Here is a 137105-nt window from a genome sequence, read left to right on the forward strand (position 1 = left end):
TTTGTTCTAACCCTGTCTCCCAATAATGCTCTTCATAATGAAAACATTATGAATAGCAGTCTTACAATGAGCAGGATTATGAAACTGCAGACCTAGGTTCAACTCCAGAGTCCTATGTGGCTACATTAAGATAAGAAAAGTACTCTGGTTAAGGTTAGAGAAAGATTGACATGTTTAATTATTGTTATTTTTCTCTCTATTAAGCCAGACCATAATCTTTCTCTAACCTTGACCAGGTGCTGATATCGTTTAATAACGCTATAGTCAACTGGATTTTGCTTGTAATTTATGTTCAGTTAGAACATATCCTCTTTGTGCTAAGAGAAAACATAGCTGTGATTGCAGTTTAGTTGTAAAGAAACACAAATTTGAGGAGACACTGTTGTTTTAGTGATATCTGCAAATAGAGGTGCTCAAAGTGATCCACTGCGGGTAATGTAGGTACCAGATTGTGATAATACCCACTGTACTGTTGCATAGGTTCATACCAACTGTGACTCTGGCAAAGGGGAGTGTATTTCCTAATTTGTGGGATTTCTCCTTTAAGGCAGATACTGCTGGTTTGCTTGGGTGTTAGGCTAAGGAGCTGAGCTAATGCCAGTTACAACATACTAGTTTGTGGTTGCACAGGATTTGGATAATTTCCAGTGGATACTTGCTATGCTATGCTTATTATTTTTATCATGAAACAATCAATAAAAACACTGATACCACTGGTGCAGACTAGCTTAGACTGTAAATAAATAAATAAACTGCTAAAACGTCAAGTTATATGACATAATTCTGGCTCCACTACCTCCACTGCAAACATTTTTAATTCAAATAATGAATTTAAACAGAGATTAACTCTATAATGTCTGTACCTTCTGATCTGTAACATTCTTCGAGGTCAAAGCAAACCAAGAAAATACTTCAAAGCTGAAGTAAAAGCTGGGAATATATAGTGGGGAAACTAGGACATGGACCTATGCTTGGGTTCATTTCACAACTAAAGATAAGAAATGTATCTTTCCATGTTTATCAAATGCATGCATCCTTGAGGATTGCAATGTACCTGAAAATAGGCAAACGAAAATGTGTTGTAGTTGTACTGTTGCCTGTGTGTAAAAGTCCAGCCACAGATGTGTGGACATTTGACAGCCTCAAAATGCTCTCATCATCCAGTCTGGGTTTAAACTATATAAATAAACATTTTTATCTGTAGAGCTAAATACAAAGGCATCAGAAGCTACAAAAAGAACATTGAAAATATATAAAAGACGAAACAGATAATCTTCATTGGAACTGGACACACACATCCCTTTGAGTTAAGACCTAGAAAAAGAAAGAAAGGAAAAAGTTATTCATAGCAATGAAATACGGGCCTGTGGGTGTTCATTATAGCTTTAGCCAAGAATTAGATGTTGTAACTACGCTTGTTTCATTATAGATTAGTTATGCTTGATATTTTTTTTAATGCTGTGCTATATCAACAAGTTCTTCAACTAATGCCCATATACAGTAGGTTGTTTGGTTGTATGAGTGATTTGGGGAAAGGTCACCACATGTCATAAGAGCGCCCCCACATATGAAGGCAGGCATTTATTCAAATTTCAGCTACTGTCTTATACGATGACACCAAATTATTTTTTCCCTAAATGGTTAACAATTGAGCAAACAAATTGATTTGGTTGGGATTAGGCCTTGAAATGTCTGGGTTAAGTTTAGAAACTAAATATATGTGGTTAGGATTAAGCTTAGTAATAAATAATATTTGCCTTCCTGCTCTGTTCACGTTTGTCATGTTACTGGTAACAATGACATCTATAGAAAGTTGTCTTATACTGGACTCAAACTCCACTCTCCTTTGGGAAAAATGTGCTTTGAGATCATTAATAGTTTGTGACTGTGTAATTTTCATTGCAGCCCCTAGATGATGTGTTTCTCTAGGACAAACACCTAGGGTCTTACAGTAGCTCTAAGATTTATTATAACATACGTCATCTAAATTGTGCTATATTTGTAATGTAATGTATTGACAATTCATATAATACTTTTATAACACATAACACATTTATAACAAATCATTATATAGTTATTGGGGCACTGACATACTAGATATGGAAACATAGGGGTGGAGCTGGACCCTCTACATGTTGTAGCTGAGAGGAGGATGCTGTCCAAACTCCCTTCCACCCACTACACAGTGTGCTGGCTGGACAGAGGCGCACGTTCAGCCAAAGACTGGTCAACATCATATGGTCCACAGAACATCACAGGAGATCGTTTCTATGGGGTGGCTGTGGCTCAATAGGTAGAGCAGTTGACTGCCAATCACAGGTTGGTGGTTCATTGGTGGTTCGATTCCCGGCTGCCACAACACATGCCAAAGTATCCTTGGGCAAGATACTGACCCCTAGTTGCCCCCGGTGCCCCCAGTCAGGTCTGCCATCGGTGTGTGAATGGGTGAATGAGACGCAGTGTAAAGCACTTTGAGTACCAACTAGGTAGAAAAGCACTATATAAGTGCAGACCATTTACCATTCTGCCTTTGGCCATCAAGCTGTACAACTCCTCCCCCCAATGTAAGGAAGTGGGGAACTGAACTATCATCAGAATCATTTATGTCATCTCTTTGTTATCATTCCATCCTGGACTATTATTATTGACCTATTTTCATCTAGTTTACATATTCTGTATGTATACAGAGTTTTCTTTCTGTCTGAGTTGAGAGCAACTGTAACCAGGCAAAACACTTTTCCTTTATGATTAATATAACTTTTTTTAATCTTGAAGCTTAAATAAAACTGGACAAATATATTGTGTTTAACAAAGTACATTGGTGGCCCTGTGATAGACAAATATGTCCAGGGTGTGCCCTGCCTCTTGCTCAATAACAGCTGGAATAGGCTCCAGCACTCCTGCGTCCCTTAAGTGGACAAGAGGTTTAGAAAATGAATAAAGTGGCTTTAATGTAATGGTGGACAGGGCTCAGCATTGGAAATGTTTATTGCCAGCCATGATCAACTGGTGTCAGAACACACAGTGCATCACAATTTGCTGTGTGGGGCTGCATTACCGCAGACCAGTCAGAGCATAATAATGTTGATGTAATGTTGTCGACCACAACATTAAAACGCACTAAAGATGTGTCGTAAATAATAATAGTTGATCATAGCAAGAACATGACAATCCAGTTGTCTCCTCAATTGTATTTTAAACTCCTTCATGTCAGGTAGAAGCCTTCCTTCGAAATGATGAATTAAGTATCTGCTCATGCTTAACTAATGCTTAAGTGTAGTGTAAGTTGTTATAAAGTGGTATCTACTGCATTCATGTAGCTGAGCACCATTTGAGTCTGTCGAGATCCATGGAAGGCACACAGCAAGGTCTTACTGACATATACTTATTGTAGTAACCAAGCATGCTTCCTAAAATGTTGAACTGCTTCTTTAGGTTTTCGAGCCATCCTAGCTCACTAACAGACAAACAGGACTAAATGAGAACCTTTTGTCTCTTCTTCCTTCTCCTATGATGCAGCCTTATTACAATTTAGATGTGTATTCTGAAGGCCTTGTTCAAGCTTTGGTAAAGCTTATGAACAGTATCAGTCACACTAGGGATTAGTTACACAGTGCACCCATCCCGCTGCTCCTCTGCCTAATTCCAACTCTAATCATTTACATGCTGCTGAGTGTTTGAAACTTACTGGACATCTTTGGTATGCGTATGGGGCCGCTGCTGGTGCCATCACCCCCTTCAGTCAAAGCTTTGATCTCAATAAGGTAGTCCTCTCCAGAAGAGATTTGCAGCTCCACACTAGTCTTATTGGTTTCCAGTACAGTAGTCCTGCCATGCCAGTTCTGACGATAAACAACCTAGAGAAGAGAGCGGATGTCTGGATGAACAACCAACATCCTTCATCTATTTGAATGTACATGACAAAACTAACAGCTAACAGTCAGAAATCAGTTGTTAGTTTTGTTGTGTATGCGTTTGATTTATCTTTACCAAATCTAATTATTTTGTAGCTCAACAGCACTGAAGGCCAAAAATGAATTAGAAAAATATATAAGAATCTTTCACAGAACAGAATTGTTTCTGACAAATAATTATCAAACCATTCCTGTCTACATGCACTGAGTACTCTCTTACAACACAGTTCCACAAAAGACTTACCATTAATGAGCAGGGCTGCATATCTCTGGAGATTAAATGTACAGTATACTGTATATTTGAGGAAAACATTATCAAATACTGTTGTTTTTTTTCTGTGCTCTTATGCAAAGTGGATCAAGTATGATTCATTGCTGTGCTCGTTGCTAGAAGCTCAACTCCCTCTGCAGTCTAACGCCTTTCATTTTATCACCTGGAACAGATCTTTTAATTTTGAAAGGCCAGACAGGGCCAATCCATAATGTAACACTGGAGTGCTGAGGTCTATCTTTCCACTGCAATGAGAAAGTCATTTATTGGGATGACAGCTGCTGAGGCTCTATTTGTTTCCCCAGTTGTGGAGTTTCTGCTATTATTCTGACAAACTCACCTTGTATCCTGTCACCTCAGACTCATTTTCCATTGCCTTGACATGTTCCCAATTTAGAAATATCTTAGAGTTGGTCAGGTTCCACTCAATATTCCCCGGAGACTGACTTGGTGCTGCAAGATATGTAATTATATAGAAACTCGCTTCAGAAATGAATGCATGAAACAATGTCATCTCTAGTATTCTCTAAGTCTGCAGTCCGCCTTGATTAAATCGTCTGGTCTTGCAGCACAATGCATTTCATACTACGCAATATGCCCTTCAATCTTCCGGAACACACTGGAGAATAGCAGAGGTCAAGAAAAATAGAAAATGCATGCTCTTTGATTATTCTTTCATTTACTTGTGTGAAAGCACAGCTAATAAGGATGAAATGAAAGGTTCAGCCCCAAAGCACCACAAAAGTTTTTACTGCATCATTTTCTAGTGAACACCCTCAGTAGCTGGGAGTACTTCTGACTTTGTAGCTGTTTTGGCTTCAGTTATTAATTTTAATATGGTTATTTCTAACAAAAGCAAAAAAACAGATATAAGAAAATGATAAATAAGTGAATTAGTAAAATAAACAGATGAATAATGATGAAAAGTAGTATTGTTTTGAGGGATTGGCCTCAGTTTTGTAATTGCATTGAATATTTTGAGTTTTTATTTTGAACAAAAATGTAGCATTTGTTTCCCTGCTGAGCTTCATTGCAGAGATGCTAACGCAAGAAGACATTTTCTAATTATTAAAAATGACTTGACTTGTTTAATGCCCATGGCTAGAGCCACAGATAAAAAAAAATGAAAAATAATTTTTGCACAGAAGGATCACTATGGATTTTGTCCCCTATCACTTCTATTAAATGCACATTAAAGAGAGATATCACCTCCTGTATGAACTGGAGGAAGGATACGAAGCAAAAACCTTTCAGTGTTCAAATGGGCGCCTGACTGTGGTTTGGAAAATTAAAAACCTATTCTTTAATGAGTTCTATTTCATTTCACACAGCTGTCGCTGTTTTTTTCAAACAACTATCACACACTGGAGAAAACATGGTTTGGTTTGTGGAGTCTCCACAATGTTCTCCATCTTGCTCCTAATGAAGAGAAATGTATTTCTGTTGCGTTGATTCAGTCACAGTGTGAAAACATGCAGAGGTACAAAACTTTTTACTCTATAATGACTATGAAGATCTAATGCAGCCTTTGCGAAAAAAAAGGGTGCAATGAGAGAAGAAAAAACAGCTGTGATTTAGGTGTCTATGTGTATGAATGTAAGGTGGGAAAAAAAGTGTAGGAGCTAATTTCTGCAGTTCCACAGAGTCACAATTTACACTAGATGGTAGCACCTAAATGACTCAATCGATGTGGGGGCACTGAAATTAGTTCAAGGGCTGTGTTTTCATCCTAGCACATGGAACATAATGCAGTGGCACACACTGGTGAACTGGTATTTTCTACTGAATATTTTCTCAATTGTGTCTGTTTAGTGTCTTGAAGACTTGGTGTGCACCCTAGTGGGATGTGGGTGAGTGTGGTGACATTAATCCAGTGGTGCAGAGAAATCTGGTGCCAACAATCAGTGTGTTTTATGCGGTCCACTGCACCCCCTGCTCAGGGCAGGTCAACTGCTCAGCACACTTTTGTTCCGCAGTACTTAGGTCACTTTGTTGGGTGAATGTAAACCTGTCCAACATTACACAGACACACTTATTTTCAACCAGCTGACAATTGAACTATTGGAGAGCAGAGTTGTATTCTGATTATGGCAATAATGCCATGGCATGGGTGACAGTCCTGTGTTTAAAGGGGATGAAAGCAGTTGTTGTACTTGACCATGCTCATCAAATCTCTAACACTATACAATATATTCTTTCTATTCAAGTGCAAGTAAATCAGGTCCAACTGACCACAAAGATGCCAAATGTGCACATGGAGTCCCCTGGCAGACAGGGCAGGAAGCAAATGAGTTTTTTTGAGTTCAAAAAATAAAGTCCAAAGTGCAAATGTGTCAGTTCAAGCGTAACACTGAAAGGAGATGAGGTGTTAGAGAGATGTTAGCGAGACTGGAAAGAGTGGAACAACTTAACAATTAAAGAATTACAGGTCAAAGCAGGTGAAATCACAGTTGCCAGTCAATGTCTAAGCAATAAAATCAGATTAAATGTCATTTAAAGAGTGAAAATAAGAGAAGCAGTTCAGGGCAGTGGGGTTTCTATGGCACTGTGCTTCTTCGCCAAGGTTGTTTTTCAGTGTATCACAAACAATGACAAATGAAAGTTGCTAAAACTGAGCAGATCATGTTGGAGTTGAATTTAGTTATCAAATACCCTTGTAGATATGTGATTTAAAACTTATTTAAACATGGAAAGGTGCTGTTGACACCCTCCGTCACTCCAGCACTGAACTGCTGATAGGCTGTTCCGTGAGTCTGGATGACAGGAGGCTTTCACACCTGTACACATAAATATAATTAATGTGTAGGTAACACAAAATCTGAAACAGTTGCACACTGTAGCTTTAGGTAAATGGTTAAGAAAAACGTGAAATAAATCATAATCTCGTGTGTGGACTTACGTGGTTTCTTGGTGGTGATGTTAAGAGCATGACTGCAGGGGCCAAGTCCAGCACTGTTTTGGGCACTGACTGAGATCTGGTAGACTGTGTTGCCCTTCAAGCCAGACAGCCGAGCTGTGGTGCTGACGACCCTCACTCTGTCTGCCTCGCTCTGCCCAGACCCTTCCTCCCAAAAGACAACCTGGACCAAAGACACATGGGTTTACCACAGAAATCCAGCCATATTGGGTACCTTTGCCTTCAACTTTTAATCTGTTTTCAAATCTGAAAATTGGTAGCAACTAAGTCAAGTCAGACTTTCAAGTACATACAGTACTGTAGGTTGAAGTGGAGCCAGCTAACATAAAGTATATAGTAGTAGAAACTCAGAAGTAGCAGAGTGTAAGAAGACATATACAGTAAGAAGACACAGGGATCAAGTTTACTTTTTTTTACCGCCTCATCTGTATCAAAAGTGTGGTTGTGTAGGTCTTTAACATATGAAAGCACTGATTCTATAGGGCCTGACTTCAAAGTCCCATGCTGTTTGCTCAGCTACTGTACATCCTGATGCAGTCCAAGTAACATTTTCAATCAGCAATACCGCTCTGGGAGTGGGGAGAACGAGGATAACGAGCTTGCCACAATCTGTATTCATAGAGAGATCGTTTATGACCCTAACACGAAACAGAAAAGGCAGACAGGAAAATGTCAAACAGATGGTTTGAGAGTAGGTACTTATTCAATTGGCTGCACACATGTTTGCAGGGATCTTGCTTGGGAAAAGGCAGATTAGCGACAGAGCCTGGAGTTGCTGATAACAGATGCATCTAGGGTGTTTTTTTTTCCCACTTGCAGATTAATTATAGCAGTTTTACCAGCATTTGGGAAAATACCTAAAATACCTGAGTGGAAGAAGTTTACAGTTTCTTACACCACCTCTGCTAAGAACTTAAACACACATTCCAAGAGGGATGAAAGCGAGGGATCTAAGGAGACTTAAGCTGTCTTGCTGCATCTTAAAGTCTTATGAAGAAAGTGGCAGGAAAGTGCATCAGTATAGTGTTTTAATAATGCAGTGTTTGTGTGTGGGATGCACAACCTTTGAAATGTTGCCAATTTACCTAACACAAAAACTTTCTTAAAGTTTGGGGTGATTTAGACTGTAGCATCGAACAATGCATTATCTGCAATCTAAATTAATTTGACTAATTAGGAGTGCTTTAAATTTGCAGTCGTCTTGGTTCTACCTTGATTTTTGTTTAGGTTTTTTGTTTTTTAGGGCTGAAGGCTTTCAAAACACAGTTAACCTACACTATGTACTGTCTCTGAATGTTATAAATGAACACAAAGCACCAGGTCAGCTCACATTTTGCCTTCCATATAGACTAAATGTTGCTTTTCTAATGTAAAGCCTGTGCACAAAAGCAAGTGATAAGTGTTATGACAAACTATCAGCCTTCTAGTATATTGTATTGAATTTGGAGGCTTAAGGTTGCTGCATAAGGGAGACAATGGATAGTGTGTTGGGCGAAAGTGGGTACTCAGGGTTTTGTCTTCCAAAAGCACAACACGAGACTGTGGATATTTGTGTCACGGTTTTCATACCCCCCCGTTTACTAATTACCAGGTTTGGAAAATTGACTGGATTGTTATGTCTATAAACTTGATTTCACAGGTTTAACATACTGCTTTGCATAGTAGCAATTCAGAAAAATCTTCTAAAGTGTTGTGCTTGAGATCAAAAACATCTATGGATTTGCCTCTCCTACTAATTCATATAATATGGATGAATTAAAGCCCCCCTGTTGAGTTTTTGACCACTAGCAGCACTGTGGAGCAGTGTTTTTATGAGTGGATCAACGTTTTGTTTATATTATGTATATTCATGTTTTTTGCTATTACACTTATTTACAGTTGAACACAACATAAAAGGCAGCTATGATCATGCTTTGCAAATGTTTCATAAGGAAGAAAACACATTGAACATGTTTTCTCAAGAAAGCACCAAATATGTTTTGGTGAGTAACACTGAATGTAAACACAACTTTCATCTTGATGGCTTACACGGAAACTTCAGAGGGCACCTGCAAATTTAAGGAAAATCAGGAAGACTAGAAAATCACAGCACTCAAAAAGTAAGCATATGGGTAAAACCATGCAAAGGGATTGGGCCTTGAACCAGTCTAAACAAGTTTCTGTTGCATCATCAATAAGGTAAAGTAGGCAACTACCTGCATATTGCATATTCTTAAATCTGGTTTTATTAAATCTAATCAAAACCAATTGAGGCACAGGATTCTGAAGGGCAAGTAGTGATTTTTTGTCATATAAGTTGCTAAGGTCTGAGTTTTCACAGCATTTTGACATTTAGATTTTTTATAACAGGTAAAGCCCATGTGTCACTAATCGCACTAGCAATATCTCTGTTCTTTTCTTGTAAGTCATGACAGTGAGCCAACATGCATAATACCAGAATCCTAAAACTGAAGCAGCAAAATGTAATTCAGCCATCATTGATTTTATTATCTACACCTGTGTCTTTCCTTCTGTGACATGTTAGATGTCTTCAATAGGGGCCAAACTGCAAATAATCGCCCTAGGCCCATAAAAAGTTAATCCTGCATGGTCCATAATTTGATGATTTTGATTTGGAGATGTGGACAGTCTTAAAAGTTCAAAATGCTTTTGTTCCCATTCTGGTAACACAAAGTTATTATTTAGGTCTTGCACACTCCTCCATAATGAGAAGGCCTATCTACAGTAGGAGCTGCTGCTATTTATGTTCATACAGGTGAACTGTAACTGTCGAAGGTTAAATTGAAAGATACTCTCAAACCTTTCATGCAGCTGTTCCAGTTAAAGTCGAGAAGAGAGTAAAGAAAGACAAGACTGTGGATATTTGTGTCACGGTTTCCATACCCCCCGTTTAGTAATGACTGGTTCAAGGCCCAATCCCTTTGCATGTGACTACATGGCATCTCAAAACATCGTGGTTTAATGTGGTTTTTGATGTAATGAGTCAAGGCTCACTTGAATGGGTAGTTATCATCTTCTAATTGATCAGCTTCACTGAAATCAATGACACGGCTACAAATGCCAAAATAGTATTTGTTGTCCTCCATGCATGGAGAGCTGTTTGGGATGATACCCTGCTGGGACAGATTGGCTGAGTCATACGAGAGCTTTCCAGGCTCTCTGCTCCACAGCTGGCTACTCAGCCAATGTCTCCCTTTACCAGTGTACATCTTATTATCCTACTTTTCAGCCTTATTCTTTATTTGTTCCTTTGTTGATCAATTTTAATTGACAAATAGTATATTCGGGTTCTATAGTAATGGCTTAAATTATCTTTAACTGAAAATACTATGTGCAAACAATCACAGAAACACAGCTCTAGCACCCACAAATCATACAGTAACAGTTATTGCTTTAACACACACACAGAGAGAGCTTGCTACAAGTATGCTTCCTGGCATTAACTCACTGTGTTCAATACACATCAGACAAATAAGCACATTACAAGAAAGCAGAAGTGTCTCTTCTCATTTCCCATCACTACCAGCCTCTAATAAAATATATTTTGGCAAAACACTGTGTTCTGGCAGAGTGTAGGGGTAGGACATTAAAAATGAACTTAACTTTCCAGTATCACTCCCTTTTTGGCTGAAGTGAGGGACACAATACACAAGGATTTAGTGTACCTCTTCAGGGAGATTCAGGAGCAACCACAGAGGAAATGTATTTCTGAATTCCAGAGGGGAGGCACAAAAGTCTGTATTCTGGCTATTTTATAAGGCTTGGGGAAAGCCACTGTGTTACTTATAATAGGTTGTACAGAGATAGTTGCTCTTGTTTACCATGAGCCTACATGAACAAGAGGCTATTGGCTACGTATCTCCTTTAAAAGTGTGTACAGTAGCTTCCTACACCTATCAATAGCCCACCCCAGGGACTGGCTCACGTTCACAATCTTTTAGTGGAAAAAGAGCCCTGAGGCCCTATTTAGTTGTGCCTTTATTCTGAATGCAGAGAAAAAGCCAAATTGTCACTCTAGCCTGTATTAGGTTTTGGAGCAATCTCAAATATAGAAATGTAAATAGAAAAAGACCTATTGAACAACAAGAGATTCACACAATGATGTCTTCAACAAACTGTTGAACAGCTGAAGACAAAACCGCAACTTCAGCTCCCAAACAATTAAAAGAGGTATAATCTATTTAAATTGTGAACTGTATATTTCTTATGTCAGTAGATTGAGAATCCCTATGTTCCACTGACACTGATTGGTCTTGGGTCCCAAACACATCAAGGAGCTTCAAACTGCAGTCTTATAGTATAGAGTGACTTCAAAGCTTCTCTGCAGAAGTCAGACCACCTGGGTATAGCTGGCTGTGACATAAAATAGCTGGGGTTAGGAAAGAATGTTTTTTTTATCTAGGTTTTCCACAGCCAAATCCCAGGAGAGTGTTTGTTGTAGAGGATAGTGATGTATGATGTTCACACTTTTTTTTTTTTTTTTATTTATTATTTTTTTAATAGCAGTTCTCAGACAGCCTTGGGTATTGAACTTTTTTGGAGACTGGAACAACTGTCAGCATACCTCTTCATCCCCTAGATTGCCGGTGAAAAATCTCCCAGCCCAACACATGCAGTATTTTAATGTCAGAGTATTTCCACATTGTCGCCTTCGGCAGTTATATTCAAATGAACTCCAGTTTATTGTGCTGTCAGTCATTCTGGGATTAATGTCTACCCCTTGTTTGAATATTTCTTGTAGCACTATTATTTCAAGTTTTACTTTTCATACCTCATATCCTATGATTTCGTCTGTGCTGGACCCTGGAGGAACTGCTTCCCAGAACACCTCAATCTCAGAGGCTGACACAGAACGGCCCCACACTCTCGATGGTGCCTCAGAGGGCTCTAGATTAGACAGATAGTTTAAAATTGATTTATTTATTTGCAGAATGAACACAATCATCCTGCAGCATTTACAGGTGAACATGCTCACCTTCTCCTGCTGAGACCACTTTCACAACATGGCTGAACCGACCCTCTCCCAGGCTGTTGTATACTCCCACCTTCACTTCAAAGTGGGACAACGGAGCCATGCTATCATTTCTGTAAATATATCTGGATGCATCAGGTGATGCCAGCACTGTCTGGATCCAGGTGTTGCTGCCAAGTGGGCGGAAAGCCACAACATAGCCAAAATCCTCTCCGCTCTGCTGTTCCTCTGGAATTGGCTGAGATAGGAACAGAAAAGTTACGCCTATGACCCAGTCAACTGTGAGCAGGAATTAAATCAGGGCGCTATAAAAAAATAAAGCAGAAACAGTGTTTTATGTGTAAGAAACTGCAGAGAAAATGTATAGATAAAGCATCTTTCTTCTTGATTTACCTACGCTATATGGAATTTGCACTAGCTCCCTATAATGGTTTTGATTTACACAACACAGTGAGTCAGCAGGCAACAAATCAGAAAAGCTCTGCCTTTAATTAAAAGCCATTCCGCTGAATACAGACCAATGCAGACACAATAACTCAGCCAGTCCAAGTTCATTCTCGTCAAAAGATTCTAAGAAGGCTCCGTCACAACACATGCTCATGATCCTCTTACCTCCCACATGATGACAAGTTCTCCTCGAGCTCCTCCACCGCCGCTCACATTAACTGGTGCAACCTTGGGAACTAAACAGGCACAAAGGAAACTTAATCATCCCTCGGTTTGGGCTGTCATGTCTAAGGCAGGCGCGGAGGATTCCGTTAAAGCCACATGGCTTTGAATGAGGTGATCACAGCCACTCTGAGGAGCTTCTTATTTACACGAAACAGGTTAATCACACAGCAAAGGAATCAGGTTGTTGTTGACAGTGGCATTACCACCCGTGTACAGCGCCGGCGTTGTTAGGCGAGCGCCGTATGTCAACCCCATGTGTGAGGCACAACAGGAAACTTGTCTCTTGTGATGCAACCAGCGGGATGGAATTACTCAGCTAACCAGCTCAAAATAGACACTTTCATGTCACTGCCACATAGCATGTCGGGAGAGGTCACATTTTCTGTTGATGCAGCCATTAATTAAGGATGTCACAAGTTCCAGAGTGCTAACACACACACACACACACACACACACACAGCTTGGTGTTGATACATACATGTTTGAAAGTGTGATTCAACTTCCACTTAGTTTGCATTTGACTGAGTAATGAAAGTCTTGGCACAAAAAAGGAACAACAGGCTTGAAATGAATAACATCACAGGGAGCACTGATGGAAAGTGAAACTAATCAAACAGTTAAATTACATTTTCCAAGTGGGACTGATTAATCTGTTTTGAATAGAAAAAAACAAATTGAGAGGATACCTGCTGCTTTGGTTCGAATCTGTTTTGATGGCATGCTGGGTTCTCCTACACCAACACTGTTGATTGCCACCACCCTGAATTCATAATCCACCCAGGGGTTCAAATCTTTCACTGTTGCATGCATCATCTGTCCAGGCACAGAATCAGGAACTAGGATTAAAGAGTTTAAAAATTAGATGTGTTTCTGTTTTCATTATTTTTTTCTATGTTTTACTATGGCAACATTTCACACATGCTGTTCATTACTGACTTCTTGCTAAAAGTACTAGTAGTAATAACTTCATGTGGTCTGAGAGGGCACTATTTTTCAGTTATCAGTGTATTCTTTTTCAAGATTTAGTTGCTGATCATGTCACAGGGTGCACACATTGTGTCCCATATACAGAAATATCTATTCTGTGTTACAAATACAACTCACAGAGAGAACAGCCTCCTAGTTGGTCATCACTGTTAATGTCTCACACTAACAGTGATAGAAGAAGTGCTCAGAACATTTATATACATAATAGCAGAAATACCATCATCATACCATCAGGTATCAGTGAGGTCTTGTATGATTGTACTTTATTTATTTTTATTAATCAGATTCCAAAAACTACATTTATCTAATTAAAGTAGTGGAGTAAAAGTATAATAGTAAATGCCCTTTGTTAGGTAGAGACTTTCCACCACTGCACAACACTAATTGAATATAAAAGGGACTGTGGTGCAGCTGTTACCTGTTCTCACAGTCTGCCAGCCTATAGAGAAAGGGGTCCGTGCCTGCACCATGTACATGGTAACAGGACTGTGGTTGTCAGGTCCAGAGCTCCAGGACAGCTGCACCGTGGCTTCAGTAATGTCAGTCACCACCAGGTCCTCAGGGGCACCAGGCGGTCCTGCAACACATAGAAACAATGGGATAGACACCTAAATTAGCCCCACAACACAACCACAGCCATGACAAATAAAACCACTTCAGGTTAGCTTCTTAGCTTCTTCCGTGGCAGTCAGAGACCCAGCCATAGTGATTCAAAACACAGCTAACAACCCCAAAGTCAGGGCTGGTGGAGGTATAATGGGCAATGTTGGGAGAGTCACTCTAATCAATACACAGAATTGTTCAGGTTAGACTGTGCACTGTATTAGTTTACGTCTAAAAAGCGGTAACTAGGGAATTTCAGTTTAATTTGAACTTAAATTATAGCAACTCCTGAATTTAAGTTCATCGAGATTGTTTCTAAATTCCCTGTTCATTAAAACTGTTCAACAATTTCGACTGAGAAGAACATTTAGAAATTGGCTTTATTTGGCTCTTGCACACATTGCTTCACGCAGAAAGGAAACAGAAAAAATTGTCCTTGTGGAGCATTGTTTCACAAACAAGGAGGAAAAATCTATACTTAACAATAACATGAGAGAACATTGTAATGACCAGAGATTTCAGGAAAAAAAAAATAAGGCTGAATTTTCATCTGGGATCCCAGTGAAATTAGGGAAATCAGCTACATGAGCTCAAACAAACAGGTCGGGACTTGGATAACTGACACGAGATTTTCTACTAAGCTCCACAAATCTACAAAAGTATCACTGAGCCCTCAGCGGGAATACCAGCTGCTGGAAGAAGATCAGTGAGTATCAACATTGCTTGGTTTCAGATTATGCACACAGAAACACACAATCCATATGTATAAGCTTGCACAATGTTCATGCCATGCTTTGTCAGTTCGACTGTTTTATTGTTCTACTGGTGCGTAGTTTTAAAAGTATTTGTCTGACTGGCTGAGGATATTGATTTGCCACCACACATCTCGTATTTATAATCCAAAATGTTTCTAATAAAACTGGCAACTAAGAAAATGTCACAATTATTAGATTATTATTAGATTGGGGGAGGGGGGCTCCATCACCATGGTTACAATAATACATATTTAATTAGGTTATGTAAAGATCATACTCATTATTAAATTAACAAAGCTTTTTGTGGCTTAAAAATAGGAAACAATCTGTGATCTGTCATGTCCCGTAATTTGTCCATCACGTGTCGTGTTTATGACTTTGCTAAAAGCCCTAATGCAGTCTGAAATCACCACTAGTGGTCACATAGAGCTGCACTATGTAACTTTTGACAATCAAGCTACCACTTGCATGAAACTTTGAATTAATCAACTTTACTTTACCCAGTGCCACAAAACCTACAAACAAAAAGGACTGGCCTGCTGTCATTGGTGGGTTTAGCATCACTCAAAAAACTTTAAAAGGAGTCTAACAGCATCTTTACACATTAATAAAAGTTTTGGTTTTTATTTCTATTACAGAAAAAAAAATTGAAAAAGTTCCATAGACTACTGGGGGTATGGTGTATCATGACACCAGTAAGCATTTTAGAATCAATACCACAAATGACAAAGCTGTGGAGCCAAATGTGAACGTGTTTGTATGTTTGCTTCCATTTACTAGAATGAATATTGAGGAGGACATACTGTATGTGGTATCAGTAAACAAGTCAAACCTCAAATTGTAGAAAACTATGTATATATAATGTGATAGGAATATGCATTACAGTTTGTTTATTTCATGCAATAACTTCATAAAGTGTTACAGTCTCCTCTTTACTTTACAAAGATCTGATGTTTTCATCAGCCACATTTTGTAGCCTCTCCGATCGTCAGAGCACAGTTCGGTGTTAAATATCACATGCTTCTTATAATATCTAATTGTTTTTCCATGACACTTTGGAAAACATTTTTTTTTTATTATTCCATATTGTTTTTTTGTAAATTTCCATCATTTAAACCCAGTTTTTATGCTTAAATTAATACATCACCCTGATGTACCCCAAATAAATGTCTGAAGTTACTTATGATACTAAAATTTCAACATTAAACATTGCAATCCACAGAAAATAAGGTGGTGAATTTGTTAAAGTATTACTCAAGAAGGGGGTTTTATTCTTGCATGAGGCTCTGATCTCTGGTCTCTGATGTTTTATATAGCCCTAAAGCTTCTGAGGTTACTTACTTGTATAAAGGAAAGCATAATGATCAAAGATCCCACGGGTTAAGAAGAAGAAGAATCATTCTTTAATTTCAAAAAGTTCATGGTTGTCAATGTGAAAGTCTATTTTCCTCACTGCATGAGAGCTAACATCTTGGTGATGTAGCTCTTTGTCTGACAACAGTGAGATCTGTGTGTCATAATGTGAAGAAACACAGATAGGTGCACACACAAACACACACACACCACCCCATATAGCAAGAGATGGAGAACCTCCATAGACAATGCTACAAAATGACAGGCAGGCATACCTCTGACAATTAAATCTGCTGCTGCTGAAACTGTGTCGACTTCAGTCTGCACCATACACACATACTTCCCAGAATGCTTCAGCTGAATGTTCCTCACCATCAGGTCACCTGCAAATCCCTGAGGACGAAGTCACAAACATACAGTAGGTAAGAACAACACAGAAAAGTAGTGGTAAACACATGCTGTAAATCCTCCACAAGACATGACAGTCTAGCAAAATAAATGAATTCTGTTTTATATTGTAAGGAGGGTTACACAAATGTGACTTGTGTTTTTACAAAAGCTTTTTCAGTCCCTTTGTATAAAAAAAGTGAAGGCGAGTTAAACAGCTGTTCACTGTGGAAATGTCAGCATTGTACACTGACTTCAGTGGGCCTGGTGCACTCAACCGGGGGGAGCATAAATCTTGTAATCACAATAATTTAGCCTTCTTTGTTCAGGGAGAAATTGATTGATTTGCTCGTACAGTGAGGCTGCCTCCAGGCTGGAGAAATGTCATCCCTGTTTACAGGTTCTCCCCTCAGACAGAAAACACAGTAACATCTGCTGGCATCTCGGAATTAAGTGTACACGGTTTCTGACACGAGGGCTTCAAGGCAAAACCCACCCTCAAACAGGAATTCCTTTAGTGCAGAGTAGTAGTTTCTCACACGATCAGTGTGAGCTATACTGTACTTAAAGCAATAGTTAGAGAATTTGGAAAATAAACGTATTAAGGTTGTAAGATTAATACTACTTTTGCATGTTTGGTGCCAGGAGGCAGGCAAGAGGCAATTAAAAGACATGCTTACCAGGACCTCAAAAGCTCAATAATTTAAGACATTGTAAAAAAAAAAAAACTTTGTAAAATGTGCTTTTATTTTAGCTGGAGCGTTAGATGAGAAGATATTACTCTCATATCTGCCTCTGAAGGTAACAAAATCTGCCTTTCAGTGTCTTTAAAGCTTGCTAATTAACACGCTATATCTTGTTTGTTTGAGAAACTTTCTGGAGTCTCGTTGGTTGCTGTACAACTTCTCCGACTCAAGAAATAGTGTGGTGCATAACATCTCCTCCAGCAAACTGCTGTTCTTACACCTTGGTTGCAGAGAGATTAAAGAAGATATAATGTGTTAATTAGTGCACTTTAGAAATACTAGTTGTTTGCCTCTGTATGCAACCTTTATGTGTTCTATGGCATCATAGTGGGATCCATTTTCTCACCTAACTCTGCAGATAGTTACATATACAGCAAACACACATATTCCCCAAAATGTCAAACTGTTCATCTAAAATGTTTTCTTGTTTATGGCTGTACACAAACATCAACATAGGCGACCAACAGCTGGGTCTAGTGACTTGTCAGAGTCTTGTTGTCCTGTAATCACCTAAGACAACCAAATGCTGTGTGGATGGACAACTGTTGTTTGTCAAAAAGCTGTGCACATGGCGGTGCAGTCAAATGGTGCTGTGCCATTTGACACACAGCTGTTGACAGCTGTAGTGCACACCAGAGGATTACAGTTTACAGGTTACAGCTGCCAGGGAGTTAATGTGATAGAATAAAATTACTACCGATATACTGTCAAGCATAAAAAAATACACTTTTAAAACTTTTGTTTTCTGCTGACTGAGTTTTAGATGTTTATTTTGAGCCCCCTGCTTAAGGCCAACTGCAGACTGGAACCCAGCACCATATTTCAAGCAAAGATATGAGATTGATAACTTATCAAACAGGAACAAGCAATATTAATAATAATTTTTCCCAAACACATTTCTCTAAGATTATGCACGTCTCTATTACATTATATCACACTATTATTAATATTTCTCTACAGTTGTATGCAAAGTTTTGGAACAATTTACATATTTGGCTGTTTTTTTTTTTTTTTTTGTTCTTTTTTTAGAATTAGCCGCTTCTCTGGTGTTTGGAATCTGCAGCCATAGTTAATCGATATTTACAGTTTGATAGATATTAGCCACACTTTTTGTAGCATCTAAAAATCGCTTTTGTCTAGGATTCTCTCACTCTTCTCTGTGTCCTTACAATGTTTTCTTTGCCAATAGCTGCAACATAAACAAAATAACACTCTTTTCCCTCCAAACATGCCGCACCTTTGCTGATTGTAGCCAATGAGTTCTATTTAAACTTTATCACTTTAAAGCACTTCATTGGAAAATGCATCAGACTGTATATGCTCGACTGCGTAGAGCTGATGTTGGATTTTATGGTGAGGATACATATAAACTTTTTTTTTTTGATCTGCCTTTCTCACCATCTTCAGTTCCAAAACTGCCATATCTGAATTACATTTGGGCCTATGGAGGTTCAATCTGAAATTCTTGTGGCCGTCCACAGCATTGTGGACATCAATAACTTTCACTTTCAGAGCCTTATACAGCTGCTTGGAGGAATCCACGCCTGCTGAGTGTTTGTCTGAGGTTTGTAGTGTCAGAGTATATATGAAGCTTTGAAACTGGCCCCAGCTGACATTTTCTAAGTACAATTGTTGAAACATCACAGTTAAGGGGAGTCAAAGGGTGCCTTTGCCTTTTGCACACAACTGAGGATGGAATAGCATTACAAAGTCTATTATCATATATTTCTCACTATCTGTCATAGAGATAAACTGGCAGAAAAGTGCCGCTCTCAGGAATTTCAATATCAGCTCTGGCTTTTTAAAAAATGATGTAGGTCAAATCCTCTGCACTGATTTTCTTTGCCTAAAATCACAGAGCACAAGTGTTTGCCCACATTATACATACCCCTCCAATCATTTCAAAGTGCTCCTGCCTGCTGAAATCAATGGCTTTGCCGTTGAAAAACCACTTGAAGATGGGGCTCAGAGATGAGTCACTGGACACCTCGCATGGCAACACAAGGCTTTGTCCCACAGTGGCGTCCAAACTCAAGGGTGTAACAATGATCTTGGTGGGTTCTACAGCATTACAATTAGAAACAGAAAGAAGACTCATTTGTTACTGTACAGAGCATTGTATCTCTATAAAATCCAGCCAAATGAAGAAGGCAGTAAAGCTTAATTTGCCCAGAACAGTGAGGCAGATACTGCTCTATCAGTGTAATTAAGTGACCTTAAATAACTTCACTTGGTAAGCGAATGCATTCCATAACTCAATAATGAATAATTAAGCACACTGCAATCACAATGTCAACTAGAAAGAAAAAAAGGAATCTCTCTTTATAATCACTTTTATTTAAAACCCAAATCTGAAAATACTACAGCGGCTCTTTTTTAAATTAAATGTCGGTGACAAAATATTCTTCACTCACAGCCACAGACTGTGGTGGTTTGCCCCACTGGGCTACATGAACAATAACTCACAGCTGACAAAACCATGGATGACTTATACGTCTGTCAAACAGCCAGGAACATAAAATGGCTATATATTTCATTATCAATTTCATGCTTGAGCTAGTATTTTTTTCCCCTTAACAAAAGTTTAAACCCTTGGCCTAGGACATACTGTACAGATGTGGAAACAGGTGGGAAAAAAAACATCAAAAATACCTTTTACCACCAGCATTCCTGTGCTGCTGGATGCTCCGAAGCGGTTTCTGGCCACACATGTGAACCTGCCTCCATCAGATTTGGAAATGTTGGTGATGCGCAGAGTCCCATCCTCCATGATAGTCTGTCTAAGGTGAGTGACAAAGTTGAAGCAGCCCAACTCTCATTTGCTTAGCAATGCTTCACCTGCTTCTTGAATGAAGAGTGATGATAACAATCAAATGAACTACCTCCAAGATGACATATGGTCTCACTTCTCAAGCCATTTTAACTTTTTTTTTACTCTCCATTTATTCCATTTTGAATGACAGCTTCAGAATCTATACCAAAAGTCTTCCTGCACGCCTCAGAAGATAACAATTATCTTAGGTGAAGCAGAACAGATTTGCTGTAGGGTCAGTGTGGTATTGACAACACAATAGCTTAAATGCACATATTAATTGGATACACAACAGGGCCACCAGAGCTGGGCAGTTTGGCCACAGCAAAAGGAGAGCAGCAAGGGAGCGAGGCAATTTACCTGCAGCCTTATCACTGTACGACACGCTCAGATAGCATCAACGTGCTCTAAGCCCGTTTCTGAAAAGTAATAACATGGAGAGGAACTCACAGTCTGATGAGAGCGCTTGAAAGAAACGTGACTGAAACAACAATTGCACACAGTGACCTTGTTGTACAGGTGTTACAGCTTGTGACTTATTTTTATTAACTGCTCACTAACTATGTCCCTTTGTTGTAAGATACAGTGTAAATCTAATTCTGTTTTCCTGCCTAAATGTGTGGAAATTATATTTGGAATCTAGGCTGTAAGTCTGAGTTAAAATATAGATATAGTGAATATTATTTTGAAGCAAAAAACAAAGCAATACCTAAATCACCAATGTAAAAAATAATAATTCCCTGAACACACCAACTAGTCAAATTTTATTCCTTTTGAGCCATTCAGAGGTCAGTTTACTCTGCTTGGGAAGGGGTATTAACTCCAAATAAATGTTTAGACTAATAATGTTAAAAAAGTCAGCCCAGACTAGTGTCTGCAGGTGTTCCTTTTAAGTTTCTTTTTTGAGTAATAATTGAATGTAAATTAGTTTATTGACAAATGTTCTGGACCATAATGAATGGACTTTGGTAAGAACGTAAATCAACAGTTACAATGAGGGAGGCAAAACAAGCGGAAAAAAAAAACTGTACCAAGTAGAAATTACACCTTTGTTCATAGAATTTTGCAGTCTACCATGGAAAAGTTGTTTTGCTGCTTCATATCCGAACAGACAGCTTGGAAAACATGTAAACATATGCATAAATGAGGCAGATGATGCTCTCCTGTTCTGACCTTTGGATTCAGTAAATCAAACAGAAATGCTCAGAGCAGCCAGCTCAAAAATCAAACAATTTCCCATTTGGCTCCCAAGAATAAATATGTATTCACCCGGGCCAAGCTGAGACCCAGAGAGCATGTCTGACACAGGGTGCTTTGCGCTGATTTATTGACAAAAATATCAAACGCTGAGTGATGGAGGCGCACTGAGAACATGACCTGAGGGGCAATGAGCTGCAAAACAAACAGAAACGTAAAGAACTATCTGCTTTGTAGACAAACTCCGCTCCTTACAGTGAATTGCTATTCTTGTCTAAATGCGCTGCCTGAGTAAGGCCTAGGTAATTTTCTTCTCTTTTCTCATGAATTGCGCATGGAAAGTATGAGAACTAATCAATCCCACTGCTCACATGTCGTAGCAGGTTCAGTGAGTAACACAAATGCCAGGAATTGATCTGAGTATGAGCACAAAAACAGAAAAGAAAAGAAAATAATAGAAAAGAAAAGAAAAGAAAAGAAAAGAAAAGAAAAGAAAAGAAAAGAAAAGAAAAAAATGAGAAAAGGAAAAAGCAACAGCAAGAAAGCAGCTATACACGTTTCATAGTTTCACATAAGCAGCAAGCAATTTAAAACTACCAAATTAGAGTCAGCATATGCCACAGTAATAAATAGGTACATTAACTTTGCCAATGAAATTCTATTTAATATTTAAACTAATGTAATTATTTTTTTCTTTAGTTAAACCCTTTTTTCCGTTTGAAGTTATAAAGCAAGCAAATGCTGGTGAGCTATGTACTCTGTTCCTGTATTAGATAAATGATAATAAATTAATTAATAGTAAAGAAAAAATGTTGGTGCAAATTCCTGTGCCCTGGATACAGCTTTTTAAAGCACAGATTTTTTTTCTAGTGAAGGAAATTTCTCCAATGCAGTAGGAACTTTTCTCAGCAGATTCCAATGCTCAACTCAATTTTCCAGAGAGAAGATTGAGAAAAATTACATCTAGTTCAATTACGGCAAAACTACTGTAACTATGTTCACCAAAATATACCTTCCAGGGGTGACAACTTTGAAACTCTCCAATATAAACTTTGCAGGAGCTCAGTGTTCTTTTTGAGGTTTTATAAGAATGTGTTTTTAGGTTGAAGGGTTAAGCCTCAAAGGTCTGAGAAAACAACTTATGTGTAGAGTAGATGAAGAGGTCACCATACATGAGAAAGTCCCATCTGATTCCTTGAGTTATTAAATGAGAAGATGAATCCAGTTTCTTCCACTGGAATGCACAGTTAAAAGTAATTCAGTGCTACATGATTCTGTAAGGTAATAGTTTCTAAGAACAATACAGAAAACAAAATACAGATTTAAATATGAACTATTTTAAAATTACACAACTGAGTACTATGCATAATAATATTTTGAATTCTGACATTTATGAAAGTTGGTTTTCTATTTAAGAAAATAGAATTTTTCTATATAACAAATATTACTTTCAAAAATATAATATTGGGTATAATAATAATTTGTTCCCTAAAAACAATTTACAGTGATAATGCTATCAAAAATTTTGAAAACAATGGGTCAGCTTATCTTTTCAAGCTTGTGGCCCTCAATTTTGTCAGCTAAATTATAACTCTCTCTCGCTCTCTCTGCTGTAGTTAGCAAATTACACTGATTTTGGCTCCATGGATTGGTGTACAACCTTTGGATACCTATGAATGACCTTCTGTTGGTGGCTGGTGGTGTCATTGTTTTCACCCTAGACGACAGGTTGGGGATGATGGTGGCTGAATGTCCAGGTCATTTACTGCCGTCAGTGAGGTACATTGTTTAACTCTGTATAACTATAACATAGCATGTGTTTTCATTTATTGGTAGCATGTATTTATTTATTTATTTATATATGCATATCTGCATATTGATTTGAAAACAAGATACCTGTAAAATATGCACTTGATGGGTAGCATGCTAAAAGACAGCAGGTAAGGCTAACAGCTCCCACAGAAACAGCTTGTATATGAGTATTATAGTCAGTATAGAGGAAGAATGCTGTTATTCTATTTTAATATAACCCAGATTGGCTTCTTACCTCAAGAAGTGCAAATTGGCCAACAGGTACAAGTTTCAGAAGGAGCAGACTACACTGTACTTCCTGCCCCTTTTTTTTTTTTTTCTCTCTGTGGAAAGTTGCTCTAAATCACTAAAGTTTCCGTCTAAATTGAACAAGAAGGCAAAGCTCTCAGAGAAAATTGATGCTATTAAATAAATTGTATGAGATGAGATTGACAAGGCCTTTTTTATAGAGCTTTCCCCCAAAAAATACCTACAGGCTCTGATAATATGTCACTGGGCTAAAATAGTGACATCAGCATCAGAAGATGTAAAAAATCTGTGAAAAAAGCTGGGGCATCTCTAACAGGTCTGACTCACAATGCTAAAAGTGGACTAAAGTGATTTTTCTGATTGTTGACAATTGGTACTAAGTTATCTTTGAACTATTTGAGTTTCTTTATTTTCTAGACTTTTCTAACCATCCTCACTCCTATTTTTCTGAACCTACATGAACATTTACCTCCATCCATGTCAGCTGGGCATTTGATGAAAGAAGCTCTCATACTGTGCTTGAACTCTGCTGGTTCTTATTGTGTGTATTAGTCTGCGAAAGCCGAGTGCAACAACAAATTGTTTCTTTTAGCTCATAGATGTTGCCTCAGACCTTAAATCATGACATGGTGTGGCCTGTCATAGAGCCCGAGGATGTAAGCAGATTGTTTTTCTCTGTGGTTTTCACACAGAGAGCGCCCCTACAGGATATCTGTTCTTTGTTCAGCACCGAGGAGCTGTGAAACTGTGGGATGGCAAATGCTTCGAAGTTTAAGACATTTTATACTGTTCTTTATCTCTTGCCTTATAAAACTGATTTCTCTGGGTCAGGGCCTTTTTCTTACATCCTTTAAAAGACATCAGACAGCACTACTGTGTGTCAGGAGAAAACTGACATGTCTACATGAAAAATAAGATGTCTATATAAAAAACAACTATCTTGGACCAATTAAGGCTGTTTTACGCAACAATGACCTCCAAAGTCCCCTTGAGCACAGGCATAAATAACAATGAGTCCTCGAAATGAGCATGACCACATGAACAAACCCTTTAACAGATGCCATCAGTGGCATGAGCAGTGGTGCATAAAGCACAATAGCCTACCTCTTGGTGTCCTTCAGGAGTTCACCCCCTCTAAACCAAGAGATTGTAGCCCTGGGGGAAGCGTGTGGGCGACACTCTAAGACCACCTCACCCCCCCTCTGGATCACTGTGGACTTCTTCACGGGCCGTCGGGTGAAGTCAGGTGGGGAGGCTGAGGAACAGACCCATGTTAAGGCCATTTGTCTTGCTTTGTAGAGGGGCAACAGCTGCACATCAGCCAAAATGTCAAGTGCATCACCAGCAATTACGGAAATTATATTTTCACCATGCAGACTGGTTTATTGTATGAAATAATTATGGAAATGAAAGAGCAAGGCCATGGCTCAGTGAAGAGCCAGTTCAGCCTGTTTTATTTATTTATTTATGCTCAGATACAAAGCACTTTAATTCCTCTGGCAACACAATGTCCATAAAGTAGAGTTTATCTCTGCCTCTAGTTCAATTCATGGTAAATAATACAACACAAATAAAGTACTTACCTACAACCTTGAGCTCAGCGCTGGCATAGATAGCTCCGTGTTCGTTCTCTGACACACACTGATACATCCCAGCATCCAACAGACTAATCCTTGATATGGTCAATGTACCACCTTCCACATGGTTCCTCCCCTGTAAATCAAGCCAGTTGTTGTGTGTTGTTGGATAACATTTTTACTGATTTGTTTTTTTTCTCATCAATCACTAGTTCTCTAGGTGATTTATGCTGTATTTTTTCAATAAAAGTGCATTTTTATGCATAAAAACATTGGAACATCTTACCTCTGCTGATAGCAGCTCGCCATTCTTTAACCACCTGTATGTAGGCCTAGGCTTACCAACAGCTTTACACTCCCACTGAAGGTTTGCTCCTATTGCCATTTCAGCATCTTTCAGTGTCTGGGCCCAGTGCAGATGTTCAACATCTGTTAAAAAGATCATATTCATAGACACAAAAACTGGAAAGATTTTATATACAGTACAGCATTTACAGTATCTTTAATATATATTATCAATCTGTCACAGCTATATTTAAATCTATGCAAATGAGTTTAATTATATTTAAAACTGCAATGTGAAGCTAAATACAGACATATCAGTCTTTTTGGAGTTTATTCCCCAAAGGGTGGTGTGTAAAGAGTAGAGAAGTTAATTTTTTCAGTATTGGTTTTCACATTTCACAGTAGATTTCTCTTTCATTTTCACCATGAGGCTGGTTTTGCAGGTCTTCAGGTAAGACATACTGTACATACATAGAAGCCCACATCAAATTTTCAATACGTGTTCTTTTCTACTTAAGATCACAGTCCGCATGTAATTAGCTCCTAATTTACTATGGCAGCGGCTTATTATACAATCTGTGTCTGGGCCTGACCTGCAGGTGCATAGAGCAGCAGACACAGTAGAGTTCAGTGGGACTAGAGGTTACCAGGTTCAAAAAATATATGAAAATATTGGTAACAAGACTCTAAAATTCCCCTTTATTCTATTAATTTAGCTGCAGTTCTACTCCACTGGAGTAAAGATTTATATTATTCTGTTGGCCTTTTTGTTTTATTAAAGCATTAGGGGGGAAAAAACAAAAAGGCAGAGGAAATATAACTCGCATAGAACTCTTGCCCTACAATCAGAGTTGAGAAAGTTCAGAGAGAGAAAGAGAGATGAGAAGAGACATCAGCAGAAACAGCAGGAAGGGACGTGGGTGGGACTGATGTTGATACTGATGCAGTGCAAGACTTAAATGTAGTCAAATTCAAACTCTAAATGTCTGACAATTTAGAGTTCAAGTTTAATTAGTACAATAGCATATATCTTTCCCATTTTCCCATTGTTTAGTCATTATAATAACTCAGTGTTTTTTTTTTCAAATAATCCATTTTAGTTATGTAGCTTCTTTTTCTTTTTTCCTTTTATTTTAGTTTAGTTAGTTACTGACGTATTTTCTGAGACAATATTTTTATTTGCGAATAACACAAATATAAAAAGAACTTGTGCCTTGACTGTAGATTATGTTTAACTCAGTCTATGCTTAATACATCTAATTTATTGTCATCATAAATAATGGTATTTATATGCGCTGGAAAATAGAAGCAGCAGCTCACTACTTGTATAAACAGATGCATGAGATAAAAAATAGTGTATCATATCATATCATATAATGTATCATTACATGCATGAAATCATCATAATTCATGTACCTTTACAATAGAGTGTTACCAGTTAAAAGATTAAATAAGTACTTCCTGGAACAGTCTTGTTACAATGCACTGACAGTTTGTCTAAATTGTGAACTGTAAATTGTTTATTTCAGTAGAGATATGAACATTAGCATAAGTGATAACACTGGAACTTCAATGTAACATTACCTATTGAATGAAGAATGTCACACTGCAGACCTTTAAGTTCTGCTGTCAGTGGTCAGCAGAAAATAACAGACTCAATTCAACAGATTCTCGCAGATTTTGCAAATCTGCCATTTAACAAATCTGTTCATAAGCCTATGACTCATAAGGCTTAATATCTATTGTCTAGATTTTATTATTACTGTTTTACTGTATCTGTTATCACCAACCACAGTCAAATTGGTTGTACATAGTTTTTGATGCATCTGGACTAATGCCTGCAATGTTGTCCACTACAGCTAACTGTGATCTAAAGAAGTTTGAGAAAGATCAGCACTGAGCCACATGTTTTTGTGCTGAACTGATGGTTGAGATGAAAGAACACACGCTTTACACAAACCATTTTTGATTTAAGGAATATAGGTCATAGATCTTGAAACTAACTTTGCTGATACAAGGCTCTTATGCAGTGGTTTATGACAAGATATTAGCCTAAATTTCAAGAATGGATAATTATAGGCATTTGACTGCAGTGTGTACTGCTAGTTATATTGCAAATTGGTACTCTATATTGTTTTATTTGATTCAGTCAGCTATTTTATCTAAATATCTACATTAAGTATATAATATTAGATTAATTTAGTCATGATTCAGGTAAACAAACAAAAAAAAAACAGTTGTATTCTTTTTTCTCCATGTGCCTCAGGAAGAGTAACTGTTGCGTTGGTAACAGCTAATGAAGATCTAATGAAATAAACAAAAAATCAATCTTAGGGTAATTATGGAGTCTGAGTGAAGCTTTGATAACCACATCAAGTCAATAACCAAGTCTGAAGACTTAAAAATAGCAACAGTCATTTGGGCAGGATTCAAGTCTATACTCACAACTCCTGTCTTCAGCAGGTTCAACTGCTCTATTGGTCTTCTATAAGATTCCTCTGCTTCTGCTGAGTCCCAGCAAAGGCAACAAAAACTCTCTCTTTAAGTAAAGTCTGAATTACTTGTGCTGGTCTTTAAATTATTATTAATAATTAAAGACAGAATACAGGTCTAACTGTCATTTTCCATGTGAACTTCCCTGCCTCCCTGGCATCTGCCTGTTTAGGGCTCCCAGAGTCCCAATAAAATACAAAGACGCAACATTTAGTTACTTTGCACCACAGAGCTGGAACAAAGTTTGTGTTGTTTATTTTATGTTTCTCTGATGCGTTTGACTAAACCTTAAGCTCTAATCAGTTTAACCTTTTTTTCATTTTTTTTAAAATGTTTTTTCTCTTTTTAAATTGTGTTTTATACATAATTTTGTATCTGTTATTAATACCACCTTGAATAGCATGAAAGCACTAGTCCTGTCTTTCCATGGCTTTACGTCAACAGCCATTTAGGATTCACATTTTGTGCTATTAATATCAAACTAGTTGCCTAAGAATCAAAACAGCATGTATGAAAGTTCGACATAAAACCAAAACTCTTACAACTAATTTATAGACGATCTTTTTTTTCTCAGTTCCTTATTAACACATACAACAGACAAAAACAGACTCTCCCTATTCTCTCTGCCAAAGGAAGTCAGTTGTGAATATTCAGTGATGTAGACATTTTTCTCCCAAGACATACAAATGACTTATTTCAAAGCTTGCAGTTTGGCAGCTGGCTTCTTTTGATTCTATGGAGGTGGTAGATCTATCCTGACATATGTATGAGTAATCTAATTTTCTCCTTGTTTAAAAGAAACCAAGGGGAGATCTTTAATGTGATGATCACAAAGAAGAAATGATAATGAGCACAATTGAAGACTAGATTATCCGTGGTGCTGTAAAGCTGTTTCATAGTGAGAAAATTACTTTGGATAGAAGAAATAATAAAACACTAAATACTATGTATCTTGCAACAAACTCAATAAATATGGGCAAATGTTAGATATCACATAGTACCGATTCAGCAGCAAAAGATTCAGGAAAGGAGACAAGCTGCACAGTTCTTACTGTGGAAGATGAGTTGCCCTCTGGCAACATTTCTTCCTCTGCTGTTTTCGGCTACACATTCGTACACACCAGCATCCTCCGGCCGAAAATATGGAATTTCCAGAACCCCACTGGAGTGGTTGATCTTGATCTTGCCGGGAAGCGGGTTTCCATCCGCTCTTCTCCATGAGATGGAAGGCACAGGGCTGCAGAGGTCACACACAAAAGGTCACGCTCCTGCTCACACCAGCACCAGAAAGGCTGCTGCCATGTTTGTTTGTCAGCTTGTTTGTTTTAATAGAGAATGTCTAGCCTCTTCATAAAATCTGACAGTGTGCTGTGAGGGGTAGAGGTGCACAGTGCTAATGTGTCTGACACTTACTTTCCTAAGGCAAAGCACTCCAGCTTCACTGATGATCCTTTAGAGATGTGAAGGGTGTCAGAAAACTGCACCTCGATCTTTGGCTCATATTCACCCATCACTGCTGAATGAAGGGTAAAAGCAAATGCCATCAGTCAAAATACAAAATACTGACATATAGTTTCATGTAGTTCATGGCATGGATGACACTGGCAGAGTGTGAATGTTGATTGTTGATTCTGCTTGAGCTCAAATCTGAAGTGGCGCACATAAACACTTCTAATGCAGTTTAGTATGTGTGGCATGCTCCTTGCTGTGCTTGTGTGCCTCCATGCATTTTTGTCAGTGCAGACTACAGTTCTGGTTATGTAAATATGTGTGTTCATGCATACACAGCTTCTCGCATTTATAGTTCGGATGCTTTGGGATGGTGCAAAAAACTCCTCTTGTAAGCAAAAGCAAAAAATAAAAACAGTGTCACGCTCAAGACAAGCGATTTATCTCCCAGGCATGCCCTTGCTCCGACAGTTTCAGTTCGGTGTGCAAGATAACCAGGAGGCAGCGGGGGCGAACCGTGGATGCTTACCGTCTCTCCGCACCACCACGGGGGTTGGAGAGCTGAACACTGTGGCGTTGGTCATTATGTTTCTCACTGCACACGTGTAGTTCCCCGCGTCTGAGGCTTCAACTTTGGCTATGTACAAGTTGCCAGTCCTCTGAGAGATGAAACGACGGGCGTCCTGTTGCAGGAAGCTGCTCTGTCCATTGAAAACCCATGAATATTTGATCTCTAAAAAGAAAAATCAAATAAAAGACTATATTATAAATTGTGGATATTGAGACATAAAAGAGATAGACTTTCCAGTGAGGTTTCCAAAATTGACAGGGACATTGAGATATGCAATATACTGTACACTGGTCATCCAAAAAAAAAGTCACCTACTGGATTTGACTAAGCTAATAGGTAAGAGCCTCCCATTGGATAATTACTGCATGGATGATTATGTTTCAGCTGGCAACAAGTTATTTAACCCTAACTGATGCAGTGAGTAGCTTCTCATTTCTTAAACAACCATGTAGAAAGACACTGTGGTCGAGGAAAAGATGTTAATCACACCTCCCACCAGCTGGGGCAGTGTCCCCAGAAGCCTTTTTGTATTTTGTTTCCTGTTTTGTGTCTCTCCCTTCCAGTGGCATGGCTCAGCTGGCATTAGTGGTTTCAGGTGTGTTGGATTTAGCAGGTTGTTTTGTGTATGCTCGTCTCTGTCTTTGTATTTAAGTTATTGTCTGTCCAGTTAGTCTTTGCTAGTGTGTCTTCCTAGTGTCTCTCCAACTAGGTCCTCTAGTTAGCACATTTGTAACAGTTTCAGAAGGTTCAAATTATTGGCATGCACCAAGAAAAAAAACATTTAAGGAGATTGCTGAAACTACTCAAACTGGGTTAAGATCTGTCCGGTGGAAGAAGGTCATGTGGTCTGATGAGTCCAGATTTACCCTGTTTCAGAGTGATGGGCCCATCCGGGTATGAGGAGAGGCGAGTGAAATGATACACCCATCATGTCTAGTGCTTACTGTACAAGCCTGTGGAGGTAGTGCTATGATCTGGGGTGGCTGCAGTTGGTCAGGTCCAGGTACAATGCATTGCCTGTGTCGTGAAATGGCACAAACATGGGCACTACGATTCATGTGAGTCATTAACATAAACCTTGTGTGATTGACAACCCATAAAATTCACAGTGTATGTGTATTTATCCTTATCTCATATTTAATCCCCTAAATTTTGTTTTAACATTTGTTAACATATGTTTGTGCTCTGATTGTGATTCAATAGGTTAGGGTAGAGAAGTCGGATAGCACTGAGACATGGACTGAGGTCAGGTTAAAACAGGCAACAGCACTGTGTGAAATCCTTCAGCGGTCAAGTTCTTCATTCTTTTGAACTTGCTCGCTGTGTTGGTGCAGCGGGGGTGCAGGCACAGAGGGCTCTGGCAAAAGAATGCAGGGTTGTCCTGTATAAAAGTTGAATCGGGATGTGCTTTTGCAGCAGTGCATTTTAACACCTTCAGGATAGCAAATATGTGCACAAGTGCATTGTTCTCAATTGTTATCATTGTGCTTGGCAGCACGCGCTGATAATGGAAAGATTGTGTTTATTATACAAGGTAGATCTCAGGATATACTCTGTATATACCCTAAATAAAAGGGCAGAGTTAAATATCATTATCCAATAAGGGCTACACATATCACCAACACCAGGTGTTGGCTTTATTTATCTTTTTATTTTGACAAGTCATGGTTGCAAGGCTGACACCCCTTGAGGGAGGAACTAATTATTAGGAAATAATTATGAGACTGGCCATGTACAAGTGTACACACCAAAAGACTGACAGTGATTGCAGGTTTTTAGTGCAGTCCTCTTGTGTCAGAACCATGACATTCTGCAGTCAACCCTTTTGACTGGGCAGACGGTAAAAAGTTCCACTCACTTCCTTGAGGGAAAATAGTGAATTAAAATCATTACAGGAAAAGTCGGGGCAGAAACTGACAGACCTTTCATGATTAGGGACTATCAGAGACTGGGTCTGTTTAAGAGCTGCAGTCCCACAGCAACAGAGGACTTGCAGGCACATAATCTCATGTCCTCTGACAGAGTTTAACTCTCAGCACGGCTCCTTTTAGACTGCATACTTATTGATTGCTCAAAGAAGCTTCAGATAAATCCTCATTTAATAAGGTGTGTCACTGTATTCCTAAAGTGGGGCATCAACAAGCATTAAAGAAGCTTTCACATAATTGAAACCTTGTGGTGATAGGAGAAAAAAAAAAACATTTTGCACCTTTTTTCAATTTTAAAACACCTCAAGCTAGAAATATCAAGTAGTGTAAATCCTATCAAATGTGTGACTACACTCTGTTTAAGAAGAAAAAAATAAAAAGAAGTAGCTTTTAAAGGGAGGAGGTGGAGAAGGCTGGAAGGCAAATTGCAAAAGTGTGGAGTCCCATGTGGACGCAGGATTCAGCTGGAAACAGAGAATGGAGAAAGAATGGTACGCTGGCGTGAAATTGCGCTGGTGGGCACTGGATGGCTGCAGGAGTGCGGACCACTTTGAGGATCTGCTAATCAGCAGCACACAGACACACGAGCAGACTCACAGCTGTGCCACAGGATAAAAGCTCCCCCGGTCACAGCAGCCACCAGCAGCCTTTATTACCCACAGATAACCTGCCCACATCGTGGAGGGAAAAAAAATGATGGGGAAGTGGAGCTCTGGAGACTTTAGAGATGAGAGCGTGGTCACAGATCATATGGGCCAGAAAAGTGAGCCCAAGGTTAAGAAGTGTGAGGCTATGAAGTATAAATGTGGTGGCATGGCCTCTAGACAGGTGGAGCAGTGGCTGATCATAAAAAAGATCCCTGCCTGACAGATAAGGAGCAATGAGTGGAAAACAGTGTGTCAGAGTTTGAAAAGAAGTGCGACAGAAAGAGCAGGTGGGAAGGTATAAAACCAAAAGAGACACAGCAGTGTTACAGGGAGATAATAAGCAGCAGAGTGTGGAACAATAAAGACTGCTGAGGCAAGCAGGAATGTGAAACTACAGCAGACAATGCAGAAGAGTTAGGACAGAGCACAGTACCTCCGTAATGGGGTGGAGGGCCACAGAGCAGAACCACAGCTTGACCCTCTCTCACTGATACTGTGTTCCTGGACTTCCTGCTGAAGTTCTGCAGAACTGTTGAAAAGGAAAAAAAAAACTTTTCAGGGTCTGACAGCTGTAATAACTTTTACCTAAAGGTGACAGCCAACCAACAGCATTTCATTCAGCAGAATATTTCCCTGTCTGTTCATGCTGGTTACAAGTCAAAGCTGAGATTGCTCTGTTAATATCACAGCAAGCGCAGGAGGTCAGGCAGAGGGTGCGCCAAAACGCCCATCTATCAGTCGAGCTTGAGAGATTACTCTCACCTTTAATTAAATGCTGCTGTGCCATGTAGAGAATAAACAGCGGGGAGGCATACATATCCCCAAGTCTTAGAAATATCAAGCAAGTCCCAGGAGGGATCAGGCAAATATCAAGCAGTGGTCAAATCAGAAGTCAACTGATTAAAAATCCACCCGAATCAAAACAGAAAGCCTTCATTCCTTCACGGGTTCCACTAGTGATGTAGAGATAAAACAACCATCTCAGTCATTTAACACGCAGTTTGAAAATGTAATCATTTATTAATCAAGTTCCTTAAAAAGGACACTCTGCCCCCAACTGCTTCCAAACTTAAAACTTTAATTTTTAACATGTAAAGCAACCGGCTAGCGGAAAAAAAGGCTTGTCTCTAGCTTCCTAGCATGCTGGCAGTGTTAGTCATGAAACTGTTACTGTTATATATTGTTTGAATTTTTTGAATATTATTGAAATATAATGCGCTAACAAAAGCTATTAAGGTAGGGGTCAATGAACAGGTAGAACCTAAAGCCAATTGTTTTTCTCCAATAGGCCATACTACAGTCTTTCTCTAACCATTACACATTTTATTAATGTTATAGTGGCAACGCCTGGATACAGGACTGCAAGATTGGACATTTTGGCAGAAGTGAATTCTGGTTTTTGCAAACATTTTGTTAATATATTGAGTATCACCCTTTTAGCCTCTTGTAAAATCAGTACTAGGACTTACATGCAAATTGGACTTTTGCCTCTCTGCTAACAATGGTGCCGAATGTGTTGGTGGCGATGCACTGATACACTCCTCCGTGATTGATGACATGAGGGTTATTGATAAGGAGGTTCCCCTCTATGAGGCTGTAGTTCAGATCTGACTTTGTGTCTATTTCTCTGCCATCCACCTTCCACCTGTAGATACAGTAGACCAAAAAAAATAAATAAAAACCACGATTTAGCGAAGAGCCAGACAACATCCCAAGTGAACACACGATTCAAAATATAATTACCTTCCTACTTTGAATGAACGACTACACTCAGACATAAATGTGGGCAATAAACATTTATATTTGAGTGTAGCTCAGCAGCACTCAAACACTCACTGATGCTGCACGGTGTCATCTCACCTTACTACTAAAGGGGCAGTCAGAACACTTACCTGTAGTGTGGAGGTGGGTTTCCCTTTGCTTTGCAGTTAATAAACACCTGATTATCATCAGCGCTCAGTGGGAAAATGCTATCACTGGGCTCCTGAGTGAAGACGGGACCGTGGCGTGTATTCTCTGCTGAAAAAAAAACAAAAACACATTAGAGCAAAGAGTATGAAACGGAGTGAATGCGAAAATAAACCACTCAGCACTCAGGAAACTGTATATACTGTAAACTCCATATAATTACCATATAATTAGCTGCCAAAAAGGCTCTGAGTGGATTCTGCACTTAATAAACCCACTTGTGCACATGTCACGAGGCAGATAATACACTGTGATGACAGAGCAATTAACTAAAGATAACCCTGTAGCATGTTGGCTAACTGGCACATTCTGTTATGTTCCCGTGCGGTTTCAACACATGGTCGTATTTAATTAGTGCTAATACCCCAATTAAGGCAACAGTCCTGTTAAACTATACATGTGTACGTTTCATGGCTTTCCCCAGTAACAAATAATTGTAAAGATTTCCATTCCCACACTTTTTACTGTGATAACTGCAGCAGATTTAATGTTCGTAAGGGTTGCTGGGGTGTAACATTTCTAAATCCAATAAAGAGCAGGCCAGAGCTGCTAACACTGCCAGTGGATGTGCTAGTGGTGAAGTTTTTTAATTGTTTTTGAGCCTTTCTCTGCCCCTATCTCTCGTTTTTCTTTTTTTTTTTTTTTTTTTTTTTTTGATGATGGTGGTGTCTTTATTGGATGGCAAACAGGAAATGAAGACAGAGGGAGAGGTGTGACACTCAGCAACAGTGTCTTGCTGGAACCGCGCACAGGGTTATGTAGTGTACACTACCACAACACCCCAACAGGACTTTATGTTACTTGTCATTATGGTAGAAAGGCAATAATGTGCTCAATGGTATTGGCAAGAAACACTGGGTTTGATTATAACAAATCCCATTTTAAGAAAAGTGAAATGTTTTATTTACAATGCAATAAACTAAACTAGATAAACTAACTGAATAAACTAAAAACTGTGATTTGTTAATTAGCTTAAACCTTTATTTAACAAAAAAAAAACACTTTTTGCTGAACAACTTAATTGTGTTTTATAAATAGAAACAAATTTAGAATTGAGTAGGCTCCAAAGTATTGCGTGGGAATAAGGATAGTAATTGTTTCAGTTTTGCAAGTGAATTATTTGTCCATTCTTGCTGGATATAAGACTTCAGCAGTTTGACAGTCCATGGTCACCATGGTGTTTCTCCTCTTCATGATGCTGCACACATTTTCAATAGGAGAGAGATGTGTATAGCAAATACAGTCTTTATCTATGAAGCCGTGCTGTTATAGCACATGCTGAAGTAGACCTAGCATTGTCCTGCTCATACATCCATTGAAAAGATGTTGTCATGATGTTACTCTGACAAAGACACTACAGCACCCTGTCCTACTTAGGCTTTTCATTTTTGTTTCATGTCAGTTTTGAACTCTTTTACATTCAGGCGTGCAAAGACTTCCCAATATATGTAGTCAGTCGTACCTTCATACATATCACAGATATCACAAATTCTGGCTTTTGCACTTTCAAGTAACAACAGTCTGGTTGGTCTTTTTCGTCTTTGGCACAAAGACCCCCAAACACATCTTTTAGTCCATCAGACATAAGCTCAGGCCCCTCTTGGCATAATACAGTTACAGGTTACATTTCTGGATGCAGATGCAGACTGTGTTAAGAAGCAATGGTTTTCCACACTAAAATGTACCAGAGTACAATGGGACTATTTTAATAATGGCAGACTGAAGGTTTGTCATGCAATGCCACTTGAGGGACCAAAGGTCAAACTAATTTTTCTGTGAATCACTAAATCACATCACACCTATACAGTGATAAGTATTATCATGCACTGAACACAGTCTGAATCCAGTCTAAGCTGTGTTATTTGTCAAGAGTAATTAGGAAAATTGGCAAGTAACCAAGCTAACTCATTGATTTCTGCTTGATTTCATTACGACTTTAATATGAGTAGGATAACTCAGTTAAGGTGTTTACATGAGAGTTGTACTGCCTTACTCAGGTTACAGTTTAATTCTTACAGAGCCTGTAAAGCCGTTGTCTGTATGCTGTTGCATGGGCATGTGTGTCCACTCAGTCGAGTTTGTTGTTTTGGTCATCTCCAGCCATGCTATAAATATAAAGGAGTAATTAACCAATGCTGCACTAATGACTTGAATGTTTGACTGAAATCAAACATTTCTAAAACAGATGCACACAAACACGTGTGTACACACGTACACACTGTTCCCCTTTCCTCTGACACTGTATGTCATACGGCGGCCTGCTCTTAAAAATTGTTAATTTTTCTTTTTGTGCACTTTAGAGGATGAATTGCTTTTTTACACGTCTCTGACCTTGACTAGGACAAAGTGCGTTCCCTCCCTTATCATCACCATCATCATCCTAATGAGACTGAGCGTCTTTGCCTCAGGTAAGGGCCTTGTTTCCCCAGCCTCTGAGGAGAGTGCTTCATTTTTACCCTGTTTGCAGTGTCCTTTAAATTAAACAAATTAATGAACCTTTAATAGTCGGGCTATTTCACCTGGGAAATGATCAGATGGTTTGTGTGTGCTGCCCTGTAAACACACCAACAGAAGTGACCACATGAGTCAATCCTGTCTCCTAAAAAGTATATTTATCTGCAACTAAACTCTAAACATAAGAGCATTTTTGTAGGTTATATATGTTGATGTTAAAAGGGATGTCTGTGCATTACTTTTTATATTAAGCCATCATCACTCGACTTCGCCCAGCCCTGCTCACTATGCCCTTCAACTGCCTGCTAGGTTTTGCAAAGATCTATTACCCAATTGATATAAATAAGATGATGCAAAACTTACTGATAAAGCACAAATCATTGGAAGTCTCTGATTGGTTAGAAGGGGGAGCCTTTTTTTTAAAGGTTTTAGAAGAGAGTATTTATATACTGCTGCCAGGCTGCTTGAAGATTCTGACTACAAACAAATTGGAAAAATACTGCAGCTTTATTTAGATTTCATAGGAATGCATTAAAAATGTAAACTACAACATGTGCTGCAGTGTTTATAATATAATAATATTTTTACTCTTCTACTCGTGTAGTGCAGGCTGTATATATACAGTATACACAAGTGAAACTGCTTGCTTGAGATAGATTTAAATGTGTTTGATGACTCGTAAACGGTTGGCCTGACTTCAGTATTCAGTGTCTCTTAATGTCAAATGTGATTGTCTACATTGATTCTCACTGCACAGGTTACTGCATCCAGACATAAAATGAGAACTCTTAGTGACATTAACTCCTTAGCTTTAGATTATACAGGCATAAGGTAACTGAAGGATAATGTTCTTATTCTTTTATCTTGGTGATAGAGTATTGAATAAATCAGCATTAAGAAAAGAGTTAGCGTGTATTTTTATAATGCCTGCCACATTTTATGTAAGTGGCAGTACTTGGACATAAACTATGAACATTTGCTACTAAAACATGGAGGCATAAAAAGATCAGAGAGGGTGATTTTTTTTCTTTTACATTAGTCTCTCTTCAGATACAGATACAAAAGCTACTGAAAGTATGAGGCCTTGTGAGACTGTTATCACTCCCTTGCAATTGAAATGATAACCTACAGTAAACATGCACGAGAAAGAGGAAGCCCCGTCCCCATGAGAGATGTATGCATATCAGGTGTGACATGAAAGGCGACTTGACTTGGCATCTCACCAGCCAGGCACTCTCTGAGTGACAGAAGGATTAACAGTTCCCATGGCAACAACATCTTCATTTTCCAAGGTCAAAGATTCTCCTTCTTCCCATCCAGTTGCCAGAAAGTATTCCTTGGGCAAACACTTCTCCGTTTGGCTCTGGAAGAAAAGAAGGGCAAATGAGCACAGTGGAGATGAGGAGATGGAGTCTACATCAAGCCTTCTGAAAAAAAGGGTAGAACTTGTTGAAAATCAGAGATCCATTGATAATTCATTCAACCAAATAAGCAGAGCCAACATTTTGTGCCAAAGGGCCAGCTAGCAGTTAATACCGAGGAGCTGATATTTAGTGTATACATACTGCTGTTATGCTATCTCCCAGGAGCAAGTCAAGCCAAAAAAGACAGAGAAAAAAGCAGCAGTAGCAGCAACAGATGTGCAAAACATCCTGCCAAAGGTAATGTTAAGCTCACTAAGAATTGTGCGTTCAACATATTTACTCTAGCAAGATGCGTGATGTATTAAGTGCATGGTGCGCTTCATCGTATATCACGGAAAATGCAGGAAAAGGAGGATGCAAAGAGACAAACTGTGCACTGAAGCGGGAAGATTAGACTTGTGTAGTCAAGTGATTCAAACAGCTTTACAATATACAGGCTCACCACACGTCCTGCAAGGATCATGGCACCAAGAATCACTACCACAGATTTAGGCTTTTGAAAAATTAGCCTTTAATAGTTGGCCTACCTTGTTAAATTACATTCAAAGTACCATTAGGCAGAAGGTGCTATTATGAAGCAGTCTGTATTTTTTAACATCTCTGTTTGGCCACTACTTTTTGATCCCATTGTTGAAAGCTTTTATAATCAATGCTTCTATATTACCAGTGCATCAAATGATTATGTGTATGTGACTCGTTAATAGTGATAAACGATGGATGTATTAAGGGAGCTGGATATGGCGCCACCACTCAGCCTTGCTGCCAATTTGTCCCGGAGATGATGCAGCAAGAAGCTGTTTTTAGTTAGCGACAATGCCCAGTTGAAACACAGCGCTGGCCTTTCCTGCAGCAACTTTGCCAATAATCCTGCTGCATAGTACTGAGGCAGGTTGTAAATACAGATAAAAACATCACCCAAAGTCTGTTTCTGGCCTCTAACTGTATCCATTGTTGTTTTATGGTTTTGTCTTGGGAAAAGTAAACAAAGTTAATTTTCCTTCACAGACAAAATAGCACTGTCTGCGAGACATGACGACCTTTGTACGGGTACTCGTGCGGGTGCTGGCTACTCTGCTCATGGCTGGTGCTGGTTCTTGTTTAAGTCTCTGTTCAGAGATCAATATGTCTTGAGTTGAACACTGTGTTAGGTGGGTGTAGGACCCCAGAGCAGATAGTGGACCTCCATAACGCTTGACATTAAGGGGTGTGTTAGTAGTGTATTGGCTAGGCTAAAACCTGGTTGTTACACTGCATGCAAAAAAAACAGATTCATCTCAAGCTTTGGGCCTCTGACTATATGTAACATCCCACCCAACATGAAAAACTACATACAGAGCATCACACAATGAAGTCTACATAGCTTGCCTAGCTGCCAACCACATGTCCAATCCCAGGCATGTAGCACTACATGTTTATCTCAAGCCAGTCAATGCACACCTTAATTTTACATGACTATATTTGCTTTGGTGTGGTACACCCTAAGCACCCAAATTGCTACTGTTGCATTAACCCAATACACTCTAGTTCAGTTCCAATTAGCATGTGCAGAAAGTAGGGCAAAATGATGAAATAGACTGTATTTTGTAAGTCCTATAAGTCCTATAATTATTATTTGCCATCTTTCTATGAGGATAATTATGCTCTAATTTAGTAATTACAATTTTCACAATGCTTTGGGGAATGTAAACAGGTACAGTCGCAGCTACTTACATGTGTTCCTCCTAGCTGAAAGCCTGCATATAGAAATGAAAAAGATATCTAATCAGGGTATGTAAGCAATGTTTTATAACATGTCTCATATCTGTCTTTAATTTCTTTTTGTGTGGGTGTGTCAATTTATTATGTGATTTGGTTGCAGATCAAAAATGAGCAGGAAAATGAAATATCCTGGCTATATTGCATAGTTCAGACTTTTCAAAGTAAATGGTTCAGATTTAGAGTACATCTACTTTATGTGTGCACTAAAAATGAGCATAGCAATAAGAAGATATTAATGTGTGTATTAATGAAATTCACAGCTGTGTTTTAAGGACATTTAAATTTGTTACATAGGCTTTGTGAAATTATTAGACATTAACTGTCACTCATAGGTGTTCAGTTCTCTCTGCGTCAGTTCAGCAGGTTTTTTCAACTGTCCATTCTGGACTATAATGTTCAGTCATAAGTACACTAAAACAAACCCATGCTCCTCATGGTAGATTTATTGCTGCTTGTTGTTGTTTTTGTTGCCTGCTGTTCTTTTCTCTCTCCTCTTTCCACTCACCCCAACCGGTCGAGGCAGATGGCCACCCACTATGAGCCTGGTTCTGCTGGAGGTTTCTTCCTCTAAAGGGAGTTTTTCCTCTCCACTGGTGCCTAAAGCTTGCCCAAATGGGATTGTTGGGTTTTCTATATCATTTTTGTGTATAATTATACTCTGGAAGGTCTTAAACCTTGCACTGTAAAGTGCCTTGAGATAACTTATTTTGTGAATTGGCGCTATACAAATAAAACTGAATTGAATTGAATATACATACAAACAAATACACCACTGCAACAGGCTTCCAAACAAGGATCTCAACATGGTGGCGATTAGGTCACTATGTTACTGCAGGGCATGTCATTCCAAAAGACAGAAAAGGGACGTGAACCCATAATGTACTGTAACCATGTAACCAGTATAGTAGAACATGCCAATCAGAAAGTTACAGTGTGGGATACAAGCGGATCCCTGGCATTTTTCTTTTAAATCTTCATGATTGTCAAGTAAGTTCTGGAGTCATACTGAGTGCCTATTTCAGTAACACTAAATTGATTTATGTACATTTATTTATGATGACACTGTCAAAATGATATACTGTATATTGTACCTTACTGAGTTGCGTGCCACTTTCACTCCTGCTGCTGCAACTGCTGACACACTGTTTTTATCTTATTTCTCTCCCTTACCTCCTCCTCAGATCTCTAAGGTAAACCAGTATAATCGGGTTAGCACAGCTCATAAGGCAAATATCATTGATATAGCTGATGAAAATTAAGATAAAGTTACACTTTGCATATAGAATTAGCTCTGATTTTTTGCATGTGAAAATTGAGTCCATGTTCACAAGCAACAGTTTTTCTTTGTCCTTTCCTGTCTGTAGTAAATTGCTGCAGACAGATGGATGTAACAAAACACGACAAGTCACTAATCATGAAGGGAAGAGGGAAGAAAAAGCATTAGCTACATAGGGAGTGAAGTAGATTCTGCTCTACATTATTTATACTAAGAGGACACAATGATGATCCTCCCAGCTTCGTCCTGTCAGTCATCATTATTGATTTGGTTTCCACTTTTTTTTAACCTCTTGACTTTTGTCTGCCATGCTGCCCACAGTCATGTCGTGTCTTTCAATCAAATATGGAAGCGCTGATCAATAATGGGAGATTTGGTTGATGCCTTTCCTTATGAAATTCACTAAGCTGATATATTTGCCAGTTCTCGAGAAAGCCAACGAAGAAACTTTATCCATCTAACAATAGAAGCCACAGCCTTGACCTACTTGTGCCTCTGAGACGTGAAATGTTCTCTCCTTTCAATAAGCTGCTTTGCTTCGTGCTATTCTTGTCCTGCTTTAAGTAAAAAGTACAGTAATTATATGTTGTTTAAGGTGCCTGATGAATATGTGCTAAATGAATGACACAATGTGTATATATGGCAATTACATTCAAGGCTTTTGTTTTGGGCTCTGAGAAACTTAAAATCAATGTGAAATGTTTTCCAGACATTTTGTCAGAATGCCTATCTGCAATCAATACTGTTATAGGCCAGCACCTGTAAGTAATTCCAAATCAATGTGTTTGCAAATTCACATGTGCTTGCCAAGTGCCACGTGAGCAGAGGAACTCAGAACAAGTGAAATTAGATTCAAATGAAAACACTTTATCGTCAAAAGTACTCTTGTGGTTTTGACTGACAGTTGCAACTGGTTGTTTTCTAAATCTTTACATATGATAATGTATGATGTTCTTCATATTGTTTAAACTGATTTGACAATTATGTCTTTGCCATTATGAATTTGAATATGATTGTCAGTGATATAGAAGCTTATAACAAGGAGCATTAACCCTACACCACAGCATGGTCAGTGGATCTAATTGCACTATTCAATGTACGTTAAGTTTATACCATAATATCTACATTAATACTCACCTATTCATTCAACCTTGTGAATTTAAGACAGATCATTTGCTAAAATGAGGATACCCAATGAGGATTTTAAGCCATTGGTATTTAGTGGATTGTGAGGATATGGGCACCATTACACTCCATTGCAGATGTTGTCTAACAAGCCCCTGCAGCCTTGAGTCATTAGTACGTGCTCTGGCCAATGATCGATGTTAATTTATGTTCTCTGTAGTCAGCTGTCCACTTCCACTTTCAAGCTGATCAAGTTAATTTCATCTACTTGCAAACACATGTCCCTTGTTAGTTTAGCATTCAAAGTCGGACTCAAGGACCCTGGCTGCACTTAGCCATAGACATTAGCTATTATGCATAGCGCAGAAATGCAGACCACAATCCCTTAAGGTATATAAGTGAGAGAGCTGGCACTGTTCCCTTGTCAGATAGCACAACTCTTTTCGTTTTAATGATGCATAGGTCCTTGGCATCCTTGGGGAGATTGTGTTTCTTGGTCACAGTCCAGAAATTTAAAGTAGTTGCTTGTGATCCCAATGATTAATTTATATACCCTAGAAAGGAAAAAAAAAACACAATGGTAATTATTCTTGTGCCCAGCGGATGGTGGTCGCAGGTGTTGGAAATACCAAATGGGATGAGGCCAAGCTAATGGTGCCTGGAAAGGAAACTATCTGTCAGGGATAATCCCTAATACTGTAACACCCCAGCATAGATAATGTGCACCCTCCTCCCCCAGCTTCTCGTACTAGCCTGTGATATTGAGATAGCTGTGGAGAAGTGATTAAACAAGGAACGGATATTGACACGGATAAATGCATGTATCCAGAGTGAGGTATTGCCTGATTTAATGTTTAGTGATGATAAGCTTCCCCAACTCTGGAATTGCCAAACCAGGCTATGAAAAAGGAAGAGTGGATGGTGTCCCGTGAACTCTGGTGAACCATGTTCCACTTCATTACACTCCGAGTAATTGGTTAAACACGTGACTACAGAAATTAACTTCAGCAGCCTTGTGAGAGGTAATTAAACCCCCCAACCCCTTTTTTGGTGCATGCCATGATAAACGCAACAATCAGCACTGCACACAGTGCCATAAAAACATAAACCTGATGCCACATTTTTATTACTCAGAGCACAAATAACCTGAAAACACGTAGCTTTCGATGAAGTAGCAATTATTTAATAAACCAATACCCAGATTAATATGTGTATTCACTGTACAGGCTTTAGAGAGCTTTGTTTCATTATACCATAGAAGGTGCCAGACAAGATAACCAGAAAAGCTTCCTGATCTCACATTACAGTTCATCTCCAATCTGGGCAGCCACAAGGGAGCACAAGCAGTGCTGCAGCTCAGGTGGCAGATTGTCACTCATTGTGCAAGTGCATATTACACACTGACTAAGAGCAGGAGGAGAATATTGAAAGCTAACATTCTGTCAGTTCAATACAGACTCAGCAAATATAACTGAGCATGAAGTTTGGAAGGAGCAGATGAAGACCTCAGATGTGAGGTGATTTCTTATCAGAGCTTAAAAAAAAGTTACAAAGAAACTGAGTGGTGTTTTTCAGCTTTTTCTAGGAGAGCGTTAAGTCTCTCTGTAGCCAAGTTATGATCAGCCTCCTGCTATGTCCACTGCATACTTATAGCTGGAACTGTAATTAGTGCATTTGTTTTGTTTTTCCAGTTTTCAGAAGTAGTGGGACATGTTTTCAACAGCCTCACAGCAGGGTAACTAATTTCTAAAGCACTAAAGCTTTGCTTTTGATGTCCTCTCCAAAAACCAACCCACAGATTTTTGTGCAAGCAACTCATTATGACCAATAAATAGGTTGTCAATAGGTGACACCACCTTTTAGACCCTGTAGTAATTATGGTGCCAACAAGGGAGGGAGTTTGGTGGATATTCAGTATATTAATTCCATGCATCAGCAAGTCCTCCAACCTAAATGAACATATACTGTATGTCTCATGAACAGATGCTTCTATAGGTTGTAGAGAAAGTAGAAATAGAACAGAAAAGAACAGAAATGGCAACTGGTACAACAGATCTTTATCATCATGGACTGAATCATAAACATCCACCGAGGCACAAAAATAGCTTAGCCATCCTAATAAAAAGACTTCACTAAGCACCTACAATGAAGGACTGTTGTCATCATGGCTTCAAAAATCATCAACAGTCATTGTCAAAACACACATTATTCTCACATTAACCAGAGGTCAGTCTGTCATCTAATTTCATGTTTGTGACACATTCCTTCCACATCAACCTACTCCTAACATAGCTCTATCTATCCTTCTCCTTTGCGCATTTGCTCTGTCATAATTACTAAATTTGCTTGAGGTTGTCTATAGTATAGAAGAGGTTTATGCAACTGAATGTGTTTACACTTTACTAGGCAGGTAGAAGGGTTATTGTAATCAGGGCATAACCATCTTCCAACTTTAAAAAGTTGGAAGATGGTAATTTGGAAGATGGTTATATGCCTAAACCTTACCAAACCCTTTAAAGCATTGTCAAGTGACAAAAGGAGTTTTTATTTATTAACAGTTAACAGTTATTTAGTATGTAGTTTGTATGTGGCACAGATCCTCCTGCAGTAGTGTCGGGTAATTAAGCAGATGCTTCTATGAGCAGGAACAAACAACCTTCTGTATATGATCGTTTAAGTTAGTGGACAGCTGGATCAACGCATTAGCCAATATGTGCATATCCCTATTAAAACACACTCTTGCCAATAAATCACAAATAATTACAGTGCAGAAATGCCAAAGAGTTAGTGAGTTCTTAGTAAGGCTCAGCAGAGGCAGTGAAGGATGACAGAATAGATGAAGGTTTTAAATTTACCCCAAACACTAAAACACAAATTAACACTGTAAATTACCTGTATCTGTATGTGTCCTATACTGAAACTGTCTTTGGACGTTTTCAAGCTCTCAATGTATTTTCAAATGTCGTTTAGTCCGTATTGCAACATTAGGTGCTCTAAGTGTGGTTACCTATCTGATAGCACATCTAAGTTTGCTCTGCATACTTTTATTGCTAGATGCCTGGGTTTGTTTATGCCATATTACAATATTGAGTATACTGTACATCATACAGTATATAGTAATCACTGGAACGCACACAGACACGGATATAACATCTGCCCACACAAACACTTCAAGGAAGAGAAGATTACTATATGCTACTGCGGCTCCTCTACCTGGAAAAACAGCTATGGTCGAAGTCATTTATAGCTGGTCATAAATCACAAGACCTAACAGACAAGCACGTTGATCTTTCCCCCTGCCACCACACAATAAGTTGTTTTGGCCAGCTGAGAGACTGGGGTTGAAGGGTGGGATGAGGGTGGCTGAAAAAGTGAAGCATTGAGAATTTATGTTACAATTACCTAAAGACAAAAAGGAAAAGAAAAGAAAAAAGGAGTAAAACAGCCGGACACAGACTGCATCTTTCACATGCCATTAAAATATGGCACGGGATGATACTGAATTAACAAATACTGTGTCAATGATGAAAATGCAGATTGAGATTAGGTCACAAATATGCAGTGGATCTTGAGGTAAACAGAGATGTAGAAACTCATGGTTGAATGTTTTCTCTAGGATTGGTTTGTGATGATGATATTTTATAAACAATGTGCTTTTAGAGCTGGCAACAGTTCTGTTAAAACAACAATTCATTTAATATTTGTACTGTATATTTTTCAGTGGTGCAACCAATTGTGACAGGACTTGGTGCAGCAGCACTGACCTGCCATGGAAATATCTTTTAGGACCACAACGGAAAGTCAAAACACAGCCTCCAACTCACTATCAAAAAAGGCAACAGGATCCTCACAATGTGGTACATAAGCAGATTTTCTTCACGGTGTGACGTTCACATTCTCTGTAGGGTTCCAATTGTCATTCATGATTTGGTTCAGAGGACAGACGTGTAACTCAGACACATACAAGTGTTTTAAATACTCCACTTTCAAAATAGCAAGCCAAAATGTACAAGCCGCAATGAAACCGTGTGGGGTCACTGCATAAAATAGGGCCCCCAGTACACTGGCTGCATGCCCACTACACATCTGCTGAAGATATATAATTAACAGCTATACTGCTGAAATGCTACTTGTTTATGTTGCTAAGTCTGAGCATGTGACAGTTTTTCTTCGTTCACTTAGTATTCCTGTAAATTTAACAGACTAAGTAACACGGTTACCTACAGTAGATAGTTACAGGCTAGTATGCCTACTTTAAACTTAGCAAATCAGGAGATCGGAGCTCAAGGCCTCTTAATTATTTCTAGCTCCTCATTTGGCACTCCAACTTTCACTGAGCTTCACTGTGTCAGCAGCTGTGACCCATTTCATGGGCAGCCTCCTTCGAAGAATGAGGACTACAAAGGTGTTGCCTTCCTTTGACTGAAAGGCTACTGTGCTGCACAGCTGTGCTTTCCTCTCCAAATGAGACACTCCATTCAGAGGATTAACCATAGCTTTATATAGGACACATACTGTAGGAACAAACATTAGTCCCACTTTTCTGAATATGGAAATGTGCTTCCACTAGAGATGACATTTATTAAAAGAAAAAAGTCAGATATCATAAACAAGTACTTCCAGACACACACCAAAACTTATCATAATGACCTGAATGTCTGCACTGGCCCCATAAAGCCATTTACTCAGTGTAATTTGGTTTCCAGCAAGACAGACTCCAGCAGAGCTATCACAAAAAGACTGATTGATTCTGCAGGTGGATGGGGCCCTGCCTGCACTGGCCAGTATATAGAAAATACTCTATATTCAGTAGCTGGCACTGTACACATCAGAAAGAAATGTATCTTTTCCTTGAGAGAAGAAAACCATAAACATTTTTACACCAAGGAGGAGTTTTGGAAAAATTATGTAGCTCGTCTCAGGTATTATGCAAGAGCTGTGCTCCAAGGAAAATACAGAACTTCGCTATAAACAGCTTCTTTTTGGAACTTATCTGGGAGAATGGGAACTTTTCAAGGGGTGAAATGTATTGAAATGCAAGACTAAGCTTGTTCAAACATGAAACGTGCTTACCCATGAAATGTTCTGCAAGAGCAAACTTTAAATTGTTGAGGCATTCAATATTATAATGAATTATTAGAGCAGTCCAGGCCCATGTCTGACATATTTGGAAATGATGTTGACTTCATTGTTGATTTCATGTGTCTGCATTTCTACTTTTGCAAATATAGCATTTTCTTCTATGGTTTATTAAGGCAAGGACCATTAAATTCTGAAAATGACCACTCACCTCTGCAATGCAGTTATATTTTTTAGCCTCTTTTAGCTTGTTGTTTTGGTTTCATGACAGATTGCTATCTGTATGCTTCAGTCCCACCAGTACAATGCTGTTTTTACAAACACTCTCTATTAAAATCCACTGTACACTACCTGCCCATCTCCAAATAACAGCAGCAGAAAAGTCTAATAACTAGTTGGTGACAGAAGCTGAACATCTAACAGTGAAAGAAAATGTGTTATTTTAGGCGTAAACATAACACAGAGCTAACGCAAATATTGGGTTGTGTCAGGTGGACAGAAATAGACATCCAAATAACAACATATGTTGCTGCATGACTGTTGAATGTCAGGTTAGTGAAAAAGGTGATGTCTTTGGATACAGTATTTCCCTGTCTTTGTGTTATGTTGTAGTTGAACATCTTATAGTCCCCATAAGACAGGGAGGGCTACACCAGGGTACTCTGCAAGGACTTTTTTTTTTTTTGGACAGACACATTGATCTTGGGTTTTTCAAATTAAATTTTTAGTGTTGTGAGGAGCAAAAATGAAATTCCAGCCACCTCGACGGAATTGCTGTGGCAGCAGAGTAACAGACATGGACACGTCTAAACCTCAGCACACAACAACGAAACTGTCTCTTATGGGGAACAAGCAAGTGAGGCACAAGAGACAGCGCAATTTAAGGGTTTTAGTCACCAACAGTTCAATGTCCATGACAAATTGATTACTTAAATACATTGGGAGCAAAATAATGCAGCTCTTTCTAGCAGCTCCCATAAGAAAAGGGAGAAAAAACATACCTATACATTAGACACTATTAAAAGGTGAATTCATTATTTAAGATACGTTTAAAGGAATATATTCATCTTGGGAGAGGGATGCCAAATCAGGACATGCAACCAGTGATAAACAAGGCAAATACAAAAGTAGCAGATAATATGAGCATATTATCAATAAACATCTAATAAACACTGTCATAGTTTCATTTCATACATACATTTTTACAAGGAACATTACTGCTAGTGACAATAAAGATAATAAACCTGCACACCCAGGCACATTTATAGTTCCAAAATATGAACAAATTCACGTTATTTGCATTCTAAATTTCCCTGTGATAGTTATTTAGTTAGTGGGATGGAATGAGGGGGGTTCAGAGCCTTCTGTGATTTGACTGTGCATATACAGTACAAGGTAAGTGACGGTTGGGATATTTATACGCAACTTCCAAACTTTTGTTCAAGAAGATAGTGTGATAGCCTATTTTCAATGTGCTGAAAAATGCCTCAAGCCCCAAAACAGGAATATGACATGTTACTTGGGATGTGGAGTTCAAAATCAAATCTAACATTTTCTAAGCTAAATGTATACTTGTGTCCAATAAAAGCGACAACATCCTGTGATTCAGTATTTATACTGTACATTAACACAAGCCAACAATAACAATTTACATCACACATAAATAAAAAAAAAATAGCTCACCCACCACTTTCATCAACTTTCATATCACTAGCAATTACAATTTGCTCCTTTTCAATAATCCCTGCCAAAACATTTAAAATATTAAAAACTAAGTCTGTAGTTGATAGTTTGTCATTCTAAACATTTTTTTAACACTTACTTAAAATTAAAATTAAAAATATTTCAGCAAAAATTAGACATTTTGTAAATGCACACTAATACAATACAATAGAATATAATGCAGGTACAAAGTAATCTCTTCTCAGTATAGGTCAGGCTATAATGAATGAAGGCAATTATTCGAATATTGATGGCAAAATGTGACAGGTGTTAACAAACAAGACAAAGACTTGCATTTCCAAGTAAGACAAACATTTTGCTTGTCTTTGTAGTCTGTCAGTCACGCTGCTCCTTCACCTATACAAATCAGTGCTGCTTCATCCATTCAATAGTTGCAGTGATCAGAGACCAGATAACCAATATAACAGCATGTTCCTGTCTTATATAGTGTGGACAGGAGAAAGGCTGCTAATTTGTGGCCATTCACACTGCAATAAGCTGGGTGAGTTGTTGTGAATGTGAAGGCTTGTTAGATGCTCAAATCACTGCACACTTGTTCCTAATAGTCTAAACCTAATTTATGACTTCTGCCATGACTGTTGCAGGACAAACAGAAATATATTTTTTGTGTTAGTCAAATATCAGGAATATTTGTTTGTTAGTGACTGTGCTGCAGCAAAAGTCGAGCCTGGTTAAATGTTTTTACCAGATTACCCTGCATTGGCACCACTGGTGTGAAAGTCAGACAGCCTTTCAGTATCTTTAAAGTACTTGCTACAGTAGATGTACATTAGTTTACACCAGCATATTCTGTGCCCAAGATGTATTAAGTGTTAAATCAGTGTAAGACATTAGATCACTGAAACACTCATTTTGATTTGTTTTGTTTTGCACATGGTGCTCTATAACATGGATATACTGTAGCACTTACAGTTCTTTTAACTAGGATAAAAGCTAATCCAGGTGATTCAGTGATTGTCATTGGTCCCTGTAGTGTAATTCAGGATGCGCCAATAATGGCATAGTCATACAAGTTGCTGGGACATTTTGAGAATCAATGTCCTGCTTAAGGATACTGTGCTTTGACATGAACATGAGGAGGCAGGTATTTAAGCGCAACCCTTTAGCTGGAGAGCAATTCGCTCTACCTCCTGTGTCACAAATACTCAGGTGGTATTATGTAGTATTCCATGGTATGGATATAGGAATTCCTGTTTGGGGATAAGTCTATAATTAAGTTATGACTATACTGACATAAATAACTTGTAGTAAACTTAAAACTACAATATCCAACTTTTGGGAATCAAGCTACCTTAGCATCACACTATTAATCAGTTCACCCAAGGTGTCAAATACTTAGACTTTGTCAAAACCATTAATCTATGATCAAAATCTTGCACATAGCCATATTAAAATATAGAGCCTATTGCTACTAAAATATACAAAAAAATGAATAAATAAATAATTGTGCCCTTAAACTATGTAATGGTGAAACAAACAAAGCTAGTTTGTCATTTATTGTAACTCCTATGCTACTATGCTATACTGATACTGATCTGCAATTAGCTAATTTTCCATATACAGTTGCAGTCGGCTTTACTCTTGGTCAGTTGCTTGTCATTGCTCTTTTTATTTTCCCTCCTCTAATTAAACACATTTAGATTTGAAATTAAATGACACTTATTGTAGTTAAGGGTGAAGGGAGGGAAAGAAACTAGTTAAGTAAACAACCACATGTTCCTATGAATATATGAGGGCTGACAAAGTTGACTTTAAAGCTGTTGCATGCTGTTAATTTAAAAGGGATCAATCACATTAATTCCCTCTTCACCTGTCTAGGCTCCCATGTTGCCATTTGAAGCTTTGTGGTTAACAAAGTCACAACAAACAGATGAGATGACAAGGCTAAACCACAACCCACAAAATTTTGCGAATGACAATAGCAAAAAACAGGGTGATGTACCTTGAACATTTTCTTTATCTGTCAGGGTCTTAAAGAGCTCTAATGCTACTTACCATTCTACACAAGCACAACTGAAAAAAATAACTACAAATAATTGCAAAAGGATAGAAAAGAAATGGTCTCACTTTAACCTCTAGAAATGTTGTGCTGTGATCCTTCAAAAAGCAGGAATGCAATTACATAATCAAAGACATTGTGCAATCAATCACAATCACAAACAATCACCATCTCCTTGAACACAGCATTATGGAGGTTCAAGCTATAGCTACATCAGAAATAAAGAGAAAAAACTCAGCATTTGCTGTTGTTGGTGTGTCTGCTCAGTCTGGCAGGGAAACTCTCTGAAGGAGTAACACATTTATGATGCTGGCAGCAGCAGTGACAGTGGTTTGTGTTGAATAAGTACAAGACCTTAGTAGTTAACATGTACGACCAACAACCATCGTTGTTCAGACATGAATCACAGAGACTACGACTTTAGCAGAAGAACCACGGAACAAGCAGCAAACACATAAATAAATTATTAAATAAGTAAGAGATAAATCAAGGACAATTCAGGTTACTTTTTCAATGTCTCAACTAGAAATATATAAAATAATTGTGTTTTTGTCTGGCTTAGTGCCCTTTAAGGCAATATTGTTGTGATTTTGCACAAATTTAGGATCGTGATGCATTACTCTGTCATCATTCATCTGGGCTGTTCTTTGTGTCCAGGTGATTTATAATATATATATATAAGATTCCCTGTTCTTGAGCTCCCAGCGAGTGTGTTCGAGATTGTTTCTCCTAGGGCTACTGATATATTACTCCTATGTTTGGAGAGCAAGATGGAAATATCAGCTCAGCAACTACATGATTCTTATTGCGCTCAGTGTAATTTTTTGCAAATCATCCTGAAATAATATTACATATCTTGAAAAATTTGCAGGTTTCTCCCTATCTCTGCATGAGTTGAACATTTATTTCATTCCCTTCTCTGTGTGACCAGGTATCACATGGCCTGTTGGAAACCCCACTAAGTGCCCACAGCAAGAGAGTCACATTACAACAGCTGCTCAGATTATGAATGATAGCGAAGCTCGTTTTCACATTCATTAAATTGCAGCAAATGAATAATTCATGGCTTCAAACTTAAGGTCTCCAAATATTCAGCTGGGTTGCATGAGGCCTTTTCTCTCCAGCTGACTGCTTCCTTTACAAATGATGTATTTGATCAGGTCTGAGGTCTGTAGCCTAATCACTACAAAGACAGGGAAAAGCTTCATGAAGCAAACAAAGGAAAATAAAAAGTGAGCCAAATTCACTGTTGGATGAATTAGATTATTTATTTTTATTTTTTTTGTAAAATATACAGCACAAGCTGTCAATTACATACACTGTTACAATTATATAAATTTTCTACAAACAGTTACTGGCCTGACATAGTGACTAAGGGAATAAACCACCCACAAGAAACTGTGCTTGTAACATTGTTGTCCTCATAATTCACCCTGTGGCCTGCAGATATGCAACTCATGAACCCTGCTTACATTATCTGCATAAACACCAACCTTCCTGAGGGTCTTCTGTATTCATATTTAGATTGTATTATTTATGATAGAAATAAATCACCAGTTTAGGGTAGTGATGCAGAGTTGGTACAATCTTTTACTGTTCTTACTTATGAGAGGTATAGTTAATTAATTCACTTGTACAACTCAGAAAATTATTTTCTATTTTTCTGCACCTTCTGATAAACCTCAGAGACCAGGTATGAACTTGTATTTGCAATTTTTTGTTATTTTCCCTTCAAATATGTGGTTGAATTTCAGTTCATTTAGCTTGCATTTTTGTGTTTGTGATTTGACTAATTTAGTAATTTTTTATACCGGACAACAACAAAGGAATGGCAAAAGAAATTTAATTCACGTAAATCCAAGTCTAATATTCATATTAATGACTCATTGTTTTAAATTAAACATCATGAACCTTTAAGCTGTACTGATTGATTTTTATATTAACAATGAATCATATGATTATGTGTTATATGAACAGATTAAATCACAGCAGCAAGACATTGATAAGACATTGATCTGACATTGCAATCCTCAGCTCTATTAGAAAACTTTAGGCATGTGTTTTGGTTTTAGAGCCTGTGACTGAACTATTATAGTTTCACTTTTATCATTCAGCAGTTGAACATATTTGAGACAAGCAGCTTAACAAAAGGTAGACTATTTCCCTCAAAGGTGTACACCTTACCCACACTGTAAGACCGAACAGTTAAAGCTTGTCAAATGAACTGAGTTTTATTAACTCAAATTTTTTTAAAAGTTGTTTTACCTTTAATATTTTGAGTAATTTGAACTGTTTTTTATTTTTAAGTTTATACTGATTAAATTCTTTGAGTAAATTTTGTAATTGAACTCAAATGTTTTGACCATTTCTGTCTGACGTCACGCGGTTCAAACTCGAAGCGCGCGCAAAAGTCCGCCATGTTGTTCGCTCGCATTGTGGAGAAAGTGAACTGAGGACGTTCCTGCCGGACCGGGTCACACAGGCAGCATCCTCTCCTGTCGGACCGGGTCGGACAGGCAGCATCATCTCCTGCCGGACCGGGTCGGACAGGCAGCACCATCTCCTGCCGGACCGGGTCGGACAGGCAGCATCATCTTTTTCCGGACCGCACCTTCACATCACTGACCGCGTCTGTCGCAGTTGGACCGACTCTGACTCTGAGCCACTTCTCTGGTGAGTTAAGAAACATGGTGTCGTCGTCTCACTTGATTCATCAGTTTTTGTAGTCTCAGTATTTGTATGGATATGAGAGGTGAACGGTGTTTTAGCTGATTCTTCTATAATGTGTAGAATAAATAGTTTATTAGGAGCCTGTGTGTCGAGCTAACTGCTAGCTTAATATTTGACAATATAAAGCTAACAGTTAGCTTTATATTGCTAACTGCGAGCTTTATATTGCAGTTTTAACAAGTAACTAACGTTCATGGCGCCAAATCAGCTGCTTAATGTTTTTGTTAGCGCTTGAGGTCAAAATGTCACTTTATACCCAGGTTTAATTTTCATACATGTCTGGCTGTGTTGAGCTAAGTAGCTAACGGTGACATAGAGTCTCTGTGAAACGACCATGTTGAGACACAAGTTGTAACATGTGCTTAGCTAAGTCTTTATAAATCATGTAAATTATAGGTTTGAATCAGTTCAGTGAATAACCTGAGCGTCATTAAATGAAACAAGTAACGTTGTTGTTAAATCAAAGTCTTTGAGCTTTTTCTGTCTGTTCTGTATAAGTCATTTCATATTTGGTGATATGATTTTTAAAATATTTTATTATGTGAAGTGTTGCGTATTTGTCATAAATGGTCAATTGTTTCTACTGTAGTGTCAGAAGAGTTTTAACATTTCAATTTCGTTAAATTTTCTATATTTTCTCTCTCTTTAGGCTGAAAGTGAAGCACCTGTTTGGTGGAGTTTTCAATCAGGTAAGCTGTGTGCATTTTCAGTACAAAACACTGAAACCAGTAAAATTACTTGGAGGTGCAAACTTTGTTTTACCACCATTGATAAAAGATTATATTTACTTTTCAGGCAAGAGGAGTAGAAACAATCCAGACAAACAAGCTCCCCATACTAACATTAAAAGACCAAAGTGTATTTCCTTCCTAACTTCCCAAGAAGTGAAGATGCTGTGAGCCTTGAACAACTGAGACTGCAAATTGTTGGAGAAGTTCAGAAGATTGAGAAAAATCTTCCTATGATCACTAAGCTAATGCAGACCACCTTTGCCCTGCTGTGGAAAGAGGTCATCTGTGATGACCTGCCTGTTGGTGACATACTGGAACGCTGGCCTGCCCTTAAACTGGAGTCACAGGTGAAAATGTTGTTCTTAGTTCATCTATTTGTCTAGGTAAATGTAATTATTTGTGTCTATAGTATCTTGGTCAGTTTCACTTAACACCTGGCATATGAATTGTGCTAGTATAAAGATGGTTTTTATGTCTTCAGCCACCATTAGATATATTTTAGCATTTTATCTTTCAGTTTTTACATTAAACAACTTATAACAAATGTTCAAATATATATAGTCTAATATTCTGCTATGTGTGGTTTTTCAACACAGACCGTACATTCTTCATTCGTTCAGGAAAAGTAGCTGAAGTTCTGGATCAGCTGATCCGGATTTATGACCTTCAGGTAAGTTATTTAAACAAATTGGTACCTGAACATACTAACATTCGGAATCTTAGGTTTACCACACAAAGAAATGAAAGAGACACATTATTATACGTTTTTTTTGCTGTGACCTTAACTATCCATGCTGAAACATGTTCTGTTCTCACACTCAAGGATCAAATTGATGTTGATGTGAGACGTGCTGCTGTCCTTCAAGCTCTTCCTGCATATCTGCATGAGGACGACTCAACATTTCTTAAGATGTGAGATGTAAGTTAGCACATTGTTTATAGTTTAGGCAACAGTTCATTTATATAAACAAATGTCATTATGCTAAAGAATAACGTGCAATAGGCCTGGTGTGATTAGGGCACATCATTAAACCTTCAGATTTTCATCACATTCAGATTAAAGTTGCATTTAATTATCAACAAGAGAGTTTTTTTTTTTTCATCATTAATTGGACTAATCCACCAACCTGGTTCATGGACTGTTTAACTAAAAGAGTATAATGTCATGGGAGTTTCTGAAGATTTGTTTACCCAAATGAATAGAAGTGATTGGAAGTCATGCTTTTCCTTCATGCAAGTACTTTTACCTAATTTTTACTTATTTAATGTGATCGATATGGAGGCATTAATTAGATGTTTATACAGTATGAGAGGATGTGGGAGATAAGCAACAATTTGTGTGTTGGGTCACTAAATCTTTAATATTAAAATGTTGTGAATTATTCCAGATAAACACATTTTAACAACTATAGCCCATTTTGTGTCGACCTGTTAAGTAGGACAGCACTCTCCACATCTGAATGGGTTGACCCTTACACCATTATTGCATGGCTCAATTTGATTGATACTGTCTACCTTTGGAGATACCATAGGCGATGTACCCCAAGTAAGGTAACCTTATTTTCTCTTCAGTTGTCACAGGTTGAACAACCAGACACAGGTGACCAGTTGGACTCCTCTTAATCAACTCCACCTCCAGCAACATTCTTCTCTCCAGATAGGATTTCAGTTGTGCTTGAGGGTAATGTAGTTGTTGATTGCACCACACTGGCTGATGCTTTTGTAATGCTTTTGGCACTCATTTATGCCCTGCATCTGAGCTACCCAAATAAGTTGGCCAACACATTTAACTTTATCCAGAATGTGTTGATGGGCCTAGATGATGGGAAGTTAAGGCCCAGGGTGCTGAGTCTTAAAAAGGACCTTTTATCAGTGGAGTAATCTGATGTGACTTTATTATCTTGAAGATTGTACACATGCACTACAGTCACTTTTGTAATATAGTTAGCAATTGAAGTATTTTTTGTGATTTGATCATTTTTAAATTAGGTAAATGTGAAGAAGTTTAGCCACAGTATGTAATTACATTGATCACTGTGGGTTAATATGTAACACTTATATATGTGTTAGAAGTGTTTACAAGTATTTCTTGCACTGTTTTTTGATGCTATTTTGTCATGCATGTTTGACTTGAGTGATGGTTACTTAATAAAGAAGTAGCTTGTTTTGAAACTGCCTATTATTCTGTTATGTAATCTACTGTTAAAGTGTATGGGTTTAACAAATTGAGTTAGAACTACTTAAAAAAACTTATGTAATCAGTTTCAAAAGAAATTTTAAGTATTGTGTTTTAATTTTTGAGTTTTAGTTAAGCAAAGCTTTAAGTTAGAGTAGAGTGCATACAACTTTATTTACCATGTACGCTTTACTTGAAAAATCTATTACTGAGCAACTAATTATTTTTTGTTACATGTAATTGATATATAAGAGTTAACTATACTTAAATTAGTTCTGTATTCTGAACTTAAAATAACAAGTTAAAAACAATGATAAAAAGCAGTATTTAGAACTTAAAAAGTCAAGTTAGTATCAATTAAAACTAATGTGTAGAACTCACTTGATAACATATGTTTTTTGGACTTATAAAAACAAGTTATGTTAAGTCAAAATTTCTTATGTAATCAGTTTCAACTAATTTTTTGAGTTCTATTAACTTATCGGGTTTTACAGTGCACACTAAACACAGTGAGGGAAAAAATTATTTGAACCCCAGCTGATTTTGTAAGTTTGCCCACTAACAAAGAAATGATCAGTCTATAATTTCAATGGTAGGTGTATTTGAACAGTGAGACACAACAATGACAAAAAAAATCCAGAAAACTCCCTCCACAGATTTTCTATGGGATTAAGGTCTGGAGACTGACTAGGCCACTCCATGACCTTAATATGCTTCTTCTTGAGCCAGTGATTTGTTGCCTTAGCCGTGTGTTTTGGATCATTGTCATGCTGGAGTACCCAACCACGACCCTTTTCAATGCCCTGACTGAGGGAAGGAGGTTCTCACCCAACATTTGACGGTACATGGCCCCATCCATCCTCCCTTTGATGCGGTGCAATTGTCCTGTCCCCTTGGCAGAAAAACACCCCCAAAGCATAATGTTTCCACCTCCATATTTGACAGTGGGGATGGTGTTTTTGGAGTCATAGGCAGCCTTCCTCCTCCTCCAAACACAGCGAGTTGAGTTGATGCCAAAGAGCTCGATTTTGGTCTTATCTGACCACAACACTTTCACCCAGTCTTCCTCTGAATCAGTCAGATGTTCAGTGGCAAACTTCAAACGGGCCTGTAGATGGGCTTTCTTGAGCAGGGGGACCTTGCGGGCACAGCAGGATTTCAGTCCTTCACGGCGTAGTGTGTTACCAACTGTTTTTTTGGTGACTATGGTCCCAGCTGCCTTGAGATCATTGACAAGTTCCTCCCGAGTGGTTCTTGGCTGATTCCTCACCGTTCTCATTATCATTGAAACTCCACGAGGTGAGATCTTGCATGGAGCTCCAGACCAAGGGAGATTGGCAGTTAATTTATGTTTCTTCCATTTGCGAATAATTGCACCAACTGTTGTCACCTTCTCACCCAGCTGCTTGGCGATGGTCTTGTAGCCCATTCCAGCCTTGTGTAGGTCCACAATCTTGTCCCTGACATCCTTGGAAAGCTCTTTGGTCTTGGCCATGGTGAAGAGTTTGGAATCTGGATTGATTGATTGCTTCTGTGGACAGGTCTCTTTTATACAGGTAACGAGCTGAGAGGGCTGCCAATGTCAGCTCGTTACCTGTATAATATCCACCTGGGAGCTAGAGATCTTCCTGACGGATAGGGGATCAAATACTTATTTCCTTCATGGAAATGCAAATTAATTTATAACTCTTTTTGAAACGCATTTTTCTGGATTTTTTTTTGTCATTGTTGTGTCTCACTGTTCAAATAAACCTACCATTGAAATTATAGCCTGATCATTTCTTTGTTAGTAGGCAAACTTACAAAATCAGCTGGGGTTCAAATAATTTTTTCCCTCACTGTAGGTGCGAAAGTTTTGTGGCCAAGTTGTAGGAGATGCTAATGCTGACATACACCTCCTCAAAAAATGTAGTAAAAAAGGTAACATCCTTCTTGCAAAACCAAAACCAACATTCAGCGATGAAAAAAGGTCAGTCTTCTGATCTCTTTAAATGACACGTTAGCAAACAGTTCTTCAAAAATGGTAAAATAGCACCCCCCTGTTAGTAGGTATCTCTTGAAATAGCATCATATTGGCAGCTGATGTACTGTTCTTCTTTTGCCACTGAAACACTATAAACACCTGATTATGATTATGAAACCATGATGGTACTAAAACCACAGGGTAATGGTTAGTAATAAGATTGTGGTTTGGGTTAAATAAGTACTTTGTATTTGCTGTATATTGAGACATTGTGTGAAGATCATGGTTAAAACACATAATGCTTCAACTCAAACTTTGGTCTCCAGTGGTTAAGTCCTGGGTTTTGAGACCCAACCACAAACCCAACCTCATCTTAATAGGGACTTCGACAATCTAAATGCTACATGATGCCCAACTGTCCATATTTCTACTGTCATAATTTCTATTGTTGCTACACAAGCATGGCAGTCATACAGTTTTAGTACAGTATTCTTGGTCATAATAACTTATCAGCACATATGGTAAATGACAAAGAAAGACCAAAGAAAAACAACAAAGCAGTCCTAATATTGTCATGTTGCGCACATTTTAAGGCTCCCATTAAGTTTTCACAAACTTTTCATTATCTAAAAGTTTACAAAAATCCCACACTGCATCTCTGACTGACCACTGTGGAAATTAAAAATTCAAGGACGTCTTTGTAAATAGTCCTATTACTTTAAGGAAACTCTGTAAGGCTGCATTGCAGCACCTTTACTACCTTAAGCACTCAGAGGTTGAAAATGCAATAACAATGCCACCAAAACCAATAAACTTCTTTGTTTCCTTCATAAAGCATCCAAAAATTGAAATGAAAAGAATGTTTTGGTGAGTGCCTGGACATACTTTATCTGTTAAAAAAAAAAGTAGTCAAGGCATCCTCAGGCAGAAAAGCCATCCACTAAAAATTACTGCTTTCAGTGCAATGCAATGACAGCCCTGTGTGCAAACTTGAAAAACACCAAAACAAATTTTGATAAAGAAAAAAGGGTCAATCTTAAATAGCTGATGCTGTAAAACCCACATCATCAAATCAAACAGTATCATCACAGCTACTCAAGCCTCTGTCGACACTGCCAGGTCGTCACAGTGGCTGGGCAATTGTAGCTGTCAGTCACCAGAGTAATGTAGGAGACGGTGGTGGTATTTCAGACAAGCAAGAGTGAGAGTTTATCATTTGTCCTCTGGTAGGTCACACAGCAAATTACTAATTTTAGTAAAGGTAGGGTATAAACAGTAGCTGCTCGGTTCTTGTCAAGGCTTAGACTGAGCATCAATGTAGAATAAAAAATCTGGTTTATGGATGTCTGGTTATCCCACCTGACATTCTTCGAATGAACCTACAAGGAGTCTGCTCAGGCTGCGAGCCTCATAGCGAAAGAGAGACTTCACTGGGAAATACAGCAGAACATAAAAAGAAACCCCACAGTAAAGTTACTACATAAAAAATTCATGCCATTTTGTCGCTTCCACAGTCGAATCTCTTCTGAGGTTCCGGTAGCGGATTCTTGGAAGAAGCTTGAGGAAGAGAGAAGACTGCTCTCAGTACCCAAGAGATTTAAAATGTCAGTCTCAGTGAGAGCCTGCTCGAAGGATCCGTACATATCCACTTTGAGCAAACACGTAAATTGTATTTATGTCTGTTGTTGGAGTCTTCAACAATGACTCTTTCATGTGCATTTGCAGCAGTGCATGGATCAAATGGCTGCACATCTATTAACTTGTTGAGAGAAAGAGAGATTGTCAAAGTGAAAGATTAGAGCTCTCAACCTGTGCAAAAGGCTCAAGTATAAATTACATTTCTGCGGATGAAGAGGCCTTCATAGCTTCTTATCATAACAAAGGCCAATAGATTTGGGGATCTAAGAGACGGTCAACATCAGTTGATAGCAATCCTTTTGGTTAAGCCCCTGTCCTCTCTACACACACAAACACACGCAGTCTCACCACCGCACAGTGCAGATTGTTTGTCTTGTTTTTTTTTATATTAAACATACACAACAATGAAAGTCTAGTAATTAATTAGCATAACCACAAAAGTATGTACAATGCATTTGTGAATGCATTCAAAATGTTAATCAGGTAAAAGTACAAGCTCAAAAATATTATAAATAAAAAGTATTCTATGAAAGCTTCATTTCCTATGAATAATGTGATTTTATTTGAATCTGCTTATTGATGTATCATTTCTCTTTCAACTCATACGCTGTTTAGAGGATCACATTTTGAATCAAATAAATGCTCATTTATAAAAGAATGAATGTGCTGGGGTAAATGTATGATAGCCTTTGAAATAAAGTGAAGGCGAAGTATTAAGTAGCAGAAAATGGCAACACTTGTTAAGTAGAAATACCGCAACAAAGTACTTAAAGCTACAATATGCAACTTATAGCAGCACTAACATGCGACTCAAAATTTATTCATCCCTCTCTCTCCCTGCTCTGTTCTGCTTGTGTACAGCAGAACAGCTTATAGTGCTTAAAGTTACTTTAAACCACAGTGGATACTGCTGTTCATGTAGTAATGGTGAAAATTAGACTCAAACTAACTAAGTGCAATCTATTACTGTTTTTGTAAATACAAATAAACATAAACAAGACTGGACAAATGAACTGTTTTACTGTTATTTTCCTGTTTTAATTCAGCAGCCTGCATGTATTTGTGGAACTGCTAACCCTGATTCAATTTCCTCCACAAGAAGTGGCAACACAACTGGTATGCAGGCTGATAAGTAAAAAAGTAAATCACACCTTTTGAACCAAACACTCAGGATTCCTGTCTTTGTTCTCTGTGTAGAGGTTCTATTTTCTGTGATTTTTTTTTCTCCTTCTCCTTTCCACCTTGCTGTACTGTCCTGTCCTCAAGTCACCTTTTCACCTGCAACATCCACTTCTGCTTCACCTGTCTTGCTTTCCCACCAGTACTGTCATGTGACCCTGCTCCTCCCACCTGCTCACAGAGCATTCCCCTTACTATTTCTACCAACCCAGATCCCCAGAGACCTTTGCTAGATCATCTGAAGTGTACCCCAGGCTTACAGTTGCAGCCTTTTCATTGTTTTCCCCCTTGTGTTCACTCAAAATTAGATTGTTTTTTGGATGGTAGGCTTTGACTTTTGGGATTTTCCTTTCCCCTTTTTGGTTGGTTTTTGGAATGATTGCCAACCTATTTATGAAGTGGAGTTTTCCGAAACATCTTGGAGCTGGATGTGTTGTTGTGTAAGCACTAACAAGATAAATAGGTGCTCACTTTCTTTCCTTATGGTCCTCTAGGAAGAAGTAAAGAGAAGCCTTTTAAGGTAAGGTTAGAAAGGCTGATGCTGCAGTCTACCGAACTGAGCATCAGCTACAGGGGAAAAGAGAGGACACATGAGCAAAAACTGCAGAGAAAATAAAGACATCAGGAGATGTCACAGGTAAGAGTGTGAAAGGGAAGGACTGACAGAGATCCAACATGCCTGTCTCACTGTGTGTGAAAGAGGGAGGCAGAGGAGAAAGGAGAGTAGAGAGTAATTCAGGAGAAAGACCGTTTTAATAACGTTATGTAGCAGGGTGAGGCATTTGTACTGTTGTACTGCTGATTAAGTTCAAGACTTGAATGTTATGTACACTGTTACTCATAAGAAAGACACACACAATAATTTTAGCAAATACATACATTTTGTCAAAATTTTACTGCAACTTAATATTGAATTTTGCACCCTCTCATGTTATCTTGCACATACAAGCAAAATGCTGCAGTGCAGTTTCCAAAATCCACCATATCTAATATTTCTCCTTAATGTACTTTAACTGCTAAGCTGTGTTTTTCCACACCCAATACTGCCTGTTTGTTTCACAGACTTTGCAATGTCTAAGCTCAGACCAAGAGGGACCTGATGACATCATGATCAAGGTTGCTTTCTCCTATTAAAAAGTGGCTCTAAAGCTGCAGAAGACATTATAGAAAGGTTTTCAAGGCTGAATGTGCAATGTCATATCAGTGCAATTGAAGTGCAAGTGAAAAAAAAACATCCCATCCACTTGAAATGTATTTAAAATGTTGTGTGGACAAAGAAATTTAGTTAACTTACTTCCCAAGATCCAAGAAGAGAAGTGAAGATAGATTAGATCAAACTCTGATACGGATTTCTGTGGGAAATTAGGTAATGAAATTAGGTAATGGAGAACATTATTCTCTGTTTTCATTACTGTGGTGCTGAATTGTGTAGAAGGCTTCTGTTCACGTCGGCTGGGGAGCAATTGTCTCAGCTGCTTGTTCATCTTTTCCTAGTACATGTGAACCTTCAGGAGGATTCAGGCATGTTGGCTGAATGATGGCCTGCTGTCAAGGCTCATAAGGACTTTTGATTGGTGAGACTGTTCACGCAACATTCATGACAACATAAATACATGAAGTCCAGCAATAATAACATATTCACTTTTAACATTCTAGCTTTTTCTGAAAAGTCAGAATAAGTTTGGTGTCAGCAATGGAATGAGTGAGGTACACAGTGCTTTTGAGTTCTATGAAAAAGCTATCAAATCCTACCTGACAGCTACTCTGACCAAAGGCAGTTGAGAGGGCTACATATATTGAAAATCTAACAAAACTGTCAGTACACACTGCACACACATAGCCATGAAGCCACACAGCTGCACTTGTGCACTTGTTTTGAAAGCAGAGACATTTCAATTTTAGGATGCAAATGGCTTGAGACTTCTGCTGCTAAAGAGTCACGCACAGCAAAAATCAAGTATCACCTCAAAGAGAGCAAAAGAAAAAAGCAATCTATGTACACAATTGAGTTTCAAACACAGAGGATTAAATTGGCTTCAAATCATAATCTCAGCTGAGCATTTACTCAAACCAAAGCAACAGAAATGTCAGATGTCATAAAGCTATTGACTGGACTCTGTTAAAGGGAGAACGAAAGACATACTGCTTCATTTATACGTCATACTGTGAAGTTACTGTGAAGTTAAGATACTGTGAATTTATAGTTTATTGTTTTGTTCATCATCCCTGCTGCAGAACAATTTGAGGAATACTAATTTATATTGCAATTATCCTTTTTGCTTTAATTTTAATAAAATATATTATTCTGTATTTCTGCATACGTAAACAAGAAGTTATTTTAGCAAGCACAATTTAAAAAAAATTTTCTATATGTTGTTTCTTGTTCAATTAGCTGATGCAGTTGCTGGCTTCCAATATTCTTTGTTGTTGAGTCAATTTGTAACCAGCCTTCTACAAATTTAGAGCATATTTGCTCAGATATTGCATTAGTGGTCTGCTTGGCATTGACAACTAAATATTCAGATATAATCATTGCATGCAACAATGGCCATGTATAATTACTGATAACTCGTTAGGTTAATGTAAATCGCTAACCCTATCAACTGACTCAAGGTAACTTGATGGTAAATTGTATGGCAATTTTGCTTTTCTTAGGTGTCTAATTGCCTCCCAAGGACTGTGTTTAATGTTTCTACCTTTTCTGGTCTAATTCTGGAATAATTCTCCTGCCTAATGACTTGGCCAGTGGCTTTTCCTAACCCTAACTAGTCGACCATCTTACCTAAACCTAACCTGATCTACAGTATGTCTTCAGGTTCACTTCCTTCTAATCCTGACCCTAACCACTCCACTTCAATGCCTACCTGAAACATCTATTCATCTTTGTCTTAAAGTCCTTCTGCTTCACTCAACCAGAGTCTTTTCATCTGCTTCTCTCATCCAACATGTGGCCCTGACATCAATACTCTTTTCCTCTTACCCCTGACTGACTCTGAAATGATTCTCATGCCTAATACCTTGACCATTGGCTTTTCCTAACCATAACCAGGTGACCTTCATGCCTAACTCTAACCTCATATTTGTCTAGTAAAGTAAAGTTCCCTCTAACACTGGCCCTGACATAAACATTTTTTACTCAGTCTCCAACCGACGCCTGGCCTAAGGGGTGGATAAGGAAGCAGAATATGCTTACACTGGTTGGCGAGGATGTTAAAATGTAGATACATCACCCTTTTTTTCCTTTCTCTCTAAGTACACCTTCTCACTGTCTTCCTGTTTCTTTAGCTTTCTGCGGGTATCCCCCACCTCTGAGCTGTATACTGTATCTCCAGAGTGCAACCTGCCCAGTGTTTTTTGCTTGTTGTTGTTGTTGTCTTCTGTTCTTTTTTCTCTCCTCCACTCACCTCTACCAGTCAAGGCAGATGGCGCCAACCCTGAGCCTGGTTCTGCTGGTGGTTCCTCATTTAAAGGGAGTTTTTTCCTCTCCACTGTCTCCTATTATAATTCTGTATACAGGTATATTTTGTAAGGTCTTAAACCTTATACTGTAAAGTGCCTTGAAAAGACTTCTGTTGTAATTTGAAGCTATATAAATAAACTGAATTGAGTTAAATTATACATACAATGTATTATTTATCAAGTGTTGACATGTACCTTGCCTTAGCCTGTCAATAAATTTATAGCAAATTAATAGTCATAGGTTTACTGGAAAAATGCAGTTTTAAGCATGGGGATTTAACTGTTCTTCTTGTCATTTTTTCTCTTGCAGCATTGAAAAACAAAAAACACTGGCTAACTGCACTTTGCCTCAGTGAATGATTCTAACTGGTTGCTTTAGCAGGTAAACTAACATGGATTGTTTCCTGACTTTTTTGAGATTTGGTTAAAATTTGCACTACATTTAGATGGAAACAAAGTTTGACCAGCTATCTATAATAGAAGAGTAACATCACTTCTATTTCTAGTTCTACAAACTGTTAACAGTTTTTTTATTTACAAAACTCCAAGCAACCCAGCAGCTAACTGCTGAGGTGATGCAATTTAATAGAAAACATTTGAAATATATATATTTGAAATTTTATAACTGAAAAAAAAAAAAATCCCACCATTTTTCAAAGCGTAGAGCCACTGCATGCGGAGATGTTTTTATCTAGGCATCAACGATTAAGTTAATTAAGTACAACTGAGTAATCATAATTATAACATACAGGAAAATTAGCAATAGCATAGACCTGAAAAGACACAGGTAATTATGTAAGTTATAATTAAAAATATTTGAAAATGATAATTTGTTATGTCAATGTCATCACAATAAATCATACTGTTTGACTCATTGTGTTAATGGCTTTGAACCTGACAGCCATTTGTGGAAACATTGCATTCAAGGAATCTGAGATGGTAAGAAACACAAGCAGAATGTCATAGACAGGTATTAAACACACTTAAACACTACTCTTTGAATGTACTCACATTAACCTCCAAATAAAAGAACACCAACAACCGAAGTAATCTTGAAGAGTGAGGTTGTTCCATCTTAAACTACTATTTCAAACACCAGGATCCTCTAGAGTCTCCTCTATCCTGCCCTCTCATACACCCCAAAGGCACCCCCAACCTTAGTGGTTTCAATTAGTTTGGCTCCCACTCTGTGTCAGCCTGAGAATTCCAACCCAGGAGACAAGACACCCATTACTGCCAGGTCTCTGGCTCCATTTATACTATAGGTGAGAAACGAATGAGCAGAATAAAACTGTCTTCCACATCTGGAATATGAGTTGTATACAAAGTTCCAAGTTCATGATTAAAATGTTTTTTTTTTTTCAGGTTTATCATTTGTTGAAAAACTGGAGCTAGTCAATAAAAGGAGCGAAAAAACAGGTTAGAGAAATGAGTGCATGGTGTGTTTTTGCACCACAGCTGTGTGAGCACACTAAGCATGGAGGTGTGCTGAAGGTTGGATGACTGTGTCCTTGCACTTCTAGGTGATTGGTCTATATTTGGTTAGCAAGCCACCTGGATCCTTTGTCAGACACTAACAAGCTAACTACCTCTCATTTAAACAAGGGACACACATGCCCAGCTGTGAACGAAGGTCAGACTACACTTTTACACCATAAAAAGAAAATGCCATAAATGTACAGTAAGCAATGAGACAGGGAACCCAATCATTCTCAGCAATAGTTGTAGATGAACGGCATGCATTTCTCACCAGCTACTACAGTGTTTAATGCAAATTTAATCAGAACGTCATAGTGACACATTCAGTTTAACAGCAATGCACAATAAGAGTGCCTGCAGAGAAAGGCAATGTAACAAATCCCTGTAAGGTGAGGACACACTTTCCAAGAGGTGCACAAAACAAGTAGAATTCGGGTAAAAACCATACTTCAAAAAGAAAAAAAAGAAACGTTCAACTTGCTGATGTTACTAGATAAATGTGTGTATTTTTATTCCATGCCTTTAGTTTTTTTCTTTAATTTATACTTAAGATAACTATAATTTACAAATACTGACTCATAATATAAAAAAATATCCTGCACTACAGCATCTAGATTTGTGACTCCAACATTTTTTCATGGTTGTATTCAGCCACTCACAGTGGCATTGGGCTAAGGTCAGGGAAAGGCTGTGTGCTGGCTTAATAGATAAAAACACACATTTCACACAATTTCTTTTTAAATTCTTTTTTGAAATTTTGAAATAATTTATTGCCTAAATCCAAACTCACACAGGACTCAGGTGTCTTCAGTCCTGCACATTTAAATTAACACTTTGTAGAAAATCTTATTTAAAATTAGTTTTAAAAAATATAGTAGATCAACAGTGTAATAATAAAATACAATTAGATAGGTGAGATACAGCAAATAAAGTTTGTGGTAAGGAACAACTGCACTGAATTTGCAGGTGACTTTAAGTTGAGAAGTCAGATGGCAGCAGGGACCTGTTTGACCTGTGCTCTGCAGGGCTAATAGCTAGTAGCTAATAGCGGGCTAGTGGTTGCCATATACAAACAATGCAGTATCTATTGTAACATGCACCTCATTACAAGGTCACCAAAGGCACTCTCATAAACATAGGAGATCAGAAATATCCCACTAAGTTCACTTCTTTCCATCACCTCAGAAAAGCACACGACACAAGTTGAATGAAAACAAGAAAAACTCAACAAAACTAACACACAAAGAGAGGTACTGCAGGCACCATTCCACTATATACATACTTAAATCCACCCCAAATTTTTTTTTTCATTCAAGAAATATGATGCACTACAACATGTGTAATTTTATGCAGAGAAAAGACTTCCTGTTTGAACTTGAACGAACTCAAAATTGCATTTTTGCTTGGCAGTGGCTGGAATTTTAAAACGTCTGGCATCTTTAGTTTACAGCATTTGCCAAAGTGCCACTGGTGCAGATTAGTTCACAGTTCAGTTGGAACAATTTTTTCAGCAGCCAAAGGGGGCATCGGAATTATAAAATCTTAAACAAAATCATAATTAATAGGCATTATTCAAAGTTGAGTTTAAATATCACTGGAAAAAAAAAATCTGCAGCCACGCTGTGAGGGTCACAGTATGAAATTCTTATGACAATTAAATTATAAATATTATTGTATTTTACATATCTGTTATGTATGTATTGCATATTATTTACCAATGTCCCTAACTTAGTTGCACATTTTATGAAGTTAAAAAGGTCAAAGGTTATGCAGTGTCATCACATAAGATTAATTCTGAGAATGTCTGTTCTACATTTGGAGAAGGTTTATCCTAGAATTGACATTTCACACACTCGTAGTAGCAGTAAAGGAAAAGTTATTATGTCCTTAAATTCAACTTTCGGCAAAACAATTACATCATCTGAAGGAGGGGACCTAGAAGAATTTTTTCAACTAGAAGCGGATAGATATTGGCAGAGATAAGTTTAATACCACGGATATAGTGTAGGTATACCCATCAAACTAGAACCACAGTCACCTTTTAAGTAGATAATGTTTTGATCACCGTTTGGCAAATCATCAGACCAAAATTAACAAAAGCTCATTTTACTACAATGCATCTAGTAGCTTCTGAGATATTTCACTAGAATAAAAACTGTGACCTGCTGTTGGTGTGAAATAAAATGTGTGGGAATCACCAAAGTCACTAAAGGTTTCAATTCATTTACTTTGTATTTGTAGAAAATGTTATAGCAGTAGAGCCAATAGTTGGTGAGGTAAAAAATTAACCTTTCAACCTTGGTAGCGCTAGAGGATCTTTGTCTGAAAACGTTATCTTCTGGGGACCATGATTCAATGGATACATTTGTGTGCCAATACATTCAAATGACAAGACACTGTCAAAAGCAAAGCGATATACCAACTACCTGATACCTAAGTTTATTTGTCCTTACATGACATACAGTAAAATGTGAGGATATGAGAGCAATTGTTCCTGACCCAGATGCTCTCTAAAAAGGAAAAGAGTGGGGGAAGAGAAGTGAAATAGTATTTTAGATAAAAACACAGAAGGCACAGTCAGGGAGAAAAAACATTTCTCAATGGCAAACACAACACCATATAACTGGGTAACATTTTCATGAAGTAATGATAACAGCAAAGGTCACTATAGCCATGCAACATATTTCATTATCTATTATCCATGAGTCTATGTGTAACTAACAGTGCAGCTGGGCCTCTGCTCCTGTTGTGCATTGAGATGACAACTCTGTGTGTGAAAATAGATGTTTCTGTATCTAAGAGCTAAATTCCTTGAAAGCCCTGTATTACTCCACTGAACTCTACTGAAAGACTCTCTTTATCCACGCTAAAGTTCTGTGACGTTGATCTGCTAGCCATCATTTAAGACAAGGTTTACTCTAAGTCTTCACAGCTCAGACTGCCGATGCTCACACACTGGTGGCCTCCACATATTCTTCATGTTGCTGGCCCATTAGACAAGCTCAGCGCTTAATTGCGGTGGCACTATCTGGCACATACAGGGGAATTGTGTTGCTGCAGTCAGCAGTCCACTGGGCTCATTTTCACTTTCCTGTCAGTGCTCTAACACCGTAAGAGAGACTTCCTGTGGAGACACCTTTAACATCTTCTTGTCATGGCAAAATTCATTAACAACTTAGAGCACTTCTGACAGTAGGTGGCTCTGTGTTGAGAGGTTTCAACTCGTTTATCATCCACTGAGCCTTTCCGTTTGGGTTAATCTTCTTACCTCAATTAATGGTAACAAATTCAGGATTTTCTCCAAATATGTCATTAATTGTAGTATCAGTTAATGGGGCAAAAATAATAGCAGTCATACAAATAATGATGAAGAAGAGATGAAAAACTGTATTTTCATCATTTACACAGTACTCGTTTTTAGAATTTGCTTTGAATAAAGTGGGAAATGCACAGCTAAAGTATTAATGTAAAAATTTAAGGATTGTGGTTTCCAGATAGCTTTTGATTGTATTACACAGCATACTTCATTTAATAGAAGTTGCTCAGGTGTTAACAGGTGGCTTATGTATAAGAACTTCATGACAGCTTTAAAATAGTCACATATTTCAAAGGCCAACAAAAATCTCCATGCTAAAGAACACTGATGGTAGTAAGAAAAAACACAGATTATGTTAATCAATGTTGAATTCCAACATTTTCATTTTTGCACAAGGCAACCAATACCATTCTTTAGCCCTTATCTAACCTACCTTTATGGTGCCCCTAGCAAAGTGCAAATACACAGTAGCTCAACCTTGCCTTATCGACATTGTACTTGCTTATGCTAACTAAACATTGGTTTGCCCCACTGGCTTGAAAGCTGTTTGATCTGAATGCCATGGCCTGCTCGATCATCTCAAAGTAATTTACATAGTAAGGTTAGGACCTTACAGAATATTAGAGAAATCCCTAGAAATCCCTGTTGAGCAAGCACTAGGCAACAGTGGAGAGGACACACCACATCCTGTATGGTGACAAACTGCTGGGTGCATTGGTGGTTTCGCTGTCTAAAGAGACGTCTCGCAAAATGGCATTTTTATACTGTACACAGCTCCGTGCCGGCATACATTGTGATAGAATGAGTGATGTTTAGAACAGGATTTATAAATGTACTCAGAAGAATTCAATTACATTAAGCTAATACTGAAAACAAAATGGCAGGGAAAAGGAAATAAATTATGACCTCTTTGGCTTTCAGTAAATACCTGGCAGAGGGATTAGAAGTAAAGTGTCCCTCAAAATGCAGTTAGTTTGTGTCAATGAAATGGTGAAGCAAAAAATTACATCATCAGCATATGCTAATACAAATGTTCGAATTCTGCAGAACCTAATAGTGAAGCATCTAATTGTCACCCTTTGCACAAGAAGGCAAAGCAAAAGTGTGTTCCCAGTGTGCTATTATGTTGCTAATATTGTATATAAAAATACCAGGAGGCAATCATCAAACATGACTGTGAACCCTTACCTTTTTAATTTAATAAGGCACATGTCAGGTCTGTGGGTAGCTGCTATTAAGGAGGTTTGTGGTTGCACGCGCGCACACACACACACACACACACACACACTCTCTCTCTCATACACACACACACACACAAGTACTGAAACCAGTGTAAAATTTCTCTGAGGGAACTGAAACAGCTATTCTGTGCTGGTCAGCGTTTATATGACATCCCTGTGAATAGAAAATTCTTCACTGTAGGAAACAACAACAAGGCCTCCAGCGCTCACGATGCCTTTGATAAATTCACTGAGCATACCTACTAGGTTATACTACTTTGAGTTTTAAAATGGTTGCAAAATGCTTTAAGAGATCGAACAGGGGCAGGGCATTCGGTGAAAACAAAAAAAAAATAACCATGACTCAGACATAAACAAAAAGAAAAAATGTCTCACACAGCAGGAAAAGGAACAGGAACCAAGGGTTCGCATCATAATGCAGATGGCAGCATTTTTTCAAGGGGATGATTATTTTTTCCATACATCTATCTACTGTATCCATGGGGAGCAAATAGTGAACCACATTTACCATGTTCAGTATGTTAGTTGTGTGAATATTAGTGACATTTTCTACTTTTCATAGTCTGATGGGATTGTCATTAGTTTAGGTATTTGGTTATAAACCAAAGAGTTAAACAATAAAACCTTTCTCTGGGATTAAAAAATCTGGGAATAAAAATAATTAAAATGTATCCTAAGGACCACATCATTGTCTGTACCAAAACTTATTTCCATCCATCCAATAATCACTGAGTAGAGTTACCTGGAACTGTCAACCTTCAACATTTATTTCAAAACCACAAGTGCCAACATAGAGATGGAAATACAGGAAGTGATGAGGATTCAACATGTGAAATTTTTATGAAAATTTTTTGACATAGCATAATAATAGCATAATCAGGATTGTCAGTCCAAATTTTATGGTAATCCATCCAGTCATTGTTTGGTTCGAACCAAAGTGGCAGACAGACTGATAAATACTACAAGTAAACTGCTACCTACTTTTTTGTTGGTCATGCAACATAGTTGATTTATTATGATCCAATGTAACATACCATATTTTTTTAATGATTTACGTGCCACATTTAGTAATAGGCAGCTGGGGTGGGTGAATGGTGGTGGATCAATACGCATGACTATCACTGAGACAGAAAGACTTTACAGAGAGAACGGAGCTAGACTCGGGCTAAGTGGGAGGGTGGAGGTCATAGTGGTGGGTTCAGACTTTTGGCACATGCAGTGAAACATTTTAGTTCCAGGACTTCAGCTCAGTTGTCTGCTTTTACAGCCAGGTCGACACTCAGGGTGATGTCAGGTCAAACAGTCCGTATGCCTCTCCAAGGCATCAACTGGCTTAGAAGCTACACTAACTGAGCCAGCTGTACATCAGCCTGTGAAGTCTCTCTCTGTGACAGAGGAAAAAGTGAGTGCAGGCGGGGTGGTGCATTTTGATAAAAAGAAAACAGCAAATCTTTCTCAGAGAGATGAAATATGGAATGGATCCCACTAATTGTCACCAAGGGCCTCAATATGTGACAGAAAATATCTTAATGTGTTTGTGTTCATTGCTACAATTTAATTTCAATCATATGTAGTTTTTCTTACTGGCATCACTATCGTTCTACATTGTATTTATACACACATTAGACTAAACTTTTATCTAAGATTTCAATTTTTTCAACTGTATTGGCAAGGTTTTTGAATGGTCATCAATGTAATCAGTGGTTATAGTTCAGTTGAGCAGCCTAAACCATTTAAACAAGTATAAAATACCAAAGACCATATATTGAAGGCAGACATAAAAACATTTAACACATTTAAAAAGTACAATCTTTGAAGTCCAGATATGTTTGTCAATGGGTTATATAGAACAAATGTAACACCTTCAGCTAATACATAAACATTACACAACATTTGACTCAAAGTCATCAAAATTACAAGCCATGCCCTATAACCCTCACTTTTTGTTTCTCTACATAGCCTATGTAATTAACTTTTAACTTTTACATTAATTTGAGGAAATGCTCTGGAAATTATAAACCTATTTTAAAGAAGTTTTTTGTATGCCGCTGCTAGTTTCTAATAGAATTTCAATAGCATCTGTTTCAGTCAGTGAGACATGTCAACGAACTGAACGTTTATAGTAAATAGTTGGTGAGATTTGACTGGAAAAGCTCCAGGCAGACAACACACATACACACACATGCACACACTAAAAATTAAATCTTAGCACATAAGGAGGGGGTTGAGGTGGTGAAGGAAGCTGAAGTAGCAAACACCAGCATGAGCAGAATAATAGTGAGCGGTGTCAGGTTATACACATGCATGAAAATGCTTGGATGTCACTAGTCACCTTGCAGACTAACAGTTACTCATTTGAGCCAGGGAATGTGAGGCATGAATGAAGCAGCTGATGCCAATAAGGGAAATCAAGGACACATTCAGTGTTCTGCCTAACCAACACCCTTGTCTATTTAAATTACAGGTGAATATTCACCTAATAATTTACAGGGTTACCAGTAATCTGCCAAACATACAACAACGTGGAAAAAGGTAACTCAAAGTACCCTACAAAGTTCTCCAAAATAGCAAAAAGGCTTCTTTGCATTTCAGAGACATGTTCTGTGAGGCAGAGGGCTGCTGAGCTCAAGTTTGATCGTATGCAAGGCAACAACGCGGCAGGAGCTCCAGCTGCGGGAACAAAAATTCAGCTTGCAAGCACACAGACAGACTTGAGCAGGCATAATAATCTGAACCAGGGCAAAGTCGTTCGTGAAAAGCTGTTAAATCTATTCTGAGCGGATATGTTCCTTACGTTTTAGTATAAGCCAGTTTCCTCTGAAAGTATAACGCCTTTCTATTTTAGCCACTTGGGTGTGATCCTACTTACACAATGGTCAAGTTTGCTTTGTTCCAGTTATATTCTAGGTTCGTTCATTTTCCAGCATGCTCAGCTACAAGTGTACCAGAGATTGTAAAAGAAGCCATGAACCGTGAAATGACTTGTTTATTGGAAAAAATTCAACAGCTGGCTTATATAATATATAAAGTAGGAGACTGTAGCAGCAGGGAGTTCAAACCAAATCTTACTACAGTATGTTTAAACATATTGCAACAAACTACCTAAATAAATAACATGATTAAAACATGATTATGATGATATGATGACCTCATAGAAGATCACCTGGAAGACGACATTTTGCATTTAGTGCAATGTTAAGTCAAACTGCACTGTTCTCATCTGGCAAACAGAGTTTGAATTAGCAAACACTTGTTTGGCAGTGCGACCTGTACTGTAACACACACTCTAAACCCCCCACTGTGTGTTGGTATTATGGTGTTATCTGAAGCAGTTTTCACCAGATAATGTCCAGACCTGATTCTTTGGACTGTGTGGACATGTTCTTTTCTCATGTGTAGCACAAAACAGGAGATTTTCTGTGTCAGATGTGTTCTCTCTATCTACTGGAAATATTGTGTTGGATTTAAGCTTAAGGTGTAATGTGCAGTAGTTAGAGACTAAATTCAAAAAGTGCGCTGGGGAAATAGCTTTTTATGTTTGAATTCTTTCAGTTTCCCACTAGTAGCAAGATTGAAACATTATCAGCACACCCACTTTGAATTCCTTAGACAGTGACCTGCTCAATTCACCCATAGGCTCAATCAGACATTACGCAGGCTTTGTACTAGGCAGCTTGCAGGATAACGTTTGTTTGCATGTCTGTGCAGCTGAGTGGGACATTTGTGTTCTCCTCTCCTTCTAATGCCTGGATTAGTTCAGAGTTGCAGTGCATGTCTGAAAACAACTCTAAAAATGGCAGAAACAAGACCAAATTTGTAACAAAGTAGAATTTACATTTATTCCAATATAATATAAGAATATAATTTTAATACAGGATTTTTTGAATTTATCCAAAGAGGACCAGATCACCAATGCTCTGCCACCCCCACTTGCACTTTAATAGAAGCTGCCTTTGCTGATCAGACCAACCTATTAAACGCGTTTCACTTCCTCATGAGGATAAACATTTAACATTTGATAATTAGAAGCAGCAGTATAAGGAGGAGTGACTGGGGGATAAGCTGGTAAAACACTCTTCAGGACATGACCACACCTGGTTGCTGCTGCTGCGGCTGTTGCTGCTTGAAAAATGTAGTGAGGCAAAAATTAGTATGCAAAGCTTTTGTCCAGCGAGCGTTTGCAGCCTGTGACAACCCGTAATGAACTGAGCAGAGCCTTATCAAGCGCACAGAAACTGGGAACGATCACAGCTTGCACAATAGTCTGCTGTAGTGGAAAGGAGAGGGAAATTATTGCAAAGGGAAACGAGGCTTAGAGCAGCAAAGATGTTTTTTTTTTTTATTTCTTCTTGTTAGTGAAATCTGAAGAGTCGCACATATGCGCACGGACTCTACCTGTCAATCTGTACAAATTTATGGTTACAGTTAAAGCAAAGCTAGGCTTTTTTAAAATATATCACATTTTGGGATGTAGCAGCTGTTATTGGGAGGTAAAATATTAACCAGTAATAGTAATCAGGGAGCACATCCTGCCTCAGTGCTACAGGCAGATTGAAACAATCAGTCACCCTTTGATATTCTGTTGAATTTGGTTGCTCTGTTTAGGAAGAGACTGTAATAGCAGAGAGCATGACATATAGGATGCACACCTCAGATGCATAGCTTCAATAAAAGACAATTGAAATGACAATAAGATTTACTTCATTCCTTCTAATAGGTACAGAGATTGATTCGGGCCTCAAAGAGAGAAGCAATCTTTTGCAATCCAATTATGTAAAGCTGCCAGGTTTCCCTTTCACAGTCTGAGATCAATTGCACATGAAGAAAAGGAGATATGATCCACAGCATGAAGGTGTTTGGTGGTGAGACTAAGGGAAAGAGGCTGAAGGGGTCTGTTGCTTTAAGCCAAGTGGAGCAAAGTCAGGTAATAGAGGTAAAACAGATATTAGGTAAATCCAATATATCAACAATACTGTATATATTCATTCTAATATATCAGTATAAATGCAGCCAGATTCCGGTCAATATAGCCATGTACAGATGGATTATTTCTCTCAACCTTGTAGATCATGGAAAAATAATTTAATATATGTCTTGAATTCACATTTGTGTGAGTATAACTACGAGACACTGCTGTATCTTCATCTCTTAGTTGTCAAAAACAAGCAGTGATTTTTTATTTTATTATTATTATTTTTTTTGCGACTCTGACTCTACACACGTTTTTACTGAAGCACATGCAATTGGACCAATCACTGTTTTCACTTGCCTGTCAGAGCCTGTTGAACAATTTGAGGTTTCACACCAAGCCCAATTAGTTTGGTGGCAGTGGGGCTTGCTGGAATGGAACAGCCGCGATGCAGAACAAGAACCAAAGCATTTTCTGGTTAAAAAGGAAAGTCAATCAAACGCATGTCGCACGGTGTCAAGGAAGAAATGAAACAAGGTTGATTCACACTGCTGCCTCACCATTGTACTACTCCCAGCACTTTGCTGCTAAATGCTCTGCTGGTGAATGTTGGGTAATATCCTGGCAATGAGAATATATGAAGGGATTCAGGCATTGACATTTATTAACAAAATCCAAGTTTTAAACCAGATTCAATAGAGACAATGACTCATATTAAAGACAAGGACGTTTTATAGTCCAACTGCAAAAATAGTTACTATTGTACAACTGTTATCATCAATCCATGAGGTCTACTGATGTCACAGCCAACATACTGACACATCATTATTCACCAAAAGCGATTTGTAAGGAGTCTTAAACATATACAGTATATATATATATATATATATATATATATATATATATATATATATATATATATATATATATATATATACCAGATCTTATATTCCAACTATTTTATTTTTAAAGGTATAAGCCTCTAAAAATATCTTTGTGGTGATTAACCTTAGATTCCAGATTTCATGTTCTAGATAATGACCTTTAGATTCCAGTTAAGGGTAGACATTACTTATTATTGTTAAAGTTGTAATCAGTTGAGAAATGTCAGCTACTCATTACACATTATTACCTTAGTTCTTCTATGATCTAATTGGAGTCAGTTGAGTTTTATTTTTTCAGCGTTGCCAGATTTAATTGAGAAAGTGTTACATACAATATGTTAATAAGAGTTTTCACATTTCTGAACAAGTACACGTTAGACTCTATTATATTGGAATGTGGTCTAAATTTTCATGGGGGTAAATCACCTCGATACTGTATACACTTGCCATAACCTTAGTTGTCATCATTTTCACCAGTCCCTGTTAAGCTGATATGATATGATTAAGGTAAATTATTAAATACTGCAGTATCTTACTCTATTTATGACTGGGAGTCTTTTCTTTTTGACTTCTAAACACGTGGGACAATAAAAGTGTCACTGTACATATTCACTCACTATTCAACACTGTATGTTTCAAGCTGTACGCAGCACAGATCTAAATTATAACGCGTACTGTACTGTATATGTTGTTAGTGGTGTGTAAGCTACAACCTCAGCTCTTGAGAAATAGATTCATATTCACTTGAAATCTTAACGACAGAGATGTTGCCTCCTCCCTTAATACGCCACCTACCACCAGATTTATTAAGCTTGAGTAATAATGTTTGCTTGCAAGCAGCAGTTTTCAAAGCAGGTGCAGGTTGTTCTAAATTCCATTGCGGGTCCAGTCCTGAAATTCAATTTAGTAGCACTAAGGTGTCTGTGACCTTTGTTGCTAGCAAGCTTGTTTAAACTGGAAGCTCTTGTAACCTTTGACACCTTCAAGTCCTCAAAGAGTCTGATGAAAGGTACTATAACAAATCATCCGGGAGGTTAGATCATTAATGAAACAGTCATTGCTTTGTGAATGACGGCTGACAAATTAACAGCAAGAACTCAATAGCCTTCAAACCTATGATACCAGTAAAATATTAGTCAATGCAAAAATCAATGATCATGATATTGTGTGTTTACCAGTCTGTGTACTTGGTCAAATTAAAGGTTAATTTATTATGTGAGGTTGGAAATTTAAGGAGCCAATTAAATGAGTCCTCTGAGGTTTCTCAGTAAATTCTGAATCTGTATTCAGGGATCTCTAGGACTCCTCTGAATTTTTTTATTAAAGTCTGTCCAGTGGCTGCAAATACTAGCAGAAAACCTTTCACAGCTCAAGAGGATTTAACATGCATCACAGTTAATGGCCACCACATGAATGTTTAAATGTTTCAAAAGGTTATGTACCCTGTAGCCTTTTCAAAAGGTTATCCACCCTGCAGTGTAAGAGCCATCACCTAGTGGAGGTCCTGGAGTAACGCAGCTGCTCTGCTTTGTGTGTTTGGCAAACTTAATGTTTTACCACTTCAGTATTCTTCAGGAGTAGATTTGAGAACTAAAGCGCTCCATAGTTTCTTTGAAGTCTCACAGGATTTTCTAGTTAACAGATCAACAGTCTGTTAGGAGTGTTAGACTCTCTTTACCAATTAGTGAAGCACTAGCACTAATTTTCCTACTGTGAAATATGACATTATAGGACATGTGGTCACTTGGCCCGATAATGGAGTTAGGCATTAAAGTCAGAGCACATGCTACAAATTTTAATTATCCAGCTGAATATTTGGTAAATAAGCTGTGTTGTGCATGTGTCTGTTTGCGACTAAAGAACATGAACTTGAGTGTCATTAATGCACAGTGTGAAACAGGAGCTGCAAAGGCTTTGTTCACTCATTGTGCATCCCTTCTGTCTGGTCCGCTGTTCTTCTCTCCAACATCCTACCTCTGTACCTTCGTTCACCTCATGTGACCGCGAGGCGTTCAGAGTGGAGGTTTGTGGCATATTTTATCTTTGAGACCCAAAAGGTCTATCAGATACAGAGGCAACTAATCCCTTCTCCTTCCCACCCCACCAGTGAAACAAGTATGCCATGGAAATTTGGTTTTCTAGGGTGTGACATCAGAGCAATGAATGTGACCTGAATAATCACAGCTCTGAACGTCCATTCAGTGAGAGTGAATTTAACTATTAAGTATAACTATAAGCTATTAACTTATAAAAGTATAACTTTTGACTTTTACGTTTATTGTAATAAGTGTGAAATCACCTCAGTGAAATCACTTCAGTGTTTGAACTTGCTTTAAATGTACTGTAACAATGTAAATCTATAGCTAAGTTATTGTTTATGCAAGAGATCAGTTATTATTTCTTTACTTTTCATTTTCATTCCCATAACAAACATAAGGAGGATTTCTCACAGAGATGAGTTGCAGCACATTGTTCAGCTGTCTATTCCACAACTGGCAACAAACTACTTTTTTGGTTCACTCTCATAGTGTTGTTTCTGGAAGCTGTTTTTTTCTGGAAAAATCTCCTTTAAAATCCAGCACACACTATATGCTTAGCATCAAAAAACAGACAGACTCAAAGCAAGATTTTCATGCAGAAGCACCCATTTCATCAGCTACAACACAACACAGCATCCTACACCTGTTACGAGAGCCCCCATACCTTCACTATGTTAATCTAAAACAAATTAGGAAGTCAGGCGTATTCATTCTTCCCTCACGGGAGCAACGATAAATCAAAAGTTACCACAAAGGCAGCAGTAAGCTGAAGCAGTGTACGCTGTGTGTTCAAAGAAAGCTGGACTCATTGACATGTTCTGCTTCTCTTTGCTTTAAAGCATCGCAGTGAGCGCAGACGAAAAACATAAGCAATGATTTGTGCAGGTTTCTGACAACCCTTTACAGGAAATTTACATTTAGTTCTGTTTGTGCGACAATTTGGAGCTGCTAACGTGTGTGTTTGTCAAGAATTGCAGATGTGGAACATAATCCAAAGGCATCATTACAGTTTTTATAATTCATGAAACAGGTCCCATGGAAATTCAACATACTGCCAACTTTTTGGGCTTTTCTTTTTTTTACTTTACGTCTTGCACTGACATCAACAACAGTGTCTGGAGAGAATTTACAGGCACATGCAAAATGAGGTGGAGTTTCATCTGTTAGGTCAATAATTAGAGCATGAATTCTTGCATGAAAGTGGAAATATTATATCAATTAGCCTGTAACAAACACAAACAGCCCTATCAAATTATATTTATACGAAAGCATAATTGTATTATTCTTTGCATATCAACACAATTAATGCAATTTGAAGAGAAGTCAGTTTGTGTGTGTTCATATTCATGCAGTATAAAAGGACATGGAATATATGGTAATTTCATAAAAAAAAAAATAGGTCCCTCAATCCACAAACAGATTGATCATCAAATAGCGGCAGACTATAGTCGCTAATGAGTTTGGACTTTACCTTTACACGCTCCATAAAGGCATATATTGCACTCATGCAAACAAAGTATCTTTGATACGGCTACCTGTTCATACAGGGTGTGTTCTGCAAAGCGGTGAGTGCTCAGGCTTCATTTGAATTTAGTCTGCAGCAGCGGTTTGAATATTATTTTTTCATTCCGAGCAATTGTTCAAATAGGAACAAGAGGCAAATACTTATTTTAAAGCTCCTCGTTGTACTGAATATCATTGAGATGCAGACAGAGACAAACCATCAGAGACAAATTCCCTTTCGACATTTATAGTCCTTGAGAGCATAATGAAATTCTTATCTTTCTAAACATGCATAGATCTCAGTAAGCTCTGAGAAGAAATACAAGTTATTTGACCAGCTGTGTATTTGAGATAGATCTATTAAAACTGCTTCTCACTTGTAACTAATGCAGAACTGACGAAAGCCAAAAGTTATGAATCTAGAATATTTGAAAAATGTGACAAAGATTTGCTCATGTCTGTTAGTCATCTCTGTGTATTCATTGAGAGAATTTAACAGTACACATGATGCACAATATTCACAAACGGTTGCGACGGCTGATTTGCCGTCACCCTTTGCAAATAAGCCGACTTAAAGTGATCAAGAACGTCAATAATGAGCGATGGAAGCACGATTACAATGACAACAGAAATGACAAGAAAGTTCATATTAAGATAAGCTCTAGTGAGAAGAGAAGGGCTCACAGGGCAGGCATTCAGAAGGATGCTGATTTGAATATGATTAATGGAGGAGTAGGTCTTCAAATCGCATCCAGCTCCAGCAGCCTTCTCATAGGCCACCACTCAGCGTTGATTCTGCTATCACAGTTCACACTCAGCGTTATTCCTGGACATCAGGAAAGGAGATGTGTGGGTTGCCAGCATCACAAAATCTCTGTTAAAATGCTAGAAAGAGCAGGATTTAAAAGTTCTATTGTTTTGTTCCCCTCTGTTCATATGTATGTATAGCTAGGCCTAGTGTTGTTGTGGAATTCTGTTATTATTTTTATTGGATTTGAATGTCGCCTAAATGGTGGTGGTGTTTTCTTATTGGATGCATGTGGCATAAATATGAATCAAAAACATGAAAAAACAAACCAAAAAAAAAAAACCAGCAACAAAAACACAGTATTAAGGTGTGCGATGTGAATGCCGCCTTAAGCTGAACCGTATGAGATTCTGATTACCTCCGCTTACTTCTGTTTTCTTGTGTTTCTGTTCTAAGATTTATATTTGTTTACTTATGCCTTTTGTCTGGATAAACACCTCTCACTCTTACATACTACAGTTTCGATTCTCGGCTGCCACGTCACATGCCAAAGTGTCCTTGAGCAAGATACTGAACCCCAAGTTGCCCCCGGTGAGTCAGGTCAGGTCAGCAGCTCTGCCATCGGGGGGTGTGTGTGTGTGTGTATGAATGGGTGAATGAGACGCAGTGTAAAGGGCTTTGAGTACCAGCCAGGTAGAAAAGCGCTATATAAGTGCAGACCATTTACCATTTATCTACTAACTGTAGCAGCTCACCTGAGATGGTGGGCGGGGAAGAAAGTATGTCGTGGCTGTAAGTGAAGTGGGATTTGAAATAGCTTGTTAGACTTGAAACATACAAGACACACAAAAAAATAAAATAAAATAGAAACACATCAATATTGTAAATGCTGCTGATATCAGTCCCAACAGCATCCAATAATAATTTAGGGCAGACTGGGTGTAGCCTGAAAAGAAGCTTGTGCTGAAAGTTGCATGGGTTAACACTATTTCTGGTCAATGTCCCAAATTATCTGTATTAATGACATTAATACTGGCATCAATACAATTAAAAATTGATCCATCTAATATGAAAACACTCTTCTTAGTGCAGGCGTCTTCTGTCTCTCGACTGTGGTTGAGAGGAATGCTTGTTAAGTCAGAGAATCGAGGCACTGAGTTGGCACGCTTCATTCGTTTCAACTGCTGAACTAAAACGAAAACTTCATCTTCAACACAAAATCCAAAGAGGAAGACATAACAGATGGCCCAGTGGACTGGGTGTTTGAGAGACAGATGATTATCTGTGAGGAGATGGATTTAAACGCTGCAGGAATGACCACAGGCAGCAAAAATGTCAAAAATAATCATTTAATAAATCCCCTGGATCATTCAGTGTTATTCAGCAAATGTTGTGAAAGGGAATGTTCTTCAATTAACATTTCTAAAATTGCCTGGAATTGAACGTATCTTTACTTGACGCACTGAACCGAAAGCATCAACATCTAGAAACAACATCAGTGGGTATAATCTGGCTTACTAAGACAAATGGGGACATGAGGGCAATGACAGGATGATTATCACAGTTTGGACATTAAGTTGTGCAATATACTGTACAAGCCTATTTTTGTCTTTCCAGGGAGTATGTCATTTGCAATGAAGGTGAGGCTCAATGCAAACGTTGTAAGACGATGAAATTTATTGCTTTGCCTTTCCCACATGTTTGAAAGATTTGTTTTAATCTCAGTCTGCTGAACTGACAGCCGCTCACAGAGAAGCAGCAATGTGAGGAAGCTAAGCCAGTTCATCATTTTCTCATTTGATCTTATCCCACCTCATACCATCTGGCTCATGCCTTCCAATATGTGCATATTCAAATATGAACTGGCCTTCGGACATCTGCAATCATATCGCTTGCTTTGTGTATTAAGGTTTCATTTCCTCTGTATCCTTAATGTAAAGCATTCGTTTCAGCTGTGAGTGTATTTTGCTAAGATGATGTGGTCAAGTTGTCATGACAGAGAAATTTGTAAATAGAATAATCTACAATCACTATGACATATGCAAAGAGCTGTGCTGCATGACATTCTAATATGTTGTTGAGTGATTTTACTCTACAACCTCAGATTTTCATGTGCAGCACAAGCACAGACCAGACAAACAAAACACCTCGCAATGACAGGTAATTTTAAACGTTACAATCTCTGTCGATTCTGACACTCAGATAAAAAGGACTGCACCGGAATAAAGACGAAAATGCAGTGAGGTGAAACTAGATGTGTTGTCTACACCCTGTAAGTCTTGCAAATACAAAACAACTTAAAGCACATAGCTGAGCAAACACATGTCAGTGTAATAAGCAGTGTTTACTGTCTCATAGGTTGATAACACAGACCAGTGTCAATCAGGGAAATTCTTATTAACTCTTCTTTCATATTGTTTGGAGACAAATGCATTCCTTATAGCAGCTGTATAAATACCACACTACTGTGAATTTTCCAGTTCTTTTTTATGGTAAGCTAACCAGGTGCTGACTCTTTAGATTAGATTCTTAGCCATCCAGGTAAACTATTTTCTCTTTTTCTGACACTGTCTATTATTATATTCAATTTAGGACTACTGTAATCTATAACCCCTTTCGCATAGAAACGCTGCTGTCCCCTTCTTTTAGACACCTTTTTCTATTTACACTGCACTTCAAAGTGCAGCCATAAAGTCACTCCAGTATGCATTTTACACAGGTAACCGGCACAAGTGTGACATTTAATGTGACGAATAACACGCACATGTTGCCTTCAAAACATTACTGTTGAATGAACCATTGTGTGTCTTAAAGTTTTGTAGTTTTACAAGAAGAAAATAATGGATAAAGTTTGAGTTGGAGTAAGACTGAGGTCTGGTTAATCATAATAATACATGACTGTTAGGTTTATGTCACCAAATAACTGACCACGTATACCTGCTGCCTTCATCCAACTAAGTAATCATTATCATACTGACTACAGCATTTACATTTAGCAGACGCTTTTATCCAAAGTGACTTACAAGTAAGGTACAATGGTAGGCAGTGTGAGCGTGAGGAGGTCTTGCCTAAGGACCCCTATTAGCCATGGAATTTGAACCCCAGTCTCCCACACGGTGATGTTACCACTACACTAACCAGCCGCTAAGCAGTATATGACAAAGAGACTGGAAAGTTTTTGAGTTTCTATGAAAGCATATGAAAAGTCTGCTTGAGTTCGAATCAATCAAGGTGAAAAGCATGAAATATAACCCCTGCAATATGTACTTATTATTATTTAAAATGAGAATGCATTAATACATTTTATTTTATGAGCATATAAAATAGAAGAAAAATCAGAGTAATTGTGGCATGCACACCTTACTGTGTAAGTCATTGCTTAGTAGGGTTCACCTGACTTGCGTTGTTGCTTTAGCCTTTTCAACATCAGCCACTAATTTGTTATACTGTAGTAGTAGTCAGCACACGTGGAAACAAGCAACACTAATGATGGCCAGGTTCCCTTTTCAGTAGTTTAGGTTAGAATGACAACTTTGCAGGTTATTGCAGCACGACAGCCAGGCTACACTGGCCTGACAAATACTGTGACCAATGCATGGAAATGCAGTAGGTGGGAAAACGGAGAAGTGCTTCTTTAAGGGGAGGACAGCCTTACCTAAACAGAATCAGTATGGTGGCTGCTGAGTCTTGCCTTCTAGTCTATGTCACTTAAAAGACATCAAAGGCAACGTCAGCAGAGACCATGTCATCCCTATCAAGCCATACATGCATTAAGGTCAACCTTGACAAAGTCAACATCTTTCAGCTACTGGATTGAGCCTACCTGCAAACAAGAGCTGACTGAGACTTTTAGGCTCTGCTCACATTACTCTATCCATCTGGCATGCACCAACACACAATGCAAACAAATTAAGAAACTATATTAATCAATTTGTGAAGCTGCACAACAATCACAAAGTGACATACATACCGTACAGTAGAGATTAGTCAGTGTACCTTCATTTTAGTATATGCTTGCTTGCTTTCAAAGAGTCGCCCACAGTGTCTTTTTTTAGTAGGTGTGTCTCTGCTGATGTGTGGGAATAAAACAGTTTCCAAATACCATTCCTGCATTCTATGAATATGTGATGATTAAAAAAACTCTCTTTTGATACTTACTGCACCATTTGGGTAAGGTCTTAAACTCTAAACCGACACTGTGTATTCATTTCACTTATTTAACCACCCTGCTCTGTCCTTCAAGGTCACTTCTTATTTCCATCCACTCTTAGCCTCTGTTTAATAATCACTAAAGTTTGGCCTCTAACACAAACTGTGTCAAAGAAATAAAGAAATCATCAATTTTACAAGCTAATCTCTGGTGACTTGCATTCAGCAAGCCTTTTATTTTTTTATTTTTTTATTTTGAAAATGGGAAATATATTTGTGCAAGGCCAGCTGCACAAATGTCACACACAGTACATGTTAGAAAGACAAAAACAAATGAGGCATTTGTCCTTTAGAATGTAAATATGTGATACCATCTGACAACATCCTTCCTTCGCTCCTTCGATGCACACCATCACAGCACTACATCTACCTGCTGGTGTAGATGATCACTGCCATACATGGTAAGACAGATGCACATCAGAGTCAAATTCACCAGAAATCAAACACTGTTTACATAAATAAATCATATTTCTGCTGGTGAGATTCATCACTTGGCCGACTGCCACCAGTGTCTTGGCTTTAGATGTGGGTTAGAGTATAATTTAATCTATTAACCTTTTGTGCACCTCCTCAAATTATTGTTTCTGAGAACTGTAATTAAAGCTACAATATGCAACTTTTGGGAATCAACATTACGGTAGCATGAGATTAAAAATCAATACACTCCACACTGGCCAGCCCTCCCTGCTCCACTACACTCTCCGTAGTCCATCAGCTATTAGTCATTTTCAAATTACAAATCATAAGAATGCCAAAAAACTTTCCAGTCTCTTTGGAACATTTCCTTTTAACTTTCTCCATCGACTTAATGAGAATTCTTGATCTTAACAGAACTCTGTATGTTTTTTATGATTTTCTTCTTCTTCTTCTGTTAATCAGGAGTTTGCCAGCATACAAGTCAGTCATAAGAGCAACTGAAGCATCAGTGCACGGGGAACCATAGACTGTGCTCCAAACCCTGCGCTGGCTTTTTCTGATTGGCTTGAAGGGTGAGCCTCACTCAAAAACCTTTATAAGACAATATCTCTGCACTGTTCAATAAAACTGTTTTAAATAGGCTGTCCTCGCCTCTCCACAATAACATGAGTTCTACAACATAATTATATATATATATATATATATATAAAAACACTGTGTTTTTCATTTTCCATGCTGTTGTGGGAGCAGCTTGACTTTATGGTACGTAAGAAGTGATCATCAAGCTAATCCAATGTGTGGGAGGTGCTTCCTGAACATGCACAGGTGTCACCAAATTATTGTTTTATTGTTTCAGAAGCTTATTTTGAAACACTTCTGCTCCATATGAATTTTAGTTATTACTAATCTCAGCAAAAACAAAAATATCTTTTTAGTGACATTTCTGAATCAAGGAGAGGAAAACTATTATTTTCACTTTTTAGTCACACACCTGCATAAAATCATCTGGTAAGACACCATCAAAAAATACATTTCTGCTCCTTCTATCTTTCGATTAATTTCCATATTCAATACCCAAACAGCGGAGGAGTGTGTAATGGCTCATACGACACACCTCTCAGGATGGAGGTTCAGCGCACGTGCCGGGTTCACATCGCCAGTGCTGTCCACTCGCACAAAGTAATGAGATCATCCTGGGTGAAGTGATGCTGAAAATGAATCATGTCCTCGCTATCCCCTGACGGCACGGTGGGCACATTTCTCCCGGACCTTGTAGTCCGAGGCCATCCATCCTCCGCCACCACACATGGCAGAGGCTTCGCTCATCACAGGTGCAGCTCGGCGCCCCCACCCCAACAAAAGCACCTGACAGGAAGCCAGCCTCTAATCCAATCATAGCTGTACAGGTCAAATCTAGCTACAGCATTCCTAAAAGAAATATTATGGCATTTCCATTTGGGCTGCTCATTCACTTTAAGCTTGAACTCAACCACAAATTGCTGCAGCCAAGGTCCAGTTATTGTTTGGCCAGGTAACAATCTATATTTGTTAATACCAGTATTTCAGCAGAGTAGATATCCAGTAATACTCTTGTATCTTCAGGACATGTTTTCTATTAAGAGGAAATAGCTATTTCCGTTTAACACAATTTTGCTCTGAGACGAAAGTATAAGAACATTCCCGTGGGTAATAAAATCACAATGCTCAATCAGTGGTATGGCTGAAAGATCGCTGCACTCTTAATCCTTTAGACCTTGTAGCCTGTTTTTATGCCTCCCTGATATTAGTACAAAGCGCGTTGATGAATTCCTGCTAGGAGGCTCTTTTTCTGGACTGACACAAACATAAACAATCTGGCCATAGTCGTGATGATAAAATTCAATCCATCACAACTCAGTAAGTGTAATAGTAAAAGACAGTTTAAAGGTTTAGAATAATCACAGATGTCAGGAGCTTTTTTTTTTTTACCGAGCAAAGCATATAAGTTGTCTTGGAAATATGATGTTTTGAGGAGATGTGCTAAGGGATGGGACTACTGCCTGGGTAAGTCAAGGAAAATGGCACAGGTCACAGGGCCAGATGACAGACAGTACCACTGCAGACAAAATCTACACAGCAAGGCTGTGGGGACAGACTACAAACAGGCTTTTGACTAGGTGACCTGCTCCAGAGATCGCACTCCTCACGGTCTAAAAGCGAGAAAGCCGAAGCCTGTATTTGTGACGAATGACTCACTCTGGCCACATGTATTCACCTAAATGAGCCTACTATTGCTATTTACCTTGCAAATTTTCACAAACAAAGGGTCACACTGTTGTCAAGGTCCCAGTTTATTGCGAGTGTAAGCAGCTCATCAAACGATTGGTTCATTGCAAATCAATTTAGTGAGCAGTGCATTAATCACACTGCCGGCTGCCAAGGTTCACCATTTATGCTACTTGGTAGATTACAAGAGAGGGGTGTTGGAAATTCTGTTTAATAGCAAGGAAGCTCTCATTATATCTCTATGTTGTAGCTTACCATAAATGCTCAGAGGTTTGAACAAGGAGCAGCTGACTGATACATGTGCACAGGATCAGTAGAGGTTTGCATATAAAAGTCAGCCTTCTCTGCAAGAGAAGCATTGTGTTCAAGCTATATTGCCCAGCCATTTGTTGAAATAGCTTAATGTACAGTAGATAGAGATATCATTACAAGTTTCTTGTATTCCCAATCTTTTCCATGAAACTCCCATGGATGGGGTCTCTCGCAATTTTGCAGAGCTGCACTTAGAGGTAGTTCTAACTTTTTATTCAGCCCTGATGTAATGCTGCCACATCTTAGAATAAGACTGCATTACAAAAAGGTGATATGAATTACTTAAATGTAACAATGCACACACACACACACAAAGCACACGCTCCAAGCACCCTCCGCATGTATAAACCTACCTCAGTGTATGCTTGCTTATTAGATTAATAGTTTTCCATTACGGGCCACTCACAAAGAAAGCAGCTGATTGTCAAAACCCATCGCAATCACTTAGCGAGTGTCAAACTTGATCAGAACCAAACTCTTCCATCAAAGCAGAAACTGCATGCTGAATGGATGTGTATTAAAAATAGATGTGCTGTATGTGCAGAGTACCGAGAAGCACAAGGTTTTATGAAACATGACACACACTCACAGTGTTTGTCAAAATCAGATAAGACTAAAAACAGGATTTGATGGATGGAGGTGCCAGATGGAAAGTAATTTACACTAACTTATTCTAGGTGCTGTGAATAAGAAAGTTAGAAGGAAGCTGAACGGGATGTAACACAGCTGGTAGCATCAGAAGATGTATTGTAGCATATATTTACTTTCTTTTTATATGTTTGTTGTATAGAGAAGACAAAAGAGAGAAATGGTGTAAGGGATACATTATAAAGTGTTGTCTGCTTTAATTTAAGCTACAACTATCTTGTACGTCTGCACGACTTATAGCTGACTTAGCTGATACCTGGCTAAGTGGCCGCTATACTTCTAGAAACATTTCATTTTACATTATTTTGTTTATTAAATGTGATGTAGCACATCCACTGTGTGGAGTGTATATGTTACACTGTAGGTGTGTGGGGCTGTAGGTTAATGTTAGACTACAGAGACGTTTTGCAAACTATCTGAAATGGCATTCTGTGCCCAGTCTTTCACATTATGTTCTGATATAACTAAACTGCAAACGCAATTATGTTTTTGTGAACGTGGTTTTATTGTTTTTATTGTAAGTTTTGTACTTTTTTGGGTGAATGAAGTGCAATGATTAGTACTGCAAAGTGTACACAGTGAGACCTTGTTCATGATATGCCTTCCGTGTGGACACAGCATCAGTGTTGTACCAAAATATCTGCAGCCATATTTAAGATCCTGGTATAAAATATGTCATCTATCACTATCACTTTCTGGAACTGCAATGGTAAATCAGCAACAATAAAAACCATACTATAAAATAATAAGGGAAGGAGAGAGCTGAACATTTTGGTTTGAATGTCTTCATTTAAGTTGTACTGTATAAGGTCAGCAATAAAGCAGCTCAGCTGCTACAAAAGGAAAAGTACAAACTGTCATTTCTTAGGAGGCCTCTCCATCACAGGACATTCCTGGCTGACACTGTTCTTATTTTCAGCTCTGAATTGCAATAACGTGATCTATAAAGAATAAGAATTATAGCAAAGTCACATCTTTGTGAATGAGTGACAATGTGGAACAATGAATCACTTTTGTGAGGGCTCCAGTAGCCATTCTTCTCTTGTGACAGCTTGTATGACAGATTTGAAAAACCTTTCCAACAATGCTTCATAGTCTGCTGTGAAGTCAAATGGCTCCAGTAAATGTAGTTAGATTCACATTCTGCATGGGTAACTATTAGCTGCATATATTGGCAGGAAAATGATGTGAAGCCAAGTGAGAAAATATACACTCCATCACAGAAAGAAGCTTCCTATTCCAGATAGTAAAATCCATAGATAGCTGCAAGCCAAAGCTTCTCCAAAGACTGCACAGCTTTTTCTACTAAGTGTATAAACACGTCCTCCGTTGGAGTAAGCTGGAACTTTATGCAAGTCAAAGTTTTATCTAACAAACCAGGTGCCAATCTTATTTTAGTCCATTACCAAACATCCGCATATCATTGAACTTATAAAACACGCTTTTAGAAGTCTTAGAAGGACATAATTTATATTTCCCCCCCAACAAATTTCTTTTTTGGATTTCCATTCTAACGATGAGCTGATACTTCACCTGTGAATATCATCTGTTTAAGTTTGCAGAAAGTGTCTGTGTGACAGGCTCATATTATAGGCTTTCTATCAGTGTTTTGCAGGTGTTGCTTGACTTGAAGCGGAGTATTTTTGTGAAAACGAGCGCCACCAGTAATGTGTTAGTGATGGAGCCGCAGACACAGGAAACAAAGCTCACATCTACTCTCTGAAGTACAATCTTCAGTCATCTTTCACTCACACCACAGAGTCTGACTGAAAAGCCTGTTTGCAAATTTCCAGACTTGGCCTATTGGTGCTTTTTGCAGATACTGAGTATATATTACTTTATTTCGGCTGTGGATAAAACTTCTTTCACTGTAATTACTTTGTTTACTTTGAATTTTCTTTGGCAATCAATCTCCTACAGCAGGGGTGGATCTACAGAGGGGGCAGAGGGGCACAGCTGCAGCTGGGTTTGCCCCCCCACTGCCTGTCCCTCCATTCCAATTATTCACTAAGGCTTTAATTGTAAAATAAAAATGTTTAAATCATTGCAACATAAAAGAAAGAGAAAGTCAGTAACTACTAATAACTCCTTTCTGCCCCTAAATAAAAAAAAAACTTAATCAAAACATTTTTCTTCTTGTCTTAATTAAATTATTTATGATGAACAATATAATGAAATCCTAATCATGTCATGTCATCCTGAAAAACTGTCCAGACAGATATTGCTATAAATATTGAAACTCTGTTGACAGATTTCTCAGGATGCATCTGAAAAATAATATGCTGTTTTCTAAAGAAAAAGATGCTGCCTTGCTACAAAGATTAAGATTAAACTATGGGTGACCACTGAGTAAAGGTGGCCATAACACAAGGTAACATCAAGATAAGCAACCAATATGAGTTTGTGCAAAATTCTGCTTCACTAACTGATGGTTTCACAGCCCAGTTTAGATTAATAATTCAATGTAAAAGTATTATTCTGGAAAACAACAAACAGGAATTATTTATGAAACTATTTAATGCATATGCAGTACACCACTATGCTGCATATGGACTATATTTCGTCCATATGCAAGAGAGTATGCCCAAAAAATAGACCGAAGTAACTCTCAGTTCAATATGGTGCAGAACATGGTAATTCCATTCGCTATCCTTCAAAGCAGTGAAACTGAGGGCTCTGATTTATTCATAAGCCATTTTTTCTGCCATGGAGCATTAGACAAAGGCAAATCACACAAAGGTAACAATTCTGCTGAGGAAAGCAAATTACAAATCAAACCAAATCGAACAAAGTTGTGAAGTGTTTCCGTGTTGCCCCATACAGGTTGACTTAGCACCATACTCCAGCTGCTGAACTCAGGAGAACATTGGTATAAGCTACTGAGCAGATGGCTTGTTTCAACACTAAAGTTGAGATTTCTGTTACTGGGGTTCTTTCATTAATTCCAAAATGTGGTGTACAATGGTTCTCCCTGGCGTTAAGCTTTGCTGCAGATCCATGTCAGATATAATTCAACATGATCCTGGCTACACAGTCTCCATAAAGCTTCTGTCTGTCTCAATCAGAGATTGAAGGTCACCAGTGTCATACTTACTGTATCTGGCGACCTGCAGCCCCATCACATGTCCTCATACTGCACCCCCTGAACCACTTTTGCTGAAGATCAGAAACATGCTTGCAGATTGTTTAAAAAAAAAACAAGAATGGTACAAAATTTAATGTTTTCTTACCTTAAAGTTACTTAAAGTTGCAATAATTTAGCATTCTCCCAGATTAATGTCAGAATCTAAAATATGATTTAAATTATAAGGGGTCAGGTTAAAGGCAACTGCTTACAGTATATACAGTCAAGTCTATATACAGACCTGGCCTGGAGTATCACCCAAGAAGAAACCCAGTATCCAGAAGTCGTCCAAATATTTCAGAATTCAGAAAGGTACTGATTGCGAAAGATTTGTAAGCATGTATGAAACTGACAATTTATGTTATTATAATGTTAAATAAATATGAGCATCTAAAACTGAGGGTTATCACTGCGAAATGATGTACATCAACATTTTAAATAGTATAGTAAATATCAGCATATTAAGCACCTGATCTAATTAAAATCCTTTGATTAGACTAATTCACCACCCAACACATTTGACTCAGTCTGTTGACAGACACCAGCCCATCAATATACAAACACTAATAATCACACTTCATCTGTGCAGTCATCTCATCCTGACAACAATCAAATTAAATGACAGCAGCAAATAATGTAGGCTGTCGCTGGTCTGCATTTTTTCATTATGTAAGTAGGTCCTTCTTGACCATAAGGTCATTTTTAATAAAGAAAATTAATTTTATTCCAGAGCTTGTGGGGCCTGTCTGCTGTGGTTACATTTACATCAATATCTTTCTGTCTAATCTGCCCATAATATGTCACAGTAACAATTTGATGGTACAAATAAAAACATTACAAATACAAAATAAACACAAAGATTCCAGATTACAGACATTTATTATGTAACTATTTATAAAAAATGAAAATTTATTACCTTTTAGTAAAATAGTGTAATGATTATGTAGTCAACTCAGTACTTGTTCTTAGAAACATTTATTAAGTTTTATGATTATAATAATCATTTGGTTTTATTATATAATAATAATATTTATTATAAAATTTGTAGTTGAACAGACAATTGCAGTTAAAAGTTTGATAATGCTTTCCATTTCATTTTTATTTTGCTTACATTTATAACTTTGTCATAGCTACATAAATAATTTTTTACCACTTGGATAGCTAGCTAAAAAGTGCTGTATATATATATATATATATACATATATATACACACACTGCTAAAAAAAATAAAGGGAACACTTAAACAACACAATGTAACTCCAAGTCAATCACACTTCTGAGTAGTCAAACTGCTCACTTAGAAAGCCACACTGATTGACAATCAGTTTCACATGCTGTTGTGCAAATGGAATAGACAACAGGTGGAAATTATAGGCAATTAGCAAGACACCCCCAATAAAGGAGTGGTTCTGGAGGTAGTGACCACAGACCACTTCTCAGTTCCTGTGCTTTCTGGCTGATGTTTTGGTCATGTTTGAATGCTAGCGGTGCTTTCACTCTAGTGGTAGCATGAGACGGAGTCTAAAACCCACACAAGTGGCTGAGGTAGTGCAGCTCATCCAGGATGGCACATCAATGCGAGCTGTGGCAAGAAGGTTTGCTGTGTCTGTCAGCGTAGTGTCCAGAGCATGGAGACACTGCCAGGAGACAGGCCAGTATATCAGGAGACGTGGAGGAGGCCGTAGGAGAGCAACCACCCATCAGCAGGACCGCTACCTCCACCTTTGTGCAAGGAGGAACAGGAGGAGCACTGCCAGACCCTGCAAAATGACCTCCAGCAGGCCACAAATGTGCATGTGTCTGCTCAAACGGTCAGAAACAGACTCCATCAGGGTGGTATGAGGGCCCGACGTCCACAGGTGGGGGTTGTGCTTACAGCCCAACACCGTGCAGGACGTTTGGCATTTGCCAGAGAACACCAAGATTGGCACATTCACAGATGAAGGCAGGTTCACACTGAGCACATGACTGACGTGACAGAGTCTGGAGAGACCCTGGAGAACATTCTGGTGCCTGCAACATCCTCCAGCATGACAGGTTTGGCAGTGGGTCAGTAATGGTGTGGCATTTCTTTGGAGGGCCGCACAGCCCTCCATGGGCTCGCCAGGGGTAGCCTGACTGCCATTAGGTAGTGAGATGAGATTCTCAGACCCTTTGTGAGACCATATGCCAGTCCGGTTGGCCTTGGGTTCCTCCTAGTGCAAGACAATGCTAGACCTCATGTGGCTGGAGTGTGTCAGCCATTCCTGCAAGACGAAGGTATTGATGCTATGGACTGGCCAGCCTGTTCCCCAGACCTGAATCCAATTGAGCACATCTGGGACATCATGTCTCGCTCCATCCACCAACGCCACGTTGCACCACAGACTGTCCAGGAGTTGGTGGATGCTTTAGCTCAGGTCTGGGAGGAGGTCCCTCAGGAGACCATCGCCACCTCATTAGGAGCATGCCTAGGTGTTGTAGGGAGGTCATACAGGCACTTCAACCTCCATGGGTTAATAAATTTAGTTTCTATTGATAATTTTTGTTTGATTTTGTTGTCAGCACATTCAACTATGAAAACAATAAAGTATTTAATAAGAATATTTAATTCAGTCCGATCTAGGTTGTGTTATTTTAGTGTTCCCTTTATTTTTTTTGAGCAGTGTATATAAATGTATATATACAGAGATGTGTGTGTGTGTGTGTGTATGTAGGTATATATATATATATATATATATATATATATATATATATATGTATATATATATATATATATATATATGTATATATATATATATATATATGTATGTATGTATATATATATATGTATGTATGTATATATATATATATATATATATATATATATATATATATATATATATATATATATATATATATATAGATGTAGAGAGAGAGAGAGAGAAGTATTTATTTAAAGGTGTTCATGAGTCTACAGTAGGTAAAACAAGCAGGTTGCCTATGTCAGGACACCACAAAGGAAGTTGTTACTTACTAAAAAGAACATTCCTGCATGCCTGAAGTTTGCCAAAGAGCATGTTGACACTCCATAGCAGTATTGGCAAAATGTTTGGTGGACTGATGACACTAAGATTTAACTATTTGGAAAGGACACACAGCACTAAAAAGGGAACAGCATATCATCATGAAAGCATCATCCCATGGTGCATCCCATGGGAGGAAACATTATGATTTGGGTCTGCTTTGTTGCATCAGGGCCTGGCCAGCTTGCAGTGATTGAGGGTAAGTGTATCAAAAGATTCTTTAACATAATGTGAGAATGTTTGTACATCAGCTAAGACTCTGTAAAAGTTGGCTGATGGAACAGGACAATGACCCAGAATACACTAGAATGGCTTCAGAAAAACAAAATCTGCCTTTTAGAGTGGCCAAGTCAGAGCCCAGACAGAGAAGAGATGCTGTAGAACGACTTGAAGAGAGCTACACACGACACATCCAAAGAACATGCCAAAGCTAAAACAGTTCTGCCAGGAAGTCAGGCTTACATGCACATGCACGTCTGTCCAGACTCACTTGTCCAAGTGGACATTTTGATCAGATGTGTTGAATCTCCCTCCCAACATTCCTGAGATATTTCTTTAATAAAAAGGGACAGGCGTGAGGTTACGGTGACCTTTTAACCAATGACCATCAAAATCTGACAAGAGAACATAGCATTATTTGCTGCACAGTTAGTAAACAGGGGGTTCATCAGAGCGTTCTTGCTGATAACAGCTGCTTGCTAATGGAAACTTGATTGACTCAAACAAACATTTACAAAGGCGACATCAAAACAATTAGCTGAAGGACTCTAAAATGCTCTGCAGAAAGGGGATACTTCTATGCCACTATGAGCAACCATTCACATTATACCTCAGTTATTTCATCCAGTGTTGTTATAAAATATAAATTGGTTCAGCATAAAAGTTGACAATACCATAAAAATTTAAATCAAAGGAGCCCATCAGCTGCATGGCTTTACCTGTATGTGTAAATGGCTTTTATGAGCGATCCCTCACACATTTATTAGTGCAACTTTGATAATGCAGTTATATTTACTTTTACCACTGTGTAGCGAGTTTATACACATGCTTGACCATAAATTCTGTATTTACAAGGTGATCATGCGGTGCACAAAAAAGAAAAAAACTTCTAGTGTAGCTACTCCTTTAGGAATAGCAGCACTCTGACTGTTACTGTGAAGCCTAACAGAAGAATACAACATAACCAATGTCACACTATGCACTGGCTGCCTGTCTGGCTGCTGGCCAAGGAAATATTTTACTTGGGGAGTAGAAGCGACTGACAGATGCCTGAGCAGCAACACAGCATTCATCAAGGCATCTCCAGGCTATGAAGACTGAGGCCGCCTCTGCTTGTATCCACCTGCGGCTATTAAGACTGCCAAATCCCAGGAATGAGAGGAGCTGGCTGAAGCAGTATCACAGACCTGACCCCGCTAGACAACAGTCAGCTCTGGGTGTTAAACCACCCCATCCGCTCCATACATCACCGTTATCTCTATCACCCATGTGAAGATTAGCCTTCAGTCCGCACTACCTAACTGCTCAAGAAGGAAAAACCCACAGAACCCAGGCAACATGAGGTGATAACCCAGACAGAAAAAAACAAGCTTTCTGCTCTGATATGTGAAATGATACACTGACATGTGCAGGATGCCTTTACTTCACCCTCCAAAATCCAAATAGTGTACAACACTGCATACATTAAATATGACTTAGTCTCATTAAATGAGCCCTCATTTTGCTCAGGTGCCCCACAAACACCAACAACCAAACCTAGAGGACACATTTAGGAATGGTCTGTAAGCATTCTGTTGCACACACAAAAACATTCAGATTTTTCTCTCAATATTCTGTGTTGTACTTTTTGCAGACTACAGTCCTTAACTACAGCCAAGAATAGATTTTACTGTTGTCTGTTGTTGAGGCACTGCAATGATTCAGTGTGTTGAATGAAAGGAACCTGGTGGCCCGAGTCTACCTGCCTCTGTCATTATGCTGTGATGAGGATATGAAGTGGCCCATATGTATTCTCCTGAGAGTAATGGACAGGGCTACATGAACTTGGCAGGTTTATTAAGTCAGGGCTTAGAAATTAAGCCACAAAGTGGCATATTAATCACCATTCCACTGGACTAAGTGACGGAGGAGTGTGATCACTGAATATAATTTGTGGGGCAGGGGTTTTTGCATTTGAATGAAAATGGCTAATGGCACATTTATTATGCTGTAGTATCTTCCTGTGTGGGAAAGGTGTGTGTGTGTGTGTGTGTGTGTGTGTGTGTGTGTGTGTGTGTGTGTGTGTGTGTTTGTGTGTGTGTGTGTGCAGGGTAATTTGTCTTATACCGATCCTTGTATATCAGCACAAAAACAAAGTAAAGCGAATGGCTCAAGACAGGGGTGAGGTACCTACAGGCTACAGCACTTCAAATATGAGATTACCATCAGAGAACTGGAATCACATCCGGGCAACACACACACACGGCATGAAATGCAATATGTGTGCACAATTCTGTCACCTTCATAATCAAGGACTTTGTAACAAACCTCAATTGAAATCCCAGTATTTTAGACTTTAGACTAGAACATGCTTGACTAATGACTGGATATTGGTGAATTAGCGTGATGTAAGAAAAAAATGTTATTTCTCATATGTATTGATCACTGTACTTCCTTTAATGACACATACTGTACAAATAATACCTGGAACATCACTTAGAGAAATCCCCAGTTAACAGCATCTGATCTCTGCAGGTGTCTCTTGCGCTTCCACCAGATCATCTAAATAGTGATGGAATGTGGGAAGACAAGGGGAGACGCACTTCACTTCTGCCTTCACCAGCGGACGGCACCTCGTGTGTACCTTGAAAACGGACTCCTTCTTGCATTACCGGTTACCTTTCTGGTTACAACCTTTCTCCACAACGAGAGCAAAAAAGAGAGAAAAATCCTTCTTACTGTATGTTAACTGTGCGCTGCAGCCTTGTGGAATGCGCAAAGCATCCAATGTGTCACTCCTGTGAGGAATCCACTGTAGGCTGCTGTGTCATAACTTTCTTTTTAAAAAGCTTAAAAACGGGAATATATGCAGATACGAGGATCACCTCCTCCTACAGGCTGCAGTTACCCGGCACCTGTGTAAGCGCACCGGCAAAGGAAAAGCAGGGAATTATGTGAGCCCTGCAACGTGCACGCAGTCAGGATTCACACTGAACTGTACAAAGATTACACATTATTGCGTGGCTGAATAACTTTGACGGATGCCTTACCTGTTCAGGAGAGGAGACACGACAGTAAAGCAGAGGAGAGAGGATGGAGGATGTCGGGCAGAGCGCCGAGCCACGCAGTCAGCACTGTGGATGAAAGGGCTGTTAAGCGTCCCAGCACTGAACTCCAAAGTGCGTCTGTCTTTTTTTTTCCACGCCAATAAAGGACAGCGAGATTCAGACCACTCCCCCCTTCTATCAAACTATTTCCAGCTGTTCTGTTTCCTCGTCACCACATGGTATATTAATCAGTATTCATTTTATACACCTGTAGGCTGTAACATTAGATATTCTGTGTGATTCATAGAGGCAAAAAAAAAAAAACAAACAAAGATCACAGTAAAGAGGCATTAAAATGTACTGTAAATCACAGATTCAGTAGCTGTCAGAAGTTTGGAAACACCTTCTCTTTCAGTGTTTTTTCTTTATTTTTTATTACTTTCAACCTTGTACATTAATACACACTAAGACAATGGAAATCTGACAGAACCAGCCAAAGAATTATGGTCAACAAAAATAATAACATTTAGTATATTTTTAGATTTCTCAAAGTAGGCACTTTTTGCTCTGATAGGAGCTTTGCATACTCTTTACACTCTCTCAGTCAGGTAGTGTTGGACTCTTTTTTATAAAAGTCTTAAAGGAGTTTCAAGTTTGTAAGTTTTAAATTAGGTTTTCCTATTCCAAGCTATTAGTTCTGGTTAAAGTTTAAATTGTTTTGATGTTTTTTCTAACATTCTATTCCTAGAACGAGTTCCTACCAACTACTTGGTTAAACCTGCAGTAAAATGTTTTGGTCACTTGGGAAACAAACACAACATACACAACATTGACATAATAGCAAACTTGTTAGCTCTTGCAGCTGTAGTTGGTTAGTCAGCCTCTGCATCCCGCTGTTACATCATTTGCATTCATCAAGAGAGTTTTCTGTTATGATTCCTGATTTAGTTTGTTTACTTTTTTGTTTCATTTCAGCATAATTTTCATAATTTGGTATGTTGCTGTAATATCACTGTTGATTCTAAGCATCATATGACTCATTGTAAGCACTTTCTTATTAATAATGTTAGCTAGCGTAAAAAAATTGAGTAAGATCATTATGAGTTTCACTTTATCCACCATGACTTTTTATGTTCAATGATATTTTGAAAGATCATAACTGTTTATGTTTTATCAGCTTAGAAATCTTGAGTTTGTTGATTACTGACTTTCGTGAAGATCAGATAACATTTTATGACCAATTTATGCAGTATACAGTAAATTGCAAATTGTTCAGTGCATGTCATATATCATAAGCCTTTTATTCAGATACATTGTAAATTATTATAATACTCATAATCTTCCCATCATGAACTCAAACCAAGATGCTGCACCTCATCCACTGGCGTCACCACTCCCACTGTTTCCTCCCCTCTGCTGAAAAATGTGATTAATGTATTTGTACTGCTCCTCTATTTAATGACTTTGAGTTTCACCTATTGTATATTTAATTGAGGTTTGGGCAAGAAAACAATTTCTGACAAAAAGCAACTTCAATGAAAAACAGAAGAAGATAAAAGCAGGTAAATTAAATGCATGAGGTAATTAAAATGCACAAGTGCAGAAAAAGTGTCCTTGAAACCCTGTGTTAACATTACAAATATGAGTTCTGAATCGCAAACAAGTGCTAAGCTTTCACCTCTTCATGTAGCGCATTACACAAGACTGCACGTGGTCTATACTTCACAAAGATTTCCTGTAATGGCTTGATGGGTTAAAAAAAATTAGAAATTTGAGACGTGACACATTTTTACAGTGGCTTTCTCTTTGTCTGGGCAATAGCAGGAAGGAAGTTGGTTTCTGGCCTCATTCTGAGGACCCTGGCCAGTAAAGCAGCAAAAAAAGAGAAAGAAGTCATTATCGTTACAGATAATAACTCCAGGGGCCATTCATGTAAGGACGAATCCCCGAGGAAGGTACGCCTGCAGTATGCACATCATTATCAATATAGTCAACTCCCTTGTGAATTTCCACACCCCCAAAATAGAAAGGAAGTAGCAAGGGTAGATTTCAGTTTCATGATCTGTGGAGAATGTGCTCAGAATCCAGGAATACAAACTACACCAAGGGCAAATATGCAGTTATCAGAAGCGTCTACATAATTAAAGGATTCATTTCATGTAATTACTGCCTAATCCAGTGGGACCTTAAGTGTTACATTATGAACTTACTGATATTGTACAACCTGGGCAAGTGTTGCACAACTCGGTAATATGAGACATGTTCAATCTTTTAGGTGAGAAAGTGAAGCTTATGTACAGTAGCGAGAGGAGCTTCCATGGGAAACTGCAAATTTTCTCTGGTGTGTAGCTGAGAAGTTAATTTACAGAGAAATATTTTATTTTGTTTGGCATATTGTAAAGATAATACAGGTAAACCAGGTCTCTCAAAAGTAACTTGTTAAGAAACTCTAACCTGATAACAGCATTATGACAGACTCTGAATTATATTATTTTTGTCATTATAAATGGATGTTGTATCACATAATAATTGTGGGACTATGCATTTGAATGGCAACTTTTTTTGTCAATGGAATTAAATGTGATGTGTTGAAATAAGTGAACTCAAATGTCTTGAAATGAGATGATATGATAAAGTTGAGAACCTAACATCATGCAGGGCAAAAGACAAAAACTTAAAATTAGATTTTCTGTGTCTTGAAACTTTAGCTACAGTGAGTGGTAAGCAGCTAGGAGCACAGGTTGCTATGAGAACAGGTTGCTATCCACTAGCGCTAGTATATTGTGATTACAAGCAATAATTGCCTTGCAAGCACATATACACACCCACACCCCAGGAAATCCGTCCCATTTATTAGTGGCCAAGCAGCACATGAGTCAAATGACAGCAACCAATCACTTTTAAAGGAACATTACACCTGTCACCTCAAGTCAGTTTAGTTTAGAGTGGAGCAGGAACTGAAGTGAGGAGGAAACCTACAAAAAGCATTGCGACAGTGAGAAAACACTGAAACAAAGATTAATATATATACATATATATATATATATATAAATATATATATATATATATATACCAAACACACACACCATCATAGACTTTTAATTTCTGTGTATGGGACTGTGTGTAGATGAACTGACGGAACTTTATTGGTGATTTTTTTACAGAATGATCAACATGATGACTTTAATGTTCAGTATTATGATGAATAGATTTTAGAATTTACTGTTATCATAATTGTTACATTTGTTTAGAGAGCTCACCTGATAATTACATTTACATTTAGTCATTTAGCAGACGCTTTTATCCAAAGCGACTAAGTGAGGAACAAGGCAAGCAAACAAAATCTTTAATTAGGGTTAAGGATAAAACATATGAATTGGGGGTAGGAGCGAAACATGTTGGAGGCACAAACACTGCCTGGAATAAACCCTTTTTACTTCACATAGAAACAGGAATGTTTGCAGGGTGTACAAACTGTTGCTGATCAGTAAAATAGAAACAGTGAATGACAGCTTTTCTCGCAGTAGTGGCAGAGCTTAATTATATCCCATATATCCCAGGCAAACACATGGCTTCTCATGTCTGCTGCGATGATACAGAGCAGTCGTCGCCAACTGGCGGACCATTTCTTTATGTCTGCAACAGACAGCGCAACTCCTTACCACCTTCTGCAAAACTAGCTGGTGACGCCTAACATAGAGAATGGTTTGGCTCTGAATGTAAACCAAATCTCATCGATTAACTGTGAACAGAAAATTGCTGTCTTTTAAAGTCCTCCTCTCATTTGAATAATCGCATGGAATCAGCGAGAACACGTAAAGACCAATGCTCCCACCTGCTTTCAATTTGGAGCTAGCACCATTTTTATTTTTTAATTAAAAAAAAGAAGCAGCGCAACATGTAATTTATTTGATTATTGTTTAATAAAAACAAAATATCTAGAAGGTGCATACTCACCTATCACGCTCACTGTGTACACCCTCCACTGCAGATTTCTAATTAGAATTTATAGCACTGTACTTTAAAATACTAAGTTCTGCTGCTGCTGCTGCTGCTGTGGTACATCTGTGTGTAACTGTCAGATTAGAGTTATATAATTCAAAAGTGAGAAGAAATGTAGTTGCAGTATTAACTGTTAACTGTTTTTTCTTCACTGTAAGTGCAGCAGGCCTTGACGTGTAGCCTACAAGGCCTCATGGGAAATGGTGTTCTTTAAAGGCTGCTGCAAAACTACTACTATTACTATAACTAGTTACAGTATGTTCTTATCTCAATGTGGTTTTAAGTAGAGCTTTCATTACTTCTTCAACCAAACTGAGAGGTTTTGCTTCATCTCTTGATAAGGCTACAGTTTGTTGTGCTGCCCCCAAGTGGCCAAGAATGAACTAATGTTCCTTTAAAGATATACCGTACATGTAAACTGAATTCAATGTCCCCAGTTTTGTAAACAAAATACACTTAAAAAAAAAAAAAGATTGGTATCTATTTGTTCCGCTAGCTTTCCGCAAACTTTTTACGTTGATCATTCCTACATTCTGTTAATACTGCAGGTATTGTGACCTGTCTGCAGATCCTGTCTGTATATGATTTTTGTCACATATTATCACTCAACTCTTCCTCATGTGAAGTCACGGATGAGCTGCACACATCCACAAAACCCCACATTCTGTACACAGTCTGTGCTAATAATGATTCATACCACTTTTCCTCCCACTCAATGCAAGTAACAGTTCAGAGGAAACAGACAAATCAGAGATGCTTTTTATATCCAGACCTTTCAATCAAGTTCTGACCTGTCTGTAATAAGTGACACCCAAGCCTGTCTGTGTCATTAATGTGCTGTCTCTACAAATTGCATCACTGGGGACCAGAGGAGCTAGAGGCTTTCCTTTTCTGGCAGATGAAACCCATAGAGATAGAGCCTTCTCATACTTACTGTTATAAGTTTGTAGTAGGTATAATATCTAATTCCCAGCTTCAAGTCCACCTCCTCAGTTATAAAAGCTACATAAAAATGGTCACACAAATGCTTTTTGCAGGAACAGCTGTGCAGCTGCAAATGGGCATAAGGACTGATTCTATGATACTCCACCACCATTTGTCATATTAGTGTGGCTGCTGCAGCTTTAATCAGAAAACCACTATATAATGTGTCTGTGGTGGTTTCTGCCATTGCCCTAAGTCACACTTATTACATCTCCATCTTATTACCACCTTTAATTGTCTACTTGTTGAGAAGGGGTCTCCGTGTTTGAAGGAAAGGAGCAAACAAGGTGAGAGAAACAGTATTCTGAAAAAGCCTAAACTAGTTTCTATTCTAATTGAAGTAGCACAAACATAAATTGAGTCTGGTTACATAGCTTAGTTTTTTGATTGAACTGTCATTTATGGTGTGCAGAAAATGCAGAAAAGAGATTTATTTCTAGTACTTTCACTGTAGGTGTGAGGAGTAATTTGAGACTTTACATAAAATCTCAATTTGCTATGAAAATGCTTTTAATAACATAAAAATAAAGTGGAAATCCATTGAATGGGATTCCCATTGGCTAGTGCTATGTACAGTACAGTTTAAATTGTACATTTGTATTCACATTGTATTCTATGTGAGTCAAGCCAGTGGAGGCACTGTCAAGTGGGACACAATGAGCAATCCCCACCTTATAGGAATGTACTGTATGCTCTTCTAGATTCAAAGATGATGTATAATGCATCATTTCTTCATGAAAAGCTATCCTCGTGACAGCGTCTCCTCTATCACGTCTGACTAGCCACCCTCTGGAGAATCACTGAGGCATCTCTGGGCAGGCAAAAAAAGTACACAGGGAGAGGGAGATTTCCTCTAAGTGTTCCTTGTGAAGCACGGTAGCAGCAGATCCTCATGCTGATCTCCTTCTCTGCCTCTACATTAAACACAACAGGTGACTGAGTGTCTGAGACCGGGCCCTTAGATGAGCTGCCTCAGGAAAAAACCAATTAGTGACAACTTGAAACAATTTTTGATAACCTTGAATTAAGTTGACAGCATGTTATTGCTCTAAATGTGCAATAATAGTTCTGCTGATTTTATAATGGACTCTAAATAACACTGAGTGGGCTGTTACTTGCCGGCAGCATCAGTTCTCCTTTTGCTTTGCATCTTAGCATATCCTTAGTAATTACTAAGAAGAACTCTTAAGTGGACTTTTGAGCTTACAATAGATTTATTTTTATGTAGATGTCTTCCACCATGATGATAATTATGTTAACAAGTCTTATGCCAAACTGGGCTTCATGACAAAAGTGAAGGTCACACATTCAAGCCTTTTAAGTCTTGTGCAATTAAAAGCTTTCCCATAAGCTCTCTAGACTGTACAGTAGTGTATTAAAGAAACAGACAAAAGAACCATCATGTCCAGAACCATCAAGTCATCATGTTCAAAATGTCACTAAAACAACAGCTATGCAGTCTGTGATGCTTATTAATATGGATATATATCCAAAACTGCATAAACTTTTTTAAACTTTTATAAAGTTTTTAAAAGCTTTATTTGATTGTAATCGTAACCTCTCCAAAGCGCAGTGCCATTATTTCCATTTTAAACTGTATGATGTGTACTTTATTCAGGGACTTTGTTCTTTTATGTCACTAAAAATGGTAACTTCATGGGATGGTATAACAGTAAATCATAATCCGCACATTTATCTGGCAGGTTTTTATGCTGGATGTCCTTCCTGATGCAACCCTCCCCATTTACCCTCCTCTGGTGCCACCCGTCTGTCTGCCTCTCTGTAGGATTCAGACTCTGGGGAGGATGAATGTTTGATGACAATCCATCCCATAGTGGTTGTGATAATTTAGTTGACATTGAAACCTTTCAACCAAATTTAGTCCTGCTTAATAATAATCTGATGGAGAGTAGTCAAACACGGTAACAAACTGCATTCATTCCTCTAAAGCCAGTGACTGAGTGACGTTATGTTGGCTTGTTTGTCAAAAAGGCTCATTACTAACTATAATCACACTGATTCACATGTGCTTTTGTGGCCAGTCAATGTCAGAGGGATAAGTCTGATGCTAGGACCTTGGTAGAAGCTTGGTCTCCAGCACAAATCAATAGCCTACAGGGACACCTAACCCAGTATCCTGGAATGGTTAAGAATGATGAAGGTGCTGACAGGCTCTTCTGGAGGCCTTATAAAAACAGATAAACATAAAAACATAGTCGCAGTCACGTAGTTACATAGGAAGAGACAAGGATGCCAACATTGTATAAGATTTATCAGAAGAAATATTTACTTTAGGTGTTTGTGGGGACTGAGACAGAGGTAATAGGAGAGTGACTCATACTTGTTATTCAGTCAACTGCACCTCTCAACAATAGATAGTTGTGGACGATATTTCTAATGAATCATTATTAGAAAAAATGTTTCGTACTGTAGGTTTAAATGAGTTGTATTCTTCACCATATGTTTTGGTGTGAATATTTTCTAAATTCTGCTTTTGAGATTCTAAACCTTCCACATATTGCTGTGAATAAACTCTGTTATGTTAGCATGCCAGTCATTGCAATAGCACGCGCAGGACAGCCTGATGCTGCTGCCTTCTAATCCTCGTCTGATCCCGTGCAGAAACACGGGCATATAAAACAGAAGCGAGGTGCACAGAGAGCCAGAAACCCCAGCATGACAGAGGAGGGAACACTGAGTCTCATTAACAGCAGCCGCTTGGACTGATCCCAGCACTCAGTCTGGGGAGTAAGAGCCAGCTCGCTCTATTACAGGCAAGAGAGAGACTTCGAAAGGGCATGACCATCTGGAGCAAGCCTCACTCTTTTTTTTTTCTTTTTTTTTTGTCTAAACTGCGAATGGGTGAGAAGCAGAGCTCAGACTCATCAAGCAGGTTGATAATCAGGTGTCACCAAAACGCATTCATGTTGCTCTGCGTAGGGTCAATTGTGGCCGGCGGTGAAATGTAGCAACTGGATGGAATGAAATGGGGAAAAAAAAAAGTTCTGAGATGATTGTTATGCAGGGTGGGTGTGCTCTGAGAGAGTGTGGCCGAAACATTATTGTGAAGTCAAAGCAGCCTGATTGTTCAAAGCAACAGGACAACATCAGATAGAACTAGGACGAGTTTTTAAGTAGGAATAAGAACAATTAAATCGTTACCCTCATGTCAGTCAGTGTCCAGGAAATGTCAGTGAAATGCCGTAGGGATAGATGAAAACTCAGTATCCAGTATTGCGATGACATTCATCCCCTAAGGACAAATGGCTGCACATGAAAAATTGATAGAGGGCAGAAAATAGACTTCCAGTCTGATATAGGATGACCATGGGACCAGTAGAGTAGGAATCCAAATTACAGCAGCGTGATTTACACAAATTAATTATTCACTGGGTGAAAGCCTATATCGGTAGAGTGACAAACAATTATAAAGACATGAGGTTGGACTTGTTTAAAGGTACATCCAAGAGGAAACTAATGAGGAATGACACACTGATTGATGGCACGGAAGTCCTGAAGTCCTCGAGCTATTTCTCTTCTCTCTGCATGCAGTTCTTTGCTGAAAATGTGTGTAGAGTTCTTGTTCTAACAATGCAAGAAGAATGTATGGGTGAACCTACATTTAGAATGGTTTTCTGTGAAATTAAATAATGGATGTTTGGTATTTCTTACAAATAATCTGCCTTTCAGAAGCATAGTGTTGACTGAGTAAATCCTCGGAGTCCAAAAAATAATTACCTCTTCAGAATATCACTGCATTATGGACATGTACATGAAGTGCCCTCGGAACGCTGTTGCATTAACCCCACTGCTTTTCAACTGAGGGGAAGTCGTTCAACACGCTCACAAGTGACAGCGAGCCTTAAAGAGTCAGCCAGCAAGCAGACTGCACGGAACACTGCTTCCGTGCTCGGATCCTCTGCTTAGGGCAGATACATAGATAATCAAAGTATGACAGTAGGTTTTACATTTCAAATAACCCACAGTGCATTACCAGCAGTTATTTACAGTGTAAGCACTGCTCATTAATTTTTAAATAGGCCCTTAAGGTCTGGTTGACAGACAAAGCTGGCGAGCAAAAGCAGAAGAATGAACTGTTGTTGTTTTTCAACTCACAATATGAAACATGGTAATGGCACTGAACAAAGTGCTGCAGAGTGCATTATTAATGCGATGATGATGCACTATAAAAAGGTCATGGCCATTGTCTGTGCACACAGCCATTCATCTTGCTACTGTATGTGTCTCCGTGTATGATATTTGTGTCCAACGTACATGTTAGATATTTAGCAGATGCTCTTACTCGGAGTGGTACTAGAAATGCCCCCCGCTGAACATTCATGAATTCTGATCTAAATAATCTTTATTGGTAAGTGAAAATCTGTAACAACATTGTTGTTTTTCCCTTCAGACTCTACTTGTCTTTTCAGTGCAACCCCAGCGACAGCTTGGCAGATGTCTTTTCTTGCCATTAACCTGATGCCACTAGGAGTAGCGGGAGACCCAGATACCACAAATGAGATTGCACAGCTGCCATGTCTCCATCTGCAGCGGCGTTGAGGTGGTGTGTCGAGCTGCACGTACAGGTGCGTCCTCTGCTCTGCTCTGCGGAGAGCGAGGCTGTGACAGCGTGTACCTGGTAATCCTCCTTTCTACCTTTCTCTGATGCAGCTTTGTAATCTCATTACCCATGCATGTCTCATTAATTTCCATCATGGCCAAGTGCACCAGCGCACCGCCCCAAACACTCGTGCTGTCACTTCATGAAGTCCTCCAGCCACTGCAGCATCAACCCAAGGCCTCTAAACAAAGCAGCTTGTGAGGAGGAAAAATGGTGGCCCATGTCGCAGCCACAAATCATTGATGAGGGTCAGACTGTATCAAACTGAGAAGTCACCTTGGGCTTGACTCCTTGCAGCCCTATAAATGAAGACTGTTTCACTCTCTGATGGATGAACTGCAACAAAATAGAAGGGAACTGCAGCAATGTTTGGTCATGTTAGAGATTATTTTAAATAGCCGCAGGCTCACATATTGTATTTGTTCGGTGAGTGGCACATTCAATGCATTTCAGTTATCAGCAATATACAGCTGATCCTGACATGATGAAGTCAAGCACACCAATTCAACTAAATGGAGCTGAGGCCAACTATGTTTTATGCAGTGTAATGAGAGGGCTAATGATGCTTTAAAAGTGATTAGTGAAATCCTCGCTGCTTAGCGCTCAGTTCACTCTTTTGTTACATGGCTTCATGACTTACTTCAGTATCTTTAAATGATGACATTTGTCTTTGTGACTGCATAGACAGAAGTCAATCGACTAAAACATACAGTCTTTAAGACTGTACAGAAAATGAGACTGCTTTCTTCTTAAAGTAGTAAACTACACCATAAAATTATACTTTTTTTCATTACATAGATTGTTTTTAGCATTTGATATCCATGCAGTTGTTTTTTCTCAGATTTATACATTTACTTAGTTCAGTCACAACCTCTAGTTCTGTGCTTAAATATTATGGCATAGACTCTATGCAAGACTCACTGTGAACTGCAGATGTGAAGCAGATCTTGCACTGTGTTATATTTTTATTTAGCTATGCCATGTTGTGAGGATCACCCTGCCTTTCTGATGAAGTTTGTCTTTCACAGGCCTATGAATCAGCAGATCGTCTCTAAAGCCACTGGAATGCTGTAAATGAGCTTCAGCAATTTCTAACTCTGAATCTTATTCACTCACTTCAGGTGGAAAACGTATGCACTCAGTCCAAAACAATATTTACACTGTCCAGGTAGGAAGGTTAGTGCACTGGTAATCCAGTCTTGGGTCTATGTTATTTATTTGTCCAAACGCACAGAACAGACAGAACAGCAGACAGACACATAACGTGGGCCAACTGTTGAACACTCATTTTGCAGCTAAAGGTTTTAGGAGTTTGTCAGCATCAGCATGTTAAGGAGGGAACCTGTTATTCGCCTGTTACACCACAACATGAAACAGTACTGGTGAAAAGTACCTCATACAGACCCTTGGGGACATCAGAAGAGCATAAATTGGCTTTTAAGTGGGTTGACGTTACATGACATCAGTTTTCAGATCAATTTCTTGGTTCAACTTTGACCTGCTGCAGTCAAAATGCAATGTGTGAGCAGAATGGAAAGCAGAGGGAAACATGATTCCGACATCAGAGGATTTCTCTTTTTTTTAACATAGTGAGCTCCAACTCTATGTGTGTGTTAGTACATCTTCATTATGTTGCACTTTGGTAGCAGTTCCCCATAACCACATACTGTATAGTACAGTTTCTTTGGACTTAAAGGAATTGATTGTGTATAGATGCTGGTAGCTGTTGGTGGTGGCATTTTTCATCTGGCGGCTCATTGACTGATATTTAATTTAAATGTGGCACTACCCTAATTATTCTGTACCTGCTGTAGCTTCCCTTTGCCATCTGCTTCTAGTTTGTGGCTTGTATGGCAAGCCCAGGTGAAATGTATAATTTTTTCCGTGTACCAACACTTCATCAACAAATTCCAGACTTAAAGTTTATGAACAGCAAAAAAAGAGAGAAAGACAGCAGCACCAGTCTGAGGAAAAACCGCAGGCATTTTTTGACATCAAATCACTACTGGGTGTTGTGTATTTAGACCTCATTGTATCATTTTCACCACTTTCATGATGCTGTGACAATGCATGGAAAGCCTTTAACATCAAATTATCATATACTGATCTTCTGGGCCCCTTTCTGTATGAAAATGAATTTTATTTTAAGCCATGTGCAAAAGTTCATTCTACATGATGTGATAGTAAGGGTGATGTTTTGACAGCCAGTCTCTGTACAGACTCCAAAGGCTAAAAACAGTTTTTTGAGCAATTCCAAAAACCATATCCCAGATGGCTTAAGTGTTGTCACAACTGGTGAAAGTGTGGGTTTGACAGCTTCAGTAAAACGGATCCCTAAAAGAAATACAGTCTAGTTGGAAATACTCCATATAGCATGGGTGGCTGCGGTATTTGAAATTTTACCAACAGATTATTGCTAAGGCTGAGTGGTCTGATGACAACTTGATGTGATGAACTAGAAACTTAATAAATTGCAGTTACTGACTCATAAATTTGCTCATTTGGCGTAGCTCTGGAGACCTGCCCCCACCCCGAGCTTTTCCCAGTTTTGTGACACTCCATTACATGATGCATCAATCCAGCTAAGTATCTGAAATTGAAGATGAATCGTTTTGGTTTGGAGCTTTTCTTCATACAGGAGTAACAAATAAGACAAGGAAAAAAAAAGTAACGGTACCAGGTTTAAATGTAAAAAAACAAAAAATCAGGTGCGTCAGGTATGAGTTGGAGGACACTCCGGTCATCTGAACAATTATATTCATAGTATTATTATTATTATCAATATATATACAGTACTGTGCATAAGTCTTAGGCACCGTTCATTTTTTCTGTGGTTTGCCAATGCTATTATAACTATAAACCTATTTATATCGTAGTCACTTGATTAGAATCCAGCTAGGAAATGTTCACAGTGATAAAAAACACAAGAATATCAGAATAAACAGGTTATGTTGGCTGAAGTGAACAATATTAAATATTAAATGTATAAATTCCTGTAAAGAAATCTGGAGAGGTCAAGTACAAAAACAGAAGTAGAAGATCTGATCAGAGGTTTCCCAGAGTTCCTTCTATGAGAGATCAGAAGTCCAGCATGGTTCAGCATCTGGCAGCTTCATGTGGATGCCAAGTTGGTCCTTCTGAAGCACACACAAGGATGTTTGTAAATGTACCTTTTCTGGTAGTAACATTGTCTAGTATCACAATGTTGTAAAAATGTAAGAAGTGTACTGTATCGCTAACCAGTGGAAATGCAATGTACCTTCTTTTCATGTCTTCATTTCAAACAAAGCTGTGCATATGACAATGATGTATTATCAGCTGACACAGTTGTGACATGAGCACTGAGATGGAATGACATTAGCATTTTTTTACATTTCTCAGAGGAAATCTAATGTGCTTAAATCTTGTGAAATGTGCCATGTTGCAGAAATTCTTATCACTGAGTGACCCCTTTCACATTACCGATAGTAATTTGATAGTTTCAAAATATTGATCAGTGCAGATTTAAAACCAGTGGGCTGATCCAGTCATTAAGTTAGAGGACGCAAACAGTAGACTGTCCATCAATAACATGTTTAGAAACAAATGTGATATGCTTGAAAATGATTATTGATGACTAACATTGTTGCTGCTGCTAGGATTTTTAGATTACATCCAAGATAAATGACTGCATCAATGTCTGCGAGTGACACAGCATCAGCAGGCCACACTGGCAGCAGAGGCCGCTCTGACTTCCAGGGACTCCATCGAGAAACATTTCTGACTGACACCCTGAGCGATGAGCAACATTTTTCTGGACAGGGTCAAGGGCGGTTATGCTCAGGTTCCATGAGTTCTGAACGAATGGTCTGACGCATGTGCCCGGAGGCCACGCAGTGCTTGTTTAACCCAGCTCTGGGTATTTTTTCTTGTTTGTTTGTTTTTTTCCCCTCTTTTCATGTCTCAGTGATACATCACAGCAGCGATTGAAGCTTTTATACTTCTACATCTTACATCTTCCCTGGCAAAAAAAGCTTTTGTTCCACAAGAAGGGAAGTTTCCAATGGCAGGAACAAAGAGGAAGTGGATAAATGGTATAACAAGTCCTAATACTCAGCCGACAAAGTAGGTTGTTTCTCAGTGACTGTTTCAAGTGAAGCTGCACAAGCTGCCCACTGTCCTTCAAAGGAACGAGTTCATGAAAAGATCTTACAATGACTTGTACTCTTTATGCTCCCCATCTTATGAAAGACAAGTTAAAAATACATTTTCTTCACACGATGAGAAAAAAATTTACTGAGTTCAGGGTAAATGTCTTTGATCCTCTTTCTTCTGTCCTTTACCTTTGCCCGTCTGAAAGAGGGTCAGAGATGACACGTTCAAATGCAGAAAATGCCATTGGGGCTTTTCAGGAGATGCTGCTGAAATATAAAAGCTGCATTATACATCCCCTACTCGTACTGTACTACAAATGGTCAGAGACGATCTGGAAAAAAAACTGCTTTTACAGGATAAAACCATATATATAGTTTCTACTGCTATGAAACAAACTATGTTGTAGAACATATTGTACTATAAGTTAAAAGACAGAGGATTATAAATAGCTGCCTATACGTCCCAGATCCCATTTTGCAGATGACAGTGGCAATAGCTTGTCCTGCTTTTATCAAGTGCTTCAGACTTACAGTATTCAGATACAAGTGCAAGAACTCTAAACTGTGGAAATTGCAAAGGCAAAATCCCACCCCACAGCAAAAAAAAAAAGGCATTTCCCACTGTCCCCGGTGTCAGTTACATAAAAACAGGGAACACCCCTGACAAATCTTTCTCTTCATCATTTCGTTTTCTGTCTCTTCTCTGTCAACAGATTTTTAGACAATTTCAATTTCCTGACATCTGTAGGGAAGCAATTCAAAGCCAAGACAGAGTCGGGGGGTGGGGGTGGGGGGGGTGTGTGTGTGGGGGGGGGGGGATTGATATCCACAGAGATTCTGAGAAAATGCTATAGCATTCCCCCACAACCAAAAACTCGTAACTGGAAGTTTCAGAAAAGAGGTAGAGAGCTCAAAGACATGGTTACTGGGCTGTTCAATACTAAACAAAGTCTTTTTCTCTGGAGACCAGTGAAGCAAACTTCTCGTCTGTGGCAGCTTTCAAGGTGCAGAAGATAAGAAAAATGACATTGGGAGTCTCAGAACTCTTCTGTTGTTTAAGACTTTTGTCCTCAGTATGTCCTATATAAGTATTAAGTCTTTTTAAGATTTAAAAGTATCCCACGAAAGACTTTGACATAGTAGTTTTAGTTAGTGCTTCAGATTTGTTTTAGCACTAGCATTTATTATTGCTATAGTTTGAGAAAAATTAATTTTAGATCAGCAGTTGAAGAGACTGTATTCATGCAAAACCTTGACCACACAGAGTTCAGTGCAACTACTTGACAGTACTGACTGAATGAAACATGAAGAATACTATCACGTCACACAGCATTATTCCATAATCACTCAGCCAGTAGGCACATGTGCATGGTACAAATAAACTCCTTTGAATTCAACTAAAAGAAAAAACTTAAATCTTAATGTCATGTTATGAAGTATTATACTGTATGTATGATAAAAAGTTAAGATCTTATAGGGTTATGATTTGGAAACTAATATGTTCAGTTAAGTTTAGAGAAATGGTTCAACTCTTTTAAAGAAGGCCAGTGTTTGTTTAATGGCTGCAGAATGCAAATCAGAATGTCCTGCATGAAAGGGGACTTGATAGTGTCCTTTCACCACCTTGACCTCCGCAATCGTCAATGTGTACATACTTGCATACAGGAGTGGCTGTTGCTCAACACTCAACATCGTAGTGGACGATGTGGACCAGATTACAGCAGCAGACAGGAGAAATGCAGTAGAGCAGGGAGAGGGGAACATTAAGGTTCATGGATGTTTGGGTTCTACTTGCATATATGTTCTTTTGGTCTTTATTAAAGATTCCTTTTTGTAGGATGGTGGAAAACAAAGTGGTTGGGTCATAGTTCACCCGGTCGTCATCAAAGAACCATGCAGAGATGGTGCAACAGTCCACAGACCACACCAAACCAGGAGCCTGCATGGTTGCACTGGGTATTCCAATAACAACTGACAAACATCATGTGCTTCTTTTTTACATCTGCACAGTTGTGAAGTAGTGTGAATGTTGGAATTCATAAAAATTGTTGGACTGTTGTTCAACATGGTCAACTTTCTTTTACCCCGTTTTCAAAACGCATCACGACTTCTCTCAAGTTCAGTTATTTTATTATATTCCCATTCTCCAGTGGCCTTCTAATTAACCTCATTTCATTCAACCTGCAGGCAGTGATTATCTGGTGAATACACCCGTCTAATAGGCGTTTTATAAGAGCATTATTTTGTTTTATGCCTCATCTTGAGGCAATGATGCAATTATGCTTTTAATTATGTGTTATCCTTGCAGAGATGTTCCACATGTCATTAGATATGATGAATTGTGCTTTGTATTGTAAATATAATGCTGCTCAGTCTACTCTAAAGGTACAGAAAGTCCAAAATAAAAGTAGGAGAATCAAAAAGGTAAAACCCTTTTTTCTAACACATGGTCTCTTGAGTGTGTGAGGAGCAACTATGAGCACATCTAACTCATCAGGCAGGAGCCTGAGCTGGAATGAAAGCTCTGCATTTTGAAATTGGCTTCACAGAGGTGTTGGTGCTCCCTGTGTTGGCGACCGTGTTGAAGGGAATGGGTAGCATCTGTGCTACCAGCTGAGTTGACTTAAGCTTCCTGGCAAGCGTTTAATTTGGACAGCGGCTGTGGCGGTGGGATCCCAACCCTTCCCCACATTTCCTTGTTTGTTTTTGCATTACGCGGTTTGCTTCAGTCAAACTTCTGTCTGTCTGTCTGTCTCTGCACATATGACGGTGGAGGTCTTCGGAAACCTGTTGCTTAGCAACAGTGGCTGCCGTCAAGTAAAATTTATTTATAAAGTTTGTTTGTCCAAGTCAGTCATACCACTTTCTAGAACAAACATGAAAAAAAAAAAAAGTGCACAAGAAAACACTATTAGAGGGCCAAGATGTTGACATCCACCTCTGTTCCTACATAACTGCTCAAGTTGGACAAACGCACCAACAATCAAATCAAACTGTTTCTCACAGTTTCTTTAAGCTCTGCATTGCCTCATTCATCATTCAATAGTCCCTCTGTTGAATGACTTATTATTGAGTGTAGATCAACCCAACCAACAAGTGTGCAAAGTGGCTATACAACAGGTCTCCAGAGTTATGTTATTGAAAATGTTAAATTCCAAATGTGTATCGACAGTGACACAAATTCACATCCCGTACAGTACATTCACAAATCTGTATCCATTACACAAGCAAGATAACAAATGTCACAAGCCATTGTAATATGAATCGAATTATTGTGTGGGATATATAAATGTTATATTTCCTCTCATTACAGGAAAAGTGGATTTATTGAAGACAACCCCAACAATCATCACATAAGAGAGCTGAATGTGGGGACATGAGCATTTGGTTAACTATAATTTTAATGTTTACCTTGAGTTACATCTTTTTTAAATGAAAAAGCTATCTGCGGTGTGCTACCTATCAAGAGTTTGGGGTCACTGTGAGGCACCCATTTCTCAAACAAGACACTCTAAAATAATAGCTTTCTTGCTCATTTGTACACTGTGACTTCAAATGCCTCTATCTATTAGTTTGTTTCTGTCAGTCACTATGGCTCCTAATGCTAAAGCTAAAATGGCTAGTGCTGATTGTCATGAGAAATGCACTTGTATTGTTTGTCTAGCCATACTGACCTAGGGTGGAAATCCTAATGACTCCTCATAATTGCAGCTTAAGAAACCATTTATATTGTTCCAAAGCAGGAAGCTGCTGTGCAAAAGGGTCATATTTCAGAGATAAGGCAAAAGCCAACGGTGTCTCCCAGTGTACTGTACAGTATAAACTATTACCCTGTCGTTATTGTGCGCTCTCTACAGTTTCATCAAGCCATGAAGGAGATGAATGATGTGTGCGGAAGCCCCGTGTAAAGCTGGGCTGTGTGAAGCAGTGGCAGTTCCAACTCTGTTTACTGTTCTTTGTAGTCACTGGGCATACAGCCATTTGTCACACTATTGGCGCATCGGCATACAGTAGAGCACCCGGCCCGAGCTGCTCCCTCATTCATCAAATCGAAAGCTGATGAAAGACTTTTGACTTAAATTAGACTAAACTGAATAGAGCTGTTGCATTGTCCCAGGGTGAGCGTCCTTAATCATTTAAATGGAAAATTTCCAATCAACCACGTTGCTGTTCCAGTTCTCTGTCGGAAAATACATGACACAAAATTATCATTTAAATGAAACGCAGTTATGTTATTTGTAACTCTCATTATGTTAAAATATACCAGGCATAAAATTATAATGATGATTTTTCTCTTAAAATACAATGTGAACAAATTAGTATGACACTAATATTGCGTGATTGTGCTTTGTTTTAGTCAAAGCTGGAATCTTCTTCTTCTCTTTCGGCTTTTCCCATCAGGGGTCGCCACAGCGAATCATCCTTCTCCACCTAACTCTATCATGGGCATCTTCTACCCTAACACTAGCCAACCTCATGTCCTCTGTTAAGACATCCATATATCTCCTCTTTGGTCGTCCTCTTGTCCTCCTGCCTGGCAGCTCCATCTCCAACATCCTTCTACCAATATACTCACTATCCCTCCTCTGAACATGTCCGAACCATCTCAGTCTGGCCTCTCTGACTTTGTCGCTAACACAGGCAACGTGAGCCGTCCCTCTGATGTACTCGTTCCTTATTCTGTCTAACCTGGTCACTCCTAAGGAGAACCTCAACATCTTCATCTCTGCTACCTCCATCTCAGCCTCTTGTCTCTTTCTCACTGCTACCGTCTCTAACCCATAGAGCAGAGCTGGTCTCACCACTGTCTTGTACACCTTTCCTTTGAGTCTTGCTGACACTCTTCTGTCACACAACACTCCTGACACTTTCCTCCACCCGCTCCAACCTGCCTGCACTCTCCTCTTCACCTCTTTTCCACACTCTCCATCACACTGAACTGTTGACCCCAAGTACTTAAACTCCTGTACCTTCTTCACCTCAGCCCTGTCACGGTTTTAAGGGAGGGGGACGAGGCAGGAATGAACTTAACAGGATTTATTAGCAAAAGTACCAAAACAAGGGAAACTAAGGGGGTGTCTACAGACACTACAAAAATAGGCAAAAACACGAGGACAAAGTAACAACAGAAAACTACCCAGATGGCGGAGAACAAAGTAACAAAACAGGAACCAAAGTACAAAACCAAAAACCACTGCTCAGAGGCAGGAAAACACTCACGGGAACAGGTAACAATGTCCAGAGTTCAGAGGGGGGAACATAGTCCAGGGAATCCAGAGGGGAAAGCACAAAATCCAGAGTCCAGGGGGGGAAGCAGACAGGGCTGAGGAGGAGTGAGCAGGAGCAGGCAAGGTTGGGCAACAGTCAAGGAAAGCAACAGGCAAGGAACCACAGGCTGGAGACAGGAAGCGAAACAAGAGGGGGAATGACGACGATCTGACAGGGGAGGAAAGTCTGAGGAGAGCTTATGTAGTGTGAGGGGAACACAGGTGAGTCCAATATGCCGCTGATTGGCAAGAGCAGAGGGAGAGAACTGGCTGGTGGGCGGAGTCCAGAGGGAGAATGAGGTGGAGCAGTGAGGGAAATCCTCAGCTTGGCCTGATGCCAGGCCGAAATCATGACAAGCCCCCTGTAACCTAACGCTTCTACCCTGATCCCTCTCGTTCAGACACATGTATTCTGTCTTACTACGACTGACGTTCATGCCTCTTCTTTCCAGAGCAAACCTCCACCTCTCCAGCTGTTCCTCTACCTGCTCTCTACTCTCACTGCAAATTACAATGTCATCCGCAAACATCATTGTCCAGGGAGATTCCTGTCTGACCTCATCTGTCAGCCTGTCCATCAGCATAGCAAACAAGAAGGGACTCAAAGCTGATCCTTGGTGTAGTCCCACCTCCACCTTGAACTCCTCTGTCTGACCTACAGCACATCTCACCACCGTCATACTTCTCTCATACATGTCCTGAACTACTCTGACGTACTTCTCTGCCACTCCCGACGACCTCATACATTACCACAGCTCCTCCCTCGGCACCCTGTCATACGCCTTCTCTAAATCTACAAAGACACAATGCAGCTCCTTCTGACCATCTCTGTACTTTTCCATCAACATTCTAAAAGCAAAAATGGCATCAGTGGTGCTCTTACGGGGCATGAAACCATACTGCTGCTCACAAATCTCCACCTTCTTCCTAAGCCTGGCTTCCACTACTCTTTCCCACAGCTTCATTGTGTGGCTCATCAACTTTATTCCTCTATAGTTGCTGCAGTTCTGTGTGTCACCCTTGTTCTTAAAGATCGGAACCAGAACACTTCTCCTCCATTCCTCAGGCATCTTCTCACTCTCTAGAATCCTATTGAACAAACTGGTTAGAAACTCCACTGCTGCCTCTCCTAAGCACTTCCACACCTCCACAGGTACGTCATCAGGACCAACAGCCTTTCCACTCTTCATCCTTTTCAGAGCCTTCCTAACCTCATCCTTTCCAATCTCTGCTATTTCCTGCTCCACAACATCCACATCTTCCTCCCTTCTTTCCCTGTCATTTTCCTCATTCATCAGATCCTCAAAATACTCCTTCCATCTTTTCTGCACACTCTCCTGGGTTGTTAGCACCTTTCCATCTCTGTCCTTAATCACCCTTACCTGTTGCACATCCTTTCCATCTCTATCTCTCTGTCTGGCTAGCCTGTACAAGTCCTTCTCTCCTTCCTTTGTGTCTAACCTGTCATACAGCTCATCGTAAGCTTTCTGTTAGCCTTTGCCACCTCCCTCTTCACTCTACGCTGCGCTTCCTTGTACTCCTGTCTACTTTCCTCAGTCCTTTCTACATCCCACTTCCTTCTAGCTAACCTCTTCCTCTGGATGCATTCCTGTACTTCCTCATTCCACCACCAAGTGTCTTTACCTTCTTTCCTCTTTCCAGATGACACACCTAGCACCTTCCTACCTGTTTCCCTGATAACTTCTGCTGTGGTTTCCCAGTCATCTGGAAGCTCATCCTGACCACCCAGAACCTGTCTCAACTTCTGTCTGAATTCCTCACAAGTTTCTTCATTCTTTAGCTTCCACCACTTGGTCTTCTTCTCTGTCTTCCCTCTCTTCTTCTTCCTCATCACCTCTGTTGCCCTCACCAACATGCCCATTGAAGTCTGCTCCAACAACAACTCTCTCTCCTCTGGGGATACTCTCTATGGCCTCATCAAACTCACTCCAGAATCTCTCTTTCTCTTCTAACTCACAGCCAACCTGTGGCGCATACCCACTGACTACATTCATCATCACCCCTTCAATTTCTAGCTTTAGGCTCATCACTCTGTCTGAGACTCTTTTCACCTCTAGAACATTGTTCACAAACTCCCCCTTCAAGATCACTCCTACCCCGTTTCTCTTCCTATCAACACCATGGTAGAACAGTTTGTATCCTCCTCCGATACTACGTGCCTTGCTGCCCTTCCACCTTGTCTCCTGCACACACAGAACATCTACCTTTCTTCTCTCCATCATGTCTGCCAGCTCTCTGCCTTTCCCTGTCATCGTACCAACGTTAAGAGTCCCTATTCTCAAATCTATGTTCCTGCCTTTTCCCTTCTCTCTCTGACCACGAACTCTTCTGCCTCCCCTCTTTCTTCGACCAACAGTAGTCAAATTTCCACCGGCACCCTGTAGGTTAACAGCATCGGTGGCGGTCGTTGTTAACCCGGGCCTCGACCGATCCGGTATGAAAGTCTTGTGAATGATTCGCATGGTTATTTTGGCAATTTTTACGCCAGATGCCCTTCCTGACGCAACCCTCTCTATTTATCCGGGCTTGGGACCGGCACAGAAGTCACTGGCTTGCAACTCCTATGGCTAGATTTAGTCAAAGCTGGAATAGTTTGAGAAAAGATCTTAACGTGTGAATAACAAACCCAGTATGAGCAGCAGGAATGAAGCTGTGCAACAGTTCAATGAGGAACTCTTCCCGTCTTCCTGCCTCTCTTCCAACTCAATCAGTCGCGCTTCTGTTAACCAATCAGTGTTCTGATTGGTTAACAGAAGTGAGCAAATCATCTCATAGCTGTCAAATGGAAATCTGCTTCCCTCTCTGCTGCTATCAGCTGTCATTTTAGTGTCAGTGCAGTGCAGCCCTCCTCCGCCTCATTGACAGCTTTCATCAGATCGGGATTCCTCGGATCCTTCTCTACACTCATCAGTCTCCTCTTTTCATTCGCATGTTCATCCATCACATCTCCGTCACCTTCACTCAGACGTTCTTCGCCGGCTCATCATGCATCTGCTTCATTCACATCTGCTCCATCCTCACCATCACCAGCATGTAGAATACACCCCTCATACACTGACTTCCTGTTCGTATAATCCGATGAAGTCACAATGGAATCTAATCACATCTATCTAAATCTAACAAAGACTATTCAATAAAGATTCCTCTCACTTCTGTGATGCACACACTGGTAATAAGTGTCTCTCCACATTGAGCTACACAAACTATTGGAAATGCAATAAGATTTAAAGTAGTTACAGTGTATTTTTTTAAATATTCAAAGTGTAGTCGACAGACTGCAGGTGAAATTGCGGAGACAGATGGGCTAGTGCAGTTCTGTGTCGTGCAAATTAAGAGAGACAAACAGAACTTACTCATTTTGTTACTAATATTGTATTCGACACAGGCAGCTTGTGGGGCCATATTAAAATTATACTTCTTATCTTTTAAAGTAAATTAAACAAAAAACAAAGGCGAGCCTATAATTAGACCAAATGAATAAACCAGGAAGTACCAATAGTCCATGTAATATGCTAACAGATAAAAAGTCTGTTTTGTTAGTGTTTTAGCATATTATTACTGTATGTTTATTAGTATTAGTATCAATATTAGTATAGTAGTATTAGCAGTATTGTTGTTGTTATTGTGCTATTGTGTTTCTTAATACTAATACAGTATGTAGGGATTTTTAAATCAGCATGAATCAAGTTTTTATTTGTTATTTTTTGTCATGTTTTAAGTAAGATGAGACAAGGTGGGAAGGATGCTGTACTGCTTGTTAACGGAACAGGGATGTGTTCCCAGGTGTTACATGTTGCTTCAGGACAGTTTTGAACAGTACGGGTGAGTATTTGCTCTCTCTACTTTGACACATTGATGGTCTTTCATTACAGCTACACAGGTGAAGCTTTTATTTTCTAGTACTCGGAGCAACTTGCTTACCGGGAATAGCCCTTAAAACACAGTGCTTTCAGTTATACAAAATACAAAACAGTACAGTACTGTTTTTTACATCAATACAAAGACTATAAGGTTTCTGTGGAACAGGACAGGACAGGAGAGGACAGGACAGGACAGGCTACCTAAATAGTCCCAGAAGGGGACTTAATGTTCTAGAGCAGCTATGGTACATAAGGACGAGGCACTAACGAATGATAAACAACCGTCATAAAAGTAAATTAAATAAATAAATAAAACAAGTAAGATGTGAGAATAAAATACGCTCACAGGGGAATGTAAGAGAGTGTAAATTTTGTCTTTAAGAGCAACAGCACATTAAAATGTATCCCTGTGAGGGCAAATTTAATTGTACAGCACTTTTGCACTTTATTTAGTAAAACGTATTCAAACAACATGTATATACTGCTTCAGATCTGCCAGAACTGTAACAACAACCAGGGCATTATGCTCCACAGCATCATTAATTTGTGGGGACATTTGTGACTTGCTAGCAGTTGATGGGCAGACTTCCTGGAAGTCTCATCAAGGATTTGTTAGCAGCGGACCCTGCTGTTTAGCCTCCGGATCAAACTTTGAGTCATATGGACCTAATTTGCCACAACTCCCCTAATGTTTGCCTGGCAAGGAGGGGACAGCAGCATTTTGGGGCTTTAATATGGGAGCTAAAATCCAATCAGAATACTACAGATGGACATCTCCACAGGGAAATTCTAGCCACGGGCACATAAAATAGGTAACAAAGACAATCTGAGCATATTTATTAGAACTGGACTTCCCGCCACTGGGATGAAAGCCAGCCTTAATCTAAGCCCCACTGGCTCCTTTGACAGCATACAGTACTATTTAATTTCCTTTTAGAAAATATGTTAAAGCTGTAATCCTTAAGATTTCCACGATAGCATAATACTGTTTCCATTATTTAATCACTTCTCTATTAGTAGTTGTTGTTGCAAGGTCCATTATTCCTGGGCCGGATTAAAATTGCCTTCACATGCACAAGGCATACAGAGGAAACAATGCAGCATGGAGTCCAACGATTTATCTAGTAGGCTTACTGTTTATTGTTCCCTCTCTTCACACCAAGACAGAGCTGCACAAAATTAGTGCTTACATTAATTGAATGCAGAACATTTCATTATGACTGCTTCTTAAAAGCATCCATCCAGGGAGATACACTCCTGCTGTGAGGCAGGCAAAAGGGACAATGTTTCCTACACCAACACTTTGAAGGAGGATGCTAAACTGGAATGTCTGTGCAGTAGTTTTCTGCTAGAACTTGAATTCTGTTTAAGTACAACCACCAATGCTGGAATGTCTGGTGCAGTATATGAATACATTAATCAGTGGTATACCTGAAGTTAAACGTGTAGTTTCATTACAATTGTTATATGAATCTTAACAATCAAGCAGTAGCTATGCACAAAGAGAGATTTAACTTGTTGTCTGCATTACCAGAGTAACACTAATCTCTCACCACACAATTAGATTAGGAAATAATTTACTGGGATGGTACATTTTTATATTCAGAGGGAGAATGTGTGTAGGCCTAATGCAGGTTCACTCTACAATGCACAGTGTGCTACACAGAGTTTGCTTTGCCTTCATGGTCAAATGGGATTGTTGGGTTTTCTATATCGTTTTTTGTATATACAAATAAAACTGAATTGAATTTAACTGAATTGAATTTGTGGATCTGTGATTAGCTTGGTGTCACCTTTCATGCAATTGTGCATCTTAATTATGGCCTTTTGTTTCAATCACCTCCTATGTGAACCTACCAAATGGAAATAACTTTGCATTGTGTTAGTTATAAACTTGTACTATTGAGTCAATTCAAATGCCATCTGGGTAAACACAGTTGCTGCCCATCTACCACAGTGTATTTCTTCTTCACTTTAAAGACATTCACAGTGCGCACTACTTAGCTCTTGACATATGGCAAGATGTGAAGTTCTTTCTTCAACATCCCTACAGTATGTTAGTGTAGACAGAAGTCATTGACATCAGGCATAATCAACATGATTGGTGTCAAAGACAAGTTTCATAATAACAAAACTGGACTGGAGCCAAGTTTCAGCGTGTTAAAAAAAGGGAAGATGCAAATAATTTCATGTTGTGCTGCATTAAAATATCATGTTGAGGAGAAAAAGTATTGTTTTCACACACAGTTTTTTCTCCTCCAACTTTAACTCTTAGTTTGTTTGTTTGTTTTTTGCTTGTATGTGAAGGTTTGGTTCAGCTACATTCTTGGGCAGAAATAAGAAATAATAAAGGAAGAGACGGGGAGGGGGTGGATGGGTATTCATTTACAATCCATCATCCTTCATACCAATGAGTGGCTCGCAGCCTTGAAAAGAATGTGCAGTGTGCAGGCAAATGCTCAGTTAAGATGAGCACTGGTCAAGAAGCCAACAGCACAACAAGGCGCACTGAAAACAGCCTTCGATAAAAGGCATTTGTATTGGGACATAATGAAATACCACTTTTTCATGGCAATAAAGTGGTCTTTGCTGGTTCAGCAAAGCTAAGATGATAAAAGCAAGGCTGATGCACATTTGATTGGAAAATCTCCGGTATAGAAGAGAGGAGAATAAAGTGATTGTAAATCAACCATAAAATTGCAGATGGTAATCCAGTGTATGCCAGTAAATACGTTAAATGACTATCATCATTATTGCCTCTCCGTGCCTGACCCATGGCATACATCATTACCTTATCAATGAGATGGAACTTCATCTTTCTTGGAGTAAAGTGTGTTGTTTGATTTTCTCAACAAAGCAGGGCTGTAAGACTGTTGTTGTATGTTTTATTTATTTATTTATCACATTTATTATTGATAGTATTCTCTGTTTATATATATATATATATATATATATATATATATATATATATATATATATACAGTGAGGGAAAAAATTATTTGAACCCCAGCTGATTTTGTAAGTTTGCCCACTAACAAAGAAATGATCAGTCTATAATTTCAATGGTAGGTGTATTTGAACAGTGAGACACAACAATGACAAAAAAAATCCAGAAAAATGCGTTTCAAAAAGAGTTATAAATTAATTTGCATTTCCACGAAGGAAAGAAGTATTTGATCCCTTCGAAAAACGTGCTTTAGTACTTGGTGGCAAAACCTTTGTTGGCAATCACAGAGGTCAGCCGTTTCTTGTAGTTGGCCACAAGGTTTGCTCACATCTCAGGGGGGATTTTGGCCCACTCCTCTTTGCAGATCCTCTCCAATGTTTGGCAACTCGAACCTTCAGCTCCCTCCACAGATTTTCTATGGGATTAAGGTCTGGAGACTGACTAGGCCACTCCATGACCTTAATATGCTTCTTCTTGAGCAAGTGATTTGTTGCCTTAGCCGTGTGTTTTGGATCATTGTCATGCTGGAGTACCCAACCACGACCCTTTTCAATGCCCTGACTGAGGGAAGGAGGTTCTCACCCAACATTTGACGGTACATGGCCCCATCCATCCTCCCTTTGATGCGGTGCAATTGTCCTGTCCCCTTGGCAGAAAATCACCCCCAAAGCATAATGTTTCCACCTCCATATTTGACAGTGGGGATGGTGTTTTTGGAGTCATAGGCAGCCTTCCTCCTCCTCCAAACACAGCGAGTTGAGTTGATGCCAAAGAGCTCGATTTTGGTCTTATCTGACCACAACACTTTCACCCAGTCTTCCTCTGAATCAGTCAGATGTTCAGTGGCAAACTTCAAACGGGCCTGTAGATGGGCTTTCTTGAGCAGGGGGACCTTGCGGGCACAGCAGGATTTCAGTCCTTCACGGCGTAGTGTGTTACCAACTGTTTTTTTGGTGACTATGGTCCCAGCTGCCTTGAGATCATTGACAAGTTCCTCCCGAGTGGTTCTTGGCTGATTCCTCACCGTTCTCATTATCATTGAAACTCCACGAGGTGAGATCTTGCATGGAGCTCCAGACCAAGGGAGATTGGCAGTTAATTTATGTTTCTTCCATTTGCGAATAATTGCACCAACTGTTGTCACCTTCTCACCCAGCTGCTTGGCGATGGTCTTGTAGCCCATTCCAGCCTTGTGTAGGTCCACAATCTTGTCCCTGACATCCTTGGAAAGCTCTTTGGTCTTGGCCATGGTGAAGAGTTTGGAATCTGGATTGATTGATTGCTTCTGTGGACAGGTCTCTTTTATACAGGTAACGAGCTGAGAGGGCTGCCAATGTCAGCTCGTTACCTGTATAAGATCCACCTGGGAGCTAGAGATCTTCCTGACGGATAGGGGATCAAATACTTATTTCCTTCATGGAAATGCAAATTAATTTATAACTCTTTTTGAAACGCATTTTTCTGGATTTTTTTTGTCATTGTTGTCTCTCACTGTTCAAATAAACCTACCATTGAAATTATAGCCTGATCATTTCTTTGTTAGTGGGCAAACTTACAAAATCAGCTGGGGTTCAAATAATTTTTTCCCTCACTGTATATATATATATATATATATATATATATATATATATATATATATATATATAGAGAGAGAGAGAGAGAGAGAGAGAGAGAGAGAGAGAGAGAATTATATATATATATATATATATATATATATATATATATATAATTCTCTCTCAGTAAAGTTTAGGCAGGACTTTTATGGATTAGCCTTTTACCTTGGGCTTGAAAATTCTTGAGACATAAAAATAAACACAAAGCCTCAAATTGATTTATAGACCTAGATCAAGTTAAGATATGTGAGCTGTGCAGAAGAAAAACAGTAGCAGCAGCAGCAGCACCATTCCGGTTAGACAGTGAAATCTGATAATCTGCCCCAACATCAGAGAGGCGTCACCTGTTAGCTTCCTTCAACTCTGCTCATGTTGAGAAGATCAATGTCTACAAGGTCATCATTCCTGAACACAGTCCTTCGGACGGCACTGATCCTTCTTCTTCTGCGTCTTAGAAGGTTTTTGAATGTCCACCTGCAGAGCATCATTATCATGTGATGTGACTGTAGGAGAGGATGGTGCACAAATGCCTAAAACTCAGGTAAAGGTGGATGTAAATGTATTCAGGGTGAATAAAATACCAAATAAAATACAATATAGACAGTAAACTGAGTAGGATGTTTTGATCAGCATATTAATGTCATGTTTTACCAATTTGGGATTGAGATTGTTTAGGTTTTCATGATTTTGTTGGTATATTTCATACATTATAGTTGGAAAACTCACTCTGACATCTGCTTCGGCCCTTTTACAGGTCTCTGTCTAGTAGCATCTTAACATCACATCTGTTGTAGGCTATCATAGCACTATCTATTATCTCCATGACTGACACTGACCCCATGTTAATTCCCTCTCTCTATTTCTGTCGCAGTACGGTGCTGCTGTGATGACAGGTCGCTGACGGCTGTACTATTGGCTCCTCTAATGCCACCGTGCTGACAGCGCTAAATTTGTTATGTGTTTGCTGATTTTTGATAGCAGGGCAGCTTGACGTTCTGCAGTGCGAAATCCTTCTTATTGGTTTTCGGTAACGAAACCAAGGAGCAATATGCTGCCTGTGAACAGGGACAGATGCCTATGTGCTAATGATGAAATGTCACCCGGGCACACCGTCGCTGTGAGCTTGTGGCTTTCATCGGGCTGAACCAATGTGTGCTGCTTAGCCCAGCAACAAGCAAGATGTGCTGGAATAATCTTCCTGGGCATAGTGGCGTCACATCAGAAAACACGATATGTTGCTGCAGAAAGGACTGTACATCCAAAATATTTTGTCATTTAATTATGAGGAGTTGTTGGGTCCAAGCAAATGATGAATGCACTTTAACCACAATATTCACTCTCCTCTGAGCTTGTCTCAATGATGAGAATGGGGCAAAAAGACAACTCAAAAACATAAAACCTCCAGCCACGGCTATTAAATCCATTAGCTCCTAACTTAGAAAGAAATACAAACAGAATTTAATATTGAACTTGAACTTCTTGTTACATCATTTTATTGGACATTTTATACATTCCCCTCTATTGTTCAGTGGCTATATGTGGTGTCTTTATACAACCTCAGCATCTTGTCTGGAATTTTAAATAGTGTTTCATGAGTTGGAACAATGCTGCTCAATGTGCATTTGTAATTTTGGACATGCAGTCGTGTCTGCCAGAATGGAGGAAGATAGTGGCGGCGGAGAAGCTGTGTGTGACAAATTGTTGGCGAGAAAGAGAAATAGGTTTTTAATGTGTATGCCAGAGATGAACTATATAAAGCCAGAGCAGCATGTTAATGTCAGGTGGAAAAGGGAGCCACCGCCTCAGGACATTTTGCTCTCAAACAGACAGAGTAAAGGACTGAAGTTGAGTTTTGACAATCCAAATCTCACCTCTTGAAGTGAATTTGTAGCTTTTTGAGCAAAACCCCCACTCAGCTCTCTCCGCTTTATCATAGCAAATTTGTGGTATGTGCTTGCAAACATAACATTTGAAATATTATTTCCTCGCTTATTTTATCCACTCCTCTCCCTCCTGAAGGTCAGAGGTACCAGAGCCTAAAGTCCTATGACTGTAGAGCACTGAGGCTGATCCTCTCAAAGCAGGAGGGCATTTCAAAGTGCCATGTTAGGAGCTTGGCTCGGAGCTTATCCTGCTGTAACTGGTGTGAAAAATGTGGACCGAATCTTTGAAAGACCTGTTCCTCTGCAGGCTGCAAGCCACCGGTGAGGCCTCTCGAGCAGTTTGTTGGCGGCGCAGAGAAACTCGCAGCAGATAACACAGGCGCTCACCTGATTGGATCAGAGAAAAGAAGCCTTCTTCTGGGGCCAGAGGGAAGGGCCACAGTGAGGCTCAGGCTCAGTCAAGCCAGAGAGTCATTAGTCTTGCTCTGATCTAAGACCAGGGCCCAGGGGGAACGCCTCATACCAAGTGCTGTGTCAGAAAGAGGCTTTGCCTGATTGATTACACCACAACAGCTTTTTGGAAGGTAACATACATTAATAAAATTAAAGGGAGCATTCTATAACCTACATTCATCTGATGGGGACAGAATTGGCTACATTGTAGGTGCACTGACCACATACACTGGAGAAGATGCTGCATTGATTTTTTGTTCAATAAGGCAAACACTGCTTTGCACAATTACCTCTAACATCAGTATTTCACCCTGCACATTTGAGGCATCATTCTGAGTTTCAGCCAAGAGAGATGTTTGCCTAAATTTTGAAATATAATCTAGCACAAACAGGTGAAATATCATTAGACCTAGTACTCCCTGTTGCACTGCAATGCAATTTATTTGAAGCGGAGTTGAACATATGTATCAAAACCACATATATTCTAATCTGGTTTGCATTACACTCCCCTCTAATGGCCTGTAAATTAAACAGATATGGTAAAGAAACATAAGTACCACACTGAGAAGTCTATTATTCCTTTGCAGAGGACATTGTATCCAGAACCCAAATAAGGTGAACCAGGATTTGCAGAAGGAGCCATTTGGACAATAAAGAAAATTTGTTCAGTGCCCTCAACAGGACTTCAATAAAAAATACGAGCAGCTCTGAAATTGCATTGTTATTGAATACAAGCTTGGGGCAATTCCTGGATTACCCTTCTTTCACATGTATCAGTTCACATTATACAGATGAGAGGGATTTACTGTGGAGGAACTTGATGAGATTTAATCATAGTTTGATCTTTTGACTTTCTGTAACTGACCATTAATTGAGTCATTTTGTGTAAGTACCACGGCTGTGTTTTTATGACGTGTATGTAGAACATTTCATGGCAGGTTGGCACTTTAAAAGATAGTTAAATAAATAAAACTGCATTTGTATTTACACCTATATATACATTGTCTGCTCAGAAAGCAAAAAGTTACCCATTCTTCCTTCTTCCATTGCTCCAGAGTCCAATCTTTATGCTTCCTGGCAAATTGAAGCATTTTCTCTGATTAGCCTTATGGACAAGTGGTTTTCTTAAGGCTACACAGCTGTTTAGTCCCAATCCCTTGAGTTTTCTTCACATTGTGCGTGTGGAAATGCTCTTACTTTCACTATTAAACATAGCCGTAAGTTCTATTGTTGTTTTTCTACGATTTGATTAATGTTCGCTAATCACGATCAATCAAGATTTCTTTTCGACCACATTTCTTCCTTGAAGATGATGGTTTCCCACTATCCTTCCAGTTTTTAATAACACATTGGACAGTTCTTAACCCAGTTTTAGTAGTTTCAGCAATCTCCTTAGATGTTTTCATTGCTTGATTTATGCCAATAATCTGACCCTTCTGAAACAGATTAACATCTTTTCCACAACCACCGGATATGTCTACCTACATGGCTGTTTAAAAAATGAGAAGCTACTCACTGCATCAGTTAGGGTTAAATAACTTGTGTGTGTGAGTGATTTTGACTGTTATGTTACAGGAGGTTGCATATTGTTGTTGCTTTGATAGTGAAAACATACTCATTATTTGTTTCCAAAACATACATTCGATATCCATTTTCAGTAAGAGATGGCTAGTCCTGTTACCAGGAACTACTGGATCAAACTTTTATTAAATCCAAATAATTATATTACTGTACATTAAGAGCATAACTTCCTATGTTTTATATTTGTAGAGCAGTCCACTGTATTTCCTGTTGTGCTACCGAACACCATTTGTTGAGGACAGGAAACAATTGCATTTATATGAAAATGTCAAAAAGGATCATTTTAAAGCAGCACTAATCAAAAGCTTGTTGAGCACAAGCAATTACTGTGGCAGTAATTGATTAGATTTGTACAAGCAATCTTTCACTAATGCATTCAACATAATTGCCTTTAAAAGCAGATATGTCAGTGTGGTGTTTTCAGATTTGTTGCTGCTGCCATTCAAAATCCATCCCTGCAGCTTTAAAGTGAGACCATAGGTTTTGTGCCAAAATGAATAGTAAATAAAACTCTTAGTGTGCCACATGTAGTAGCACACGATCTTTAGTGTTAGCTAAAGTTAGCCAACTTCACACATACTGCTGTGTAATTGACCTTACTTAGGAATTTTATGGTTTATTTTAACTCTGTTGCCCTTATGCTACCTTTACACGCTACATTACATGCATTTATTGTATCTAATGTAAATGCGATACCTGTAGTTGATCAAACATCTGCCAAAAATGATGTAAAATAAAGTGGTTGTGGATAAATTGCAGGTATCACTTTTTCATCTTTGCCAAAGCAGTTGGAGAAGTTGTTAGCATGTGGCTGCAGATGAATGGAGAAGTGAGGTCAGACGTGGAGCCACCTGGTTCTGAAGAGGCCGATGCTCCACTCTCTGACCTGGCAGTGTTGGGCTCTGTCCAGGGAGAAGTGGAGCTATCAGAGATGTCTAATATAGGCCCATCTGCTTGCCTCCCGCGGGTCCCCTGCTACCTTGGCCCCGCCATGTGTTCCCCTGTAGCCTACATTCCCAAATCAGTTGCAACCGGGTCCACATTCAGCATCTGCCTGTGCTAGATACGTCAGTCTGTGCTGGCCCACTCACAGCTCCTCCACAAATACTGAGAGTATATTCTTGCACTTCAGGCTTCCCACACCTCTCCAGTAAATTATCACCTCCTCAGAAAGAAAGCACTGTGCTGCCTGAGAGTTTGAATTCCACATCATCAAGTGCTGGGTCCAGACGGCTGACATTGCTGTGTAATCATCATTAGCCTCACAGCTGCCTCTCAAGTAGGGTCACAAAGAAGTCAGCGCTCAAGTATCATACAATAAATGCTATCAAAATGTTTGAATGGTTAAACTGCTCTTTGTCTGTAAGTAAGTGCCAGTTTAGCTATGGGCAGACGTGGACTTTGAAAATAAAAACAGCCTGACACTGGAAAGAAGAGATGTGTAGAAGCTGTTTTATTTCTATGGTTTGTGATCTTTAATCTGTTTCAAGCAAACAGCAGGCCTCTGTAATGAGATTTGTTTTCATTACATTTGGGGATTTTGACTGCACATTGAAGAATTCCTGAACTCCTCTCCACCTTTCGCTATCTTCAGTGTTTGCATTTTGTTAAGTTACGGGTTACCCTTTTTCTTTCTCTCTTCTCAAAGTGACTATCTGCCTTCCCCCCAACTCTAGCTCGTGTGTCGAGCTGGCGCGTCCCAGTTTGTCTAGAGAAACAAAAGTGATTAACCTCTGTCAGACTCCTGGAACACCCTGCACTCAGAGGTTTCCTCACCAGGGCTAGCTGATTTGTTTTGATTGAACCAGAACAGTGGCAGACAAAATGCAGACAATAATGGTACAAAATAATCATTCATTATCCCTATCATGATAGAAGGCTTAGACAATCAGATTACAAAAGCTTCACAAAAGGGGACAAAGGGACAGTCAGTATTTGAGTTCTTCTTTTCCTATAATCACACTTTGTCATCTTCATCTGGTCATCATAAGGCCACCAGTGTCACAGTTTAAATTAGTACAAAATGTAGGAACCCGTGGCTCCACTGCATCATCATTGTTCACTATCCACTCACTCGGGCCACTGCCCACAGGTTTGTCATGTGTAAATGTTTACTGAGCCCCTACTACCACGTGGCACACTTACTTATTTACTAGCCTTCAGGCAGTGACACCCGGCATGGACGTTAGCCTTAAGGCAAGGATCTTGTCCTGCGCGGCCAAGACAGACAGTAGAAAAATGAAACTGATGGAACAACAACAGTGGAGATTGGACCCACAAATTCATTCATGTGATCAATCCACTGGACCAGTGCTGATCCCTTCAATCCCACCTTGACTTAAATTTTGGACAGTGTCCCGGTCTGGTTTAGCAGTATTGTATAACCCTTGTTGAGCTTACAGTGAAGTATCTTGAAGCCCAGGTGTGGTATTACAATGCAGATGCTCTAGCTTACCTGTAGCGTGCTACATTCCAGTTGCACTGTTCCGTCTTTGTGGACACTGAAAGGACATCCTACATTGTTTAACATCTGAAAGCATGGCTTCCCTTGCCAAGAATCCTGCATACATACGAGTTACATTTTGGTACCTTCTGCAGAAAGAACAGAGATGGGGTTCAACAGGTACACTTCCAATTTAAATTATACTAAATAATACTAAATATATGGAAATTCGGCTATGTTCTATAAGCTAAACTGTATTTTATTTATGTCAAGAGGAAACTGGTGTCTTTAAAGGTAAAAACACTTGCATTAAAGATCACCTGAGAAATATAGTAAGCTGACAGATACCAGTTTATGATTTAGTTCCAAAAACGTTCACAGTCACAGGGATATTCAAAAGTAAAAAAAACTTTTGCTACATTTTTTCCCCTATCCTTTTTTTTTCCCAAAAGTTGCTGCTTAAAGGGAAAATGTGTTGATGAATGAAGCTCTCATACAAAGTGAGCTGCTGACAGCTCTGGAGACGAGAGGGACCAATTCATTTGCAGTGCGATATGTTGAGATCAGTCCCTCAGATGTCCCAGACGCCTGAGCACTTTGAAAGAGTCACAGGCCTATGTCTGCACTGGAAATTCAGCGACACTTCAAATGAAACGGTGCTTTAGAGCGCAGAGCCATCGCTGCCACTGTAACGCAGGATTTCTCATTACCTGACTGAATGAGTCAGACATCCACTGGTTTAATTTCCACTTATAATTTCTCATGTAGACTACAGTAGGCCAGTAAGTGGCTTTACATTTCTGTCTCCTGAAAAAACAGGTTGTATTATGTCTTTTTTTATCAAGCAATATAAAGTCATCTAGCACGAGGCATCGGCATGCAGACATTTTATTACTCTACACTGTGAAATGATAATTGGTTTCCTTTGCTTTTCTGATGTCGGCCTTACGGCGCTTTTTTTGGTAACATGGGCAGAAATTTATACAGCAGGGGATGGAGTCCATTTTTCCTCTTTACTTAATACAGCTATTTTTTTCGACCTTCGAGGCAATTGTGACATTCATTTGAGTCTTGTATTATTTATAACTCTGATTTAGATGAATCACTGTTGAGGCTCTCTTGTCTGAAAATGGCTTTCTCATGTCACCGGAGCTCTTAAAAGTCAACCTTGTGCTTTAAGTCATTGACCCTCCCTCTCTTCTATTCAGTGCTCAACAAATGGTGATGCCCATAGAGAGGCTTGCTTCTATTCCCTGCTGCGAATTCCATTAGAGGTGCGCACACACACAATAGAGCATTTTTTAAGCCTTTGACATTGCCTTTGTATTGGACTGAGGTCATGGAATGATATGTAGGGTATAATACATAAAAAAAGACTGGTTAAATATGCTACTGTAGTGTATGGCTTTCATATTATACGCAAATCCTTTCACCTCTGTGCTAAGTACTCCAGGTGTGTTACACAGGAGTTTACCTGTCAAATTAATTATGTAACCCCAATAACCAAATACACACAACAGTAGAATGGGACTGTGTGTGTGTGTGTGTTTGAAAGTGACAGTCACATCATGCCCAAGGTTGTCCTGGTACTGTGAGACTTATAAAAGCACAAACAACGAGCAGATACAGTTCTAGAGATCAACATAAGCTTAATTAAACGCTCGGAAAACTAATATTAAAGCTAAATTGTGTAACATCCATCCGTCCATTTTCGAAACTGCTTGTCTACTCAAGGGTCACGTGAGTGATGGAGCCTATCCCAGCTGTCATCGGGCAAGAGGTGGGGTACACCCTGGACAGGTCGCTAGTCCATCGCAGAGACATACTGAGACAACGATTCACACTCACATTCACACATACAGGCAAGTTAAAGTCACCAATTAGCCTAACATGCATGTCTTTAGAGGTGAAATGAAGCCAGACTGTGTAGTATGTTTTCTTAAATAGAAATATTTCCCAAAACTCATGTTAATGTTGAAAGGTGATTTTTAAGACTTCAGACTCCAGACTCTGAAGCGTTCCGTTCTAACCAATCAACAAAGACCAGTTATTTCTGTTTACCTGGACAGGTTAGTACCACTCTTCATCGCAGTGTATAGTAGAGCAGGAAGAGGAAGTGGGCTGGGTGGAGCGGAGCACAAATTTAGCTCGGAAACTAGCTTATTTCAAAAAATTTGAATATCGTAGCTTTAAATATTTGACTGAGCAAAGTCATTCCTTTTTACTTCAGATGAAGCTGTACTGAAATGAACCACAAAAATAAGTTGATTTTGTTTCCTCTCAATTCAAGCTTCTCATAAGTAAATAAATGCACATATGATGCTGCCCTAAAATAATCCAGTTATAATGTGGTAGATATGACCACTACCACAATGTTAGTCATGGACAACAACAACGAAGGGCTAGTTCAGGGATAAGTCCATCAGCAAGTTCATCATTATGGGTTTACTCGCCATAACAATTGTGAATCCAGAACCAGGTTTACTGGTAGCTTTGTTAGTATTAGAGCCCTCCATTGTTGTATTTATTATTTACCAACTTGTAACTGGATATGCCTTTAATCCGGCTTTACACTAAAGGAAATACCGACTGGTACCATCCGAGCCACTTAGAACTGCTCAGAGCCAAAAACAAGCCAAAAATAAGTTAGGTTTGATTTTATATTGTATTGATTTTGTGGTGGTGAAAAGTTCCACTCACCAGTTCCCTTGTAAATATGTATTGTAAAATTACCCTTCTTTTTAGAAATATGCGTGCTTATGGGACCTTACTTCATTTTGAACATTCTGACTATATTGTCACAGGAATAATTTATTGTCTAAGGTATGAAGTAATGGGCTGAGTCAATTGTTCAGTCTTGGTATTAAAAGAAACCATGATCATCTGCAGTATAATAGTGCACAGTATTTTATATCTACAGGAAGTGTACACACACAGGCACACAATGCTAAACAATGTGATAATAGGGACAGAGAGGTTATGAGCATCAAAGATTCATTATTTGATATTTGGGAAGCTGTTACTATTTCATTTTAGCTTTTTGAATACACAGATTATTAACTTTTCCTAACAGTGAAGCAAAGAGAGAACAGTAGAGGCCAGCTCGTCTCTGTATGGCCGAGCTCTGAGCAGCTTACCATCTGCTCTTCGTGATTTGTCAAGGTGTCGGCATGGATTTGCATTCCCTAAGTGGAGTGACTGGAAGAACTTGGTTATTTCTTTTCTGAACACCTATAAAGCGCAGCTTAATCATATTGTAATGTTCAATGTTGTCATACTTGAGACATTTAAGTGGCCTCTTCATGTAGCACATAAATTACAAATGAGAAGAGTAAGTGGCCTGTGCATTAACAATAAAGGAAGAAGAAGAAAAGAGTGCTTTGAATGAACAAGTGGGATGCTTTAGCAATGCACAGCTGAATAAATGACTGCAACGTGGACAGCAGAGAAGTGGATTATCTTGCAGGAGTCGATTTAAAACTTTGGATGGGCAGTTTGCTTCGTTTTTCCCATCTGTGAAAACTCGTCATAGATACAGTGTGTCGTGGTGTAACTGATTTGAATTCACAGAAGCCACAGCTGCTGTTTTTAATGTAGCAGTAAACTATCCCACAAGTCAAAAGTCTGGACACACCTTCTCCTTCTGTGGTTTTGCTTTATCGTTTTCAACATTGTACACGGCGGGACGGCGAGTACAATGTTGAAAAAAGAGATAGTTTGGGATGAGTTGGACCCTAGAGTGAAGGAAAAGCAGCCATTAAGTGCTCAACACCTCTGGAAAGATTGCTGGAAAACCAGTCCACGACTACCTCAGGAGGCAAAAGGTGGCCTCCTGATCCCATATGTGTTCTTTCATAGTTTGGATGTCTTCAGTGTACAATGTTGAAAATAATACTTATGCCGCACTATTAATGCATATTTGATGAGTGGACTGCTTGTAGTTATTATTTGCCAGTCAGTACTGACAAGTACTAACTGAGCGTTGTTGTTAGTTATTGAGTACAAAAGGTGTTCGGCTCTTTTTTGAGAACGTGGACAGTAGAGTTTGAAACCCTGTTTGAGTAGAGCTACAGAACAAAGTGAGCTTGTTCAATGTACATATAGAGTTCCCTGTGTTGTAAACAGCAACACAGACTTCCAAAAAAAAGCTAACAATGTTTTTCTCTAAGAAGCTTTAAATGTCCTATAACTGTTCTATATTTCTCTAGCTGTGATGTTCAGCATCCCTCCAGAGAGCTGGAATTGTTATGTTGCAGAATTAAGCTCTGTAAGTAGCTTCCCCAACACTAATTGCATGTGTAGAATCACATCCAGCTGTGCGCATTGTTGCCAAAGAGCCCAGGACCTCCTGTATGGCTACGAGAGGGTCCATTATCAACACCTGAAGGTCACGTGCACAAAAGCCGAGCCTTCGAACTGCAGCAGCTACGACAAACCTGGCTGAGGGATGAGTGTTTGAGGCAGATGTGACCCACACAGCGAGAACCCTCACAGTGACACTCTCCACTCCCTCCTATCAACCATCAGACATGATTACAGCTCTCGTTCCTTGATCCAGTGCCCGTCTGAGCCCACTCCTTTCATTTCTTGTGATTCTCTCCCGCAGCCAAAGTAA

General features: G+C 38.9%; 1 protein-coding gene and 1 long non-coding RNA gene across 2 annotated transcripts; one reads left to right on the plus strand and one right to left on the minus strand.

The window, feature by feature from the left end:
* Positions 1-287: 287 nt before the first annotated feature.
* LOC113155459 (contactin-4) lies at positions 288-98794 on the minus strand. Its single transcript, XM_026350221.1, has 23 exons — positions 98686-98794; positions 38243-38382; positions 34490-34616; positions 34067-34242; positions 33031-33126; positions 29981-30184; positions 29416-29518; positions 29055-29239; positions 25511-25653; positions 25231-25360; positions 24752-24902; positions 20230-20357; positions 19466-19638; positions 16720-16837; positions 14152-14310; positions 13433-13582; positions 12687-12757; positions 12078-12312; positions 11874-11989; positions 7085-7265; positions 4526-4638; positions 3689-3857; positions 288-1314 (listed from the first exon to the last, which is right to left on the minus strand). Exons 2-23 carry the CDS (start codon positions 38301-38303, stop codon positions 1229-1231), a joined length of 3075 nt encoding a protein of 1024 aa, XP_026206006.1. The 5' UTR covers positions 38304-38382; positions 98686-98794; the 3' UTR covers positions 288-1228.
* LOC113155460 lies at positions 53712-56992 on the plus strand. The gene is made up of 6 exons (XR_003298131.1): positions 53712-54096; positions 54803-54842; positions 54949-55231; positions 55481-55554; positions 55708-55803; positions 56457-56992. It is a non-coding gene; the product is annotated as an uncharacterized LOC113155460 (long non-coding RNA).
* Positions 98795-137105: the final 38311 nt, after the last annotated feature.

This window comes from Anabas testudineus, chromosome 5, assembly GCF_900324465.2.
Source record: "Anabas testudineus chromosome 5, fAnaTes1.2, whole genome shotgun sequence".
NCBI lineage: Eukaryota > Metazoa > Chordata > Actinopteri > Anabantiformes > Anabantidae > Anabas > Anabas testudineus.

What these genes read in the sequence shown, in the direction of transcription:
- LOC113155459 (XM_026350221.1), bottom strand. Translation starts at nt 38,303, where the DNA reads ATGAAGATGTTGTTGCCATGGGAACTGTTAATCCTTCTGTCACTCAGA. An exon ending in CCCTCCACCCCATTACGGAG is followed by an intron (nt 30,185 to 33,030) that starts GTACTGTGCTCT and finishes TTTTCTTTTTAG; the next exon opens with AGATCAAATATTCATGGGTT. An exon ending in CTCCTGAAGGACACCAAGAG is followed by an intron (nt 20,358 to 24,751) that starts GTAGGCTATTGT and finishes CACTCACCTTAG; the next exon opens with ACAGACTATCATGGAGGATG.